Below are 144,179 nucleotides of genomic sequence, written 5' to 3' on the forward strand. Positions count from 1 at the left end.
AGCTTGGGAACGAGCTTAGCAGGCATAATTGTGTTGAATGCTGAGCTGTAGTCTATAAACAGCATCCTCACGTAAGTGTCTCCCTTATCCAGGTGGGAGAGGGCGGTGTGCACTGTCAGGGCGATGGCGTCGTCTGTAGATCTGTTGGGGCGGTATGCGAATTGAAGGGGGTCCAAGGTGTCAGGAAGAAGGGAGCAGATGTGGGTCCTGACTAGCCGCTCAAAGCACTTCATGATGATGGAGGTCAGTGCTACAGGGCGGTAGTCATTCCAGCAGGAGATGGCAGGTTTCTTTGGTACAGGAACAATGATAGTCTGTTTGAAGCAGGTGGGGACTGCAGACTGGTTCAGGGAGAGGTTGAATATAGAGGTGAATACCTCCGCTAGCTGGTCGGCGCACGCGCTGAGGACACGGCCTGGAATGCCATCTGGCCCTGGTGACTTCCGAGGGTTTACTCTTTTAAAAGTTCTCACGTCAGCCGTAGATAGGGACAGAGTGCAGTCGTCCTGGTCCTCATCTAGCCTTACAGTAGGGATGGCGTTGCTTGTCTCAAACCGTGCGTAGAAGGTGTTGAGCTCGTCCGGAAGAGAGGCGGCGGGCTGGGCATCACTGCTATTTCTCCCTTTGTAGTCTGTGATGGAACGCAGTCCACACCACATGCGTCTTGGGTCGGAACTGTGGTAATCAGACTCAAACTTGTCCCTGTAGGCTCTTTTGGCATCTCTGATGGCTTTCCGTAGGTCACATCTGGACTTCCTCAAGGCCTCCAGGTCCCCAGAGCTATGGGCAGAGGACCGTGCTCTTAGCTTAGCACGGACATCACCATTAACCCAGGGCTTCTGATTGGGGAAGGTCCTGACATTGACTTTCGGGATGACATCATCAATGCACTTGGAGATGTAGGCTGAGACAGAGTCTGTGTATTCATCAATGTCCCCATCAGCTGCAACACAGAACATCTGCCAGTCTGTGGTTTCAAAACAGTCCTGGAGGGTGGCAATGGATTCCTCACTCCAGCTTTGAACTGCCCGAAAAACCGATTTTTCCTATTTTAGGCGTTGTCTGTAGGTTGGGAGGAGAAGAATGGAGGTGTGATCCGCCTTGCCAAAGGCAGAGCGGGGGAGGTGTTTATAGCTGTCCCGTATTTGAGAATAACAATGGTCAAGAGTCTGGTCACCACGGGTAAGAAAGTTAATGTGCTGGTGATATTTAGGCAAAACTTTCCTCATATTAACCCTATTGAAATCGCCAACAACAATAGAAGCTGCCTCAGGGTGAGCGTTCTCTAGTCCATTGATTACTCCGTAAAGGTCTTCTAGCACGTGCGTTTTATCCGCCTGCGGGGGTATATTGACGGCTGTGATTATAGCGGAGCTGAATTCCCGAGGGAGGTAGAAGGGACGGACTTTTATAGTTAAGAGCTCCAGGTCTGGTGAGCAGTGTTTAGCGAGTACTGCTACATCTGTACCCCAGCGAGAGTTAACCATAATGCAGACCCCTCCGCCTCTGCGTTTACCTGACTCCGTAGTTCTGTCCTGCCGATAGATGGAAAATCGAGCCGGGGTAGCAGCCGAGTCAGGCACCGTAGGGTCTAGCCAGGTCTCAGTAAACACCAGCACGCAGCAGTTTGCAATGTCCCGCTGGAAGTTAATTCGTGCGTGTAGTTCGTCCATTTTGTTGTCTAGGGATTGAACATTTGCCAGTAAAATGCTCGGTAACGGCGGATTGCAGTGTCTCGTCCGAGATCTGCATAGGATACCGGCACGTTTGCCTCTTTTCTTTCTCCTTCGTCGGCGTATTGGTAAACACAGCGGCGGCAGGACAAAGGGGTCGCAGCACGTACTCTGGTAAGTTGAAAAAAAGTTTGTGTCCAGTGCCGAACAAACTCCCAAAAGTGCTTGTCGATCATACTGTATGAGCGACAGTGCAGTATGTGCAAAGATAAAAACAATAAAAATAATAATAAACAAGATAATAAACAAAGAGCTACGAATTGATTGCGGAGCCATTGTCAGTGCAGCCTTCCCACGGCGCACCGGAACCGGAATTCTGAAGGCGAGTGTCATTACATACATATAGAAGGTTCAATAGTAATCTATGGCACCCTTCATCAAACTGCAAAAAATGGCTGTGCAACAATGGTTAATGTAATAAAAATGGTTAATGTACTAACTTTGTCCTTTATAATGTAATAACTGCCAGTTACTGTAAAAAAAAAAATCTTGAATGCTTAATGTAATAACTTTCTGTTTAATGTAATAACCACAGGTTAATGCAATAACGATAATTTACGTGTAGCCGCCATCTCGGCTTGCTCACGTGACCAAACGAGCAGTGCCTCCTCCTCCGCCATGGGCCTCGGCCGGTAACCTACATATAAAAAATTAAGTTTATTTTATAAAATATAATCATTTTTCTGATAGATACCATCAAGACATTGATCACGAAAACCTTACTTCTAGATATTTCTTTCTTTCTTTCTTTTGATATATCAACCTAATCATTGAAAGAAAAAAGTTAGCAGGTAATGACATTCACCATGCAAAAAGGGATTGCCAGCTTTGCATTGTCATTCCTCATTGGCACATGCCAATTCCTTGCCTTCAGAATTCTGCCCTTTGTGTTATATATATACTGTAGACTTGCTTGACTTGTTGTGCATCAGGGAGGGGGAGGCACCTCACCTTGGCAGGGCGTCAAAATAAAGGCGTTGTATGGGAAACACTTTTGGTAAAAACATTCTTCTCTCTAGACTGCACACATTTGTTTTGGTTTTTTTGCTATAATACTGTATAGAATTATGTAATGTTGGTTTATTTCACAGTGATATTATAATTATTTGATTATTATCAGCAATCCATTTGATTTAAGATGGAATGTATTAAATCCATGGAAAGAGTGGAGTGGGTGAGTGACTCCTGTTTCATGCTTTTTTGTGAATTTATTTTTGTGCCTGCTCTTTCTTTTCTTAATTTTCACAGAGATAATTTAGTACTTGTTTCTCTTGGGAAGAATACAAAAGAAAAGTTTTAAAAGTCTTCCATCTGTTTAAAGATATCTGAATTGGTTCAAAAGGCATACTGCAGAAATGTTTGATCTTACCGTACCAAAATGTTTCTTATATCCTAAATATTATTGGCATGCAATGGGGATCATAATTTTTTTGTCAGTATGTTCAACCAATTGTTACTATTGTGGTGTATCTGCTAGGATTACATATCCATAACATGTGAAAACATAAAATTTAATTCATACATTTTCATTGAAACATAAAATTGAATGCAAACATTTTTGTTTGATATCTCTTACATTATATAACAGTGACTGAAAGTAATCCTAATGACCAATTTGGTCATAAAGAATATTCCCCTTACTACAGCCTAAGCTGTATGTATGTACATGGTCAATAAAGGTGAAAAAGTGACTTATCCATAAGTAATGTTAATTATTTCTCTGGGCAGTGACAGTGTCTATGTCTGGTAGCAGATTCACATTGTCATACAGTCAATGCCAGCCAAAATAAAATGTTACACATTAGACTTATTGTGCTATAATGTCATCTTCATTTTTATTTTTTGTGCACTGGAAGCTTCAGTATGGAGGGAAATCAGTGCCAAAATTAATTAATTAAATCAATCAATTAAATTGATAAATAAAGTAAAATTTAAAGTTTAATTTAATTAAACTTTAATTAAATGCTAAATTTGTTTAATTAACTCATTTGTATCCTCATTTAATTACTTGTTTGTACAATTAATTTTTTATTAATTTATTTCCACATGTAATTATTTCAGGACTGTTGGCATATGTATGCACCGAGAAATAATTAAATCCGTCAAAATCACAGACATGCATATTTAAGTAGACAGGAAAGTATGCTTTCAGCTTAGCTAAGCTTCTGAAGTCCCGGAAGCAAGCTACTACATTTGCTGAAGGAAAAACTTAGCAGCTTCCATTAAAATGAATGGGGAATTTAAAACTTTTGAAGGCAAAAAAATAAAACAAAGAAAATGAAAAATTTGTATTCAGAAAAAGCAGTGGTTTCATGAAGAATATTAAATATTTTCCCAAGACTTCAGGACCAAAACAACCATTGTTTCACAACCTGCTACACATAATGCAATTTATGATCACAAAAAATTGACCAATGAGGTTTTCTTTAGTTACTGTAAATCACCTTGGTTTTCTACATTGAATTCAATGACCAGCAAGCACACGGAGCTTTCAAATCCGTTGTACAACAAATTCTACACAACAGTTGTGGTACAACGGAATTTAAGTATGCATGTGTACGCCTCAAACTTTTTACAGAATCGTTGTGGCAAAAACACATTCAGGAGGTAATGTATAATGCATATTGAGTTGTGTGTGTCCACCCAAAACGTTTTGGCTTGTAGTGTTATTACGATATTAGAACGTGTGCATGTTCTAACGTTTTGAAAAAGCTCCGGGTCTATGTGTGTACAGGGTCTAAAAGCCGCCACTCCGCCAGCTGCCACTAAAATCACCACTGATACCCGCCAGACTAGCTGCCACTCCTCCAGCTGCCACTAAAACCACCACTGACACCCGCCAGACTAGCCGCCACTCCTCCAGCTGCCACTAAACCACCACTGACACCTGCCAGATTAGCTGCCACTTCGCCAGCTGCCACTAAAACCACCACTGACACCCGCCAGACTAGCTGCCACTAAAACCACCACTGACACCCGCCAGACTAGCTGCCACTTCACCAGCTGCCACTAAAAACCACCACTGACACCCGCCATACTATCTGCCACTCCACCAGCTGCCACTAAAACCACCACTGACACCCGCCAGACTAGCTGCCCGGTGAAGTGAACTGTGGTACTTTGTGTTAAGATTTAGACAACCAAGAGGTAGCTTGGCTGCTTTGGTTGCTTTGATGGGTGATGTTGACAGATTTCATTATTTTCTAGAGCACTCATAACTCAACAATCCTCAAATAATTCAATGTGGAAATAACTAATCTAATAATAATATTTATTTAAATAATAACTCAATTATTTATTAATTGATTATGGAAATACATAAATAAATGAGGATGTAAATAATTAAATGTGGAAACAAATGTCCATGATCACATTACACTTTATTTATTTATTTATTCATTCATTCATTCATTTATTGAAATTTTCCTCTCTACTTCAGTGCCCTTCAGGGCTGTTTAGTATTTTACACATTCAGGTTTTTGTTTAAGCCAAGTCTGCCAGAAGACTCAGATATATTGATTATACATTTTTTTATAATATGTTTAATTTAGTTGGTCTTGACTTATTGCCTAGGCACAGATCCTCATCATGCTGGTTCACCATAATTACAGAGAGAGTTTATCAGGCCATAAAGACATATATAATGACATACATATTTCCAGCACTGATTGAATCTACAATGTATTTTTATTTATGTGTCCTACAGAGCACAACAACAGACTTCCAATCACCAGTTGGGCATCCTTTTGGATCATGGGGATGCAAATATTCGAGAAAGAAATTGATATTAATTTCTCTGTGTGCCCTAAGTTTTTTCTCTATGTATTTTTCCGAACTATACAAATGGACATCAATATGGGTAATAGCAATTTAATTTCTCAATAATGTATGGTAGTAGTTTAATCTCACAGTAAGCTTTTCAGAATTCCAGTATTAGAATTAAAAAATGAATAAATAAAATAAAAAATAAAAACATTTTTGCCATTTTGCCTTCCTGTTTGCATTATGGTCATGCATGATGCTACAAGTCATGAAGGTGATGAAGGTATTCTAATGTAGGTCCTTATCAGTACAATTGTGTTATTTATGCTGAGAGAATAACACAATTGTACTGAAAGGGGCCTACATTGGAATAGTTGGCCTTTATCCATGTTATACATCTTCATTGTGCATCTTCATGATTTTTGTAACATCATGCAATTTTACACAAACCATGACAAAAAATACATAGCAAAAATGTTTTTGAAATGTTGATACACAGGTAGGTATGATGCATAAAGATGTACATGTCATAAATGTGAATAATTTAAAAAAAAACGGATAATGTCAAACCACTTGATTGAATTGCCTCACAATGAATTAATGTCTTGTGATTGTTCGATCAATGTAATTAATTTTCAAGAAAATATATTTAATTTAAATGGTTTCTTAGCTGATCATGGGGGGAAAATTTCAGCTGATCCACACACTGTACATGCGAAGGAAGGAAAGAGGCCAGAATCGTAAATGGTGCAGTGCTCCCAGAGGGTGATGTTTACTACATATACCATAAATTGATGAAAACGCAGAATATGCAGGACTTTTTAGCCTTGCTGTGGTCCTGTGTTTACAATCAAAGAAGTCTCCTCCATCTTCAATCCCACCCACTAAGACCGAGTACCTGTCTTTGGTCATCTAGCTACCTAACGTAGCTAGCTGGATAGCTAGATGTAATATTACTCACTGGTCCAACAGAAAACAAGCTAACTTTGCATCGCTTTTCATCCCCTTGGTGAACTTCAGCTGACACCACAGAAGAAAACCAATTCCAAGGTTAACTCTAATTCTTGAACAAACCAACTGTGTCACCTACCATAAAAAACTTTCTATAGCCACATGTAGACTAATGTTGATATTACTGCTAGTAATAAACAATTTATTTATTACTGGTAGTAATGTGTTATATTTAAAGTGCTTTTTATGTTTCTATTGTAGTGGTTTAACTGCACAAATTGATCAAGCTGAAGTCATGTACTATTATTAATTACATTATATGAATACTTAAGAATCTCACCTAGAGACCGTAAGCCTACGTGCAAGGGAAATTTAGTTTTATAACAGACAGCATGGGACTGTATATGTAGGTTTTGGGGTGTGCTGGTTATTGATGACTTTTGAACATTAGACTCTGCTTTGAGCATCCAACACCGTTAAATAAAAAAAAAAGGCTTTTCAATTTCAGATGTTCATGAATTAAAACCCCCTTGTAATGTTCTGTCATTGCAGGAGCAATCTGAGACCCCTCTCAAAGAAATGACCGTAGATGAATTAATATTCTCATTATCATGGGCTTCCTCACCCTCCAACTTCACCTCTTTCAACAGCTCTTCCAGTGCTCAGCATAGTGTGGTCAGGCTAGAGCAGCCTAGGCCTCAGTACTGTGTTGGTGATGCATTGAATGTGCTCGTGGAGATTAGGGACTATGCAGGGCACCCAAAAGCATATGGCGGGGACTTCATCCTGGCCCGGATCCACTCTCCAAAGCTCCAGGCATGTGCATCAGGAGATGTCATTGACCTCCTCAATGGCTCCTATCGTGTGCATTTCCACTTGTTTTGGCCTGGAGAGGTGCAAGTCTCAGTGCTTCTGATGCACTCGTCTGAGGCAGTTAAGGTACTCCAGAAAGACTGGATGAAGAATTACAATAAGTCCATGCACATGGGAACCTTTAGAAATGGGAAAAAAAAGGAGAAGTCTCAGTGTGCCCTCCGGCTGAGCTCAGACACACCCCTGTGTGAATACAGGAAGAAGGAGGATGGCGAATATTACGCCTGCTACAAGCCCCATACCCTTCCCTGCGACTCTCTGTCCATCATGCAGTCCTACACCCACCCAGGTCCTAATCTGACAAAGGAGGAAGTTCACCTATTAGCCCAGTAAGGCATCTGCTATTCAAAATATTGTATGTGTTCTGGTCTAATGGCACCAAATATGGTAGTTCTGTGCCTTACCAGCTACTCAAAAAGGTTTAGAGTTGAAAATGTTTGGTATTTATCAATATCTTATTTCATACTTCTGAATAAATTAGAAATATTTTTCAGTTTACGTGAGAGAAATTATATCCTGCAGCTTGTGTTTTTGATGTTCATGATTTGGACGGATCATGATTTGAAGCTCATGAGTTTGCTGTGAAAGTTTGTTTAACCATCTAAATGTCATGTTTATTATTTTATTTTTAAGGGAAAACACTGGAATTGAAATAACAATCAACTTCAACCCTCTGACAGTCGGTGGTTGTACTGGTATGTTCCTTTCTGCCTATGCCTGAAGCTCTAATGTGCCTTCTTAAAATTCATACTTCATAAATAAACAAGACCAGGTTAAAACCTAGTATACGGCTGGACCTAACACACGTGATCCAGCCGACCAATGGCGTGACTTCATAACTCGGCCGACCAATGGTGTAACTTCATCACTCACTCAGTCACTCACTCAGTCAGTCACAGACATTTGCGTAATAAAAAAATGGTCAGGACAGCATTTGGATCACATTGGCGGTTCCCAAAAGAAAACCTGTCATGGTTGGCAGCCATACTACCTTTCTTCTAACAAATGGTGCAAGCAAAGGAGGGATGGACTTGGTTAGTGCTTGAATGGAAGACCTGGATAAATTGGCTGACCAGTAGGGGGAAATACTAGTATATGTGCCATTGCAAAGACAGGGACACTATAGGAATCACCTTCTGGCCAAGTAGGTCCCTCCCCCTACCTTGACTGATGTATGATATGAGCTTTCGCACATCACTCAAGGCAAGTATGTTATGTCTCAAAAAGGGTGATTTTCCTGACATCTCAGTGCAGTGCTTTGAGATTGTGCTGCATGCAATCCATTATTGAATTTCAGTCTGTGACATATACACAAATCATATACTTGTGTAGCATACATTGATACAATTGTGGATCTTGCTAATGTATAGGTGAATGACTGCAGGGTTCTATGTGTACTTTTGGACCTTAAAACTGCTAAGTGAGCAGTGGTAAGAGTCAAAGAGGAATGCCAGGTTAAAGTAATGCAGTTTATTGTACAGTGTGTTCAATAATGTCAATATACAATGGTGCAAAATGTGTGCGTAGTTGGATGGCTTTACGTGTATGATGTACAGGAGTCTGTGGTGATCAGTCTCCCCGAACCATTGCACTTTTACCCTTACATACCTAAGGATCAAAGGAAAAACCCCACATGATCAAATAGACACAATCATAACAAAACAGTACATCAATGATCCTGCTTGCACTACCTCTGTAAGCCACAATGGGTTAACCTTTGTAGCTGAGAAGCCAACTTGTTCCCCATGATGTCGGGTTTCCAACAATACCAAACATGATTACCCTGCATTATGGAGAACCTAAGGTTTACATAATGCAGATCCAGTTGGAGGTTTTGCAACTGAGCACTGTCTCTTTATCACACCCTGCTGACTCCCTGTCAGCACAGTAAACAGTCTGTCTTCCTTTGGGGGTCTGATAAGGGGCACACTTCTGTAAACCACCCTACACAGGCCCATTTGATGTTTTAAGACTCACAATGGGATGCTGTTTTTACGATGATTTTGGTGGTGTGAACTACTAAGATCATATTGCGTATATCAACTTCAGTTCAATGACAACTACACCATCTTTTTCAAACCATAGCCTACTTAACGTCTTTGAGTCTGTCAAAATAAAAAAGTATGCAATAATGGCATTGAACATTGTGGAAGCAATTTATAAATATTTCCTATGTGCATTCAACTATCTATTTTTATCTCTGTCCTTCTCAATCTTTCAGGTGCAACACATAGCCCAGCTGAAAAATGTGTGGTAGGAACAAACTCCCCTTTTCCTGGGGGATATTTCTATTCAAATAGGTGGTCTTCTTCCTCCTGTCAGATAGGCCCCTTCCTCAATGCAGGTGCCATTACCAGTTGTTTAAAGGAAAAGACTCTCTACCTATTGGGTGACTCCACAGCACGACAGTGGATACAGTATTTGACTAAAAAGCTGAAAGGTAATGAGAGGCAATTCAAAGTGAAAATACAACAGCTTGGATTTACCCTTGCTGAAGACAGAAATGTCAGTGTGCACTGTCGCCACTACGGCGTGCACCAGTCAGCAATATCAGGCCTGCTGTTGTGATACATTAGCCATGTTTAACAGTCAACAGATACAATGTATGAGCTCCTGATGATTCTTCTGAATACACAGCATTGCCCACTTGAATGTCATGTGATTTCTTCTTATCAAATATCACAGGTTTCTGTCTCATTCCATGGAGATAAAAAAAAAATACATAAATAAAAGTTCCTAATTTGCACTGGGGAGACAGAAGGGTGTGCCCTGTTAAAGTACTAGTCCTTCTTGCAGTGACCATCCCCAAGTCCAAAACTGAGTCCTGCTGCTTGGGTTTAGATTTCTGTGGTGCAAAGCACAGTTGGCCATGTAGGTCATAACATTTGTCCCATTTATTCATTACGTTTCCTCAGGTCTGAGAATTGTGCAAGGGAGTCGTTTTCATTCATATTTGGCTGTTGATGCCCGTAACAACATCACTGTCCGATGGATTAAGCATGCTCATCCCTGGCTTAGCTATTTCGCATCCAACATAAAGACATCAGTCACCGTTCCTGAAGTACTGGACAGTATAACACTTGGTCGTGGGCAGAAGGATGTGATCGTGGTCATTGGAATCGGCCAGCATTTCCGGCCCTACCCCCCAGAAGTCTTTATCCGAAGGCTACAAAGCATCCGCCGGGCGATTCTGCGGTTACACGCCCGCATCCCCCAGGCCGTTGTTGTTATAAAGCTGGAGAACACCATTGAACTGAACTCAGAGATGATAAGACGCAGTAACTGGTATGGCTACATGCAGAACCTGGCTCAGAGGAAAGTGTTTGAGCGCCTGAAAGTGGCTCTGGTAGATGCCTGGGACATGACGGTGGCTGCCAACACTTTAGACGTCCACCCTAATCAAGTTATTATTTCTAATCAGGTGGCGCTGGCCCTGTCATACTCCTGTCATTAGGCATGGATGCTGTCTGCACCCCACAACCCACCCACCTACTGATGCCTACCCACCCAACCAAACCCTGCATGCACTTCTTCACATTTTCTGTCTGTTCTGGCCCCTTGGTGATGGAATGAGCTTCCCACTGCAGTCAGACGAACAGAAAACTTGCCTTCCGACGCACACGGCAGACTCATCTGTTCATTTTGCACCATGGCTCCCCTGGCCCCCATTCAGATTACCTTCATTTTCTCTTTCTTTTATTGGATTTCTTTTTGGATTTTGCTACAGTTATAGAGGTGTAATGACAGGTTACCTGTCTAGTGGTACTTTCTTCACTTACAATACAAATTGTTGTTTGTTAGGTTAACGTTACTTATTGAATAATAACTGGCCTCTGTGCCTTCTTGGTGATACTGCATTTTTGTAGTCATCAGAGTAACACGGATATTCTCCACTATAGATTGATAAGAGCATCTACCAAGTGTTTGTAATGTCATATAATGTATAACGGAACAGTGAAACTTGTCAGAATTGAATGAAAAATGGATAGTGCAACGTATTATAGACAAATACTTGCAGAAACTTGGTTTGATAATTCCCCTTTCAGCAGAATAACAATCCAAAGCCACAGAACTAAAAAATGATAGCGGTCACTGTTCTTTAGAGATGCAAACAAAGTCCTGACCTCAACCCCACCAAAATCTGTTGCATAATTTAAATGTGCAGCCCAGAAGCAATGTCCATGACACTTGAAAGAGATGGAGCTGATCTGCCAAGAAAAATGAATGGAAATCATCTGAATACCTTTGTAAGGCACTCTGCATGTAAATGTTCATGTTCAACGTATTGATTAAAATGTGTTTAATGAATACAGGTATTTCAGTGCATTTAAAAATTTGTAATTCATTCTGTGCCATGATTTGCTCCACTGTGGTGTTGTTTTATGATGATTTTCAGGTAAGACGGAGTGAGTTGTTTGTAAATGGCTGGGATCGCAGGGATATGGGGAGACCCCAGAGGTCCACTGCTCAGACTCGTAGTTTACACCTCCAGTCACTATGGCCATTCAGGGACACATCACCTCAGCAGGGCACATCACTCAGGCTAGACTGAAGCATATTTTCCCATGGGTTCAAAAATTTTCAGTGAGGAGGCTGGGCTGATCTAGTTTGCTTTTACATTTGGCAAAAAATGATGACGGAACTATCTTTATTCACAGCTCAGTAGAAATCACCTTTGGAAGTTGCTGGACAAACATGTGACCAACATTCCAAAAAGAGCTCAGCATTTATCCTGCCATTGTCTGACACCCTGACGGAAACATTTTCTGGGCACCTGTACAGCCACTCATGTCGCAGTTGCCTTGTCTTGAACATCACCCTTGTGCGGCTGTATGTTCCCTCTGCATTAATTGGAACTAGAGTGGCGGTCATCTCCCCCTTTTCTCCAGCGGTGATTTCAACTTCTCCAATCACCCTGGGGGAACAGAATTGGTCCACAGCTCAGACTTGTCGCAGCTCCAAATATACAATGACACACCGAGTTCAGTCAGAAGAGATTTGTATTTCTGAAACCGCTGGCTGATGACCAGCTAATTCAGCCCTGCTGCTCTTGCAGCTGCAAGTGATCGAAAAAAGAACCACACACTAAATTGTGTTATTCCCTTTCACTAGGTGTGTTAATTTCTAACATTGAAACTGTTGTTTTATGACATCTGAAAGTGTATTTTTGAAGTGTTTACCACCATATTAATGTATGCACTGCACTCCCACCATGAATGTTTTCACCAAATCTGAAAATGATTCTTGACTCACCTGTAAGGCTACAGAAAAACAGTATGAATATTATCATGCTGTAAATCTATTTACTATCTGTGTTTACAAACATTTAAATGTGTTGACCCACAAGATTTAACAGTGAACAAGTATAATAAAAAATTAAAACAAACTATCATTTTCTTTTTATTATTCAGAAAAAAAATCTTCCAAGCACCATGGGGATTGGGCACAACTTAACTATATATGCACATTTACAAAGAAAATAAAGGTGCAATATATATGCTCTCATCTCCAGCATAAGCACTTTGTAAATCAAAGGGCTTATAAATTACAAGACTGTCTGCTTTGAAAATATGTTTCTCATCACTTTCAAATACTTGGTAGGCATGAGAATACTCACTGAAATGGTCAACCACAAGCTTGTTCACTAGGAAGTAGATAACACTGTCGACTAAAAGTATCTTTTTTATTCTGCAAAACACAGGGATTTCATGTTCAATCTCACTGCAAATGATTAGTCCTGCCCTGTACTCTGTCCCACTGATTTAAACCCAGTTAGTATAGAAGATGTCTTTCGGTGCAGCAGCATGCAGGGCTTGGGCAAACATGTCACTATGGTCCTCATTGTCCACATTAAACGATTTCAAGGTCCATACTCAATATGGTTTAATGGTGATGTCTCCCAATGATATCCTATGTACATTTTATTTTTTTTTTGCAAGTGATTTAGTGAAGTTCTTGAAGTTTTAAAGAGTGTTTTTGAAAACCTTGTGATTGTTCAGTGGTACTATGGCGTGCCATTTTTTTTAGGTCAGTATCAAAGAAATTAAACCAAATATAAGAATGTTGAAATTTTACAACTTTCTATAAGTAATTGTGGTGCACTCAATCATGTAAACTCTACTTTCTGGAAGTAATCCTTTTTTAAAACTCGCATAGCCCTTTGGAGAAAAAGAATCCTTCAGAGAAGGAAAGAGTGTATTGATGCCCAGGGCATACTTCTCCTTCTGCTTACGGGAAGGAATCGTCCTTTAGAGCAAAGACAATACAAAAACATAAAATCCAAATGCCCCACTAATGACTATAGGGCCCCACCTATGTTAATTCAATGCCATGCATTTTGAAAATTCATGACATTCCTTCTTAACCCTCTGAGGTCGAGAGCTCCGCCGGCGGAGCTCGACAAGATGAAATTAACTTTCGTTTCTATTTGGATGATTAACTTCACGTGCTGTTATCATACAGACGCAACAAAAACATTGACAGAAACCTTAGAATCGCGACTTTCCAATGTGCCCATTGGCAAATAATATAAATTGTTTTAAATGTTCCAAATTTGATTAATTAGATCATGTATGCTTCGCTAATCTTTACTCATTACTATGTGAATTCCACTCAGCAGGAAGTCCGCCCAAATCGCATTCACATGTTAACAACATTATAATTACTCTCCATAGAAGGAGACTAAAGGAGGGGCGATGCGAGATCCATGTGAGGAATGCCAAGTCTGCGAAAGCGGGATAGAATGTCACAGAGTGTCGCCTAATTCACTTCTTTTGAGGTGAACATTTCGTTTTTGGAAAATGGTCCGTCCGGAAGCCGACACTGATGAAGAGCGGTGTCATTTCCAGCTGAGGATCAACTTCATGCATAAGGATATTTCTTATGATCATATTGGTAAATATGTGTACTGTATTGCAACGTATCTGTGTGTTTGTAGGAATATCCAGCAATGTGCGCGTTTGTAAATTCCCACACTACGAACGATTCAAATTATTGCATCTCAAAATTATAGGCTAGGCTCTCTGCGTCTGGTTGTGTTAGAAGTATCAGGTAGACTGTATGTTTTTCGATCATATTCGTAATAAATAGCTCATGCCTGGCGTGCAGTGGCGTGGCTAGGATTTTAAAACTGATGTCCTTGCACAATCGATATTAGCATACTCTAAGTAAGTTCGGGAAATAGCAATAAAATAACCACTTAGCTAAACAGACCTAGCCTAGTTCAGATTGAGGCATTGTTATTGATGAGTTGCGTGTAGTTTAGTTGGAATATCAGTGTTTATTTAGTTAAGCTAATGTTTTTTCGTTGATAGCTTGCATTATTTGTAAATGTGCGCTGTATTACATTCTCTGTGTGTTTGTAGGAATATTCACTAATATGCGCGCTTGTAAATTCCCACACTACAAATGATTCTAACCATTGCTTCTCAAAATTATAGGCTACCTCTCTGCGTCTGGTTGTGTTTGTTTGGTTCTTTGTTTGTATATGATGTCACATTTCATAAATTTTGTTTTCATTAGTTAGTGGTTTGTCCCTTTTTTGTAAAGCACATTTAATTTTCACCTGTTGAAGGAAATGTGCTATATAAATAAAGTTTGATTTGATTTCACATTTCCTAACAATTTTGTTTTTATTATATTTGCAGAGATGTTGATCAGGAAACACGGCCTAGTTCACCACTAGCTAAGAGGCCAGGCAGACGTTGCAAGAGTACACCAGTCTCATCTCATCTTCCATGCAGTTTACTTCAATAAATGTTCTTAAATCAAAAGTTGTCTTTGTTTCTGTCTTCTAAATGGCTCACTGAGTCTTTGTCTTAGTGGTGGGGAGGCATGCGGCCAGGTGTGAATAGCCTACTTAGCTGGCAGGTATTCCTACCCAATGCATATTCATTACAGAAAGGCCATTTGCCCTCCCATTCTCACCTGGTGTTGAAAAATAGTAGTCACAACACTAACTTTTAGCAATTTATTTTATATTTCTCATTGGATTTGCTAAAATATTTTGTCATCTTTTGATACCCAAGACCTTGACGAACACATTTCAGTGATCAAAAGTTTTATTCACAATTGTTTAGTGTGTTTTATTACAACATTCCTGTGCATGTTCAAAACTACTGTTTACAGTTTGTGTGTTTTTAGAGCAGTTTACAATCCACACATTATTATGACCTACTTACTGCTGCCATATTGTTGTAGCTGAGTTTGTGCTGAAAACAAAGATATGAAACACTTTGGAATCACTGTATATAAAGTTGATGAAATTTACACAAATGTCAGAGCATCGCACAATCACCAGTGTGCCTCATTTTACCCTTAGAGAGTTAATATAAACCCTTTCAGTCTGAAATGGTTTAAAATTAACAATTTATTTGAGAAAAACGCATGCATCTCAGTCATATGGCTAGCCAATATGTTGACAAGCTGTCTCTGGGTGCAGTGCTTCAGCGAGTTTTCTGACTTGTACTCTTCGAGGACATCCTCACCTCCAGGTTTCCTAAGCAAGGCATTTTCTACCATCTACTCACATAAGATAAATAAAAAAAAGTTTTCATTGTACAATTCAGTCTTCCAGGATAAAATCAAATATACCAAAACTTAAAGTTACAATCGGAAGATTTCCATTTCGTTCTCTTTGGCGGTACCAATGGCAAGAAGCAGTAATTGCAGGTGTGTTTTTGGACCTCACTTCCCAGAGATCCAACCGGATCCAACCAGCGTCGCCTGTGTGACGTCAGTCAGTTGGCACCTGGGCCACACAAACTATAACAGTTACTATTTACTGAATAAAAAATGGTTGCTATAAAAGTAATGTTATGTACATACACAATCATTGTCTAACATTAGGCTAACTTAAGCTGTCTTTACATTGCTGAGCCGGGTTAAAATGCTGTAGCAGACTTGGGATAGAATTAGTGATGATTAATTTTCACAAACGTTCTTTATCCACCTTTTGCCCGGTATGAACATCTTTACACTGCAGAGAAGAATTTGTGGGATTCGCTGTGGCTCGTGCAGTTATGTATCTGGTGAATGATTGTTGCGTGATATTTTTGAAACAACTGCCTTGCAAAATGTTACCCTTGGTGTTTCTGGTTTTGCTAGCTAAACTGTTTGAGGATAAAGCTGAGCTGGGTGTTAAATTAGCAATCAGAACAAGAAGAATAAAACAAAAACAAAGGAGATTTCATCAAAAAAAGGCATCCGGGCTGAAGGAACATATGAGGAAGCGTAATAAAATAATAACAACGCTAATCCATACTGCCGTATTCTTTTATTTAGTTTTCTCCGGCTTGACATCTTTACACAGAAATCAGACTCGGCTCTGTTCCACCTATACCTCGGCTTTATTCCGATCATTAAACTTGATGGCAATTTAAATAACGGTAATTATTTCGGATCCAGTTCGGATAAATGATTCGCGACGAGACAAAACGTTTTTAGAATGTTGCAAAGAAAATTGCAGCGGTGTGAACTGATTAGCTGCAAAGCCGTTGCCTGGGGTCTCAAAAGACCCACCTTGTCAAATCGCCAAGTGCAGTTTTAGAACGTTTACAATCAGACGTCTTGGAATTTTGCAAGTTGCATCCAGTCTCGTTGCGAATCATTGATCTGAACTGGTCTTTAGTTAGCTACACTGCAACGTTGCAACAAGGTAGCATATTACATTCGAGAGACGGTTTGCGAGGTCGGTAACGGTCGGTAGCGTTAGCTAACGTTTTTTTATAATTGTTAGCTGACAAGATTGTGTTATTTATATGAGAGATGGACACTGTGCGCAACGTTGTCTAAACTAATGTTGCCTTTCTTGACATGGTCCGGTAGCTAGCGTTAGCCGTGCAAATAGCTATGTAATTTAGTAACGTTACATTGTCATCAAATGTAATATGAAATCTACATCAACAAATAATATGGCCTCTCATGTTACACAAAAACTTTTTAGGGTTCCATAACCCCCCTCCCCTCCCCTCCCCCCTCCCTCCTCTGTTTTGCAACGCTGGCAGACACAGGAAAAAACAGCACGCTGCTCACACACAAGTGAGTTGAACGTCTGTTGCGTTAGCTCCGCCTACCCTCTCTGGCGGACCAACCACTGATGGGTGATGGAAAACACGTCACTAACTATGCGCCGCTTGTGATTTTTTCCTGGGAATGTCGCCACAGACACCCAGTTCTTTAATCATAAATAATAATAATAATAATAATATAAATTATTTGGCGATAGTGACTTAACAGACATTTATTTTAATGAAAATCTTCGAGATTATTACTTTAAAAAAAAGGGTAAAAGTAATTCACTGCATCAGAGAAAGGTCAAAAAACAGCAGTGCTGTTTATGAAAAAAAAATAGGTAAAGCAACAAATTGATAACACTTTTCTTTGATAATGAGTCAGGTTAAAAGCCGAAATAAGCAATATAGTCTGGTTTCAACTACTGACTACCTGTCAACCAACTACACTACTGGCCTTGCAGAAGAGAGGTGACCATTCGATGTATGCGAATAATAACCTAATTTAATAAATGTGTATGGAAAGAAAAGTTACACAATACAGAGCTGCGCAATAGCCAAACCCTGAGTTCATTTTTACTTCCTCACTAAATGAAGTTTCCTAACTTTCTCAATCTGGCATTCACCATTCTAAATTTCACAAGACTCTGATTGGTGAGAATCTCAATTTAGTTTGACACTTTATTGATGATGTTATGACTCAAAATTTCAAACGAGATCTACTGCTCTCAAGTACCTGTTTTGCAGCTTCTGACTCAGAAACCTGTTCATGACTTCAGAGCTGGATATATTTCTACCTGAAGGCATCCCCCATTCTCTTCAACTGGAGAAGTTATTGTCACTTGAAGAAAGTGACGTGGTATCCGTGAGGGAAGATGGTGTTGAATGATCTGAAGGAGAAAAATCTTTAAAAACAAGGAAAAACGTAATTACGAAAATATATCCAGTACAATGGTGACCTGCTAGAAATGTGCTATTCAGGGATGGCACAGCCACTAGTAGAGATGATTTGTGATATGGTGATGATTTCAAATCATCAACAACATTTTTGACATAGCAAACTGTGACCTTGTGTAAAGCATGCAAGCATGGGACAATCACAACCAAACCCACATTTTCAAACTGTTCGGCAATTGGATGCTTATCTGTCTTTTGGTTAAATATTGTTTCTTTGTTCATCTACTTTGTCACAGTAGTCAGACAGTCAGGGACATAAAGGGGTCTCACCTTGACAATATTTGTGCAGCAGAAAAACGCTGAGCATTGATTGCAACGGATTTAATAATGAAACCTACCTTCATCTGAAATGCTGTCACGTACTGTCAGGCATAAGTCAGGATTGGCCTCTATCAGTTCAAGAAGGATGTCTTCCTCCACTGCTGTATCAGTTTCATCTGAAGTTCAGCTGCATCTGTAAACCTAAACTTTTTTTTGACTACAGGAAGATTAGCACAGCACCAGATAAAGATACCTGAAGCAGGTTTTAAACTGCACATAATGAATGACTAATCAACCAAGTTATCTCTAAAAGTAATCTGTAATTGCACATTGCTTTCACTTGTTAACAGCAGTATTATGATGTTGCATTTTGGTCATTACCAACACTAGAGTGTACAAGACAAAACAGTAACTTTCATACGCATGTTGAAAACTAAGCGCCACCAGCTGTCAATTTAACTGCTCATGTCTCTTGCTGCAATGACAGACAAACTGGTTTCCAAATGAAATGGCACTTCCCAAGTAACAGCGAGAGGTAGCATACAAATATTCATTTTCAGTGCTTCTGTGTATTTTGAATGTCAAAATAAACCAAAAAGGCCTGCAGCAAGAAGCATACTTCCCTCTACTGACTAAAGCTGATAATGCCAATATGAACTGTCATAAGAAGGAAAGCACCACTAGTAAAATAATAATAATACATTATGACATTCCTAACATTCCAATTAACTGTGCACAGCATAGAAAAATCTATCTTGAAATAACTATGCCACATAAAACCTTGTGCTTCTATTTGTTGTTAAGGCAGCTATACATTTTGTTACACAAGATGGCTACTCACTTTGATTGATGAATTCCAAATAGGTGAAACCTGTCCATAATTTAATGTACTTCTTGGTACTCTGGTATTTCCCGTTCAGCAATATGATGACATCTTACAGAAACTGCACACAGTGGAGAAAACTAGCTGTTTAACTTTCTCAGGTGCAAGGAGTTAGTAACTGAATTTCAAGTCAAGCCAAGTGGCCAAAAAATTACAGGAAAAAGCCTATTTCAAGTCCTCCAATTATAACATTAATTCTGAAAAAAATTGTTAAATTCCCCAATTACCTGCACTGGCACTACTAAATAATACTATCAGGAGGCAGAAGCTAATTTCTAGGAAACAAACGCTAAAGAATGAAAATCTAAAGGCTTCTTTAATGATCAATATAACATGTAGTATAACAATATAACATCAATATAAAATACTCAACCATCCATTTAAGTAAGCCTACCAGAGGCTGCATGCAGATTGATCTACTGATAGAAAACCTGTCACTTAACCCCAACATTTCTAATGTCATAGTGTTTCTAGCTGATGCTGGTCTTTACAAATACTTTACAAAAAATGTTATTGGTCTCTGCTATTTGGATGGACACAAGCCATATTTTGCGTAGGGTTACGTAAGGTTTAGAGGGAGTCTTAATGTATTATGTGACTGAGCAGATCTCTGGGCCTGGAAAGCTATCAGCTTGCTAGATATCAAGATGGCTATTTTTGGCGCCAACATGGACGCTTTACCCGTCACCATCGCACATGTGTAGGCTACTCTTGGGTATTCTCTCGATCAAGGGTGATAAGGACAAGTCGTTTAGTTAAACAATTGCGTGATTTGTGGCGTGACAAAGTTGGCACTCCATGCTAATGCACATTCATATTTCAAAGTAATGTTTCTCATGAACCGGAAGTTGGATCGTCTCACGCACGGGTATGTAGATTGTCCAAAATCCTGAAATCTATGCCGCTTGGACTGTTTTCTCCTTCGCCTTGTATTTACCTGGTATTTACCCGTATTGGACATGTTCGATCAGAAAACCTTTAATTCTATGCTACAGTAAAGTGACCTTTTTTGCACATATGCTTTCTCATTTTGAATCACATTTGCATTGCAGTAAACGTGAAATTGTTCATATTGCTTGTGTCCTTTTGGGCGGGGCAGTAAAAATATCAAGTTTGTGGGCGGGCGGCCTGTCCCAATAACGTCAATGTACATTGGTAAAATCAGTGTTGGCTGACTCATTGTTCTGTTTAGACTGCAAGTTCCTCGATGAATAGCTTCACATTACATCTTCTGGTTTCTTGTTTTTTTTTTTTTTTTTTTACCATAAGGCTTATGTAATGATTTATGTAATGTAGGCATATTTCACAGTGAAATTATAATTCTATGGTTATTATTGGGGGAACAATCCATTTTTTATTTTAGATAAAATTTACTAAATCCATGGAAAGACTAAAGCAGGTGAGTGGCTCCTATATTATGCTTTTTTGTAAATTTATTTTTGTGCCTGCTCTTCCTTTTTTTCAGTTTGAACAAATTGGAAGTCGTTCAAAAGGCACACTGCAGAAAAATGTTATCTTACCGTACCGAAACATTAATTATTTCCTTAATATTATTGGCATGCAGTGTGGATCATTATTTTCTGCCAGCGCGTTTAACTAATTGTTACTATTGTTGTTTATCTGCTAGGGTTTATTCACTATGTTATGAACATGTGAAAACGTAAAAATGAATTTATAGATTTTTATTCAAACGTAAAATTGAATGCAAGCATTTTTTGTTTGATATTTCTTACATTATATAACAGTGACTGATAGTAGTCTTAATGACCAATTTGGTCATAAAGAAATGTTTTCCTTTCCTTACGTACTAGGTCTATTGAGGAAAACGCTAAAACTTTTACATACATATTATCCATACGGAATGTTAATCATTTCTCTGGGCAGGTTGCCTACAGTGACAAGGCATCTTTCTGGTAGCAGAGTCACGTGGTCATACAGTCAATCTCAGCCGCAATAAAATGTTACACTTACTGTGCAATAATGCCATTGTTAATCACTGGTGCGCTAATCGTATTATTAATCGTATATAATATCGTACATATTACAATATATTTCCCATTATTGGCGTCACTGGGGTTGGTGTCTAGTGACGCCACTGATGGGAAATATATTGTAATATTTACGATTACAGGTAAGAACTTGTTACATGTTGCCCCATCCCAGCACTTTTTCATAATTTGTATTTGTCCTAATACTGTAGCTTATTCTTCTGCCTAGTTTGTTTTGTAGAGGTTAGGTCAGTATAGTGTTCACTGTGTGAACTGTGTTCTTGGCTAGAACTAGCTGTACAAAATAAGTATTGTACCTTACTGAACCTGTGTTTAGCAGTTGCTATGACCACGAAATGCACTTTTTGTACGTCGCTTTGGATAAAAGCGTCTGCCAAATGAATGTAATGTAATGTAATGTAAAGGATATATAAATGTTTCGACTCCCCCGACCTTTTGTTTTTACCTCTTTTGGGGGGGTCCAACTCTTAATTAGGGGGGTCAGGCCCCCCAATCCCCGCCATAATTCGAACACCGGAGCCGCGCCCGTAAAGTGACATTCGATCTACCAGTATATTACCTTGTGCTACATGTAGACTTGTTTGACTTGTATTGCCACTTTGGTCACAATGATTTGCTTATAGGAAATGTTTGCTGCAGGCAAAACATTCCAATTCAAATGAATGAGGAATATCAGACTTTTGAAGGCAAAATAAAAATAGAAATTCTGAAACTCAATCAACGATCGTTACATTTCATATGAAAAGCAGATTGTAAAGATATGTAATAAAGTATGTACATTTTAATATTTTACAAATACTTCAGGACAAAAACAACCACTGTTTCACAAACTGCTGGTCATAACGAAATGTATGATCACAAAAAAATCGTCAGATGAGGTTTTCTTTTCTTGCTCCAGCGCAAATTATGTGCCTAAAGCTCACATTGTGGTAATCAACAGAAGCAGGCAATAACATTTAACATTTTCCCTTAATCAAACAAAATTTGAAGGCTGAACAGGACAGAGAAAAAACAATTGAATATCACTATTTCGATTTTGTTGACCAGACCCGTTGAAAGAGAGTTGCAACACTCTTTGATCTCACCGCCACGTGATCACGTAGTTCATGTAGCTCCAACAAATCCGCGCTGTCAACCCGAATGGTCTTAAGCGGGACAGACAGCAGCAGTAATTATATTTACAGCAATTTTCGGTAAATATTAACGCATAATGAGCATTGATTACTGTTGTGTTCTATCATTTATATGTCTGATACTGTATTATTATTATTTGCATTTATTTATATTATATTACTTACTTTATATAGGCGGCAATATCGTAAAGCAGAGTTAGAGATGGCAACGATAATGCTACTACTATGCCAGCTACTGGGGACTATTGTTTTACTTTAGCCTACATATAACGTTAGCTTGTTGAAGTAAACGGCACTTGTTAAACACTCCGGCGTTCTTTTATTCATCAGCCGACGTTACAATTTACTACGTTGACGACACTTCGAATTCAAAAATAGTAGCCTATTTCTGGGGAGTGGCGGAGAGACAGCATTAATCCGTTTTTCTGTGTTTAATTTTGGAGGGAAGGCGGGGGACTGTTCCCATAACGTAGTGAACAGTTACGAAAAATATGAATGCATACTGTAAATTACAGTATGTATGCATTAATATTTTCCTCGTGCTTCTATGGTCGTAATTCCTCACATCCTAATGTTATCTTATGTTAAGACATTCACATAGGCTAAAACATGCACACAAAGTAAATTTGGAAATGCAGAGTAGCTAACAGCTCGGGGTATGCTAAGAATACGATGTACACACTATAGACCAGATATAAACACTATAGACAGTAGTGTATTCATATTTATACTACTGTCTGTAGTGTTTATATCTGACCTATAGTGTGTACATCGGTTATCCCTTTGTTCACACAACACTTGTGCTAAATAAACAGTAACTTTAAGCTAAATAGCTGTTGAACTAACAGCAACTTGCTACTCGCGGCTCATTTCTGCGGTATGGTGGTATTATAAAATAAAGGCTGTAATGAAAACGCATTTTTTATCGTCAGAATGTATGTTGTCACAGATAGCCAGCAACCCCGGTCCAAATCTGGCAGTCATGGCTAGCTAGCTGGCACCTGTCTCTGTGCTGTGTGTGCCAGGTGTGTGCTATTAAAATCGGCCTTAACCTATGGCCATTTACACAACTGAACCAAGTTTGCGTGTATGTGAAATACGTTTCGAACATATACCAAATATTAACTAAGTAGCTTGTAAATAGCTATTTTAGCCTATTCGCGGATAATTTCTCTGGTGCCATGATGGCTTTTTGGCTGTATTGAAAATAAATTTTTATCATCAAAATACTCCTGCCCAAAGCCACTGGCTGTCTGGCGCCTGTCTCTGTTGTGATCTAAATGGGATTGGGTTTTCCCCTTGAAATCAGCCGTACTTAAGCGAAACCGAGTTTGTGAAATATGTTTAGACCATTTCAATTGAGAAATATTACAATGCCCCAGTCAAACTACCAGTAGAACGTGCATGTAAGTCAAAACTGTATTTAAGGTTGGGTACTGAGGCGAATTCAACATAGTTCTGCCCAAAGCTACTGGCTATCTGGCGTCTGTCTCTATGTTGTGATCTAAATGGGTTTGCCCCTTGAAATCAGCCTTATGGCCATTTACTAGACCCTGTGCAGTTAAAATGCTTATATTATGACCAAAGACTATAAGGTTACTTACACGTTGATTTTAAAAGTATGTCATACATGTATGCAATTAATTAGATTGTTTTCCCTAAAAATTATACAATGGTCGACATTGCCACCTGGTGGAGAATTTGGTATTGCAGTGTTTCCCCCAGAAAAGTTGTTAGGCACGGTGGCAAGTATCTTTTGACGGGGGCCGGCGCGACCAAGTGTCTTTTTTGACGGGGGCCCGGCGCGGGCCAGCGACAGACTGATGGCAGCATTAAAGTACCGCCCTATAATTTCTGTGATGACAGAATCACGGACGGAATCGCGGAATTGAGAATTTAAAAACGCTATAACACAGATTCCATAGGGCCCTACATTAAGTCAGTGCTAAAAGCTGACTGGAGATTTGAAAATATAACTAGGTAATGTGAATGTTGTTATAAATAAGTCATTTATTCAATACACATTTTTTTTTAAATCAACTATTTACAGCATAGCAGAGTCGTACAAATAATCTGACAACGTACAGTCTTGGAATGCTGTGTTTATAACAACAACAAAATAAATTAAAATAAATAATATCAAAGTTTTTGCACTCTGCAAAAAACTTGAAAAAAGTCCTGATTGGCTACTGATTCTTATAGCCTTGGAATGCTGGGCACATTTCAACAACAACAACAAAATAAATTAAAATAAATAATATCAAAGTTTTTGCACTCTACAAAAAACTTGTATTCAAGTCCTGATTGGCTACTGAATCTTACAACAAGCCTTGGAATGCTGGGCACATTTAAACATTTAAAAAACTATCTAAGGTTTTTTGGCTTTTACCTTTCCTCCTTGACATTATACCTAAATGTCACAAAGGAAGTGAGTGTGTTAGTGACTGTTTGGCTAGCTAGCTAAGTTAGCTAAATGACCACGTTGTCATAATTTTTTTCCCGACCGTAAAAACTGCCTGACTTGTTTACATTTTGGACAGATGTTGCTCCTGAGTAAATCTATCGTTGTTTCCATCGCAGCACGTTTGGTAATCGATCCGGGGTGAAGGGGTTTTTGAAGGCGGATCTATAAAATTCAACTAATTTGGTTGAATTATTTCTTAGTGTAAAAATACGTCAACAATCCTGAAATAATAAAATGTGGAAATAATTTAATATTTATTTAAATAATAAATAAATAAATAAATGATTGAATATGGAAATAAATCATTAAATCAGGACATGGATAATGGAATGTGGGAACAAATTTATAATTGAAATTGTAAATAAATTTAACTTTCATTTATTTATTTATTTATTTAATATTGGCACAAATGTTTCTCCATACTTCAGTGTCCATCAGTGCTGTTTGGTTTTTTGCACTTTCAGTTTTTTGTATAAGCCAAGCTAGCCAGCAAACTCAGATATATTTTGTCTCTGTCTCCTTACACTTCTATTTAGTTATGTTTGTCTTGCACACAACTAGATAGCTCTGACTCATTGCCTAGGCACAGATCCTCATCATGCTGCTTCACCATAATTACAGACATCAGGCCATAAAGAGCATATTTAACATTAATTGAGGCTGCAATGTCTTTTTTCTTTTTTGTCCTACAGAGCACAACAGACCTTCCATCAGCAGTTTGGCATCCTTTTGGAACACAGGGATGCAAATATTTGAGAAAGAAATGGATGTTAATTTCTCTGTGTGCCCTAAGTTTTTTGTTTATGTATTGTTCTAAACTATACAAATGGACATCAATATGGGTAATAGCAATTTCATTTCTCATTAATTTATCGTAGTAATTTAATCTCACAGGAAGCTTTTCAGAATTCAAGTATCACAATTTCTAAATCATTTTTTCCAGTGTTACTGTTTGCTCATAGTCATACATGATGCTACTAAAACATGAAGGTGCATAACATAGTTGAAGGCCAACTATTCCACTGTAGGTCTCTATCAGTACAACTGTGTTATTCTCTGAGCAAACATACTGCAGAGAGAATAAATTGCACAATTACAGTCATTAATTTGATCATTTGAAGAATGAACCTTTTATGTAATTGTTTGCAATGTACCACAATAACCACAGTATGAACATGGGAATTTTATTCTTTGTGGCATGCTTAGCTATTTCTGACAATGTGGTTTTTAGAGGGGAAATAATCCATATAAATATGAAAAGCATCACATTAAGAAAAATTAACAATTAATTATAATTCTGGGATTGCAATTGTTGGAATGAAAACCAGCATACACAGGGGTAGTCCAGGACCAAGGATGGGAACCACTGTTCAATAGGGTGCTGTTTACTACGTACAGCATAAATATATTTGAAGCCATATTATGCAGGGTTTCTTTTTTTTTACCACTGCTGTGGTCCTGTGTTTACAATCAAATAAGACACCTCCACTGTCTTCAACCCAGCCCACTCACTGCTAGTACCTGACTTCGGTCATCTAGCTGCCTAACATAGCTAGAGGTAATATTACTCACAGGTCCAACAGAAAACAAGCCAACTCCGCATCACTTTTCATCCCCTTTGCGAACTTCAGCTGACACCACCAAAGAAAAGCAATTCCAAGGTTCTTGAACGAGCCCTGTTGGCTTGTCTATTTGCTTCGTTGTATCTTGGCTTCTTCGCTAGCTAGCCAGTAACAAACACTGCCAAAATATTATTCCAAACCTCTGTCTCTGTAGCCACACCCACCCCTCTCCACGTGGAAAAGTGTGCCATGCCCATAAACATCCCAAACACATTTTAGAATTACAGATACATGTAAAGGTGCACAAATTTGGTGAAAGTTTATAAAGACAAAGATTTCCAGTACATCATAGGTATGCCTTAGTATTCTTATTTATATTTTCCAGTTAAAAATCCTGCATAGAATGCTTTAAATTGAAATGATGGCATTACATGAGATTACATTTTCCATTAAAAAATGCATTTAAACAAAATGCAGGAGTGACAAATGCACATGGAGGCTTCTATTTATTCTGCTAGAAGCTCATTGGCACTATTACTTTGAAAAGAGATGGAGGGAGTGAAAGGGATGTTGATGGTTATATACAGTGCCTTCCAAAACTATGGTACTGGTAGAGTGAAATCTGTTGTTTTAGCTATATACTTAAAGTGGAATTCCATCATAAAATGAACTTATGCTTGTAGAAGTGTAGCTGTCCTCCTGATTAATATGAGCTCTGAGCCAGCTCTCAAACACTGTGAGTGCATAGATATACTGTAGGCCCAAACTACTGGACATGAAACAGGTACCTGCTTTACTAAAGACTATAACAGGCAGGCACTTACAGTCTATGGACGGGCGTCAGACAATGACAGTCACATGTTGCCTCTCTTACTAAATACAAATTGCGGGGCTGGGTATTACTACTTAGACTGCATCCATGATAATGTTACTCGTTAGCAAGCTAGGCACTAAAAAAAAAGAAAGGAAATCTATGTTTAACTGTTCAGTTCAGTTTACTTTACTGCTTAAGTTCTACTGAAAAGCAAACGCTGCCTCTGTTGAGTGAATAGCATGGGTTTAGCGTAAAGTACGAATTTATTATCAGAAATGATGGTGTTGAAGATAAAGATAACTAATGACGGAGTCAGGAGCACTTTTTGATGTTTTAATAAAACAACTTCCATTTTTGGCCAATTGTAGGTTAAGGAGTCCATTCCAGGACTGACTATGTGGGCCTCCTCCTACTTGACAGAAGGGCTATGCAACCAAATATTCAACTTTATTACTTTAATTTACTTTACTTTAAGTTCATTTGTGAACTTACTTTTTCACAGATGAAAATGGGGGGCCTTGACAACAAAACAGCAGTTTTTGTAAAATGGTAAAACATACAATATATGCATGCAAATGTCAGTATTCTTGTGTCATTCATCTTTTGATCTGAAATCCAAATGACTTAAGTATACAGTATAGCAAAAAGAACTGATTTCACTCGACCGTCACCAAACTGTTGAGGGGACTGTATATGTAGGTTTTGAGGTGTGCTGAGCATTGATGACTTTTGAACATTAGACTCTGCTTTGAGCATCCAACACCTTCAAATCTATTTAAAAAAAAATACTTTTTAATTTCAGATGTTCATCAATTAAAACCCCCTTGTAATGTTCTGTCATTGCAGGAGCAATCTGAGACCCCTCTCAAAGAAATGACCGTAGATGAATTAATATTCTCATTATCATGGGCTTCCTCACCCTCCAACTTCACCTCTTTCAACAGCTCTTCCAGTGCTCAGCATAGTGTGGTCAGGCTAGAGCAGCCTAGGCCTCAGTACTGTGTTGGTGATACATTGAATGTGCTCGTGGAGATTAGGGACTATGCAGGGCACCCAAAAGCATATGGCGGGGACTTCATCCTGGCCCGGATCCACTCTCCAAAGCTCCAGGCATGTGCATCAGGAGATGTCATTGACCTCCTCAATGGCTCCTATCGTGTGCATTTCCACTTGTTTTGGCCTGGAGAGGTGCAAGTCTCAGTGCTTCTGATCCACTCCTCTGAGGCAGTTAAGGTACTCCAGAAAGACTGGATGAAGAATTACAATAAGTCCATGCACATGGGAACCTTTAGAAATGGAAAAAAAGAGGAGAAGTCTCAGTGTGCCCTCCGGCTGAGCTCAGACAGACCCCTGTGTCAGTACAGGAAGAAGGAGGATGGCGAATATTACGCCTGCTACAAGCCCCATACCCTTCCCTGCGACTCTCTGTCCATCATGCAGTCCTACACCCACCCAGGTCCTAATCTGACAAAGGAGGAAGTTCACCTATTAGCCCAGTAAGGCATCTGCTATTCAAAATATTGTATGTGTTCTGGTCTAATGGCACCAAATATGGTAGTTCTGTGCCTTACCAGCTACTCAAAAAGGTTTAGAGTTGAAAATGTTTGGTATTTATCAATATCTTATTTCATACTTCTGAATAAATTAGAAATATTTTTCACGGTGCGTTAGAGGAATTACATCCTGCAGCTTCTGTTTTTGATGTACATGATTTGGACGGATCACAACAAAAAGACAGAAGTATTTATTATTGATCCTGTTACATTAATGGGTATATTGGTTGTACAGTGATGTGCAAAATTTTGGCTCCCCTGGTTTAAATGTCTGTTACAATTACTCTCTAAGTGATCGAAAGCAAACCTGAACTCTAAATGGTACATTAAACTTGAGACCTTTCTGCAAATTCTATAGCAAAATAGATATTTATTATTTGAATTTTTTTACTGTTTTTAAATGATAAAAAAGAAAAGGACCCTGTGCAAAAGTTTGGGATCCCTTTTGGATAATTCTTTTTTACTTTTTAAAAAGATAATTACTAAGGCCCAGACCAAGGTGATTTACTCCTTAGAGCTTCAGTGAGTCAGGTGAATATATTTCCAGGGCTAAACTATTTATTCTGAAGTAACTTCATGCCTTCAAAGTATCCGACTGTGGTGGCTGTTCTGTCTCTAAACTGTTGTCCAAGGATGTCAGAATCAAGTTAGTTCACTTCCACTAACAAGGAGAAGGCAGGTTAGCTTCTCTTCACTTAGATATTAATTGTGAAAGTCATTTTGACCAGGGGTGCCCAAATTTTTGCACTCAACTGTATATTCTGATTCAGCATGAAATATGGGTAAATTTCAATTTATTTTTACATTGCAGGAGCAATTTATGTTGAAAAAATAAATAAGTCAATTTGAATTGTGACACAGTATAAACCCTTCTATTCAAAATGGTATTGGGAGCAGATGCGCTATAGCCAATGTGGGTGAGTCGAAATTAAGTTCTTGAGTTTGCTGTGAAAGTTTGTTTAACCATCTAAATGTCATGTTTATAATTGTATTTTTTAGGGAAAATACTGGAATAGAAATACCAAACAGCTTCAACCCTCTGACAGTCGCTGGTTGTTCTGGTATGTTCCTTTTTGCTTGTGCCTGATACTTCAAACTGCCTTATTAAATTACAAATTTCATAAACCAAGTAATAAAAAAAATTGAAATGAGAGCATGTGTACTTGTTGTTGGCAGCCATATTACCTTGTAACTTTCTGCTAACAAATGGCTCAAGCAAAGGAGTGATGGACTTGGTTAGTGCTTGAATGAAAGACCTGCATATATTGGTTGACCAGAAGGGGGTAATACAATTGCATCCAAGTAAATAAACATTTGTATCAATGCAATGACAGGGAGTCACATTCTTTCAGAGATGTTAAATTGAAGTCCTGATTCACTGGGGTTATTAAAGCTCACCCTTCACTTTTCACAAAGAATAGGGATTTTTCCTGGTATCCTGGCTATATTCCCAATCTGGCTCTCTCAAACTGGTCACCAACTATCCTTGAGTGTAACTTGCTAAGTAGGTCCCTCCTCCCTACCTTGACTGTTGTATGATATGAGCTTTAACACATCAGTCAAAGCAAATATGTGATGTGAGCTTTTTGTCTCAAAAAGGCTGCCATTGGTGGTGGTTGAGGTGATTTTCCTGACTTCTCAGTGAAGCGCTTTGAGATTGTGCTGCATTAATGCAATACATTATTAATAAATTAATAATAAATTAAAAGAATAAATTATGCCATAGTGTCATTGAACATTGTGGAGACACTTAGTACAGTATATCTTTCCGATGTGCATTCAGCTATATCTTTTTATCTCTGTCCTTTTCAATCTTTCAGGTGCAGAGCACAGACCTACTGAAAAGTGTGTGGCAGGAATGAACTCCCCTTTTCCTGGGGGATATTTCTATTTAAATAGGTGGTCCTCTTCCTCCTGTCATGCAGACCCCTTCCTCAGTGAAGATGCCATTACCAGTTGTTTAAAGGGAAAGATTCTCTACCTATTGGGTGACTCCACTGCACGCCAGTGGATAGAATATTTGGTTATAAAGCTGAAAGGTAATAACTTGGATGACTCAAAGGGAAAGTACAGCTTGGATTTACCCTTGCTGAAGACAGAAATGTCAGTGTGCACTGTCGCCACTATGGTGTGCACCAGTCAGCAATATCAGGCCTGCTGTTGTGATACATTAGCCATGTTTAACAGTCAACAGATACAATGTATGAGCCCCTGATGATTCATTTGAATAAACAACAGTGTACACTTGAATGTTATGTGATTTGCTCTCATCAAATGTTACAAATATACTTCACAAGTCAAATTTTGTAAGGTTTAGGTCTTATTCCACGGAGCTAAAAAGAATTAAAAGTTGGGGGCTCCTAATTTGCACTGGACTGGCAGAAGGGCACATCCAGTTAAAGCACGAATCCTTTGTGCAATGTCCACCCCCTAGTCAAAAACTGAGTCCTGCTGATTGGGTTTGGATTTCTGTAGTGCAAAGCACAGTTAGCCATTTTGCAAAAAAAAAAGGTTCCTAATATTTGTCCCATTTATTCATTTTGTTTCCTCAGGTCTGAGAATTGTGCAAGGGAGTCGTTTTCATTCATATTTGGCTGTTGATGCCCGTAACAACATCACTGTCCGATGGATTAAGCATGCTCATCCCTGGCTTAGCTATTTCGAATCCAACATAAAGACATCAGTCACCGTTCCTGAGGTACTGGACAGTATAGAAGCTGGTCGTGGGCAGAAGGATGTGAGCGTGGTCATTGGAATCGGCCAGCATTTCCGGCCCTACCCCCCAGAAGTCTTTATCCGAAGGCTACAAAGCATCCGCCGGGCGATTCTGCGGTTACACGCCCGCATCCCCCAGGCCGTTGTTGTTATAAAGCTGGAGAACACCATTGAACTGAAGTCAGAGATGATAAGAGACAGTAACTGGTATGGCTACATACAGAACCTGGCTCAGAGGAAAGTGTTTGAGCGCCTGAAAGTGGCTCTGGTAGATGCCTGGGACATGACTGTGGCTGCCAACACTTTAGCGGTCCACCCTAATCAAGTTATTATTTCTAATCAGGTGGCTCTGTCCCTGTCGTACTCCTGTCATTAGGCATGGGTACTGTCCGAAAGGTTACTCTGTAATTATATGTATTTGGATACTTTTTTTACGAACTGCATTTGGAGATACTGTATGTTGATAGCATAAGTGGCGTAAGAGTTATTATTTTGATTTCAGGATTAAAAAAGAAAAAACGTACCATTCGGTCAGCGGGAGAAGCGGATTGGTCTCTGCTGCTCCGGCTGGTGAAAAGAGCACATGCACCTGGGCAGCATTAACTAATCAGCCCAGGTGCTTAAAGGTGTATTGCTCTCCACAGTTTGGGTTCGAGACTGGGAGCACACACCGAGAGGGCAAGTTTAGATTTTTGATTTCGTTTAGTTTCAGTTTTGTTTGTCCCAGCACAACAAAGAAGTTGGCCAGGCCAGCTTTGAACGGTGAGCCAAAAGGCTGCCCTTCATTTTTGCTTTCTTTTGACTTTATTATTTTAGTTTGTTATTTTAGGTTTTTGCCCAGAACCTGTGATTAGATTTTGTTATTTGTGTGGATGCACCCTCTCTCTCTCTCCATGTGGCAACCAACGGTGTTTCTCTGAACTGCTGCATCTCCCTCTCAGGGGTGTCACACCCTATACATCATCCCTGTAGTGAAGCATGGTGGTGGCAGTATCATACTATTTGGATGCTTCTCTACAAACAATTGTCTGCACCCCACAACCCCTGGCCAACCTACTGATGCCCACCCACCCAACCAACCCCTACATACCTGCATGCACTTCTTCATGTCTCCTGTTTGTTCTGGGCCCTTGGTGGTGGAATGCACTTCCCACTGCAGACTAGCAGAAAACCTGCCCATCTTTCGACACACACTGCAGACTCATCTGTTTATTTTGAACCATGGCTCCCCTGACCCCATTTAGATGACCTTCATTTTCTCTTTAATTTATTGGATTTCATTTTGGATTATGCTATAGTTATAGTGGTGTAATGACAGGTTACCTGTCTAGTGGTACTTTCTTTACTTACAATAGAAATTGTTGTTTATTAGGTTAACATTAATTATAGAATAATAATCGGCCTCTGTGCCTTCTTGGTGATACTGCATTTTTGTAGTCCTCAGAGTAACGCTGATATTCTCCACTATAGATTGGTAAGAACATCTACCAAGTGTTTGTAATTTAATATAATGTAAAAAGGGACAGTGAAACTTGTCAGAATTGAAGGACAAAATGGACAGTGCAACATATAGACAAGTGCTTGCAGAAAACTGGTTTGATAATTCACACTTAAGCATAATAACAATCCAAAGCACAGAACTTAAAAATGATTTAGATCACTATTCTTTAGAGACCCAGACAAAATCCTGACATCAACCCAACCAAAAGTTGTTGCATAATTTAAATGTACAGCCCAGAAGCAATGTCCATGAAACTTGAAAGAAATGGAGCTGATCTGCCAAGAAAAATGGATGAAAATAATTCCCAACCAATGTGGACTGGGAGTCTCCCCATCCCTCCCTTCCCCCCTGTAAATGACTAAACTTAGGGTTGTAACTAGGCAGCTGTTTCATAGGTGACTTAGGCGCATCAACTGTCTTAACGACTACTTGTATTTTTATTTATTTTTATTTTTCCATAGATTGTGTTGGTGCCGTTCTCGTTGTTAGTGTTAATCAGTTTAACCATCAGGGTCCAAGTTGAACTATGCGGTTGTTCCCTGTACTTGGACCGGTACTTCTATCTAGGGGTTTCGTCATACTTGTTCCTGGTTATGGTTATACACTTTGTTGTACGTCGCTCTGGATAAGAGCGTCTGCCAAATGCCTGTAATGTAATGTAATGGTAGATACTTAGCAAATACTTCAAGTTGTTATTGTGGCAAAAAGTGCTTCCATGAAATATTAATGTGAGGGGTCTAATTACTTATCCAAGCAACATATTTCAGTTTTATCTTTTTAAATATTTGCTTGTTTCTAACAAATTTTCCCTTTTAAAATGTTCTCTTTGAGCATGTGAGTTTTAAATAAAAATATTAAATGGATAAAATTGAATATAAAAAAGTATATCTAAATATGAATGTGTGGTTTTTGTAATCCAGCATAATTTTCCAATGTCTGAATACCTTTGCAAGGCACTGTGTATGTAAATGTTCATGTTTAACTTGTTGATTAAAATGTATGTTTAATGAATACAGGTATTGCAGTGCATTTTTCAATTTATAATTCATTTTGTGCCATGATTTGCTCCACTGTGGTGTTGTTTTATGGTGATTTTCAGGTAAGACAGTGAGTTATTTGGAAATGGTCGGGATCCCAGGGATATGGGGAGACCCCAGAAGTCCACTGCTCAGACTCGTAGTTTACACCTCCAGTCACTATGGCCATTCAGGGACACGGTATGCACAGGCATCGTTCAGATTCGATCACAAGTGTAGAAGTACCTCAGCAGGGTGCACCTTTACCATCTACATTACATTCATTTAGCAGACGCTTTTATCCAAAGCGACGTACAAAAGTGCATTTTCATGATCGTAGACAACTGCTGAACACGGGTTCAGTAAGGTACAATTACTTATTTTGTAAAGCTATTTCTAGCCGAGAACAAAGAACACTATCCTGGTCTAACATCTGCAAAGCCAAACTAGGCAGAAGAATAAGCTAGAGTATTAGGACAAATACAATTTACCAAGAAGTGCAGGGATGGGGCAACATGTAACAAGTGACAGGAAAAAGGGTTTTTTTTTTTTTTTTTTTTTTTTAAATATATATATATATATACACAGCGTGGTAGTGGTTATTCTAGGTATAGTCTGAAGAGATGAGTCTTCAGGCCACGGCGGAAGATGGATAGTGAGGGGGAGGTTCGGAGAGGGACGGGGAGTTCGTTCCACCACTGGGGAGCTAGGGTGGAGAAGCTCTGTGATCCCTTTGGGCGGGTGGGAGGGGTTGCAAGACGCCCTGCTGCCACAGAGCGGAGTGGTCGAGCAGGCACATAGAATTGAGTCATGTCCTGCAAGTAGATAGGGCTGTCCTGTTGGCGGCAGTGTAGGCAAGGGTCAGGGCTTTGAATCGGATCCTGGCAGCGACCGGTAGCCAGTGAAGTGATCGCAGCAGGGGAGTGACGTGGGAGAATTTGGGGAGGTTGTAGATGAGTCGGGCAGCGGCATTCTGAATCATCTGTAGTGGCTGTATGGCACAAGCTGGCAGGTTTGCAAGGAGAGAGTTGCAATAATCAAGGCGAGAGGTCACCGTAGCCTGGACGAGCAGCTGGGTGGAGTGCGTCGTCAGGTATGGTCGAATCCTCCTGATGTTGTATAGGAGGAATCTGCAGGACCGTGATGTTGCCTTGATGTGCTCCTTGAGGTCCAGCTGGTCATCCAGGACCACCCCCAGGCTCTTTGCAGAGTGAGAGGCAGTCACTGTGGTGCCATCAACCGTGATTGAGAGTTCACGAAGCAAGGAGGTCTTGTACGGGAAGAAGAGCAGCTCAGTTTTGTTGAGGTTGAGCTTCAGATGGTGGCTGGCCATCCAAGTGGAGATGTCAGCCAGGCAAGAAGAGATCTTATCATTGATCTGTGTGGCCGAGGGGGGAAAGAAAAGTAGAGTTGTGTGTCATCTGCATAACAATGATAGGAAAAACCATGTGAATTAATGACTGAACCAAGAGATCTGGTGTATAAGGAGAACAACAGAGGACCCAGTACAGATCCCTGCGGCACTCCCGTGACAAGTGGATGAGAGGCAGAGGCAGACCCCTTCCAGGTGACCTGGTAGGTCCTATCTGCAAGATAGGAAGAGAACCAAGACAGGGCAGTCCCGGTAATTCCCATCCCAGCCAAGGTGGAGAGGAGTATTTTATGGTTGACCGTGTCAAAAGCTGCAGACAGGTCAAGAAGGATCAGGACAGAGGAGAGGCGTGAGGCTCTTGCAGTGGCAAGTGCCTCCGTCACAGCTAGTAGTGCAGTCTCTGTTGAGTGCCCGGATCGGAAGCCAGACTGGTGAGGGTCTAGCAGGTTGTTCTGATGGAGAAAAGAGGTTAATTGTTTAAGAACTGCTCGTTCGAGGGTTTTGGACAGAAAGGGTAGAAGGGATACGGGTCGATAATTTGTTACATCGGAGGGGTCTAAGGTGGGTTTTTTGAGTAGTGGGGTAACACGAGCCGTCTTAAAAACAGAGGGAACATGACCAGAGGAGAGAGAGGAATTAACTATGGAAGACAGATAGGGAAGGAGCTCGCTGGAGATAGATTGGAGAACTTTTGATGGGATGGGGTCAAGTGGGCAGGTGGTTGCGCGATGAGAGGTGATGAGTTGTAATACATCAGAGTCCTCCAGCATTTCCAAGGAGGTCAGTGTGGCTGTGGGGTTGTCCTGGGGGTTGGGGGCTCACTGGATGGGTGAAGGAGTTCCGGATTGTAGCCACCTTTCCTTCAAAGGCGGCCAGAAAGTCATCTGCGGAGAGGGAAGAGGGAGGTGGGGGTGGAGGAGGAATGAGGAGGGAAGAGAAGGTGGAGAATAGTTTACGTGGATTAGAGACACATGCGCTGATCTTGGATTGGATAAAAGAGGCTTTTGCAGACGTGAGGGCAGATGTAAAAGTCGCCAGCAGGGTATGGTATGCGGTCAGGTCATCAGAGGATCGGGATTTTCTCCACTTTCTCTCTGCAGCCCGCAGTGATGTTCTGCTGGAGCGTAGTGACTCAGTCAGCCATGGGCAGGGGGGTGAGGGGCGTGCTGGTTTGGAGACAAGAGGACAAAGTGAGTCGAGGGACTGAGAGAGGCAGGAGTTGAGGGTGGAGGTGGCAAGGTCAACTGGCAGGTTAGAGAAAGACGCAGGAGGGGGAAGTGTAGACAGAGCAGTGGAGACGAGGGAGGATTGTGACAGAGTAGGGAGATTTCTCCTGAAAGTTACTGTGGGTGAGCTATTGGATGAATTGAGGGGGAGTAAATAGGAGAGGGAGAAAGAAAGAAAGAAGTGGTCTGAGACATGGAGGGGAGTCACTGCAAGTTGGGGAATGGAGCAGCCTCTGGTGAATACAAGGTCTAGTTGGTTACCAGCCTTGTGTGTGGGGGGGGAGGAGGACAGGGATAGGGCGAAAGACTGAAGGAGTGAGGCAACCCTGGACAGTTGGGAGGTTTCTGGTGGGAGGTTGAAGTCTCCCAGTAGAATAGCAGGAGTGCCATCCTCGGGGAGGGAGCTCAGGAGAGTGTCCAGCTCGTCTAGAAATGAGCCGAGTGGACCTGGAGGGCGGTACAGAACAATAACGTGAAATGTCTAAAGGCACACCATGTAGCTTTGGTAAAATAAGAACAATAATAATAATTTAAAAAATAATAATAACAACTCTGGAATACTTAGTAACAAACTATTAGAACTTGTTCCTGATCTCAACTCAAATCCAAACAATGACCTTCTTAAGCAGCACACTAACAAACATCACAAAAGAATGCTTCTTTATTTTGTAAATGTGGTGGTACAATACGGGGCGCCAATTCTACTAAGCATATATTTTGGTTATACATATTTTACACTGAACAATTAGTTTAAGGAGAACAGATTCCAGTATGTGAATATAGATTTTTTTTCCTGTTTAAGATCTTCGCACTGCTTATCGTCCTATCGCTTTCGTGAAGCGAGGACCACTGCGCTTTTAATAACAACAGCCACAAGATGTCGCAACAGTCTTTCCAATGTTCTTGTCCTGTCCAACTGAGGCGCTAAGGCAGAATTTATGACCTTATTTTATTTCCGAAGTTTACTGCGCTGACTCAAGTTTCAGGGGAAAAAAGTGAAATTTGCCATCTTTCACACGTGGTTTAATACTACCTCCGCGTCGGGCATTTAAACAATACAATGCCAAGCCCCTCGCTTTAAACGTGGCTGCATCATTGCAGACGGTTAAGCACAAACTGTTGCAGCAATACTGTCGCATGTGAATGTTCTATTCTTCATATGAAAATACGCTATGGTGAATTGCTTAACCAATATCGTCAGAATTATATACAGGCACATACACAGTACAAAGTTCAATTATTTGTATGCCTTCTAGAGGGCGTGATTTCAAGTCAAATTACACATGGGCTCGACAAACGGTGCAGTCTGACTACGCTGAAATTTGCTGCGCTCTAGGGAGCAGTACTACAGTGCAAGGACAGAAGAGCTTTGTTGTGCATCTAGGCATTAAAATGGCTGGGAAGGAAAACCTGGACCATCTGTTATTTTACGTTAACGGAAAAAAGGTAAAACAAACTCTCCTAAGCTTGTTTATTATATATGACTGAGCACACAAGTTAAATTCAAAGTCAATTACAAGAATTATTAAACGGAACCATGCGATTTTTAAAATTTATTTATTTTTATCTCTGACGTTTTCTTAGCGGGTTTAAAAAGTTGTTTTTAGAACTACTTATTCAATTTAAAGTTAAAAATTCAATGTCCAAAGTGTCAACGTGATAAGCAAGCATGTGCATGTGAAGTATGGATAGGCTGCGTGCACTTTCGGTTTATTAAGTGCAAGTGTTGTTCTGCCCACATTTACACGTCCGATGATGACTTCTAATATTTGTTCACTTTGCTTTATGTGATATTACAGATCGAAGAGAAGAATGTAGATCCAGAGATTATGCTTCTGTCGTACGTCAGAGAAAAATGTATCCTACTGTGTCCGGCCGCATGTGTTACAGATGTTATATAGCCTATGTACAATGCATGAATATTATAGAGCGATTCTTGGGTGAAGCGATTCGTATGTCTTGTTCATTCTGCAAATAAGAGATTTGCATGTAGGATCATATGCTTGATGGTTGAATTTTACTAAATATTATTTTTCACTGTAACATCCACATTGATTGAAATTACTCCCAATCAAATTTTGCTTTGAACTTACTCCCAATCAAATGCTGCATTGTCATATAGGGCATTTTATATATAGAAACTACCGTTATGTATTGATTTATATGTTTATTTATTTACTTACTTACTTACCTACTGGTTAATTAATGTACCACTTAACTGTAAGGCAGTGTCAGTTGAAATAGGTGAAAATATCCCTCTGTCTGGAATCCATTGTTCAGAACCTGTGAATGTGATGTAAGCCAGGCACTAAAGTGGGCACTCATCTAGACTCAAACAGATCCCTGATAATCTCATTACTGGAGTATGATCATGCTTCAAGCCAACATTATTGAGCAGAAAGTCAAGAGTAGTTTTGTGCAATAGCATAAAAACACACAGTCCACATAGCAGTAGAAGATTGTGCATGGTGTGTTTCGATGGTTTGAAAAATGATGGTGAGGCATCTCCAGATTCTCTGAATTCAACCAGAACGAAAGGTTGTAAGGGTAGTGGGCTCAAGACGGGTGCACCCAGCTGAAGCACTTGTTGCTAGTGTAGTGACGGAATAAATCAAATCCTGACTCAGGGCAGTGTATATGGGCAGTGGTTGTTCTGTGATCTGCCTCTACCAGCTGCCCAGGGCACTAATGCCAGCAGCTTAGTGAAAGACAGCAGCCCCTAGCAGTGGCCATCTTGTAGGATGGAAGTGCTAAAGAATAGTCCTGCAGTTACTCCTGGGTATTGTTGAGGAAAACCTTATCGCTGTTTGCTTTAATTTTTTTAAATTTAATTTTTCCTTAAACGTTTTGTCTCAATTTAATATTGTGAATAATGTTTCTTTCTATTTGGGTAGAGGCCATAAACCCTTATGGTTTTCTGCTTGTCCCTGCACTATATGCTGATTACTTATTATTGATTTTCCTGTGTCTTTTGTTTGTTTTTTATGTTTTTTTTAATTGTGCAAATAAAAAAAATGTTCAAATTGATATGAAGATTGCTGTAACGTAAGATAAGCAGCATAAAATAACAGTGTAGTATGTGCAGTTTATCCCTTGACTCTTGCACACCAGTAAGGCTGACTGGGACCAAGTACGGCTGTGGTGGTGGAGGGTGTGGAGCTTGTACGGTGATGGTGTCCCGGTACCAGGTTTGGACTAAAACCATTACGTATCCTTTGATAACAATGGGGTGGCAGCTCTAGACAGGGTCTGAATCAAAATAAATATACAAAATATACTCTTCTTGTTGGAGGCAGTTTTTTGTTTTTTCAGACATTATTGCTGCCTTTTCCCCAATTTCCATTAATAGCTGACTAAATAATAAATTCTAGTTCATCTAGGACATGTAGGTATACAGCAGCATTGCTACTTATTAATCTTGTGTCTGAGGTTGGCATCCGTTTCTTTTATAGCTTGGATGTTAAATATCCAAGACGTGACCATTCATTTTCCTTTTTTATTCTGTAGCTGTTATGGTTATCAGGTCAACTGCGATTGTTGATGTCTGAGTTGGCCTAGCCAACATTGACTCATGACAATGTTATTACCACCCTGACAGCACTACTTAGGTTCCAAGCCCTGCTTATCAGCAAAGGCATTGTCTTAAAAAAAACAAAAAAAAAAAAAAACACTGTGGGGTATGAAATTAAATTATTTATTTATTTGATTACTTTTGGGTCCCAATTAAAAATGCATATTACATTACAGCAGTTGGGTCAACTACCGGTAATGTCTCAAATAATTGCCCTGAGGAGTTTTGTGGCAAACCCTGTCTGTGAACATGTTATGCCAGGCATGACATTAAAGACAGAACTACATCTCTACTGGACTGGACTGAATCCGGTGCATCAGTTTCCTTTACATAGCAGCCACATCTCAGCTAATGCCTGCCTGCTACCGGTATGCCAGCTCCACGGAGCTGCCGTGACAACTGTGGAGGGCATTGGAAACTCCAAAACCCGGATCCACCCGGTCCAGGTAGACATCTTCTCTAAAACCACTTCTGAGTCCTGATCCAGCATAAATATGTAGAATTTGGGAAGACGCAATAGGTTGTTCAAAGTCCTGTCCTAGTTTCTATTGTACTACTATTCCTTGTATTTATCATAATTTTATAATACTTATTTTACACTTTTTTTGTCTTTCACATTTTATTATTACATATATTTTACCTTTGTTTAACATTCTTTTACTGTTATTGCAACATTGGTTAGATTGCACCATTTAGCATTCCTTTTTTAGTAAGGTTTTAAAAAGTATATCTCATTTGCAGGAGCGCATAGCCAAGGCCCACGGGTCTCAGTGTGGGTTCTGCACCCCGGGGATGGTGATGTCCATGTACACCCTGCTGAGGAACAAGCCGCAGCCCACCCTGGAGGACATCACTGAAGCACTGGGGGGTACGTCCCATCACAGGCATAGGCCTGTACTTTTCCCCCTCCCTCCTCCACCACCCCCACCCAAAATTTTGTCTAATTGGGTCACATTCTCACGTCTTTCTCAGAGCCTGCAGTTCTTTTGCTCAAATTTTTTTTTTTTTTTTAATGTTGTCTAGTGCTCTTTGGGGTGGTTTTGTTTGTATAATTGAGTTTAATGTTTGGTAGTCAACAAGCTGTCTATCAAGTCGATACTTTTCTCTTGTTGCTATATTTTCCTTCTCGAGGGAAATACTGCATTTCGTTCTGTGATCTTTGCTCTGGATAGCAGCGTCTACTTAATGTCAGCAAAGTAAATTTCTGCTTTTGTAGGTAATCTATGCCGATGCACTGGATATCGTCCCATTATCGATGGCTACAGGACATTCTGTGGGGTATGTACACAGCAGTGTCAAGTGGGGCATCCCTGTGAAATTACAATAGCTGCTAAGCTATGAAATGTTTTCTCAAAGTAAAACTTGGCATTTTCTGTGTTGGTAACGTTTACTCTCCCAAAATATGTTTTGTGTGGTGCATCTCTACGCATTTTGTGTTTGGACCTGGTGGTGAAATCCACTCCAAGATTCTGGGTTACAGACAAGGGTAGTGTTATTATGCAACACAAAGAGATGCTGATTTAGGAATATGGCAGAGAACAAGGCTGGAACTGAACAATTCTGTTCGATCTGAAGGTAAATGGGTCACGAAAAATACAATCCAGCACTTCCGTATACGGTATCAAATCAATCAGCTCGCTGTTGGGCCACAGATATGTCAGCTGCTCCTCAAAGGTAGAATGAAATCAGGATCACCAGATCAAACGCAAGACCATGCGAGACGATATGGCATTATGCGCATTGACACTATCTCTTGGTAGTTATTCACTCTGGTGTAAATATGTTTTAATGCTATCTGTTTTTGTTAGAATAATGCAAAGGAACAGATGTCTGTTAGTCGAACAGATGTTTGAAAATAAGAGACAACAAAGGCCCTGAAGGCCCGATATGTTGCCATGTCCCATACAAAATCGCAATCATCGTTTTATCTTTTAATATTTTTAAAACTTTAATCGGTCAAACTAAGGAGTTCAGCATTTCTTTTAAAGTGTGAAACATTAAGTGAAGATAAGCATGCATCATCCAGTTGCTTTGACTTTCAAATCTGCAATCAGAAATTAGTGATGCATGTCTCAACAGTCTTTTCTTCCCCCTTGTACCTCTCAGGCTCCTGACTGTTGCCAAATAAACGGTAAAGGAAAAGATCACATGAATGGAGATGATTCGGAGAATGGATTAGAAAATGTGAGTTAATATGATGTTTTTTCTTTTTTCTGTTTTGTTTGTAGTTTCACTGGCCGTTCTTTACTGAATCAGGGAGCTGTTTTTAAATGGTAACGGTGTTAAACCTTTGGTGTTTCTTTTATTTGTATTGATTAACGTTTGAAATGATGTGGCAGCCATAATGATTGCCTCAGTCTTGCCGCCCTGCCTCATTAAAAATATTTTGTGTGTCTGGTGACAGTTGAGTGTCTGAGATCAGTATGATCAGTATAAGATCAGGGTAGACTTCTGCCAGGTAGTCTTCTTTTATTTAATGTTGAATCTGCTGAATGCTGACTGAGGGATAAAAAACATATCTTTTCATTGCTTGGTGTAGTACCTCAGCATATAGCACACCTGTCATTAGACTTGGTCCTGCACACAGCTGACAAACTAAACATCTCGAAAACTTTGCTGTGCGTGTGGCCAGACAAACGCTCAGCTTTTCACTTTAAAAGAGAAGCAATTTTGGTAGCCTTGGTCCTGATGCATTGTTGAAGTGCAGAAATATCATTATTAATTGATTTTATTTTTTTGGGATGGCAGAGTAAAGATGAGGGGGGAAAAATCTGGCATTCTATGCATGGATCAGTGTAGTGTGGTGCAGATTCTTTGCTGCAGAGTCTATTTGTACTTTGGTTCTTGATTAGCATTGTAAATGTATACTACTGCTTTAGTGACATTGCATCTTTACTCACTGGTTTGGCAATGTTTTTAGCCAGGGCTGGCAATCTTGTTTATATTAATGGGGTGAACACTTTTTTCTTACCTTGTAGGTCACTTTTGTTGAGGGTGTCCGCTAAATGAATGTCATGTAATTCACTGGGTAAAAACATCTCGATCTCATTTGGGTCTCTTAGGGACATCCAGAGCTGTTTGAGAAGGAGCACCTAGCGCCTGTGGACCCCACGCAAGAGCTCATCTTTCCCCCAGAGCTCATTGTGAGTTAATTCTTCTTCTCTGTCAAACCACTTACAGAAGGTACTGTACTTTTAGTTTTAGTACCACTGCAGGGAATCACGTGAGTAGTGCGTTTTGGCAAACTGCTCTACCCCTCAGGATGGCCTGCCTACTGAATGTGTGCAGTCAAAATATTTATCTTGCTGTCAGGTGGTTACTCCTGCCCATAATTCTGTGGTTCTTTAACATGATGAAACAGAAAGCGTTCTCTACTAAAAAAAAAAAAAACGAAACAAAGTCCGCTATCTTTCCATTAGGTTCATTTCAGTGCATTAGCATTTCTCAGTAGTCTAGGTAATGAATATTGTCAACATGTTCTGTCACGCTATCCTACATTGTGCAATTTAACCACAGTAGCATGATCAGGGGGGTAGCACTATTTTACAGACCAATCTGACCATTTCATCACCAAAAAGGTCATCCTGAGCCGGATGGGCAATTTGTCACAACATTGGGTGGTAATGAGAAGGTCTTAACATCACTTTGGGGAAGCCAGTTAGGTCCTTCAATGTGTCAATGATTTGGTTTCCATGACTGCTTGGGCAAAGCCCAACAATACTGCAAATCCATCACTGGCTGATGACAACCCCAGTGTCCATGGCAACTGGACATATCATTTTTTTTATAGAGTTGAACTCATTTTGCATTTTGCTTTTGGCCTGACTGCTCCTCCTCGTGTTCTCAGATGATGGCGGAGAGCGGGGAACAAATAACTCACACCTTCACTGGAGAGAGGATCACTTGGGTGTCACCTGTGACTCTGGAAGAACTGATAAAGCTCAAGTCCAGCTATCCCAGAGCCCCCATAGTCATTGGAAACACCAACATTGGCAAGGACTGACCCTTAAAGCCAGTTTCTGTAAAGCCGATTGGCCATTACTTTGCAGTTAAAACCTTATGGGTGTAAAAGTTTAAAACAGTCTTTGTATTGGCAAAATAATTACAAATACAGACATAACAAGTAGTAGAATCATGTGAAAAAATAGTGTCTCCATCTTCCCTATGAAGTGGAAGGCGTGATTTCAGTACAGAAACAATAAGGTAATTATATTGTAGAACATAGTTTTCATTCATATTGAACTTGTGATCTTCTCGTTTAGAAAAAGTGTGTTAACAAAGATGGTGAAGAAGCATAACTTTTGCGTATTACTTGGACAAATTTTAATCGCTGAATGAGGGATGATGGAAAAAATGTATATCCAAGTCAGTCATGTAATGTTTCAGAAACCCTCAAATGTTGTTGTTCCTGTTGTTTGTCAGGACTGGACATCAAGTTTAAAGGTGTCCTGCACCCCATGATCATATGCCCCAGCAGGATTACAGAGCTCTGTGAGGTGACCCGAATGCCACAGGGTAAGATCTCAACGAAACTTTCTTTCACTATGTCCCAATATGCTCTGTCCTCATCCTGTACATATATATGTTTAGTAGGAGGCTACTGGCTCTATTATCTGTGAATTGTGCAAGTGCCCATCTAACAGCGGATCGACAAAGCTTCAGCAGCTTTAAAAAAACTTAAGTAAAACCTTGTCATGCATGCGCTCACTCATTGTAACACTGAATCCATTCTCTCAGGTGGTGAAAATTAGAAATGACTTGCTCTGAAGGCAAAAATAGACAGGAAATGTGTGTGGTGTAACCACCCGCTTCAGAACATATCTTTAGTACACGGAGGCTACCCTTACACTGGTCTTTATACATGTGTGTAAGATTCAGTGTGGTTGTTACCCAGGGGTGTGTGTTGGAGCAGGCAGCAGTCTGTCTGCAGTAAGGGCTCTGATGGAGGAGCTGGTCCAGGAGCTCCCTCATGAGCAGACGGAGGTGTTCAGAGCCTTGCTCCAGCAGCTGAAGAACCTGGGAGGGCAGCAGATTCGCAATGTGGCCGTGAGTCTGCTCTGTTTCTGAGAGTCTGCACTGTTTCTCGGAGTATGCTCAGTTTTTGAGATTATGCTCTGTTTTTGGGCCAGACACTGCTCTGTTTCTCGGAGTCTAGTCTGTTTCAGTCAGTCTGCCCTGTTTCTGAGAGTGTACTTTGTTTTTCAGAGTGTAGTCTGTTTCTAAGAGTCTTTTCTGTTTCTCAGAGTCTGAGAGTCTGCTCTGTTTCTGAGAATTTGCTCTGTTTCTAAGAGGTTGCCTTTTCATTGACTTCATTGTCTGGGCGTATGTGCAGTTCAATTTGCATATGTGCATTTGCTTTCTATGCATGGCTTTATGTTCGTCATGCATACATGTTTGCGCCTGTGTATGTGTTTGTGTGTTTGTGTGTATGAATGGGTGCTAATATGTTTTTCAGTCTCTTGGAGGAAACATCGTTAGTGCCTACCCAAACTCGGACCTGAACCCTGTCCTTGCAGCTGGGAGGTGCATCCTTCGTGCCATATCAGAGAGTGAGTGAATATGTACAGTAGCGTCATGCTGTATCTTTGTTCAAATCTCTGTGTCTGCTGGCATCATGGTGAAAATGCTTTGGTGAAAATCATGGTGAAAATCCTGTATCTATCATACAGGAGGTGAAAGAGAAATTCTTCTGGATAAAGATTTCTTTGTTGGTTTTGCCAAAACCACTCTGAAGCCAGATGAAGTCGTCCTGTCCGTTTTCATCCCGATTTCGAAACAGGTAAGATAAGATTCCGATCAATTAAAATACTGCTATTGTTGAAAATAACCTGCACGTTCCCTCTTATAAACCACTGGTTTCCCCTAAATAGAGGCTGATGCAACAGAAGTTTTATACCATCATCTGTGTCCAACCTGAGAGATGGGTGGTTTTGTCTCTCTGCCATGGATTAATTTGTCTTAATACTATACAGAATGGGTCACGTTACTTTAAGATGGGACATCAAAGGATTGTTTTTGGCTATTCTTAGTCTGAGGGAAAACTTGGTTCATGCAAGGTCTCACACAGAGGTACTGAGTTAAAATCTTGTTGGTATCTATTTGCCTCTCAGTCCTTTTCATATCAGCAGACTGCCCTCAAGGCCATCAGATATCAAGTTTTAATTATTGCCTCCGAGAGCTAGGTGATATAATTTGATTTGGCAACCCGTAGTAATGTTGCCTGTATCTTCTTTCTCTCCCCTCCCCCTCCACAAGCATACAAAGGAATATCTTCATAAAGTCACGCTGAGGGTGTTACCTCTGGATACAAATCAAATTTATTACCTCTTGTAGATGCACAGAACATCGGAACTATTTGGGGTCGGAGGCCCCAGCGTGGCCACAAGAATCACGTTCCTTTTTTATTTTTAGTTTGAATGCAATCTGTGGCATTTAATTGAAATCATTTCTAGAAAGTTTTAATTTCTATTTAAACAAGCGCAAATCTGCAATAGCTGCGATCGCACACGCGCATGCATCCATGTGTGCATGCATCCACGCACACACCCTCACACAAACACGTGACCTGTTCTTTGGCTCATGACCAAATTTTCCACAAAATCTTGTGCAAATCTGTGAATCCATTCGGGAGTTATGCACCTTTTTGTTATAGGCCTCGCCCATCACCATGCCCCCTCTTGGTCAATCGGCCTGACAGTTACTCAGATCTACCTTCTGGTCATGACCAACGTCCATGCTAAATTTCAGCCTCCTGGGGCGAAAAATGTGGCCGCTACAGCGTGGGACACTTTTGTGGACATTACATTACAGGCAATTGGCAGACGCTCTTATCCAGAGCGAGGTACAACAAAGTGTATAACCATAACCAGGAACAAGTGTGTCGAAAACCCTAGAGAGAAGTACCATTCCAAGTGCAGGGAACAACCGCATAGTTCAACTTGGACCCTGTAGGTTAAACTGATTAACACTAACACAAACAAAAACAGCAACAACGCAGTCTATGCAAAAATACAAGCAGTAGTTAAGACGAGTGCATTAACTACGTCACCTACGAAACAGCTACCTAGTTACAACCCTAAGCTTACAGTCAATTTAGAGATTACAGGGAGGTAGGGAGGGATGGGGAGAGGTACAGCCTGAAGAGGTGAGTCTTCAGTTGTCGCTTGGGTTTGACCAACCAACCAACTAACCGACCGACCGACAGACAGAGCTATAGAGCTGCGGTCGCAGCTAATAACGGTTGTTGAAGCTTACATTCGGAATTTACATTTTTAGAAGCAGTTCTGGTTTCAAGAGGGAACCAACGCAATGCAATTTGGCTTTGTTACAAGGAAAATATTTAGCCTGAAGGCAGAGATTACTACTGGCTTAATTTAACAATTATTTGTCTACAACTATCACCTCTGCTGTTAGAAGTAGAAGGAAACTTCAGTTTTTGTAGAGGTATTCAATAGCAGAGCTAGATTACCTCCTTATGTTTGGTCTCATTAGAAAGAGGCTAAAGCCATAAATCATTTGCAACTTTAATAAATACATTTGGGCCTGTTCAAGGTGGGGCTGTAAATATATGAGTTTTGATGTTATCTGTGCCATGATTACCACCAAAATCTGTATGCTTACTGGATGAAAAAGAATTAAATCAGACATAGAAGGACGAGAGACCTATTTGCTGGTGAGGAAAATTTACTCTGGGAGATTTAAACTGTAGCAACAGCTCAACAGTCAGTTCAGTAAAGCTGGTGAACATCTGCTGGTTGTTTGTGGTTTTGCTCCAAAGCATTATTCAGTGGGTGTGAATGAGTCCAGTGACTGACACATAGACAGGGATACTGAGAGACAGACATACGGGTCCATTTTTGTACTGCTTCCTGAAGTAACAGGGAAAGTAGTGTTGAGTGAGAGCTATAAAAGAAATGAATTGATCAAATTTCTTATTTTTGAAATTAGGAGGGTGTTTAGGATTTGCTAGGATAGGTTTGTGTTTACTCTTTGACTTTTATTAATTGCAAGCTGCTCCATGTCCTCTAGGGGGAGTTTGTGAGAGCATACCGTCAGGCTCCCCGCAAGGAGAATGCCCTTGCCACAGTTACCACGGGAATGCGGGTTAAGTTCTTCAAGGGCACCACCAAGGTTGAAGACCTCAGTATTTACTATGGCGGCGTGGGACCCTGCACAGTAGAGGCTACCAAAACCTGCCAGGAAGTCATCGGCCGGTATGAACAGGAAGGGGCTTGCATCTTCATGTATTGTGACTCAGGGTCATAAACAGGCGGAGCATGGTGATCACAGATGGATACCAGAATACAGTCAAAATGACTCTCAGTCTGCCTTCATCCTGCAAACTTAAATTTTTGTGGGAGAAGGTTTTTTCATGACTGTCCTTGCTTGAGTGTTCGTGTTAAGTTGATTTACTTAGTGCTCCCCTTTTTCATGTTCTTATGATGAATAGTTATTCACTTACTTTTAAAAATATTATTTGATATTATAGATCATAAACCCCAAATGCCCCCATGATAGCCATTGTAAAGCCAAAGCCATCAGAAACTGCCTGGGTCAATCGAAAACATCAGTAAAACGGACATAATATCAAAATACCCCAGAACATTAAGGTGGGGTAAGATGTCTTGCAGTGCATCGGGAGCTGAGTCTGACACCCCCTTCGGCCTCATTCCTCTCTCTGGAACAGGCCCTGGAATGAGGAGACGTTGAACCGTGCCTACAGGCTCCTCCTGGATGAGATAGCCTTGCCCCCTTCAGCTCCAGGTGGGAAGGTTGAGTTCCGGAGGTCCCTCACTCTCAGCTTCCTCTTCAAGTTCAACCTGGAGATGCGCAAGCAGCTCCAAGAGATGGTGTGTGGGTGTGTGTGTTCATGAGTATGTGTGTAAATAAAGAGAGAGGTTTAATGCATGTATGTTTGTATTGTTTGCTTGTGAGCACGTATGTTAAGAGAGAGTGAGAGAGAGAGGTGCATACTCCTGATTTTGAGATAAATTAGCCAGATTCACTGTTAGCAGTATTGCATTTGAGTCCATTTTATATTCCGAGATAGTTTAGTGGATTTGGGAAAGGACACAGGAACTGAAGAAATCTTGTGCTAAAGAAAAGCTTAATGGGAACACTTTACCATTCACACTGTTGAAGAAACACAGGATATGGCAGAAACCGTGTCACTTTATTAGGAGATTGTTGCTGTGATAATGAACTACAGCACAATCAGGTTTATTGTTTGATGTTACAAAGCTGCAGCTGAGTGTTTCTACTATCCTTTGCAGGATGCCATGCTTGACGATAGTGTGGGTGAAGTGTCCAGCGCTGTCCGTCCTCTTCCCAAGGAGCTGCAGCTCTCTCTCCAAAAATTTCAGGTCTGAGAAAACATTTATGAAGACTTAGTTTTGAATATACAGTCATGTATATGAGCATTCGTTAATCCTGTGCTATCAATCTTGGAAAGTACAAACAGGCATGTGTTCACCCAACAAAACATGTGATACCAGCCTCCACTTCCTGTTCAGTGCAGATAAAAGTGCTGTGCGAAAGTCAGGTTATATGTCCTAATTATGCCCAAATTCTTGAGTTTGCCAGCCTGGATAAATAGGACACATTTGGTTTAGAGTGGACTGTGTCCAGACTAGCAAACATCATTTGTGATCGCACGCTGTTTGTTCTGCAGGACGTGTCCCTGGGCCAGCTCGATCAGGACCCTGTGGGGCGTCCCATCATGCACCGCTCTGCCATCAGCCACGCTACTGGAGAGGCAGTGTACTGCGATGACATCCCCAAATCACAGGGGGAGCTGTTCCTAGCAGTGGTGACTAGCACCAGGGCCCATGCAAAGATTATGTAAGTGCCTGAGATACTATATTATCAGTGACTGAAACAATGGGCGTGTCGAAAATGGCTTACTTGCCTACATTTGAGCTATATGTAAGTTAAGTACGCTGGATGAGAACGTTGTTAAGCAGGTGAATTAAAATCTCTGGATGATATACTTATTTCTGGGGTTTCTCTAAGTATATACAGGAGCACTCTTTTCAGGAAGTAAACCTTACTAGATCCCACAGAACTGTAAAGGAGGTCCCAAAAAACAGAGGTGGGGCCTTTTTACTATAAGAGCAGGATATCTTACAACACTTCCACAATACCGTTGGAAAATAGTAGGGAGGATAATTCTTGCATATGTTCAGTAGACACTACATATTTTGAGGACACACTAGTTAGGAGGCTGTTTTGGACATGGCCAATGAGTCTTTTGGGCATTAAAACTAAAAAATTGTTTATGAATATCCATCAAATCTTTGATGCTTACTAAAGTTTCTTATGAAAGTTGAGAAAAAGACCTTTATGTGTTTGGTTAGCATTATAGTTGCTGTGGATATGTTTTTTCAGAGGTAGGAAGTGCAGTTAAGTTAAGTGCAGTGCATTGTCTCTCTTGAAATAAACTGTCTTTGTTAGGACTGCTCAGTCTGCTTTGCCTCATGAATGGCACTCTGGGATTTTAGGTTTGGTGTTTTAATACTACTTTGCTTGCTAAACAAGACAATTGACCCCAATTGCCTCTATAAAAATTCAGCTCTCCCGATTGGACACAGACATCAGTGGTTCATGGAAAAATCAACCTGGAAATGGGTAACTGTCAAGCAAATAAATTACAGAGCACCTGACCCTGAAATAGGGCAGAGTGGAGCATGGGACAAAGTATTATAGTGTAATAAAACAAGATTCAACAGTGATTTATCCTCCAGTTACCCTTTGCTTATTCAGCTTAGTTATGCAGTGCTCATCTGCTTGTTCCAGTAGTCTTATCACGTTCAGTAGGTCTGTGTTTTGGTGTGTGTAAGTCACTGAGTCACAGACATTGCTGAAAATCCTTTACCAGGCTTGCATTATATTGCATTATATTTTTGAAACTTATTTTTGGTAGTTTGTTAATTCATTACTGTTGGTTTGTACATTGGAACTTCTAGCCTGTGCAGGCTGGAATAAAGTCTCATCCTCACAGCATTCCTTACCTATTTTCCCATTTACAGTGACCCCAGATTAATATCCCATTTGTGCTGGAACAATGCTGATGTCTGTGTGGCTCCGATGCACAAGGTCAAAATTGTTTTTGAGCTTGGTTCTCAGCCAGCCAGTGCTGTAAGGGAAGGTTTCACATGGGTTTCACGAGATTAATCACAGAATGAATCTGATAATTATGTCATTTTGAAAGAGCTGCCCTCTGCAGGAAGTACATCTTCATGCTTCTGACATGCACATGTCAAGGAAAAATTGGTGATGGGTTAAAAAGTGTTAAATTTGGTCAAAAAAGGACAATGAGCTTGATTGAAAAAGAGCTGTTTTCACTTTTCTCTGTCCTGATAGAAAGATAGATTTCAGTGAAGCTCTGAAGCTGCAGGGGGTGGTGGACGTTATCACGGCCAAGGACATCCCAGGCAGGAAGTTACGCACTTTCGCTGGCATCCAAGAGGAGCTGTTGGCTGAAGAGGAGGTATAGTATTTAAAATGTAACTTTGGTCTGACACTGTGCCAAGTTAGTTTCGTAATCCTAGAAATCTTTGTTTTACTTGACAACGGTTGTGCAACCCACAGCTGGATCCTGTTATTTTCTCACCGCTGCCTAAAAAACATCTTGTGGCCTGTGTTCTACCAACCTCAGTTCTACCAACGTCACTTTTCTTGGCCTGTGGAAAACTAATTAGAAAATCCATGGTCTCTGTGACTTCACATTCAGTTACATGGGGTCACACCAGGGGCGGCACTAGCATTGTAGCCTTGAAAAAGGTTCTTCACTTGAACAGTTTCAGTAAATATCCAGCTGTATTCTGTAAATAGATTCTGTTAAAAATCTATTTGTCTAACATCAGTGGTCTCACAAGGTCATATGATTCATCTGGTTGTGTGCTAGCCTGACAGAGTAAATTTCCTGTTGCTGAGGTTAATGAAGGCCCTCCCCCTGCTCTCCAGGTCACCTGCGTAGGTCAGATGATATGCGCAGTTGCCGCGGATACCAAGCAGCATGCCAAGCGAGGGGCGGCAGCAGTGAAGATCACGTATGAAGATCTGCCAGACACAGTGTTCACCATGGAGGTCAGCGGGGTGGAGGGACGATAACTATATGTCTGTCTAGAGCCACCCCAATAGGGCTGTCAGCCATAGTTGGCACTGGCACAGTCCAGATTCACTGCGAGGTCTTGGGACTCATCCATGCAGTGGATAGATGCCTTAGCAGGATAAGTCTCATGGAATTTATTGATATTCTTTTGCCTTTGGACTGTATCAAAATGACCCCAAGTCACTTCAGAAAAAAGTGAGTGAATTAAAGGCATCAAAGCTGGCTTGGCTCTAATAAGAACCCATTTGTACTCAATAAAATATGTTCTCTTTCTTAAGTTTCCTTATTTTGATTCTAATGTATCATTACTGAGCCCTGGGCACATTAATCAGAAACAAAGAGTATGTAATAACCCTTGGTGTGAATGTATATTCACATATTATTTGAAAGTCTTTAAATATGAAAGAAATTTGCCTCTCTCTCAATCTTTCTCTCTCTTTCTCTTTATCTAGGAAGCAATGGAGAAAAAGTCTTTCTTTAAGCCTCTGAGGACAATAGAGAGAGGCTGTGTGACAGAGGCCTTTGGGAAGGCAGACCAAGTACACAAGGGTTTGTGCATATGTGCCATAATGCTGACTAATCAGGACATTGCACACACTGTCCTCACAAGGCAACTGGGGCACTTCTAAGACAAAATGATTAAATATTTGGCTTTCTATGCCCAGCCCTTTAAAATCAATCTTCTTAGGTCCATTGGCTTCCATCTCAGCAACCTTAAGGCCGGTGTTCTGCCTGTTAGTTATAGCTCCCCAAAAATCTTGAATTCTGCTCCCACAGTCCACCTTCTTGGTGTCAAACAGGCGGGATGTGGAAAAGATTATTTAATTACTTGGATTTTGTAGGGCTGATTGGTGCTTCTTTTTTGTTGCATTATTCGATATACTGTGCTTTCCTCATATTAGTGTGTACACCATGCAAAAAAGGACATAAATATGTTTTTCAAATGTTGCTAAATAAAGTACAAAGTGAGGCCAAGCCTTTTGATCAACAAATGTATTGTTTTACTGAAGTTCATTTTAATGTCATTAAGAATACGGCTGTCTAAAACAGAATAAAATTTGTCCATGAAAGCCTTTAAAAAGTTCTTGAGGTTTGCATTTGATATACGCTGTAGTAACCCTGCCCGTATTTTCATTTTCTGACCTCAGGACAGATTCATCTGGGTGGCCAGGAGCACTTCTACATGGAGACACAAAGTGTTCTCGTGGTTCCCTCTGGAGAAGAGAAGGAAATGAAGGTTTACCTGTCCACTCAATACCCCGCCTTAGCCCAGGTAATTACTCCAGACAATGGTGTCAGCTCATCCTTTCAGAACATCACATTTACACTGATGATGATAATCCTGACAGTATTCAGACTCCTCTGGGGAAACAGTTTGAACATAAGAATAACATTTCGGGTCGTTCAGACTTGGGTGGCCTTTAGCTGACATTTCTGACATTGAGATGTTTGATTTTTATTATAACATCATAAGCTGGGCAGTCACAGAAGTTTCCAAGAGACAAATGTACTCAGAGCTATAGCAGTTGTGTTCCTGATGGTCTGTGTAGTGACCTTAAACCTGTGAGAGAGTGGAGTGTAAACAAGGAGAACAACTCCAGCTACACTTGGAGTGCAGAGGAAGTAATACGATATTTTACTGTTTAAAAGCGAAGACTTTCAGAAATAGCTTTTGTTAGCTATTCTGCCGTTTTATCTGTCCATTTTTGCCTTCCCGGTAGGACTCTGTTGCTGAAACACTGGGCATTCCCTCCAACCGAGTATATTGCCACGTGAAGAGGATGGGTGGCGGCTTTGGTGGCAAAGTCACAAAGACTTCCACTTTGGCTGCCATCGCTGCTTTAGCAGCCTGGAAGTAAGCCAGCACTTAGGGGCTGTGTTGAGCATTAGTATGGGGTGAAACCATGTCTCCCCAGGAAACCAATTCAGTGGGTCTGGGAAGAGCTGTAATAGCTTGTGCTATCTAGATTGTTGGGTGCATAACGGCCTTAGCTATTATGGACATAGATTAATTATTTTAGCTCCTTGATTTTTTTTGCTGTCAGAATTCCAATAGTTTTAAATAATAATAATAATACTTTTTTATAATAATAATAATACATTCAGTTGTATAGCACCAAAAGCTCTTTACAGAATGGAAAAAAACTAAGTATCATTCTGGCATTTTCACCATGGCGACTTTTGTTCACTGTATGCACTGTGCTGCCCTCCATAGAACAGGGCAGGCAGTGCGCTTTGTTCTGGAAAGGGGGGATGACATGCTGATAACTGGGGCTCGACATCCAGTCCTGGGAAAGTACAAAGTGAGTCCTCATTTAGCAAGTTTGCATCATGGGACACGATGAAAACTCAGCACTGACCCCTCACATCTCATAGAATACTTCCATCATAGCTGTAAAGTCAACAGACTTGTATTTAAATCATTTTAGCAGTTCATCCAGAAATAGATGTTTTTTTAGCCACCCATGGGTAGGTAGAGAACTTACCTCAACTGGTAATGGGCCAGGGTACTTGGTTAACAAGCTTGCCAGTTTTGATAACAGTCACCCCACGAAATACTGTTTTACATCCAAACAAATACTTTCACTGTGTGCTCTTTGACAACGGTGTTTGCCGGACACTCCCATGCCAATGAACTTGACATTGTGTATTGATGCTGTGTTTCATTCAGTCAGCGTGTTCACGTTAAAGCTTCTTGCTAACGTGTTGCTGTGTCCGTGCATGTTCAGGTGGGCTTCATGAACGATGGGAGGATAATAGCTGCGGACTTGCAGTATTATGCCAATGCCGGGCACACTGGGGACGAGTCCGTCTTGGTGAGAATTTCTTTTCTCAGCAGATCTGCTTTCTCACACCACCCGTGCCTTATGTGATCAAAGTGATACGTCAAGTCACTTTCATATTCTCAGGCATTTCTGTACCATGCATTCTGCTTTCTCAGTTAAACAATACAGTTTTTTTTTCAACCTAGTTCTTATTTTGGTAGTATTGTCCAACATTCCTGTCAGTTCTGATGGTGTTTTATGAAGCTGCTTCATTGTCAAGTTTTTTGGTTTTTTAGAATTTTTTTTTCTCCATGTCAGTTGCCTCACAGCAGCATCCATGGGGCATATCAAGATGCAGGTTCAGTTTACCTCAGCCAAGTCCAGTTCATCTAAGCCTCTAATTGGAAGTGAAAACAAATGTGAAAGTTAGAATTTATTCGCCAGAATTAAAAATAAAATAAAATGAAGGCTCATATTAAAAATGATAATTGCAATATAAATGCAGATAAAATTTTATGGAAGAAGCTGCTACATTTTGAGATAATTCTTCAAAGCTGTCATATTTTAGTTTTGTTTGCTATAAGGTTATTCATTTGTGAGCCAGTTTTTTGCCTTGAATGGTCTGTGTTTACCATGACAGCTGTTCATTTGTCCATGCACATGTATTTGTTTACAGGTCATTGAGAAGATTTTGCTCCATTTGGACAATGCTTACAACGTACCAAATTTGCGTGGTCGGGCCACAGCCTGCAAGACCAACCTGCCCTCTAACACAGCCTTCCGTGGCTTTGGTGTTCCCCAGAGCGTGCTGGTCTTAGAGAACATGATTACTGATGTCGCCATGGTACTGGGACGTACACCTGAAGAGGTAAGGGGGCTCCGTATGGGGAAAGCAAAGACCACTGCTGAGGTGACACTCAGAAGTCAGTAACTAGCATTCGGCTCTTGCAATGCCTTTCCCCTGCTGTAGATTCGTGAGATAAACATGTACAAGGGGGTGTCAACGACCCACTACAATCAAGAGTTTGACCCCGAGAACCTTGTGCGCTGCTGGGAGGAGTGCAAGGAGAAATCAGGCTACCAGAGCCGCCGCAACGCCATTGCCGAGTTCAACCAGGGAAGCCGCTGGAAGAAGAGAGGTGTGGCCATCGTACCCACCAAGTATGGCATAGCTTTCTCTGAGGGCTTCCTCAACCAGGTACGTCTGGCCACCTGTGATCTCTGGGAATGCTGTTCTGTGCAAATTGGGATGGTTAGCAAATATGATATGGCTGTGCAGACTTCTGAAAAGGTGGTCGTACCAAGAAAAATGTGTTTACTGGTGCATTAGGGAAAGAATGTATGCTTCTTTCAAAAATTGAAGTTCTAAGCAGATACTTTGCCTTAATATAATATGTGAAATGGAACAACCCTCCAAGAGGGGCACCAGGGAGAGAGGTATTGACTGACAGAGGATATCTTGGTGTGTGTGTGTGTGTGTGTGTGTGTGCGTGTGTGTGTGTGTGTAAAGGCAGCAGCTTTGGTCCACATCTACACAGATGGATCAGTGCTTGTGAGTCATGGAGGAATTGAGATGGGTCAGGGAATCCACACCAAGATGCAGCAGGTACTGCTCACCCAAATACACTGACCCATAGTGAAACTGTTAGCATTTCTGCTCTGTGAGTGAATTCAAGAAGGTATACGTCGGTTCCTCCTACTTTATACCTGCACCGTAATGCTTCCTACCAGGTAGTGAGCCGTGAGCTGGGAGTCCCCACGTCCCTGATCTATATCACAGAGACCAGCACTACCACCATCCCCAACGCCTGTCCCGCAGCGGCCTCTTTTGGCACTGATGCCAACGGCATGGCAGTGAAGGTACCGTGTGTGTGTGTGTGTGTCTGCGTGTGTGCGCATATGCGTATGTCTGCCGGTCTGTCTGTGTCTGTTTTTTTTTATTTGTTTTTTGCTACGCAGGATGCATGCGAGACTTTGCGCCACAGACTGGAGCCTATTGTCCAAGCAGACCGAGGTGGCACCTGGGAAAGTTGGGTATGGTTGGTGACCTGTGAGATGGAAATGCAGCGCAAATTTGTCTGAGAATATGTAACTTTGGCATATGGCTGGGAGGGCATGTTTTAAGACTGCAGCTGATGATACACTTCTCTCTCTGTTCCAGATAAAGAAGGCCTTCTTCCATAAGATCAGTCTTTCTGCTACAGGATTTTACAGGTACCAGATACATATTTAAGCAGAGCATCTGTTAGGAGCTAGTTTCAGCCCGAGCACCACTGAAATTTTTTTAATTTCTGAAGTTACGTTGACCGACCTTGCATGACCTTGCGTTCAGTCTTTTAGTTTAATTTTGCTCCGCAGGGGTCATGACCTGTACATGAACTGGGAGAAGAACGAGGGTCATCCCTATGCCTATTTCACCCACGGGGCCTGCTTCAGTGAGGTGGAGGTTGATTGCCTGACTGGAGACTACAGGGTACATTTTTAAAAAAATTTTAATTTTTTTTATAGAGAGTGGGTCAGTCAATCCTCCTGTTATATTTTTTTATTTGCTTTATTTAGAAAGAGGAGGGGGAAAAGCAATAGGTTAATTTATAAATCAGCTGCAACCGCAAATATGTATTGAAATGTAATGATTCAAGTTAATTGTTTTGGGCATATGCTTAGCAAAAAAATGGTGTGTAACACTGACAGTCATGAAACTGTATGCTACTGCTTATTTTCTGCGGGTCACTTAGTGATGTGGTGTCCTATTTTGTTTCCATGTGCAGAACATCAAGACGGATATTGTTGTTGACATTGGGCGAAGTATTAACCCCTCCATCGACATTGGCCAGGTGAGACTGCACGCCATTAAAGCATTTCCTTACTTGCATTCAGAAACTTTCTTTTTGGGATAACATCTTACAGTGTCACACATCACATGCTTCAAATCTTTGCTGGATTTAAATGTGGACATAGCACATGAGGCCTGTCAGACCTATATCAAATTAATATTTGATTACCTTAACTCTTTAAATGCCAGACACTACTGCAGAATGTACAATCATAAAGTTGTTGGATGAGGTTGAGGTCAGGGCTCTGCACAGGCCAGTCAAGTTCTTCTACACCATTCATGACAAAAAAAAAATATGTGCCTCGCTGTGTGCCCAGGGGAAGGGAAGGGAACAGGGAAGGGCCTTCCAAAAACTGTTAGGGAAACACAGGATTGTCTATAATGTGATTGTATGCTGTAGCATTAAGATTTGCCTTCAATGAAACTAAGGGGCCTAGCCCAAACCATGAAAAACAGCCACAGACCAATGGGTATCAAAATACTTTTTTTGTCATATAGTGTGTGCTAATGTGTTGCAGGCTGATAATGTTGATATAATGTTGTCCATATGTTGTGGGTGCATTGTTGCCATCTTTGTGCGGTGTGTCAGATTGAGGGGGCGTTCATCCAGGGGATGGGACTTTACACCCTGGAGGAGCTGAAGTTCTCCCCATCAGGAGTGCTGTACACCCGCGGCCCCTCACAGTATAAGATCCCTGCAGTGTGTGACGTTCCTCTCTCATTCAACGTCTACCTGCTACCAGGATCCAAAAACCCCAAAGCCATCTACTCCTCCAAGGTAAGACTGTGTCTCATGCAGGTTCTCTCTTTTATAATGTCATTGTATGATAAGTAGGGATGGGCATGAGTACCCAAGGATTTGAGCGCTCGAAAGACAAGGACTACTCAAGCACTATACACTACTCGGGAAAAAATTAGTTGAAAATAAATACTAGTCTCTTGGTGCCGTATATGCTGGGTGTTTGTCACGGAAAATACTCTATTGGCCAAAGTCATGGTACAATCATGGCAAAGCTTTTGAAAATAGTGGAGAATTGAAAAAGCGCCAGTGTTTTAAAAAACATTCATTTGTTAAATGAATAAATCTCGCAAGTGAAACGACTGAGATGGAATGCACACCTGCAGCAACAGTAACAAGTGCTTAAAGTTTCAAAACAAAATGTAAAATCAGCAGGCCGTTGCCACTATATGAACAAATACACCGGTAAAATGTGTTGATAGATCAGTGCAGATTTCATCACTTCGGTCCATCACGGAAAGAAAGCGTGCTTTTTTGCCATCAAGTAGCGTGAAACACACACTTAACGCCTACTAAAATTATAAAACAGGGTTGGGCTACCGTGTGTTCATTTTTATTTATTTTAAGTATGTTTTGGTACAACATGGAAATCGTGGAAATGGGGGGGGGGGGGGGGGTGAAAAAACGAAACGGAACAGCCAAAAATGAAAATAATCAAGTAATCCCTTCCTCGGAGCGAACAAACACTCAAATACTCTATCAGAATTTCTTGGTACTTGTACACTACAAATCATTAAAATGCCCATCACTAATGAAAAGCCGTTCAAGAAACTGAATTTCGGCATCATATTACATTGTTGTGCCTTCCTCAAAGGTCTTTTATTGACATGTGATTTGGAAGATGTTAAAACAGATAGAAGCACATTCAAGTTCATAGTTATGGAGTTTGTGGGGAATTGTACTTTTGACTCAACAGCCATGATAGGAAACTGCATGATACAGTCCCTAAGTAAACAGCTGTTTTATCTAAATGTCCATGACCCCACCTGACTTTTCCAGTCAGGGCTGATATGTTTTCTGTGCAAGTATTACGAAGGGTGCCTGCTCCAATTCCATATTAATTCAAGGACATTTAATCAGTCGGACCAGTTCTCGTACAACCAATGCACTTATTCTCAATTATATGCAGAGGCAAGTTATTTCTTTGGAAAGATATTACATTTTGTACTGATTGATGGAACTGGCACTAAACGATTAAAAATTTGAAATGCTGGTCATTGATGCTCAACCATTTGTGGAAAGAAAAAGTAAAGTGCATGTAAAGTGCGGTGTGTAACCTGCGTGGTATTACAAATCTGTTTTTGTGCATAAAATCACAGAGCTTATGCCTGTTTTTAGCAGAGAGGACAGAAATGAGTGCGGTTACCACAGGGACTGGTTTGGGGACCCCTGGTGTAGCAAGTGTCCCGGTTCTTCTGAGGGATGGTGTGCAGTGTCCATCCCTCAGCATCCCTCAGAACCCACATGTGCTATTCCGCAGGGCATCGGAGAGCCGGCAGTGTCCCTGGGCAGCTCGGTGTTCTTCGCCATCAAAGACGCGGTGGCGGGCGCGCGCAAGGAGGCGGGGCTGAGCGGGCCCTTCTCTCTGGACAGCCCTGCCACTCCGGAGAGGACCTGCATGGCCTGTGCCACTCCCTTTACGCAGATGGTAGGCCCCATGTATCCAGAGACAATACAAGCTATCATGGAACGGTGACAATAGGGATTGTACAGAGGCTGTAACTGCTTTTGTAACTTCAGAGTTAAGCACTGACTAGACATGGTAAACACCTAGAAGTTGATGTTGGCTTCAGGAAATTCCTGGGAAAAAAGGAATCTCATTTTTTGTTGTCATACACATTTTTTGAGTTTCTGTGAGACATGCATAAAAATGTTTCTTGTTCTGTAAAATAAAATATGCTTTAAATGGCATATTAATTTATTTATTCACAGAAACAATCATTGCTAGGAACAGTTTAATCTCAGTAGTCAGAAGCTGCCTGTGCATTTGCAGACCACTGCTCCCCTTTTAATATTCTCTCTTTGATGCCATGTTTTTATGACACTGCAAGAGCCATTCCTAGCTTGTTTTTTAACTCAAGAGTTTACCACAAGTATCCTTATTAGCACGTTTCTTGGTACAGAGATTTCAGTTTCAGTTTGACACACATAAACTATATTCTTTATGATATAACAGTTTACTGTATTGTTGCTTTTGAGAACCCAAGATGGGTAGCAATTTGCTAGCAGTTGTCAACTATCAAAAGGTTATTACACTTTTGTTACCTATTACACAGCATCTTTCAGAAAGCTGGTGTTGACAAAAAATGTGACCCCGCTTAAAGCTTGTTTGAGTATTGATTATGAACTTGATAAATGGTTAAAATGATTTTTAGCAACAGAATATAAAAGTAAATAAGTAAGTGTGATTCTGTATAACTAAATAAGGGAAAATTAATCATTCAAATCAAAGACCCAAAGGTTGAGGTTGAAGATTGGATTCCCAGGTAGGGTGCTACCATTGTTCCATTCAGCAAGGTACTTAACCTGAATTGCTTCAGTAAATATCCAGCTGTATAAATGGATTGTATGTAAGAAAATGTTAGCTGCATGAGAATATCTGCTAAATGGCTAAATTCTAAGTATATTCTCTCTGTCTTATACAGATTCCATCAAGTAAACCTGGATCCTACCAGCCGTGGGCCATCAACGTGTGAGAAGTTCCAAAAACATGAATCCATTCATTAGCTCACTGTGTAGCGATTCTTCAAACTCCTTGGTGTCATTGAGGAATTGCACCAACAGCACTGATTCCTCGGGTGCTTATTTTTATATCTAGCAGTTGGGTATTAAAAGATAGAAGACTGCCTAAAGAAAGCTAACAGTGTTGCTGACACAATAATACTGGGTAAAATATCAAACCTCATTTTAAAGATGTTTTTCTGGATTTTAGGCACTTGCGCTTTTCGCATTCGTCATGGATGTTCTTTTGCAAATTGGTATTGCAACACATATGCCAGTGTGAAAAGGTATCAAATATGGCATTTTTTAATATGAAAAAAGATTACCACCTTAATCACCTCAATCATCTTGATCTGACTGACTGCAGACAGCTAGTGTGTCCTAAGGACTTTACTGTGTTGAAGAACGTGTGTGCACCAGCATAATTTAGAGAGCTGTCAGAAAACTAGAGCTGAGCTAATTGATAGTAACAAAACCATCACCCAGAGTTGTGCTCTCCTGCTTGCAATATAACCCAAAGCACACACAGTTTATCTAAGAATAGTAGAGGCATATATGAATATTTGAATTCATAATCATTTGAGTAGAGTGTGTTGAGTAAAGAAATTTATATTTGTGGTATGCAAATGTGTTAATAGCTGCTTTTTGCACTAGCCTAAGGGCATGTAGTCTTATCTGAGAAGGGCTGGTGTGGGTGCATGTTTTTTTTTTTAGCCCTAAGACAACTGATTCCACTTAATCAAGGTCATGATTCAATCAGTAATTAATTAATTGATTGAATCAGGTGTTATAATGTTTTTTGTTTTTTTAAAATTGTATCCTCACTGGCACTTTGTGGATAAGACTGGACACCCCTTCACTTGCCAAACAGAGAATAAATCTCTCATTTTAAGCATACATGCTATAAGCTACTTAAGTTTTAATTATATTTTCTTTCATTCCAAATTAACTTGGACCTTCGCACTTACTAAACCTGCAGTGTTGGCTTTACGGTGCTCTGTGCACTGACTTTTTATTTTTATATTTGTTTGTCCAGAGTGAATATTGTGATAATTATGGTTGTTACACTCCTCATTTTCATTTGGAGGGTGTGTCTACCAGTATCAGGAGTCTTGATTGATTGATTTAAGTGCACCTAACTAGCATTCCAGAGAATAACTGAACACGCTGGCTCACACTTTTCTGCTCTTTTCGAGCTTCAGGTTGCACTTGCAAGTTTGTTTTCTGTGTGGGCTTTTTCAGTGTCCAGTGGTTTGTGTTGTATAGGTTGCAGAGGACTGGTTGCATCAATTGCAGCGTGCTTTTCGTAGACAAGAGCAAGATATTCAAGTGGATTTCCATATATAATGTATATCAGGATAAAAACCAACATTTACTTAGTTTGCATCATACTCTTGATGTCGTTAGTATGGTCCCAGGTTAATCCAGATTGCAGCATGCTTTAAACACCAACAGTATTCTCAATCTGGGTCCTTGGGACCCCAGTGTTTGCTGGTATTTGCTACAGCCAATTTACTGCTTAATCAAGGTTGTTGAACATGTTTAAATTCTTTCATCATTTTTTGGCTTGTTATCGCTTGCATAGTCAATGACTTAGTTTCAGTGACCAGATGTCCACACTTAGATGTCACCAATTAGGAGCCTGTTGACTTGCCTTAGTTTTTAATTAAATTTGTTTTTTCTTCTGTTTTAAAATGTTTTAATCATGTTTGCAATGTGGCACAATGTAAATTGTGGGCTTTTATTCTGTATGCTTAGCTATTTCTGACATCAAATGGTTTAAGAGTGTAAACAGTCCCTCAAAACATGGAAAACATGGAACAAAATCCAGCATACACAGGGGGTCCCAGGACTGAGTTTGAGAACTACTGAGTTGTCCAATACGGATAACTGCTGCTGACTAGGTTTTACAAGAGACGAAGGGTGGTTCGTGTAGTCTTTATAGCCTACTTCATCCATGTCTTTTGTCACGTATCTGCCACTGGCTAGTTTATTCAAAGTGTTCACATTTTAAAAATTATCCCACGTCAAATATTAAAACCTTTCCATCTTTTGCTTTTGTTGAGCTGTACCTTTAAATCTCTGTCAACTCTGATTAGAAGAATGGGTGCAATGGTGGGGAAAGCTGAACTTTGGTACAAGCAGAACAATGAACTTTGGTACAAGCAGAAGACTTGCTGAGGATCACTGATACGGAAATCTAATTGCACTTTGCAATCAAGATATTTCAATTTTATACGCAGCTAACCCCATGTTTGTATGGTACTTTGGTCTTAATACGCAGCTACTAAAAACTACAGGCACACTGCAATCGACCCGCTATGTTTATTATTTTTGCACACATTTTATTTCTGTTTATTTTGTAACTAGATAAAGGCTCAGCTTTTTGTTTCTCGAGCGTTAGCTACATCCTGTTTTTTTGTTTGCTTTGTTGTAATGTCTTTTTTTTTCTTTGTGCAATAAAATTTTTTTCCTGTTACATTTGGGTTGTTGCAACTTTTTTCCCACTGTCCAGTGGTTAGGTTTAAAATTTAGAACTTCTTAGCTATTGTCATTTTTAAATTAATGCAAATAAACCAGAAATATTAGAATTCTGTGGAGTTAATGAACTCAGGACTGATTTATACATGTTTATTTAGTTATTTTTTTCAAGGGCAAAATATAAAATGTGCAGCAGCAAGCCAAAGTTAGAGACGTGCAGGGAACACCTAAAATGATATCGATAGCAAAATCCCCCCCAAAAATGCTATTTAGCCTCAAACCACAGGCTAATGAGTCCAGGTTTGACAAAAGCAAAATGTCCTGTTGTAATTGTGCCAGTTGCTGTCTCTGACTCACACATCAATGGTCCACTGTTTGAATGTTCCAGGCTCTGGAGATGGAACCTTGGAAAAAGAGAATGTTTTTGGATTTAAAAAAATTTTTTTTACAAAGCAACACCACAAGCAATTGCATTTACACACAGTGAACACACACACACACACACACACACACACAAACGCGCGCACATTCACACACGCACACCAGCGGGGTTGTTTTACCATCCACGCAAAACAAATGACTCAAGACAAATCCACCCAAGACCCGAGATGGCATTAGAAAACGCGTGAAGAGGAATGCCACCGATATCTCAGGCAGTCTGGACGAAGGACAGGAGGGGGCGGGCATACCATCTGGGTGAACTGGTCCACGCAGGCCATGCGTATCCTCTCTGCAGTGGCCGGGGAGTTCAGTGTGAAGGCGCCGCTCAGCCCGCTGTCTCTGCGGGCCGCGGCGATCGCCTCCTTTATGGCAAAGAAGACGGTGATGCCGAAGGACAAGGGCGGCTCCCCGACTCCCTGCAAGGACACTCCCTGTGTTAGTGTCAGGCTTGTCAATGCCCATTTTACACTTTCTTTCAGTTTACTTTTCATTCCCCCCTTTTTTATCCTCCCCAAATTAAAATGCGGAATCCTAGTTGTATTCCATGAAACTTTCTTGTGAGAAAATTCAAGGAAATGCGATTGAAGCAGCTGTTGCGTGTCTACGGTCAGGACGTGCCTTGGCGGAGTAGATGGTGTCTGGCTTTTGGGTGTTGGCCAGCAGGTGGACATTGAGCTCAGGTGGGACGTCGCTCATCATGGGGATCTTGTACTGGGACGGTCCTCGGGTCAAAAGGACACCCTCGGGTGAGAACTGCAGCTCCTCGATGGTGTAGAGGCCAATGCCTTGTACAAATGCCCCCTCAATCTACAAATGCACACAAGGGATTTATTCAGAGGAATGGTGATGCATAGACACACATCTAACATAGGCTGAGGAGCATAGTTCATTTGTCATTTACGTTGTGGTGCTAGCAGTGGTTGTGGCTAATGGACCAAACTACATTTTACAGGCTGTGGCAAATAGTGGTCTAAACACTGATGAGCATTTCAGCAAATTCCCTCTAAATAGAAGATACTCTGTATTCAAGGCACATCAATATTGCATTCACATCTTTTGAACAGATGTGACAGCTGACGCACCTGTCCTATGTCGAGAGCGGGATTGAGACTTCTCCCAACGTCCATCATGATGTCAGACCTTATGTTCTGAAACACACAGCACAGGGGAGACGGGTCATGTGAGTGGAAGTTTGTGGGCAATCAGAAGAGGTGAAATGTCTTGTCAGCAACACGGACTGCTGTAATACTTTGTGGTCTCCTGTCAGACAGTCAATTTCCACTTCTGAGCAACACGCTCCAAAGGTGAAGTAGTAGAACGCCGTCCCCTCGCTTTTCTCCCAGTCCACGTTGGTGTAAGGGCCCCTGCAATTGACACCACAATGGAATCCCAATTCCAGCTCCGCTCCAAGGCCTGACAACCGTAAAAAAGAGTGTGCTGTGCTGTGTTGTGTTGTGTTGTGAGGTTAATTCTCCATTACGGGATAATGGGAGGTTGCTTACATGAAGAAGCCAGTGGCTGATAGGCTTATTCGTTGACAGTAGGCCTCAAGAATCTGTTGAAAGAAAGAAAGAACGATACTGCTGATGATGAAATGAAATGTGTATTTATGAAGACGTGCTGGTCTATGGTGGTTTTGTACTGAGTACGGCTGATTCCAAGAACCGATGAGGCTCATAGCCTTGAGAGACATATTGAAAATCCGAGGGAAAATGTGTCTGCAATTACCCACTGCGGCCAGGTGTATTTGGGATACTCTCGCATGATCGGCTCCAGGCGTTTCATCAGTTTTTCACAGGCGTCCTGAAACAAAGTGACACCATTCAAAACGATTTCAGAAAATGACCAACTGCCCTATGATTGGTTGAAAAATCCCAAGTGCTAAACCAGCTACAGGCAGGTTCAGGAGGCATGCAGACAGAGCAATAAAGCCATTGCTTCCAAACAGGAAGTGAGTCAGATGATATGTGTATACAGAAAGTTTGTTTTTCTCTAGGAGTACTACCTTTACTGCCATGCCCACAGCGTCTGTGCCATAGGACGCGGCAGACGGGGGGGCATTGGGGACGTTGCCTGTGCAGGTCTCCTTTATGTGGATTGTGGACATGGGCACCTTCAAGACTCGGCTAGCAATCTACAGCAGAGTAGGCCGAGGAGAGGAAATTTCTCATTGGTGGGATGAATTTCTGTTACCATTGTTTTCACATCAGCAACAATAAACTGATGCATATATATACATAAGTACATATTAACCTAGTTAGCAGCATCTTTGGATTTTACATGCTCACCTTCTATGTTTAAGTATCATGGATAGTGAGCTAGCACCACATACAGTGCAAGTGGTGTGTGTGTGTAAGTTCTCTATTGATTATTTATTATTTTTAAAAAATTGAATACTTTTGCTTGTCACAGATTTTTGTTGGCAGTCGCTGAAAACTGATATTTTCTTTAAAATTATACATGGCATGTGTAAAAGATGGTCAGTGTCGGCTTCAGATCCTGGATCCTGTGATTTGGACATGGATGTACCACCCACCTGGATGGCCTTGGTGTTAAGGCCCTGACCCATCTCAGTTCCACCATGGGACAGCAACACAGATCCGTCTTTAAAGATGTTGACCAATGCTGCACCCTTTGGGACAGACGGGTATGTATCATTGGCTTGGCCATCTGGTCACCTAAGGCAAGTAGTGCTGCTGGTTTTTATTATTTCCCTCTAATCATGCATTGATTTAGAAGTACCTACCTAGGATACCAGTTACTATATATATACCTGTGGCAGGGATGGATCTAGAAATTATATTTGTGCACCCCTACCCATATGCACCCACTCACACACACCTGCATGCACCTTGAGGGCCTCCCTTGACCTGATAGTGCCCAGCCTAGGTTTCCCTGCTATACTCCCTTAGTTCTGCCCCTGACCTGAAGCACCAGGTGATTCAGACCTACATAGGACACCAGGTATGTGGAATCTTAGGCCAATCAGTGATATGAACCCATTTATCAACTGTGAAGTAGAAAAGAAAGCAGGACTACTTGCCTTGAGGGCCAGACTTGACTATCTAGGGGTTAGGACCTATGTTGGTGGGGTTCTACAGTTACATGCCCTTGAATGTTACTGAAGGCCTAATGCTACTCAGAAAAAGGACACATTGAACATTTCCAGTAAAATATCAATAAACATAGCTGATAATTTAACAATTTTTTCTTTTTAGAAATAATTTAAAGTTAGTAATCCAACAAACACAGAGCCAACAGAGAAAGTGTTTTATGAACCACACTAAGTTTGCTTGAGCACAAACCAACACAAGTAAGAATTCCTAAACATTTATAAAAGCTTTAGCTGTTCAACAAAGCGCTTTCCCAAAGTGCCTCGACTCTGACACACTAGTATTGACTTGACAGTAAGTGGCTTGCAAAGCTATTGAAACCAAACCATTCAAGGAATTTTTGAATGAGGTCACAGACAGATAAATAATAGTCATGAGTGCTGCATTAAAACGTCACTTTCAACAGCAGTGTGCTCAGTTTTTGGGCACTTAAACTTTTTTGTGCATTTGCACTAGGCTGTGAAACTGTATTCAGGAATTCAGTAAATATCAGGAATTGAGCTACATGATCACATATATCAAACACTAACATCACACTGGGTAAAAGTGTCTGCCAAACACATAAATAATAATCAGAAAACAGGATGGATTTTCACCTGGTTATAGAACCCTTTGGAGAATCCAATGCCAAACTTTATGGGCACAGCACAGATGCCCCTCTTTTTCCAGCGGTTTTTGGCATTGAATTGGGCGATGGCCAGGCGACGGTTGTGGTACGCGGACTTCTCCAGGCACTCCTCCCAACAGCGAATCATGTCGTGAGGGGAGAAGAGCTGTTTGTGATGGGTGTAGCATACCTCATCCCTGTACATGTTGATGTCTCTCACCTACACGGATTGGGAGAAAGACATGTTACACACATGTTCTACGACAGAAACCAGCAGCCCGCCCAGGGGCCTTTGTAGCTAACAGGTGAACCAAAAACAGGATCACTGCATTTTGTTTGAGCTCTACCCCTGACAACCCCATCCTGTCCTCCCATACTCCACCCTACCTCACCCTACTATACCCCACCACACCACACCACACCTCACCTTTTCAGGGGAGAGGCCGCACTTATTTGCCACCTCGTGCAGCACACTCTCAATTATGGTGAGCCCCTGGGGCCCCCCAAAGCCCCGGAAGGCCGTATAGGAGGGCAGGTATGTCATGCAGACAAAACCCCGCCCTCGTAGGTTGGGGATCCTGTAGCCGTTGTCCATGTGAAGCAGGGCTTTCTCCATTACCTAAACACAAAGGACATGCTTTCAAAGACATCCACAGCATGACTCCACCAATCAAGTGGAAATGCTTATGTTGTATTTTTTAAAAAACTACATTGTTTTTAAAGATAATGCTGCATTTTTCAAAGATACTATAATGATATGTCTGCTCTCCAGTACCCATTTTTGAATATAATTTGTTATTTTATGTGTCATTTTCATCTATATTTATCTATGGTTTAACTTATCTGTGGTTGAAAATATGAAAATATCAATTCAAAAATGTTTACACAAAAAGGAACACACATCAGGAAATACTATCTATCACTTTACTGTATTTGTGTCTTGTTGTTTTGTCTGTACCTGTATCTGTATCTTTTTGTCTGTGTAGCTACCTTTCTATCTGAGCCAACTTTGAGCTCATCTGTTAGCTACTTGTGTTATATCTGTCTTTGAACTCACAAATGGCGACTGATCCAAAGTGCAGCCTCCATTGCAGTAGAAACTCATGTCTGCTGCCAATATTGTTCCGTCATTCATAAATCCCACCTGAGAAAGATAGAGTGTCCTGAACACATTGGATAACATGCATAAATGCTTGCAATCCATATTCTAAAAATTACATGTGTGTGATGCTGCACGTGTATGTTATGTGTGTGTGTGATATACACACCTTGTACTTCCCCAGGAAAGGGTGTCGACCGCTGGTAATCAGCATGTCGTCCCCTCGGTCCAGAACACAGCGCACCACCCTACCTGTCCTGCAATGAAGCGCACACACACACACACACACACACACACACAAACAGTAATTACCAGAGGTTGCCCACAGCACAGCTGTGTGGTGATAAATTATTTTCTATTTTTTTAATGAAGGCAGGTTCAAATGTTTGGAGTGACATTGCTTTTATAAATTTGGGCATGGTACCTCACTAACATTACTTTCATTTAAGCTTAATGTCCCGCTGTTTAAATTGATAGGTAATAGGTAAAACATAAGCTATCACCCTGCATGAGGTTATGTACTATGATGTAGTATTACAAGTGTGCTAAGGAAATGTAAAGTACTTCCACAGGGAGGCAGTGTTTTGCAAAGAACGTACATTCATGTCGTTTGTGTTCAGACAGCTTTCTGTTAAAATTCACCTTCTAGGTGCTACTAGAAAGCAGAACCAGAAAGAAGTGGTGAGCTACAACCACTTAAAAACCTGTTTCAAAAAGCGCATTAAAATAGTGTTTGGGTAATATATATGTTTTCTTTTTGGTTTCAAGGTGTTTCAGTAAATACAAGTCTGCATTTTCCCGCAGGTTATTTGACGTTATAATTTTTCAGAAAATGCAATTTACTTAAAGGTCAGTGTGATGCAAATGTTTAACTTGCCATTAAAACAGGTAGAAACAGCTATCAGTAATTGACAGGAGCAATTTTTTAAGAATTCCTTACTGTAAATTCTTTAAATACTCAACCACATACCATACCACATCACTGAACCAGAGAAAATAACTGGTTACACGTGTATTACATGCAAATATGCACGTTCAAAAATAACTTTGCATGTAAGAAAGGTGCTTCTCATTGTATAGACTCTTACTTGTGGGCAGCAGTGGCAGTTATTGCAGCCAGAGAGCCACTTTTCACGACTTTTCCTCCGAAGCCACCACCTAGTCTCTTCACGTGACAGGTGATCTTATTAGAATCAACACCAAGCGCGTGGGCCACCACTTCCTGGAGACAAACAAACAGATTAAGGCAGAGAAAAGGTGTCCCTGCAATGTTCACTGAAAATATGAAGCTTGCATAAGGAAATACTTTCTACTGTACTGCTAAAATACAAGTATTTCATTTTAAACCGACTGCTAATCCAAAAAACCTGAAAGACAATATGACAATATGCAAATCCAACAAAAGTGAAAGACAATTTGTGGTTTCTTGTACATAGTATATATCTATCAAATTAAAAAAAAAAACCTGCATATTTATTTCTATCTCGTATTTGTAAAACAGAAAAAAAACAACTGTAAAATAACTCAATTCAATTCAATTTAATTTACAATTAAATTATCTTAATACTGTCTGAGGGCTACCGAGTGAAGTTGGACAGGGATCAGTCGGAGCTTGGGCAAGTTCAGACCTGAGTGAGCGCTGCATGCTGACTGGCCGCATACAAGTCCATTTCCCCGTCCTCTCCGCGGGGCACGGCGATCACCCCTTGTGTCTCCATGTAAAAGTGCTCCTGCCCTCCCATGTAGATCTCACCTGTTGCCGAGAGGCAAGCCACCCACTTAAAGAGGACCTGGAGACAGCTGTGCCAGCAATTTGTGGGGAAAACAGCAAGCTAATAGGGAGCTTGCAGGTTCAAATCTGATTATTATTGTAAATTTGATTATAATCGGGTTTATTATTGTACACTTCAGCAAACCTTGAATTGTATTGTAAGTACCCGACTACCTATGTGAATATGTCTATGTATATATGGAAATGATGTGTAATAATGCTAGTTGTTTGTCATTGCTAATTCCCCTGACTATCCTGAAAAGAAAAGAGCTGAACGGCAGCTGGGTTTGCTCTTTGAGAAAGACCCTGCTTAATAACCATTATTCACAATTACCAATTTTTCACCATGTAATAAATGTGTAGCAATTATTTATCTGTTTAGCACTACCTCACAAACTGAGAGAACTTCAGTTCAATTCAGTATTTATTTAGGGAATAATCATTAGTTTTACCTGACTAAGTAAGTCCAGCGCGTCTGTTGTGAAACGTGCTGGATAGCGTTTTTCTTACCCTCCAGAATTCTATCCACTTTTTCGAAGGCCTCATCAACGTTGCCCCTCTCCAGTTTCCTCTTGGGATTGAAAAAAGACTGATGCTGGATGGCCTCCTGGGTAAAGCCAAGAAAACACAATAGGGACCATTTTTTGTTGTGGCCTTACCCCGCAGCACCCTATGGAGCGACAGGCCACAGCTGACAGTGGCATTGTCTGGATTAGATTTGAAACCCACATGGCTCATCATTGCACCACAATGTTGCGCACCTTAACTGAATGAGTCATCCAGCAGCCTGATAGGGGCCATTTTCAATTTTACCTGTATTTGAGGACACTTTTGAACTTTTTTGAATTGTTGAATTCCCAGCTGTTACAACAAAAATTGCTGGTAGAACTGCGTGGAGCCAAGCCAGATTAGGGTCAAAAGGTTTATAATTTACCATACAAATAAGAAATAAATGTAACTGAAAATGAAAAGGTTGAGACTGAAACACCTTGAAACCAAAAAGAAAAAATATATAAACAAATATTTGAAACTGAAAACAAGATATTTGTTCAAACAAAACTAAGGCGGCTGTCATGCCATCTTCAGCCAATTGCTATGTTGGTTGGTGGTGTATGTAATAGGTGACATTTGTGCTCAGGTAAACAGGTGATACGCATGCACCTCAATTGTGAAGAAGACAGGAGACAGGTCCTCGTAGGTCACTCTGACACTCTTCGCTGCCCTTTTGGCCTGCTCTCGTGTTTCGGCTACAATTGCACCAATTACCTGCCCCACGCAGATCACCTGGGCAGATAAGACAGGTGGAGAAAGAAACCAATGCCTTGGTAAGGGAGATACAGACATTTCCAGATGCTATGCTAAAGGGGCAGGATGCTAAGGTACAAGTGTCATTTATTTGAAGCATGACAGTGAATTGACTTTCTTTGAAGAAAAGTTACATTTATATTTTATGTGGATTTGAAAATGCTTGGGGTATAAAATCACAATAACACAAAGCAGAATCTTTTAAGCCTTAGTATGTATCTATTTTGTTGTCGTTTTCAACTAGCTTTTATTCAGCTCAGAGGAGTCACCTTTGCCCCAACTTCTTTTCAGAAACAAAACGGTTTACCTTGATGCAACAGATAATGTATGACACCCCTCTCCAGTAGCATTTCTAAGTGAGCTGTTTAAGCTACAGCTAGGAACAGATTGTCCTCTCCGTTCCATTTTAGCTCATGAGTCATCCTCTCCCACTGAATTTACTCTTTTGGCTTCACAGTGTATAGCATTACTTTGTTAAATACAGAGCACCCACATGCGTAAATGATGTACTCCGAGTGTGCGTGAATGCGTGCATGCGCAGATGTCTCAGATGTCTCAGGAAGAACTTGTAACTGTGAGTGATCTCTAGTGTATTTTTAGATTTGCGATGCTGCCCTTGGATTTTTGTGGCCTGGCATTTAGTACCAAAACAACTCTTTGAATCATATAATGATTGTCAATTACATTACATTACATTACAGGCATTTGGCAGACGCTCTTATCCAAAGCGACGTACAACAAAGTGTATAACCATAACCAGGAACAAGTATGACGAAAACCCTAGAGAGAAGTACCGGTCCAAGTGCAGGGAACAACCGCATAGTTCAACTTGGACCCTGAAGGTTAAACTGATTAACACTACCACAACGAGAACGGCAACAACACAGTCTATGGAAAAAATACAAGCAGTAGTTAAGACAGTTAATGCACCTAAGTCACCTACGAAACAATTACTTGAGTGATATTGCAGTAGTGTGCTTACCTACCGTCTTCCATCCCATGTATAGATTTTTATAAGGCCAAGGGCCTGTAACTAACTAAAAATATCATCACTATTTCTGAAATTTCCAAACATAAGTGCTAGGATAGTGTAAAATCTCATGCAAGTAATTCTAAGCGCTAGGTCTATGCAGAATGGCCTCATTTAACCTATCCCAACTGCAAAACATGATGTACAAGGATCTGTTTGAAAGAGAAGAGCCTATGCTTTCCTTTTTTACCATTATGATTTGATTATTTTAAGCAAAAGGACATTAATTCTCAGGACATATTAATGTTATGTAAAAGAATGTAGTCATGTTTAGTCATTTGTCACCTATCCTTTGCAATGACTGCTTGAAGTTTGTGACCCATAGCCTGGTAAACATGCCTGTGGCACCAAACCATAACACTCCCACCACCATGTTTCACAGATGGGGGGTGGGGGGGTGGTTAGGGGTGGGTTTGCTTTGGATCTTCAACAGTTCCTTTGACCTCCATACTTTACTCTCGCCATCACTCTGATACAAGTGAATCTTGGTCTCATCTACCCACAAGATCTTTTTCCATAACTCTGCAGGATTTTTAAAGTATTTCTTAGCAAACTGTAAGCTGCCCATCCTGTTTTGCAGCTTTTGCAGGTTTGCATCTCCTCTGTAATTCTGTTTATGAAGTCTTCCGCAGACAGTAGTCACTGACACAACCACGTCTGCCTCCTGAAGGGTGTCTGATCTGTTGGACAGGTGGTTGGGGATTTTTTCTTCATTTTGGTGAGAATTCTTAGCAGACTTGCTGAGCAAGTAAGAGTCTAGGCAGTGAGGCAACTATTTATGGAGACAGCTAAATTGTGCATATATAAATGGTACACCAGTCTAGTCTATATATACACTCTCTATAAGTCTAGTGATCCGCTGCACCAGAGCTTAGAGTTTTGTCCAAGTCCATCTCAGTTCTGAATGTGCATCCACATATGATGGCAATCTGATTGACTTCCTGCCCTTTAAAAATTCCCAACAAACAATTTGTTTCCTTAGCATATACATTGCAGAAGCTAGTTCTGCTCTAACTTCCGTTTCCTGGCGTATTTAAGTGTGTGTGTGTGTGCGTGCGTGCGTGCGTGCGCGCGTGTGTTTGTGTGTGTGTGCATGTGTATGTGGTTGATCTATGTGTGAACATGTGTGGTATGGACACAGGGGCCTGGGTTGTAAATTGTACCACTGGAGGTCAAATGCTAAGATAAGACAGACCTTTACTAAGTCGCCATAAAGCATTGAGTAAGGTGCAAGACGTAAGAGCTTGTGTTGTTTGTGAACAAAGCATATGTCATTCCTAAACACAAAGACAGGCCCTCTTGTATATGCCCAGATAAGGTCAGACATGTGCGTGAGGTCAGACATGTCAGGCCCTTTTGAAAGTATTTTAACGAGGACAGAAGACAAGAGGGCTACTGTGGCACCAAATTGTGTTTCAGTGATCTTCCTGCTGGTCAGTGTGATTGAAGTTTTTTCTTTCTTTCGTAAAGTGTTGTGTGGGAAGTTCCTACATCGTACTGAGGTGAAGTACATTGTTCACATGTACCCAGTGCTTCAATTGGGAATTGAACCCGCAACAAGCCATTACAAGCCCCGGCCCTTCATCATTACACTACAGCATTTTTGTGATGGACCACACAAGAGGATGATGGGTATTGGCGCAATACCTCCTCATCAGCGAAGAGCTCCTCGACGGTGTCGAACCAAAGTCTCTGATTCTGACCCGGGACGTCATGGGCCGACAGATAGGCAACAACGCCTGGCATGCTCAGAGCCTCTGATTCATCCACAGATCTGAGCATTTGAATCCCAAAAAGTGAAACAACAGGTGCAGAGAAATCTACATCAAAACACAGCCATTTTATAGGTCCTTTAAGGTTAGGTCCACCCTCATTTTTTTCAACCTAAAGCTTGTTCAAGGAGCTTTTCTAAAGAAACAGCTTGCTTGTTTTGGTGAGACTTTATTGCCTCTATTCACAGTTCACTGATCACATTGTCCTTAGAATTAAACAACAAATTTAAGCAAACTGCGACCTTTATATCCTCACTCAGCTGTTTTTGGAGACCTTCACAGTCACATCACTGTGTATTTAAAATCATTCAAAAAATAATGTTCAAATGGGCTAAATAAAATAAAGTGCATTTCTGCCAGATATTCGATTCCATACTTTATCTTCTGCATCATTCATATGTAGAACACATACAGGCCTTTTACTCACATGATCTTAGCATGCGCTCGGGTGCTGGTCACCATAACCAAAAAGAGTTCCTCCTGGAAAGTGGGCGTGTCGTCGTAGTATTTGGCCTCCCCTGTTGCCTGCATGAAGGAAGCCTGATGCACTTCAGGACGACCCACTGGGTCTTCAGAGGACTGGTCCTCTGAGACCAGCTGGGGAGGCGGACATGACATAATGGGTTACTTTTTTTTTTTGGAAGGGGGGGGTGGGGGGGGTGGGCTTAAATTACACAACCTTAAGCAGCAGCGTGCAACAAAAAAAAAAGTTATATCTGAGAAAATGACATTGCTGATGCTGAAACTGTCTTTTGGGTCAATGCACCTGGTAGGACTGGTGTCCCTGTGGCACCTCATTCTTGAAAGGCTTGAGGGCACTCAGGTACTCCTGGGGCAGATCGCTGATGCTGACACCCTGCAGGATGACAGCAGAGCTGCGGTCACGTGAATGACTTCAACTGTAGGCTGCACAAGCGCTCCCGTTGCCAACATTCACCGCAAGCTCTTGCGCTGCTCTTCTCTCTGGGGTAGGCCCAGTCACAAGTCAAAGCCAATGTTAAAAAACACCGGGGGTGTTGCTTTGTAGAAATAAAACACAGAGCAAGTATGTGGTTTGAATTCACCAAGCATTTATTTAGCAGGCTCCAAGGACTATTAGCTTGATTTATGACTCCAATGAAATACTTTCCCTGAGGCTAATTTCCTGACACTTGCTGACTGTTTTCTTCTGAACTTAAATAAAAATCAAGCCACAATACAATTTGAACTGTTAAAGTACTATTTATTTTTTATTTAGGAGCCATAGGTGAAGTTAACATCAGCAGTCTCGGCAAGTAACAGTCTGAGAAGAAAAGCTTATGGAGTGAAGTGTGTGAAGAGTCTTGAAGCATGCCAGGATTAGAATGCCTGGAGAGTGTTGCATCATGGGCAAGAAGGGAGGCGATATGTGCACAAAATGATGCATTGTGGGCCGTACCTTCTGTTGTAATTCCTGCAGCACCTGGAGGTAGAACTTGTAGAGGAAACTGAGGGTCAGGGTCTTGCGGAACTCAACCTTCCCGCCGTGGGCAGAGGGTGACAGCGTCACCTCATCTCCTAGCAACCGGCATGCCTCCCTGAACAGCTCCTCATCCCAGGACCTAAGGGACACAATTCTTAACACCCTGAACCCACTCACTTGCCATAACCCTGGGATAACTAGCAAAGTAATGAGTGTTTGAAAAATATCCTCATCTGCTTACCTTTGTTATCTAAGGGATATCACAGCAAGATATCACACTTTATAAAATAAACAATATCATCGTGTTATTTTATTTTTCCCCCACTAAGATAGCCACATCAAATTGTAAGTCTCTTTTCAAGTGAGGCTGAGTACCTTTAGCGGCTTCATTTAAACACAATGCTGCTTACAGTAATTACAGTCGCAATGCATCTTACAAAGTGTATTCCACGACTTTCAGACATGGTAATGAGAAGTCCCCATCCCTTCTCTCCTATGTTAGAGGTATAACAGTATCTTTGCCATTGAGCTGACAGGCAATGGGTAGAATGCAGCAAAGCTTATGAATTAATACACGCGGGGAATATTTGGAAAATGCATGGATTATCATGTGTCATAGTTTATGAAGTGATGTGCGTGGAGCATGGATAGAATAGTCTAGAATGCAGCATAGTGCATGAAGTGATGTGTGGAGAATATTTGGAAAATGCACAGATTAGAAATCAGCATAGTTTACGAAGTGACGTGTGTGGAGAATGTTTGGAGTAGAACCTTCTGAAGCAATGTTCATGGAGAGCATTCCCTAGGCCCTTACCGGCCGGCGAGCTCCTCACACGTGTGTCCAGCTCTGACCAGTGTGGGGCCCACACCCCCGTAATAGATGTTCAGAGACTGCACCAAGTCTGTGTCTTCAGCAAAGACCACCTTCATCCCTGCGTTGACGATGGAGAAGGCAAACTCTCGCCGCTGTGCCTGACGGAAGGCAGAAATGAACTCCCACTGCAGAAACATGAAAGAAAAAAGATGTTGTTAAATTAATTTCACATATTTCCCTTTCAAAAGGAAGCTGTCCTTGGCTTCAAGTATTTAAAAAGCACTGGTGGATAGGTCTGTTGTGAGCCAATCTGCTCAACAAGAGACGCAGTTAGCCCACTGAGATAAAGACCATGGTGTGTTGCAAGAGAACTAATCATACAGACTGCTTCTCCAGGGATGACATCATGTTCTATACTGTTTGTTCATGCACTAACATCTCTGAACTCCTACATACAGTATACATATAAAAATGTAACAATTATCCTAGTGAACATCTCCAGGGTTCTTTTTGTAGTATCACTGTTTAAAATGATTTGTCACAGTTTGGATTAATGGTTTCCTCTTTAGGGATTTGGGGTAATTACAAGGCATCCTGTTCAAGCTCATGACGGCATGAGAAAGGTTACTAAAGACCTTATATGCTCTGGCACACTATATATTGCTGGCCTGATAGGATGAATGGTGAGGAGAGGATTCTGGGTAGGATGAGTGATGGTGGTACACTGTACTGCCTAACCTTTGGAACGTTAAAATGATGTTAGTCTTACTGGTCTGGAGTATGGGATGTGTACGGAAAAAAGGACTTCATCTGGTCTGAGAGATGTCTTCCCAAAGCCTGTAAAGAATTCCTCATTCAGAGGGATTTCTCTTGTCCCATCTGGAAAAGGAGAACAGTAGACACCATCCCTGTTTAGACGAGCTCCTGGCAAGGCACACAGCTATGGAATGCTGTCTTCTTGAAACACACAAGTTAAAACAATACAGAAATTCAGAGCACTGTGCAAAGAGGCAAAGTAGATTTCTAAATGGCAACTCAAGTTAACCATACAAGCTGTGAGAGGTTATTAAAATTTGAACAATGACATTACCTGTGGTACAAACCAACAGAGCTAGTGTAAGCAATGTATCCACATCAGTATCCCAACTGGGAATCGAACCTACAACAAGCTGTTACAAGCCCAGGTCCTTAACCATTATACTATACCATTTTTGTGATGGACCACACAAGAGTATAATGGGTATGGGTGACTCCCCAACTAAGATGGAATCAATGTATGTGTGTTCGATGCTGAGGCTGATACCTTTGGAAATGACCAGCAGACTACAGTCCGCTGCAGCTAGGATGCAGTTGAGATCATACTTGGGGTTGGCACTCAGGATGTTGCCTCCAATTGTCTGGTAAAGACAGTGTGAGAGGTATCAATTACTTATGAGACTAATGGGGTTATTATGATTATTTCATGAGGTCTTCTCCCACCCTGATGAATTTTTCAACCATTGCATGTCCAGCACTCAGATGCTGGTTACTAAGTAAGGTTAGCTGTAGGAATCAGATTTCTGAAGTGGAGACCCGATTGGCCCAGTCTCTTTGACACACTGATTTTTTCTTGGATAGAGATTTGTCCCCTTTTTTCACACAAGAGGATACACTGATAAACACTTTACAGATTCTATTATTTTGAAATCATTAGGCAATGCATATTAACCTGACTCACTGATTTGGTTTGCAAGACAGAATTGCATCACTTTATTTATTCAGTAAATTCCTTTTATCCAGGGTGACTTATCTAGCTTGTGTTCAGCATGTTATCCCTTTGTACAGCTGAATATTGACCGCATCAATTGAGGTTAAGTACTTTCCTCAAGGGTACAGCAGTAGTCCCCCTTAGTAATGCAATGCTTTGTTCAGCGCTAATTTCCTTTTCCGCTGTGATACATCTCATACTGTTCCTCACACAGGATGTTGGTGCTCTTTCAGCTGTAAAACAGGAAATGGAAGTTTGATGGTGACTCACGGCCATATTGCGAATCTGCTTCCCAGCCAGACAGCGAAGGGTCTGCAGGAGGGCCTGGTATACTTTGCTCTTCCCTTGATCCAGTTCCTGCACTGCCTTCTCTAGTTCCTCCTTCACAGTGGAAATGGTGCACGCCGCACCCACGATCAACCCTACAATATATCGGGGGACAGTGAGGTCACAGGGCAGAACAGTGTCACTGAATGTGAGTTCACTATTGTTGGTCACGTTTGTTGGATGCCAACCTCAATTCATCTCAGGTATAAAATATACATTTTACATGTTAATGTGATGTTAATGTGTTTATGCTGTATAAGCCAATGCATGTTCAAACATGTTCAAAAAACCAAATCGGTCACATTCCAATTCAGTGTAGCTATGAATGAATGCTATTACAGCCGTTTCTAGCTGTGCATTCACATGAAACCTGTCAACTGAGATTTTAACCTATTCTAACAATGAACATGGGGTGAGTTAGCTGACTAGCCAGCTAACCATTGAAGTGTAGTCGCTCTGGATGAGTGTCTGCTAAATGAATGTGATGTTCTGTAATGTAACATAATATGATGCAACAAAATGTAATCGTTGTGGATAAATTATGTAACAGTACATTGGGTTCAAGCCTTTTTTTTGTATTGGGGAAAGTTTGGTTGTATCTATTTGATATCAATAATTTGATGAGCAGACAAGATTTTTTACATTGTGATCCTTTGCTCATTGTGTATGCTCTTTACATTGAAATCAGATAAGCTTTACAAGGCAAATACAGTATCTAAATTGTGGGTTTATCGAAGCAAATGCACTTGGAAATGTGAGTTCTCAATGACATCATTATTGTTCCTTTTACTGAAACAGTTTGTAAGTCATTTATGCCAGAGAGTGAGAGTGAAAGTGAGAGAGAAGAGAGAGAGAGAGATGTAGAGAGAAGGAGAGAGAGAGAGAGAGAGAGAGAGAGAGAGAGAAGCAGGGGGAGACGGGGAAACACATTGTGTAACAGGCATTTAACAAGCAGGCTGAAGTCTGTGCCAACACATTCCACCTACACAACCTGGACAAGTTACAGCAGTGATAAATGATGGTGGGTGGGGGGTGGGGGTTAATGATGTCAGCATAAAAACTCGGTCAACAAAGCAATGTACAAACCAACCTCACTCACAGACCAAACCAGGAAAAGCTGCAGGCAAGAACTGATGAGTTGTTGCCGGCACACAATGTACATTACTTCATTATTTTATTATATATTTTTATTACTCTTTCACTAAACAGATTCACCTCCCCTGTAACTCACATATAGTAGCTTTTTATATTCAAACCATTTATATAGATGGATATATTCCGAATCAATTTAGGTTTTGTTCATTTATCAAACAGTTACTTTACTGGGCTATGTAGAAAAAACATTACAACATTTTGAGACAAGGGGTAGGTAAAGCAACTCTTGAGTATTGATTATCCAGTCTGGATCTCTTTTATGTACTATAAGTAGTATCTTCTATGTAATGTGCTCTAAATGTTTATATTACCTGTATGTGATATAAATAACATGATGCACGAAACCTACCGTTCTTTCCCCTCTTTACTGCACGCAGCTCTGAAACTTGTCCAGGTGAGATGACAACTGGGTGATAGGCACCCTTCAGCATCACGTTAGGCCCTTGGGTACAGACATGATATGAAATTGAAATGTATTTATATCCTACATTTTACAAAGCACTTGTCACAATCAACTTCACAGCATGCCATGGCCTATAGACATGCATATATGTGTTGTGATAATAATGGATTGCACTGAAATAGTTCTGTTTAGTCTCATGATCTCAAAGGGCATGGTAGCCATTTTCTACCATAATTCCCCCACGCATTAGCTTAGATGGAGCAGGAGTAAATTGTTGAGAGAATTAAAGTGGGGGATGATATAGTGGCCAGAATGAGATAGTCAGTTTAGGGAATTTTGCCAGGACTAAGAATTGGCAGAGTTAAGAATACTCTAGAAACTCCATTGCAACTGATTTATGAAATAACATTATAAGTTTCAACTGCATTCATCTGCAAGTGTGGGTTCCAAATTTGGGTGTGAAGTTTTGAAATGACAGTCAGCGACAACGGAGAAACTGAGCATCTTATATAAAAGAAAGACTCTGTTGGCTGAGACATTTGTGATTTATAACCTACTGGGCTGAACTTTATGGACTGTTCACCCACCCAAAGTTGTGTTTCCCACCAACAGGGGTGCATCTGGGTACGCTGCTTTGAGCTCCAATAGGTCAGAAAGGTCCCTGGGTGAGATCCAGGTGGTCCTACTGCTTTGGAAACACAGGCGACCGCCATCATGCTTCTGTGCCATAAGCTGGTGAGGAGCGATAGATATAGTGGTCAGGTTCTCTCAATGCTGGGGGAGGGGTATCTTTGACATTTCTGACTATGTCACCAAGACAAAGCTGACATTCAGAAAACTCTCACAATTGGAAGTTTCCGGAATATCACTCACCATCAACTCTGGGGGGAAGATGAGGTCTTGGGAGGGGTCAAGGGACAAGACATCGTCCATTCTGAATAACTTGTCTGATATCTACGAGAGTATGAGAGGCCTAATTACAGTACAGTAACAAAGAGTTCACAAGGACACAGTACACTTTTATTAAGTGAAAGGAAATGACAGAATCGATCAATCAGTCAATCAGGCTTCATGCAACAATTTGCGAATGTTTTGTGAAGGACAGTCTTGGGGAAATCAGCAATTTAACCCCATAAAGAGTCTATTTTCCCTTTTCATTTACACGTTATAGCTTGAGAAATTTGAAAAAGACTGACTCACGTCAGTTTCTTCATCCTGATGTGTGGAACCATTCTCCACACAGCCCTCGTTTCCTACCTGCCCATTCTGGCAACACTGTGAGGCCTGTGGGAAGACCATTCAGGGTGGAGATACTGTACATACACGCCAAAATACTGTACATACTCACGAAATCAGACATGTGATTTTCATCAGTACTATACAATAAAGTTTAAGAGAACTTACAGCACAGAATGTCTTGAATCCATCAACGATGGGCCGGTAACCAGTGCATCGGCAAAGGTTCCCTTGGGGAACAAGAGGAGGAGATGGGAGTTTCCACAAACAGAATGTCAATTTTACAGCAGATGCACATATTTGGGCACTCTTCCCAGACTGACAGTGAAGTTGACATCATCTGTGAGTACAGGAAATGACTCCAATAATATATGAAATGGAAACTAACAGTGGCTTGGCTAAAGGGTGTTTTAAGCTACTTAGAAGTATCATAAAATATCTGGAACTTTACTAAATATTATATTATGGTAATTATCCTGTACCCTCTTAATGTTTGTTTGTTTGAGCCTTAAGAATTGTGAAGTGAGATGTTTTTACTTCTGGAGGGATGAAAGCTCATCATGCTATTATATTTAGCTGGGCTTCTTCGAACACAAACCCCTTTTCGAGCACTTTTTTTATACATATATATATATCTCAGCACATTTACAATTAATTCTACATTTGCTGTGCAATTAGGTGAATGTGTCAAGATAACGGACTGTTTTAGCAGTACTGCTGATGGTGGCACTTCCTTCTACCCTGTTACTGATTGTAAGAGTGTTAGTCATCTTTTTTCTGTTATACTGTTAATTATTTAAAATGCACATATGCTATAGGTTGCTCCATATAACAGCAACTGCTAAATGAATGCAATGTAATGTAAAGTACTGTGATTGGATTGCTTTGGTGCTCATCGTCAGTGGGTGAAGGGGTGACACGTACCACCCAGTGCCTCCCGGATTTCCTCCAGGGTGGGCTGAGGCTTGTTCCTCAGCAGGGTGTACATGGACATCACCATCCCTGGGGTGCAGAACCCACACTGAGACCCGTGAGCCTTGGCGATGCGCTCCTACAGAGACACACAAGCTTCAGTCCCAGATGAAGAGAGGCTGGTGGGGCAAGGAAACACCCATAACAAAATGCTCATACGCCCCACCTTACTCCACCTCACCTGTACAGGGTACAGAGTCACACCCACACCCCCCACCTTAGTCCGCCTCACCTGCACAGGATGCAGAGCCACGCCCACACCCTCACACTAACCCACATCACCTGTACAGGGTACAGAGCCATGCCTACACCCTTACACTAACCCACTTCACCTATACAAGGTACAGAGCCATGCCCACACCCTTACAATAACCCACCTCACCTGTACAGGGTACAGAGCCATGCCCACACCCTTACACTAACCCACCTTACCTGTACATGGTGCAAAGCCACGCCCACACCCTCACACTAACCCACTTCACCTGTACAGGGTGCAAAGCCATGCTCACCCCCCACATTAACCCACCTCACCTATACAGAGTGCAAAGTCATGCCCACACCCCCACATTAACCCACCTCACCTGTACAGGATGCAGCTTGGTCTTGGTGCTGCCGATCCCCTCCACCGTCACTACAGCTGCCCCGTGCAGGGAGCAGATTGGCAGGAGGCAGGCATTTACAGTGAAGTGCCTTGGGCTCTTGGTTAAGGAAGCACAGTGTGTCCCTGTCTCTGTTCACATTGCTCAAATACACCTTTCACAGTGGATCTTTCATACAGAGCAAATGTGAAAATGAAAATGTTTAACTTTAAACTGTGGCAGCAATTTGCAGTGGTGGGGACGGAAATGTAAACACAATTCCCAAATTATCTCTCTCTCTCCTCTGTTATTATTCCTCTTCAGAAAATTACACTGAAGAGGTATAATAAGGACTAATAATACAAGCAATGCTTATTTTAACATGTTAACTAGTTCTGAAAGAATAAAACATCTGTGCTCCCTCTTAAATGAAGCTTCAGGGAATTAACCCCGTAAAGACCAGTGCCAAACAGAAAGAGGATACAGAACCGTGTGCTGGATCGGGTCATACCGGGACACCATAACAGTGCAGGCTCCACAACCGCCACTTCCACAGCCGTACTTGGTACCACTGAGGCGCACTGCAAATATCGACATGGGACAGAATCACAACTTTTAAAAAAAAGATTTCCCCCTTTCTCTCCCAATGTTGAATGCCAAAACGTAGTCATCAGAGCTAATTTCCGCAGCCTCATCATTGCCATCGATTTGGTAGAGTGCCGACAAGCACATGCTCTCCTCCAGAGCAAGAGATGTCAGCCTCTGATTCTTATTGCACAGTATTTTGCAAGTCGGGGTCACACAGACATGAGTTGTAGGAAGATGCATTACATGCAGCTTCACAAGTTGACTTGCAGGTACCCAACTGACCAGAAGGGGGTGTGCAATAAGATGAGATGCTGTCATACCGGATTTATTACTAACCCATGGGGCCCATCCTTGCATTAGAACAGTACCTTAACAGATAGCAGACTGTGCAGCCCCATCCATGCATGTGAACAGTGCCTTAACAAATACCAGAACATGGGGATCAAACCATGCACTCGAACAGTGCCTTACCAGGAACCAGACTGTAGGGCCAATCCGTGCAATAGAACTGTGCCTAACAGGGCGAGCCACCCAGCAGCCCCGCCTTTTGCGTCTCTTCAGTGTGAGAATGCAGACTAACCACCTCTAAGCACAATACACCCCAAGTGCACAATTCTGCAAGGATTAGCAGATATTAGCTAGCCAATAATCAATTTCCAACACGAACAGGTTTCCCAACGTTTATGTGAACGGGCCAAGACCGCCCAGCTCAAATGTGCCATAACGTCATTCGTCACGCCCTAATAAAAAGTCTTATGATCTCTTGTCTGCAGTAACTGAAAGATATATGTTTACACAAGTCCCAAGGTTCACACTCCTCACTTGTAACCAATCAGTTTAATGAGGTTTCTTTTACTTATGTGGCCTGATGGCCAACCTGGCCCCACACTAAACATATACATTTAATTTTACGTGAATGCAGCAGCAGCGTACTTACTGCTACATTTATGCAGTGAATCAGATATGTAAAAGAAAATGAAAATACCCTGCTATAAGTCTGTTATTTGTTATATTATTACTATTAAAATATTTTGACCCTATTTGATATGTATAAACCGTAACATTACCTATGTAATTTCTCTGAATACATATTAGTGTATTGAGCTCACATAACTAACAAACAAATGCAGAGACAAACAGTGCCTGGGTGAACAAAATAAAATAGACAAAATTCAAATACACTTCGATCTCATTCAGACCTTCATCAGTGTTGGAGCATGCAGCATTCACAAGCACTTAAAAAGAGAAGTTAATTTTGGCTGTTTTTATATTTATTACCGGCTCTCCATACCTGCAATATATTTTGGCAACAACACTTTTGACAGCACTGTTCTAAAGGGAGTAATGACAGTCACCAAATTAAACAATGCAATATTTCTATGTGACTCTGTATAAAAGGAAAGGTAAAATATTTCATTATTTTCATATATTACTTTAAAATGTACAAAGAAAACATGTGCCCATGCATGCTGGTGACCTTACACCATGGGATTCTCACTAACTGACATTAACTAGGTGGGGCTAAAAAGGAATACACACTGCCGTAAGGGACTCTGACAGCACTTAACTTTACCATAATTTATTACTTTTACACTGGAACACAACAATAATTTAAAAAATGTATTTATATCTGCTCTGTATATCATAACTCTTTTGAAGATAATACAAATAAAAACAACAAAAGACTGCCGCGTTCAACATTATTTACAATTTTAATTATTCCCCTTCAAACAAATATATTGATGTGTAACAGGAAATAAGCAAATTAATTGGAATTTAAAGACATTGAATTGCTGAATAGGGTTTTGTGTGTAAAAAATAGATTGATTCAATATTTTTGATCATATATGATATAAATATCATTATTGATTCCAAAATGCCTCAGAATTCCATTGACTGGGGTGAGGGATTAAAAGGAAATTAACTCAGGAAAATGAATGAATTGGAACATAATCTTGTGAATTTAAAGAAACTGAATTGATTGCATTCAAAAATTCAAAAGGATAGGGAATGCACTGGAAATGAATGAGTGAATAGATCCCAACCCTGTTGACAGCTATTTTTTTCTTATTGGTAAATACCTTTCTTCCTGAGGTAGTTGAGTAGCATTTCCTCAGGGTCTGCATTTTTCTCAGTGATCTGCAAAGCAAAAACATTCACCATTTAAACTTTCTGGGGTCCTGTCAGACAATAAAATGGAAAGTCTTTAGGTGGACATGCCTAGCATGTGTAAATCAGTTTTGTCAGGCCAGCAACCTGGTATGTGCTTGGTAAGGTACCAAGCCAAACATTTTCCTAGTGTGGTTAACCTTTACATATTTGTTGACCTTTCCCATGAAAAATGTTAGATTAATTTCATGGTCTTGTTAGGTACACGCGTTTAAGTGAGGATTGTTGCATAATGTGCTAAAAATAGACCTGAGTCCTTCGAGAGAGTCCACATTCATAACTGTGCAGCTGGTGTCATACAGCTTTGGCCTAACTGTAAATTAAAGAGGAAGCATCCAAGATCACGTCTGCAAAAATGTTCCACAGAAATATTAGTCTCCCGATTGGTTATACAACTAGTGTTCTGCATTCCGCTGCTTTCCACAAGCCATATCATTTACTCACAGCTTGCTGTGTTACTGTATCAGACACTGGCTCCATTTACCAGAATTGTGTTGCTGTGTTTGAAGACACCCAATTCATATTCTGGTGTTGGCGACCACTGTTAACAATGCGGCCATTGTTAATGAGCTGTTAATGTCAATTTTTCATTTGGTCATCATTAAGTTGCAATATTGTTTCACATATTCTTTCAAAAACAATCAAGACAATTTTATTTTATTTTTTGTTCACAAACCTAGATAGCAGTCACTTGTTACCTGCGAAGGAGTTGTACTTTAAAAAAAAAAAAAAAAGTGATCATATTTTAATGAGCCTAGATGGTTGCTGAAAAATGTTGCTACAACTAACAGTCTGCACTTATGAAAATAATAATTAATGCAAAATAAATCTGTTATCGGCAAAGTTCTTATTATTTATTATCCGTTATTTGTTGATGTTCTTAACAGCTAGCATTAACCTTCAGCAAATGTTGGGGTGAAGCAAGCACTATCTTTGAAGATTTATATTGGTACTGCCCAAGCTCACAGCTTGGTTGCTAGGAAGCCCCCTGGAGACAGGAACGCAGAGGAGTCTAATGCAGAGCTGTGTATGTCTTACCTATATTTACCTATATGTGCCTATGTATACACATATAAACTTCATGGCCAAAAGTTTGTGGACACCTGACATTCAAAATCTCATCCAAAATTCTGAAGAATTGCAGCAAGTATTTTCTTTCATTCAGCCAGAAGAGTGCTAGTAAGGTCAGGCACTGATTAGGCAATAAGGCCTGGCTCACAGTTGCCATTCCAGTTGATCCCAAAGGTGTTGGATGGGGTTGAGGTCAGGGCTCTGTGCAGGCCAGTGAAGTTCTTCCACACTTTTCTAGACACAATCATTTCTATATAGACATTGCTGTGTGCCCAAGGGCATTGTCATGCTGAAACAGGAAAGGGCCTTCACAAAACTGTTGGGGAAGCACAGAATTTGTCTAGAATTGTATACTATAGCATTAAGATTTGCCTTCAATGAAACTAAGGGCCCTAGCCCAAACCATGAAAAACAGCCCCAGATCAAGGGGTGTCCAGATACTTTTGGTCATATAGTGTATGCAGGTGCCAAATGCTCTTGAATCAATTATCACACATTTATTTAAAGTTTTTTGACCTCCCAGGATTGAGACCTTATCGTCTGTCTTTTATGGGTCTTAGACTTCAGGAAAGCGAGGAGAAAGCTAAAGAATTTGTCTCCTTGCGCATTTTTATAAAGCACAAAAATGAAAACTCTGTCTCTCACTGTACTTGAATAAAGCACTTAAGTGACAAATGTCTCCTGAACCTGGTTGTGTCTGTGGAGCTGACTTGACTCACTGGTTCATTTCCAACAGTTAAACAGCCTCTTTGTTCCAGGAGACCATAACCACAGGCATGTGCACATCAGGAGACATTAAAGATGGGGAGGGGCTTTATGTCATGTTTAATATGGGGGAGGACAGTGCCTTAAAATTGTGTCCGTGTCCAATTCAGAGCATGATGCATGACAGATCAGGGCTGTTGGACAAATGCAGGTCTACAGAGAAGAAGTGTAGAACAGTGATCAGCTGACTGCTGTGTGTAAAAAAACTGTGGCCATGAAGAAGCCATTGCTGAAGAAGGTCAAATATGTGGCCCCGTAGTTTTAAAATCCCTCCGTAGACTGCCCTGTGGCATGTCCTTCATGCATTCCCCTGAAGCTGTGATATTTTACAGTTGTTTTAAGGTATGGGAAAAAATCCACAGTTGTCAGTGAAATAGACATGAAAATTAGACCGTTCAAAAGACCGGGCAATATCCAGGCTACAGTACTCACATAATACTTTGCTTCATAGGGAACCATGGTTTCCCTGGAAACAAGCCAGAGCATTATATGTGAATAGAAACTAAAATGTGTATTACCTTTTTTTGAGTTGCATTAATTGGTTATTTGTCTCCCTTTATCCCTTCTGTTTAATTAGTAAATGATTACCTATCCATGCCTTGTTAGACTATCTATAATAGTGACATATTTAAATCCTCACTTTGAATCTAGAAACCATGAAACAACTTCTGAATGACATGGGTAAAACAAGCAATGAAACACGTGGTCTCACAACGTGATGTCGGTGTCGGATACTGTACTTTGATATTGGTGCAAGCATCATAATTTGCATCCTCAGTCGGACTCTAATAGCTTATGTGAGTTAGAATCTTGTCTATGAGTCACCATAGCTGTACCTGGTCTCAATCCGCACTCTCCATTATGCTTCAAATAACACTGACAAAAAGAGTTAATTAAATTAGTTAATAATAAAACCATTCATTATTAAATCACTGACATTAAAAACCTGTACAAATCAAAAAGAGCCTTTGGCACATTTTCATGCTAATTAGAAGATTACATCCCATGGGTTTAATATACCTTATATACACACACACACACACACATATATATATATATATATATATATATATATATATATAAAATATATATATATATATATATAGCATTATCAAAATGTGCATCTAAATTCATTTGTTACTAGTATGTATATCACAGCCAGAACAAAACGCAGACAGCTTGGAGTGAACAGTTCATCTGTTATGTCAAAATAAATCAGTGTTAAAATATTGTACTCCAAAACACACAGTAAGTGAAAGTGATAGCAATTTATGTCACATTTAAATCATACACAGCAAGATGTCTGATCACAGACAAACCCATACATTTGAGTGGAAAGCTACCAGCCAAATGTAAGATTCAGTCCTGTGACAGGGTTTGAGGGATCTGACAGAGCTCCTACTTGTGCCCATTGTGCTTAGCATCAACATAAATTTTGCAGTGAATGCCATGACCTATGCCAGTCTGGAAAATGAGGAAAGACCCTTACCTTCTTCCCATTTACGAAGAAAATCAGCTCACTGCACTTGATGGGAGAGGACATTACGGAAAAAAATCTCAAACTAATGACAGTTCGCGGCTTTGCAGAGCTTTATTCCTGAGACCTTCCTACAGTAACACTCAGCTGGATTTTCATCACATGCTAGAAGCTTGTCAATTGGCGCTCGTCAATTGGTTTCACAGAAGAAGCATCAGAAAAAAATGTCTTGAAGGACAAATTGACAAGCGTATCACCTTCCCACTGGCTCACAGGCAAAAAGTTGTGTTTCTGACTTCCCTCACAACTGACCTTAAATTATCTGAACAATAAATGCAATGAGGAAGTAATGGCCCACTAGATATTCAAAAACAGCTTGTTTAGTGAGCCTCACATAAAGAAAGGGGCCAGACTTGGATTATTAAGACAAATTTTCATATTATTAGCTTGCGAACAAGCTGTTTTATGGAGAAAAGAAAAACAATGTTCATTCATACTGTTTAAAAAAAACATTATGTTGGCAGAAATGGGCACTAGTCATTTTTTGTATGTTTGTCATGCAGATGGATGCTATGAATGATAGCAACACCAACAATAATAATAATAATAATGGGAGGAGGACTGATGATGTAGTCAGCAGAATAGAGAAGAAAACTATTACTATACAGGCATGCATCATAAGTACTGACACCTTATAAGTAACAAAATGAAAACAGTTTGTTGTTATCGCTAGACTCAACATGGAATCAAACCTTTGAGGTTAATGTTTAAAATAAATATATATATTATATAATATATATATAATATTAATAAGAACATTCCACATGCATCTGTTCACTGGGTATAAATAAGAGGTGGCATGCAGGGCACACTCCTTTAGTCATTCAACAACATGGGAAAGATCAGAGAACACACAGTTGAAATGAGACAAAAGCTTATTGGCCTTCATAAATCAGGCAATGGCTATACATAAATAAATAAATACATAAATAAATAAAAGCTAAATGTCTGGAAAAAACCCATGGCCACTGTTAAGGCAATAATTAAGTTAAAAACAACTGGAGCGGTGATGCCAGGAAGAGGACGCGAGTGTATTTTACTTTATTCGGTTTAGTTTTACAGAGACAATACACATTGATAAACATATTAGTAAATGTGCCAGTTTAGTCAAAGTGGCCAATTTTCAACTGTAGTCCCTGGACAGATGCATTGACATTTTGCCAGGAGTCACAGTGAGGAGGATGGTTCAAGAGGCAACATTTTCTCCTCAGATAACATTCAGAGAATTGCAGAAGATGATTGCATCCTGGGATCACCGAATCTCCAAAAGTACGATTAGATGCCACGTCCAAGCCTACAAGCTAGTTGGAAGGCTAGCCAGAAGAAAGCCTCTGCTGTCATAAAATCACTAATGTAAGCACATGGAGTCTGCTAAATGTCACGGGAACTTTGCGTCGAACCAGGTTCTGTGATTAGACTCAGATAAGACAAAGTAGAGCTCTTTGGCAACAAACACCAGAGGTGGGTCTGGTGTAAAAAGAAACCCTTATTAGACCCTTATCTCCACTGTGAAGTACAATAGTGGATCTGTGATGTTGTGGGGCTGGTTTACTTCAAAAGGCCCTGGGAACCTTGTTAGGATACATTGCACCAACAAACACCAGGAGATTTTAAATAAAGAATCTGGCTGCCTCTGCCTTGAGGCTAAACCGGGGTTACGGCTGGATCTTCCAGTGAGACAATGAGCCAAAGCATACCATCAAATCCACACCAAAATGGATCACTGACCATAGAGCTTTTATAATGGTCATCCCAGTCGCCTCACCTAAACCCCGTTGAAAACCTGTGGGGTAAGCCGACGAGTAGAGTCCACAAGGGAGGACCAAGAAGGATCTGGAGAAGTTTTGTATGGAGAAATGGTCTCAGATCCCTATGCGTTCTCCCACCTCATTAAAGATTTTAAGATTCAGTGTTAAATAATTCTCATATTATTGAGCAGAGAAAACTTTTGATAAACAAAAAGTTGAATGCTATCCAGCATTTTTGCTATTGACAATGGCAATAATTCTTGAGGACCCAGTAACCAACCTTGTTATAGGCTACTTACAGCAACATTTCATATTCATACCTACAAATTCAATAATACAAATACGTTTTTAATATTTGAAGACTTAGTCAAACAATACTGTTCTGACCCCTCCAATTCCAAAAGGAAGGGGAAAAAACACGTTTTATTTTCTGTTTTGCTACCTTCTTGACAAATGTAATAATTTCCGTGAGTTTACGGATATACACGCCGTCTCAATGATCTAGCTGGCAGACAATAAATAAATAAATAACGTTACCGTCTCCATTCTCTGTATTATCGGCTGATATCGTAAACTACCGCATGCGTAGGATTGTGAAAGCACGTGACAGCAGGCGGTAGTTAGCTAACGTTTCCGATTGAACAGGGATGCCTAAACCTGTGAACACAGAAGAGTGTTTATAAAACATTTTAACAGATCAAAGCCCGTGTAAAAATGTGTCGAACACAGGGGGGAAATTAAGCATCGGAGGGGGGTTAAAAGACATCATGTCTACTTATATTCCCAAGTCCAAAGTATGATATGATATGAATATAAAGCTATTACAAAATTCGGAAAATTTTAGAATAACCTCATATGTGTGTTAAAAATACCAACTACACAGGCGTAGAGATTGAAACTCGACAATACACACCTCGAACAATGGCCTCAGCCAAACAGATCCAGTTGAGAACATGGCAACTATGGGGAAAAAAGGAGGGGGGGTTTATTTAAAATGATTTTATTAGATAATAATATACGTGTTTTAATCACATATCTTAATGTTCAATTGAATTAAATAATTACATTTTTGTGAACGTTCATTTCCATATTGCGATGTATGCATTTAAATCTAACCATGCGTCTTTCTTAAAATCACAGTGCCCCCGTGCAAGTGTAAGGATCCACATTTTATCAGGCTTGCGCCGCCGCACTAAGTAATATTTTATTGTAGGTGATTTTTTTGTTGGAGCAGAGGTTTAGAATCGTGTCGCAGTAATTTCTGGTTCTCCAACTGTTTGTGATCAGAATTAATTTCGGTAAGTCCCTTGTTATTTTTCTCGCATTTTGCTTTTGGTTATTTATATGAGATTGCTAATTTTTGTCTTGAGTTTTCCTTCACTGCCATTTTAGTCCTGGCGGCAGGTCCACCCTACCAACCCAATGGAAATGTATGGCTAACTTTATGGCCTAGCGAGCCAACGAGGCAATTTAAAAGCCGGTCGTGGGACTGTAGTCGGGGCGTTATCATTTCATACAACATTATTTTTGGTCTAACGTTTGGATATAATATCCCAATCGAATTACTGCATTTTTAACGTTAATATTTTCGGCTTTTAACGTTGGTCTTTCTGCGTGAGCTAACGTTACCAGTTACCCTGGTAATTATGGGCCTATGGAGCGCATGTTAGCCGACTACTAATGTAGCTAATAGGCTACTTGGCGCTCAATTTGGTGTGTCCGGGATTTGACACCCTGATGCCGGCTAGCAGGGTAGATAGTCTGCTCTTCTCGGCTGATCTGGTTTGAGGAGTTTGCATGCTGACCAGGAAAGTACGGAAGCAGTGTGCTAGCTTGTTGGCTAACTTGGAAGCTGGAGTCAGTCGTGAGTTATGAATTACGTATTTGTCATTTAAATACCCGGCGAGGGTGACCATTGTTGGGCATTTTTTTGCTAAGTTTGTTTACAAGTTATCCAGTCTCTAACATTAATATGACCCAATTAAATTGGATGACGCTAGCTAGATTTATTATTTTATTTTTTTGAGGGAAACCTGTTGAAATTGGGATTGGACTAGGGTGCATTGGTAGACACCAATTTCGTAAATGTGTGGCTTTGTGACATTTGCTTTTTGGGGACTTATCTTATAAAGTTCCAGTTGTATTTACCGAAACTCCATTACTGCGAAGCGTGTTGAAACAATGCCGTGAGTCGTCCTGCTCTGAGGCTGCGCAGTCGTGGCGACACCGTCGAATTCTGTGTGTTGTGTTCCAACAGGATGTCTTAGTTAGAATATTTCCAGCGATTTGGACAAGAATTACCAAGATTCACTTAAGGGCTTTAATTTTAAACATCGACTAAGTATAGCTAAGCATTGATTTTTTTCCCTCCCCTTTTCTTTTCTTTCCCGTAAGTAGATGAGCGTGACCGACCGGAAGCGATGGGTTTCTGGGAAACGTAGTCCAAAGAGCACACCCTGCTTAATGGTAGCACACTAGCTAGCTCTCGACCTTTGTGATCTGAGGTTCCTAAAACTTCCTGTTTATTTATCTGTTTTATTTATTTATTTGTATGTCTGGTTTCTTCCAAGATAACAGGATTAAATTCCTCAACGGTCTAGCTAAGTTAACAAGGAGACTCTGCTGTGTATATTTGGGGCATTTTGAAATTTAATCCAGATGGCCGAAAGGATTTACTTTGAATCATCATGCTGTACTATTTTAATCTGTGTTTTTTGTTTGCAGGGTGTCTTTTATGAATAATCAAAAGCAGCAAAAGCCAACGCTAACCGGCCAGCGTTTTAAAACTAGGAAAAGAGGTAAGTTATTAGTTATGATTTTCTTTTACCATGTTGCATTTAGTTTTATCCAGTCACATTTTTGAAAGTGTGTTTGTGACGGCCCATTTTTGTCCTGTAAATCTTTCTTCTGTAGATGAAAAGGAGAGATTTGACCCTACTCAGTTTCAGGAAAGTATTGTTCAAGGTCTGAATCAAACTGGCACTGATTTGGAAGCAGTTGCGAAGTTCCTTGATGCCTCTGGCGCCAAACTTGACTACCGTCGCTATGCAGAGACCCTCTTCGACATCCTGGTGGCTGGCGGAATGCTGGGTGAGTGAGGCCCCTGATGCGTGCGTTTTTTCGTTTTCAGGCATCCGTTCACAAGTCTAACGCAAGCTCTTTATTCTTGTAGCCCCGGGTGGTACTCTGTCTGATGACATGACCCGAACGGAGTTCTGTCTCTTCACTGCACAAGAGGACCTGGAGACCATGCAAGCGTATGCTCAGGTGGGCTTCTGTTAGTGAGACCTTCCACGAGGGAATTTGAGTCCACTTATTTTTAGGGCAACCAGATGTCCACTTGGGCAGCTAAAGATTGGGAAGATATTTACCCTTCTTTAGAACATTTTGTTCTAGTACATGGATGTAGCAATATGTGCTCAAATGCATGACTTTGGTTTAAACGCTTTTAGTGATTGCCTAATAGAAATCCTTCTCAGGACATTCACTAAAACCAAACTTGAGAGATGAGAAATATTTTCTATTCAAATGTGCTTGAATAGCAAATGTTTTAATTTGTCTGAATGAATTAAGTTTTCCCCCAGTATTTCAGGTCTGCCAGATCTAGATGAAGTGCTCTGTTGTACCAGCGAACTGTGAACTCACTGTCTTACCCATATTTTTTGACCTTGTAGGTTTTTAACAAACTAATCAGGCGTTACAAGTACCTGGAGAAAGGGTTCGAAGAGGAGATCAAGAAGGTGAGTGATTTCAGTTTACACTATAAACTGTCCTGGATAAGGATAATTAATTTAGTAATTATGTAGTATAATTGTTAATTCTGCTAATGGTCTGTTTTTTTTTTTTTTTGTTCCCCCCCCCCCTTCTTGCTACAGTTGCTGCTGTTTTTAAAGGGTTTCACTGAGTCGGAGCGCAACAAGTTGGCGATGCTAGCAGGCATCCTCTTGGCCAATGGAAACATATCTGCCTCCATTCTGAGCAGTCTCTTCAACGAGAACCTTGTCAAAGAAGGTGACCACCGCTTCTAGTGACTTTGGTGGGGAGGGATGCAAATTTTTAGGTCTGATTTATGTTGCTTGGAAGTGAGTATTGATTGACAATTAATACGTCAAGGTGAAAATGCATACACTTAAATTCTGCGCTTCCACTGTAGAGCTGGAACCAGGCTGACTCATAATTCTGGTTCTGGTCAGTTTCTCCCTGGGTCCAGCCTTTCTGCTATCGGTGTTAACAGTATGAAGTCTGGCTCAAAAATGTAATATTTGAAGAGCTAAAGGGGACGATGGCATACCCGTGACAGGCAGATGCAAGTATGAATAATTTGGTGACTAGAAAGAAAAGTCTGAGGACAAACTAAGTTGGCTTGAAAAAGCCAAAATGGAATAAAAAGACTAATATTCCCTTATTTAAATTTGTCGAAGTGCTGCTTGCTCTGTGAACTGGCTCCAGTAAATAACTTGCAAGAATTAACATTGTCGCCGCCTTCAGGGTGTGAACCGTAAAGAGAACAGTAAGTTCACGTTTCAAGCCAACTTTAGCAGTTTTTGCTCCCTTGGTTGTAGATCACAGTAGTCATTCCAGTTGTGCCATGAATATGGAAGTCTGAATGGAAAGCCTTTATACTGGATCTTGGTGTAATTTCATTTTGGGGAGTCTTCATTGAACAAAAAATCAATCTGTCTTTGAATGAGCTCACGTCTACCAAGCGTATACTTTTTGAACGTAGCCTTGTATAACGTACAGTGTCCTCAGGCTTGTGTACGCAGTCGTCCTCAAACCTGGCCTGTTGTGCAGTTCATATCATACACAAGTTCAGGTCTCTGCCGTTACCCTGATGTGCTCGTGAACAGAATTATATCTCTTCCTCCTCTGCCTCTCCAGGCGTTTCGGCCGCCTTTGCTGTGAAGCTGTTCAAATCATGGATCAACGAGAAGGACATTAACTCCGTCGCTGCCAGTCTGCGCAAAGTTGGCATGGACAACAGGCTGATGGTAATGGCTGCTTCCATTTCACATTGATCTCATCGCTTTCAAAGGGTGTCTCTCTCTCTCCTCTTTTGTGCCTTTTTGAATTGTTTACCTCACAGTTGGCAATTACATTTTTATGTTTATCCAAATGGATACATTTTGGTTTACTAGATGTAGTACAAATGCTTGTGCACCTCATAACATCGAGACAATGTACTTTCTTTTACTTCATTTTCTGTGGTGTTCAAAATTTTCTTTGAGGTTCCACTGAACCGCTTCTGTCTTTCTGTCCTTGTCTTATAGGAGCTGTTCCCAGCCAACAAGCGGAGCTGTGAGCACTTCTCAAAGTACTTCACGGACGCCGGGCTTAAGGAGTTGTCTGACTTCGCCCGGAACCAGCAGTCCATTGGCGCTCGCAAGGAGCTTCAAAAGGAGCTCCAGGAGCAGATGTCACGCGGGGACCCGTTTAAAGACGTGAGCCCCACCGCCATAGCGTAGCTCGGCATGCGCACGAGCTACTGAAAGCCCTTTGTTTAGTGCGGCCATGTTTGTGGACATTTGACTGTAAAGAGGTCACTGTAAAGTGACGGCAATTATGAGTTTGCCTGAACCGTTGCCTTCCTTTTGGTAAAACTTGACTTCAACAATGCCGTTAGTTTTCCTAAATTAAGGTGAAATTGATTAAACTTATGTTGTTGGTTCTGCTCTCTCCCCACAGATCATTGCCTACGTGAAGGAGGAGATGAAGAAGACCAGCATCTCGGAGCAGACGATGATCGGCATCGTATGGACCAGCGTGATGAGCTCCGTAGAGTGGAATAAAAAAGAGGAACTGGTAACTGAACAAGCCATCAAACATTTGAAGGTGAGCTGCAGCCTTGGCTTCATTTGAAATACGAGTCTGTAAATCTTGAGCCCAAGGTAAAGCATCAGGTTGGCCATGTTTGAGTGCTTTGTCCAGGACTTTTACTTACTATTTGTGCAACTTGTATTTGACCATTAGAGACTTTGACTTAATGACTGGCTATTTGAGACTGGGCTTGGGGTTAAATAACTATTATAATGCAACAACTTGGATGTGAAGAGTATCTTCATGAAGATAATTTCTTTCTTGGGGGATGCACCTTCGTAATGACAATTGTTTTAATTTGGTGTGTAATGCATTTATCGTTTTGGGTTTGGCTGTAACTGAAAGAGTTTTGGAAAAAATGCCCTTGTAAAAGGCTGGTTATCCTTTACCTGGATCTGAAGTTGCTTTTTAAAGCTCTTTGACTGGGACAGTGTGAACAGCCATTTATTAGTTTCGTTGTGATGTTTTTCCTGTGTCACTGACTCCGCCCTTCTTGTGTTTCAGCAATACAGCCCTCTCCTGAAGGCCTTCACCTCCCAGGGCCTCTCAGAACTCACCCTCCTGCTCAAAATCCAGGAATACTGCTATGACAACATCCACTTCATGAAAGCTTTCCAGAAGATTGTGGTGCTTCTCTATAAAGGTACGTTCTCTTGTGAAGTGTGCTCTTACCTGGTCATGAGTGGCAGCAGAGGAGGAGGGACCTGTTGGGTCCAGTAAGAAGCCAAACTCCTGACATCCTGATTTCATTTGAGACTGGGTTTAAAGTTACTGCAGTGAAGCCAAGCGCTAACGGTTTTAGTAGTTCTGCCTGTGTTAATAAATTCCAGAACTGAAATTTCTGCTCCGGAGGGTTGAAGTTCTTCACGTGGTCTAAAGAACCCTGAACAGAAACACTGGAGATCGAAATGATTATTGAATGAAACTGTAATGTACAGATATGTACGGTCATTTTTTTTGAGAGAAATTGACGGTCCTCTGCAAACAACTTTCAGAATGTAACTGTCATAAACTGCTGTCCTAAAATGTGCATAACCAGTACTGACTTCAAAATGTGTTCTGCAAATTAGAACATGCTGTTTTTTTAAAGTTGCGCTTATTGATATTTTTCCTTTTTTTAAAAACATTGAGAAGTCCTTGACCTCTGTATGTGGATTGGCTGTATTTGGTTTGAAGCCATTTGGACCTTCTGCCAGCTGAACTGTAGTTGGCTGTGATTAGGGTGTGTTCCCGTTCCAGGAAAATGGTGTGAAGGGGGTATAAATCTGGTTGCATGCATGTGGTTCAGTGTGCACCCACCCATGCATTGTCCTTGAAAAGGCTAATGTTCCAACTTCATTATCTTTTGCCTGTAACCCAAGTTTCCTGTGAAAGATCTCTGTTTGTATGGATATTCGGTGTTTTATACGTTTTAGTGTGTGGACTGAGATACTCGGCCCTGTTTCCCTGAGTAACTCTCCTCTCCTTACGCAGCGGACGTTTTGAGCGAGGAGGCCATTCTGAAGTGGTACAGCGAAGCTCATGTGGCAAAGGGAAAGAGTGTGTTCCTGGAGCAGATGAAGAAGTTTGTCGAGTGGCTCAAAAACGCAGAGGAAGGTGAGCCCCACCCCCCCCCCAAACACACACACACACACACGCATGCCCTCTGTCAGGGATTCGGGTAACTGCTCTTCAGTCTGATTTCATGCTTTGTCAGGTGTTCAAGCCAAGTTAAACTATTAAACTACAGATTTTCTCTAGTATGCATGCGTTGCCATGATCTAGCTGGTTTTTAAAAGTACCTTTAGTTCAATCGCGTATCTTTGGACAGTTTTTACTTGGGGGGGGTACCCTGAATAGCTTGCCTTTAGGTGTGTGTGTGTGTGTGTGTGGTCGAACCTTTTGTTAACATCGAACTTAAGTTCCACATAAATAATGCTTTTCATGGATTTTCAAAAGGGTTTCGTTAAGTTGAGTGTTGATGCCGTTGGCAAAAGCATTCCGTGATGCAAAGGTGGGTGAGCTGAACATCTGTGTCTGTTTTTCAGAGTCCGAGTCTGAGGAAGAAGAAGCGGACTGAAGGCTGAAATGAATATGTGTGTTTTAAAAAAGTAGCAGCAGGAGCAGTAGAACGTTTTGTTACAGAAGTGCTTGTCTTTCTAGTTTTTTTTTTTTTTTTTTTTTTTTTTTTTTTTCTATTCTACCTCCTATATTTTCAGCCGTAACATTTAGATGTAATTTAAGGGCTTGGTCATCCCAGTGATTTTTAACTCCGTTTTCTAAGCTAATAAAGTTTACACTTCAAATGGCATCAGTGGGTGAACCCAATGACTATGAATTCACATTTGGAAATCCTGACAGATTGAACCTAGCCAATATGTTTTTTTTATTTTTTATTTATTTTTTTTTATTCTCACACCCCCCTCAAAAAAAAAAAAAAACATTCCATGTGAATTCCAACCCCACTGGCACCCTCAAAATTACTGTTTCTAATGCGTTGGGGTTAGCTTGGGTGTTCAAGTGATTTGAGTATGCCTTCTTCAAATGTTAAAGCGAGGCACTTTATCATTTTCTTTTTTGTAATGTAATTGCCTTTTTTTGCCAAAGGAGTAAGCCCTGCTTTATTTTCTTTTTACCCAGTATTAGGTATTGCTCTCGTCCCCCATTTTGACAACTGTACAAAAAATAATGCGGCAGTTTATCAAGGCACTGCTGGTGAGCGGCTTTGGGGGACATGTGATTTTGATGAGTTTCTTAACATGCAGTGCTAGCTCACTGGTTAATATTGTTTTGTTTTTTTTTCTCCCCCCCCCTTTTACCCTAATATCAATTTGACTTTTTAAGAAAATAAAGAGAATCAAAGTACTTGGTTCTGCTTTGTCTGTTTCTTTTGGACACAATAGATTAAATTGGTAAAGTGGTTCCTGTGCCCATTTGAAATTACAGGGTCTTTAGGCAGTCAGTGCAGTAGTGTGTATCCATTGCATATTCCTGTTTGGGTTTTATTTGAAGTAGTTCATTTTGAAAATTAACATCTCAATCCCAAATGTAATTTTTCTCTCCCCCCCCCAAATTGTGTTACCTGACCAGTATTTAACAGTATATCTAGTAGTCTGCTCTGTGGCACTAGAATGTATTCTTTGAATGAAATATTTTGGAAATTCTTTTATGGGAACTCTTATTTTCCTGGGGACTTCACGTACTATTTTAGAACTTCAAACATACATACTCAGACCTAACTTTCAGTTTACACATAGAGCTGTAAGAAGGCTGGCTGTCCAGTCTATTTTGACATTACAGTGTATTCCTTAAACTATAATGGCTGCAGTTATCCTGAAAGATATTTGTCGCCACCGTGTGGTAGAAGTCTTATTTGGGCTGAACTGGTGTTCTACTCATGGATTGGAACGTGGTTGTCTAGCAGTTCTGGCAAAATGCATTTTTAAAGAATTGAAGGCAGTGTTTTTAATGGTTTTTGTTAATGCAGTGATAATTACCCGCTGATATTCTGGAAATCTTTGGTCTGTTTGAGGAAATAGCCAGAAGTCCACTCATGCTGGTGTAAAATTTTTAGTGCATGTCAGTGCATATATTCTATCCCCTCAGTCCCTGGTGTTGCATGTAGAAATGCTTATGATGTATTAAGTATTAGAGTTATTATGGCCAGAGTGTGGAATTAGCAATTATAAAAAAGTTTGAGCCAGATGCGGAGGTTGTGGCTGTTGCTCCTCAAGGGTTGAGGTGAAGGTTTACAGTGCGTTGGCCTGTGGATTGATTCGGTGTGAAAGTGTGTAGGAACTACTTAATGGCTCTGAAAATTGGCTGCCGTGCCAAGAATATCCACTAGATGTCTCCTATATTGTTTTGTTAGTGTACAGGTGTGCAACAGATGTTCCTTATTCTGAAGAAAAGTCATCTGTCAAATTATTTTGTGTGAAACTAACAAAAGCATGATTTGTGAACCATCTTGCTCTGAATGGATTGAATTTACTTCAATAGGGATATATTAACTGGCTGGTGTTTTGTATGCAAATCCTGTCTTATACTTATTGCATTTGCGGTTGTAATGTAATTGACACCCATGGGTTAATCATCTCAAAGTTGCTGTTTCTTTTGGTGCAGCCCTGGATGCTAATCAATACTCTGTCATAAGACTTTGCAGAGTAGTGTATGGAGTACTGATCGAGGGTCAGTTTTGCCCTTTAACTTACGCTGGTTAACGTTAGGCTATCGACTGGAGAAATTGGAACTCCTGCTGTGCGCCTAACTTTGGGCCCAGGTGGAATGCCTTTCTTGCTTTAGCTGTAATTTTAGTTATTTCATACAAGCATCTTAATTTTTTAAAAATTAACTGTACTAATAAGATGGAAAAGGAAAAAATGGTGTCTATTCCCAGAACTGTTCCACAAAGCTGTCTTTGTGAGCTGTGATAAGTGTGTGAGAGGCACTTCACTGCTCAAGTCAACATAGCAGAGGGGTTTTTCTTTAAATTAGGAATTTAGGAAAGGTTGTGTTTCCTCAGCCAATAGCAGGCCTCTGAAACAATTTGTACAAGCCTGTTAAGTGTCCTGGAAACTAGCAGAACCTTGCAAGCTTGCATCAGACTGCACTCATCTGCTCGTTGTTCTGAACCAATTAGGTTTTTCTCCATCGCCGTTACATAAGGTTAAATTAGGGTCTCATCACATATAGCCAATATAATCAATCTTTGTGAATGTTTCCTTTGGGTTGAGAAGATATGTAAAATTGAGCCTGATCCATCTTTCTTTTCTGGGGAAATGCATTTTTTTACCGAATATTTACACACAATTTAATACACGGCATACAGAAAGATTTGGCGGACATTTCGGATAAAGTGTTCTGCCTTTATTTTGAAGCCGTATGCATTGACTATAAAACCGTGTACCAAAACACAGGCTGAACTGATGCTGATTCATTTTGTTCTCACTGGGGTCACCCATGCGTTTAGTGTGCACATCACACACGCTGGTTGGCACAGGGAGTGTTGTGCTGTCAGTACTTCTGGTCCTCTCTGTCATTGGCAGAGGGCTTATTTGTGCTGTCCTGAGCGATGCCACTCCCCTCACTGAACATCTTCCACATCAGGAATGGCTTTTGGAGTCTTTAGAGGTCTAAATCAAGGAGGATACAAACTCACCCTGGAAGGCAGTTGTGCCTTCAGGTTTTTCTGGCTGCCAATTAAGGCCTTCAGAACAAGGTGTGTGGATTCCTCAGTCAAGCAGCTTGAATGAGTCGCCACTGCTGAAACTGACAAAAAAAAAAAAAAAAGAAGAAAAAAACCCACAGAGACTGCCTGCGAGGACTTGATTCTGACGCCCACGGTCTAAATGCACCACCCTCCGCCGAGACCTTGTGGGGACTCAGACGCGTGACCTTTGACCTCCTTCATTTCACAGTCGGGTCCATTAGTACGTCCGTCTGTAACCCTCCGCCCCCTGTTGGTGACACGTTGGCTGTGTTTCTCCTTTTTCCCCACATTCCTTTTCTGCGCTCAGTAGTGCTCATTTCATTCGTGTCATGTTTTCCCCTTTGGGCAAGCTGTACTGCAATTCAGTACAAAGGTAAAGGCCTATTTTATAAAAGACAGCCGTGCACACAATTTCATACGCAACACTCATTTCCCGATATTCAGTTACAAACATGCATTATGCATTTGCCGAGGTATGACGTTTCAATTTAGATGTGCTGGGTCTATACCCCGTTTCAACTTTATTTAATATTGCTTGTGCGTGTGTGTTGATCATTGTGATGGAAGACACAGCATGTTTCCTGGATTTCAGGATTTCCAGGTTCATTATGGATGTTAAAGTCCACATACTTTGTCTGTGGGAAATTGCATTTCCACATATATCTAATAAAAATTGAGACAGGCTTATGATCTCATTAGAATTCATTGCATTACATATATTTTACTGCAGGGATATTGGTATTATATTATTAATAAAGAGCCGTTGAGGTAATAACATAGATGAATCGCCCCAAAAGTCAAGTATCGGAAGGACATTTGGATTGATTTCAGCATTGTTTCTTTATAGCAGACCATTACCCACGCCATCATCTACAATGCGGTATTCTCATTTAAATATTGATTTACTGTAACGCGGCTGGGTTTGGACCCAGAAATATGCAAGTTCCAATTCCAGGTGGAGCTGTGCTGTTCTAAAATTCAACACGGTGCTTAACCAGCATGCTCTGAGCATCATCATTATCAGTGCTTAGCTGATGTACTTTTCCAGGGCAGCCCACATTGAAGATTTTATGTATTACCCGTTTATATACCTAGAGATTTTACTGCAGCAATGTAGGTTATGCACGGTTCTCAAGGGTGTAGCAGCCATGTCCTGCATGGGAATTAAACCTACAGTCTTCTAACCCAGTTCTTTCTAATAAACATGCTAAGAATTTTGAAAATGAATTTCCTGAGGGCCCATTAAGCTAGAGCCAGACCACACAGTTAACTCGGGGGAAACTGTTTTTTCTTTCTTTCTTTTTTTTTTTTAAACCAGGCAGATCTGGAATTCAGTAGATAGTTCTCATATTATTAGCAGTAAAAAGTACATGTTTTCATATTTTTTGATATTTGCAACCTCACCAGCATGTCTTCTTAAAGAAAGCCCTCTTGTCAAAATGTTTATCGGAAATGTGTGCTATAAAAATAGCATTGTGATGCTGTGAACTAGTTCCAGCAGGCTGATGTGTTAGTCATAGCATTGCCGGGGGATAGAAGGAAAGTTTCAGTTTATCATAGGGCTGGGCTGACGTGGTTTGTACTGAGGCTAAGCAGGGCTGGGTTTGGGTGGTACTGAAGCTAGACAGGGTTGGGCTTGGTTTGTACTGAAGCTAAGCAGGGCTGGGCTTGGTCAGTAATTGATTCTAAACAGGGTGGGACTTAATTAGTTAAGCTAAGCGGAATGTGGCTTGTTTAGCACTGACTTGTGTAGCACTGAATTTGAGCGGGGCTGGGCTTGAATAGCACTGAGTCTAAGCAGGGCTGGGCTTTGTTATTAGATGAGACATAAATTGTGGAGAAAGCATTACTATTCGAAGAGGTTTTAGTGGGCCAGTAGGGGGTGGGACCAGCTAGAAATCCGGCATTGAAATGCCAAAGCATCCCATCGGGTTGGACATTAAACCAAGGTCCTGACTCTGGTCATTAAGGATCCCATGGCACTTCTTGAAATAGTATGGGTTTTAACCCCAGTGTCCTAGTTAAATTCCCATGACACTGGCTCTCTGCATCTGGCCACCTAATCACCCCCTACATCCAACTGGCTAAACAAACCCATGTAATCCTTGCCCACATCCCAGCATTCACTGCAGAAGAGTCCTCAGTTGTTGTTGACCTATCTGGTTGAATAAAGCTACTTTTAACAAAGAAGTGAATCAAGTATTCCCTGCCTAACCCGGAGACTCTTGTCCATTAGATGCTTGCCCCCCTGTCTGTGCTTTCCATCTAGGTATGAGAGCTGATGGATTGTAGAAAAAAAAGGAGTGCCTGTTGGTTGCATGCATTTTAGAGGGCATACATTTCCCAGTGTGCTCTCTACAACTGATAGAGGACAGGGTGAGCTGAGAGCTCTTGATTTTTTCTGTTCAGTTTTCCTCTATAAAGCCTGCAGAAGCTCCTCTACCCTTGTTAATACATTGACACGAGCACCTTACACAAAAAAATATAGCATTTACTATGGTTTTGTTTGCTGAGACCTCCTTTTTATTGGATTTCTTACCCACTGCCTTCTGATCTGTCACTTTGGTGCAAAATGAGGTGTGGGAATCTGTTTTGGCTTTATTACGGGATGGTGCTGCAGCACTAGCTGATGTCCCAGCATGCACATATGCCACTCAGAGTTGCGCACCGCGGTTGTGAACAGCACTGAAGGCAGACACTTTGATTGTTTCGTGAAAAATGGCAGTGGGTCCATCCGGTATGATCCACTTGTGGATACGCCAGTTAGTCCCCTGGTATTCCCAGCTAGAAATATGTTACACAAGGCAAGTACTGAGTTTTATTGGATGCAATGTATTGACAAGCACATTAAATAACAGAACATTCAGCCTAGCATGGTATTTAGGGGCCTGTGTATTATAGTACCAGTATTTGGGCCAATGAAATATGCTACTTCTGTAGTGATCCTTATGGAATATGGATTCCACACACTGTGTTTTGGAGCACCACAACTTCATCATTATGATTATAAAACAAAGTGTCACACGGATAACCAACACAGACAAAGCACCACACATAAAATAGCAAACACTGAAAAAGCACCCCCCACGGATAAACAACGTCCAGACTAGAACAGCCACTTCAAACGAACTTGTCGAGTGTTATCCTTTACCTTAAATGGCTGTTTGCTTGATTCTCTTCATGAGTTTCCAGCCAACTCTTAGGACCAATAAAAAGCCTGTAATACACATGCAGTCTATTAGGGGATCCATTGCCACAAGTTTTATTCATATATTTCATCAAACCTTTGATAAATAAACTTTTAACTGGTTGCTCATGATCGGCCCCTATGCACAATGGCTAGAGTAATTATTAAAAGCTCTGTATTTACCAGTCCAACCCTTCTGCTTGAAAGCATGAATTTTTGATGTGAGGTGGTTAAATTCTATCACCCCTCCACTCTCGTTTATCAGTTATGCATTAGTGACATGATAACATACAATGTATTGCCATAGCATAATGCTTGCAACATGAAAATAAATAACAGATTCTCTCCATTCAAACACATACGTTCCACTGTATTTAGTGCAAAAAGGTGTGTGTGTGTCCTAAATGTGTTACTTATTTACATGTTTTGCACATTAATCTTGGGAAACGCATTGTTATTCATCATAACAGTAATGCAAAACTGAAAATGACAGAGAGAACGAGGGGCGTGAATTGAAGTCAAGTCAGAAGAGCAAATAAATGGTGAATACCTTCGGCATTACACAACTGGAACATCTCTACATTAGATGTCTTCACTGTACATGACAAGTAACTGTAAAATTCTACAGTTTAGGTCACACTTCAGTTCAAATAGGTGAGTAGAAGGTGAGTCCTTACTGGCCACACTTTGCTGATAAGAGACATTTCATTCCAGTAAAGTTATGATTTTAGATTGATTTGTTGCACGTCTGCCATTTCTGAATAATACCCAGAGTGAGTAGCCACTAGATGGCAGTAAAATACTAATGAAACATATTTTTGATCGCAGCCATGAAAACCTATACACACACACACATATATGTGTGTGTGTGTGTGTGTAGGTTTTCGTGGCTTCATATATATATATATATATATATATATAGTGTGTGGTGAAATTTGACCTTCAGATGGAACAATAAAAATTGTTTCTTTTTTTCAGTTTTGATATGTTCCATACATTACAAGTACACATACCTTACATACTTCTTAAACATTTTTATTTATTCATACAAATTTTATTTACACAAAAGCACCTCCAATACAAGATGATATGCTGTCAAATAGCACGCCTTTCAAAATCAGAAAGTTAAGTCTTCTGAGCTGTCTAACACACAGCTGACAGGTAGTGACAAATGGACAAGTGAATCTTACTGTTAAAATTTAAAGCAATGGTATTGGTTTATCTTGCATGAAATCCCCTGAGGGGTACGGATCTGTCTGTGCCCTCTTCTCAAATGGTCGACACATGTTCCACAGGAGCTCTCATACAAAAGCCTGTATGTGCAGTCATGAAGTGCCTTGTTTTACCAGTTTATGGGATTTGTATGAATGTTTTTTGTACATATATAATGGACAAGATGGAAACACCTGCATAAAGTCACTTAACATGGTGTTAGGTCACCACGTATGGCCAATACAGGCTTCTCGGTCACCGTATTTATGGGATATCCTGGTAGCATTTCTCTCATGCTTAGTTGTTGCTAATGAAAAATGCTGTTGCAGGCCTCTTTCCAGGATATCGCATGAATACGGTGCCCAAGAAGCCTACACTGTATGAACGACGTCAGCCGTGTCTGCCTCGTGTCCTTTGTCTGTCTGCTTGTGCTCCATGGATAAGTTTACGAAAACTAGACTGGGAATAACGTGAGCCACATAATTACCGAACCACCAGCTCTCGGTTGGCACCAAGTATGCGTTCATACATTTGTTGAGTTTTCCGGTCAGCTGCTCTGCGGTCGATTGCCCATTTTGCCTTGTACTTTGAATTCCTGAGCGGATATCACAATCCTGGGCTGTGCTCTTTCACCCACTGCTGCTCTTTGCAGAATGTCTCATTCCCTCCGAGTTCTGAGCTTACATCACCTTAGTTGCTCATAACTCTGCTCTAACACTCCTGTTAAATGTGCCGCCACTTTTTCCGAAGTCATCCAGACCTAATCTTACAGCCATTCCAGCCGTAATTATTGGCAACCGGACCTGTGTGCCATTTTTAAGACATGGCCATTCATAGAATGCAGGGATACCGTTTGGTTCTTAAGTGGATGAGCCATTCTTTGCAGTAGCCTCTGCTCTGCATATGCTGGTTGTTCTTCATTTACCGAAGTCCATCTTTTGTCCATTAAACGTACAAATGCACAGGTATCATTAATACACATGTATAGATGGATAGATAGGCGTGTTGTGGGTCAGACTTTTATAACTTGAGTGCTGCTACAGCATTATGTTGTTTGCTTGGTGACTGTTTCTCTCTGTGCAGTTAGTTGAGACTGAAAGTAGTTTTAACAGAAGTACACATCGATGCACAATACACAAGCTACTGAACACACTCTATCTTACTCTCTGTAGACATTCAGATCTTGAGTCCTCTCACACATTTCTCCATGGATCGCATGGTGTGCCACAAACTGGCTTTTCACAAAACAACTCCACGGCACACACAGAGGACATCATTAGGAGAGGAGCCAGGCTCCTGTATAGTAACAGGGGAGAGAGCCGCTCCCCCCCTCGATCTGCGATTTCTGCGCTTCACAAGTCTGCTGTTGTCAACCTCACCTGTCACGCGCCTGTCACCGGCGAGTTTCCTGTAAGCCATCACACAGCTGGTTTTCTCCCGTGCGCTCTTCGCCGTGGCGATTTACACCCTAACAAGGTGGAGTGACGCGTGACACCAAGCCTGTGAAACGTATCACGGCTGTGTATCTGTGCTTATGCGAGGCAGTTATCGCTAAAGAGCTTTTCTAAATGTTTGGATTTCGTTCAAACATTTGTACTCTGATTGCACACGCTGAAGGGGCAACTCTCGCTTTTTAGACACAGTTGTAATATAATACGCAAATATGTTTGCCGCATGCTGATGAACCAAAATAACGGATGTTATTTTGCAATTTTCAGTTCGTTTCATTTCAATTTTATCTCTATAGTGCTTTTTACAGTGGAAATACAAAAGACAATTGGACCAAAAAAAGTGAGCAATTGAGATAAAGAAAACTCCACAGTGGGAAGAAAAACACGCAAACAGTGACGAGGAGGAGATCTCAGGAGGAACCTGGCTATGGAGGGGGAACCCATCCTCTGCTGGAAGCAAACAATAAAAATGGGTTGGACAGGAAACAATCAGACGTAGTCGAATTATCAGGTAAAATAGGTAGTCCAAACAGAGATGTGTAGTAATATGCAATTCAGAGGAGCGTGGTGATGTATCTAGGCCCCCAGGTTGTGTCATGGCGTGGGCTTGCACCAGGAGAGGGACGAGACTAGAGCACTCTGCCAACTTAGGGCGGGGCAAACGGCAGAAGCCTCTGGAAAGTACATAGTGAAGGGAAGAATGATTAGGCACTCTATAATTATGAAATTGACTGCTACATATGTAGAGAACTGAGTGTAATATGAAAAAGCCCCAGTGTGCCATGCTATGGCAGCATATCTAAAAGATATGAGGGAAGGAGGTATACACAACCATGACCTGTGATCCTGAACAGACAGAACTCCACAAGACACAGAACAGCAGACTTGAGCGTTCGTATTTTCCCTTGCCAGGGCAACAACACAGTCAGCTCAGTTCACGTAACAGCTCTATGGTCCTGGATGTCCATCTTTAACAAAAGGATTGCCTAAAGAGGTAAGTTTTGAGCCTATACTTTAAGGAGAGAGAGAGAGAGAGAGCATGTCTGAAGCTGAACATGCAAAGGGAGGTTATTACATCAGACAGGAGCTCTGTCAAAGAAGGCTCTGTCCGCCATTGTAATACTTGCCATTTTCAATTAATCAGCACCTTGCGAGCAAAGCGATGCTGGAGGAGAATAGAGGTTTTATTAAGAAGTATTTTCTTAATTGCCTCCTGATTGGATCTTCCCATTAGTGTGATCTCATTGACCTTGTGGTTCACACAGACAAAAGCTCAGCCATAAAATCAAGGATGGTTATGTTCCCAGAGAAATATCTCTCAAAGAGCTGAGCCCTCCTGATTCTATCCACTACGCATCTAAGTGAGCCGACGATGATTGGTCACATCTGTAAGCCATCAGTTATGACTCTTTTAGAGGATACTTCACTTTTGGGAGTTTTTTTCCCCCTTTCTATTATTTAAGTTTCAGTGTATGTTTTTGATTCATCCAAATAATTTTTGTGTACATTGACAGATATTTTACACATAGAATTTCTGACAAGCTGACAACTTTACAATATCTAATATAGGGCATTCAGGCAATCATGCCAAGTGTGCCACAAAGGAAAGCTACAAGATATTAGCTGATGTGGTGTTATGCATCCAGAGGCTATACATATAAACAGTTTAATTTGTTAGCAATTTTTCTCGATAATAAACATAAAAATCCGTTTTTATATTGTGCTGGAACTTCTCTTTTTCAGTTCTCAAGCCACACAAGCTTCCCTGCCAAAGACCCATGTAACAGGGTAGTTACCAGGATTTTCTTCAAGAGGTGGCCAGCAGGGTCAGACTATTGGCAACAGTGACATTAGTCAATGATAATGAGCTAGGAGTAAAAATAGGGGTGGCACCTGGGGTGGCCAATCAAATTCCAGTGGTGGCCACCCTGGCCATTGGACACGCCCCTGCCATGTAATAATCCTTTGTATTGAAAGCCACTCTACAATTTCCTTGAGTGTAGGTTGAATGGCCATCCAAATTAGTTCCAAACAAGAAAAATAATTATAATGATAATGTTGTGTTTTGAATAATAATAAGCCATACACAAGGACATTATTATTGTGGAGGCACAACAATGCTATGCAATCTGGTGTGGAGTTATTTATAATATATTTTCTTGCTTTAGACCACAAACCCTGGTTGTCCGGATACCCTCCATTTTAAAGCTGGCAGGTCATCAGAAACTTCTCAAAGTGGCTATTATAACCTTATCCACACACAAACATAAAACTCATTATAAAATTAAAATAATATCAAACCTCTCCAGAAATTGAACTATACATTTAACCATTAATTCAATCAGGGGAGAAAGATGTAAATTGTGTATAATTTGAGGTCATTGTGCCTGAGAAGGTGGTGAGTAGGGAGGGATTTCATCATTCATTATCCAGAAATGAGCAGAAATAATATTAACTGCTCATCACTGCTGTCCCTTCCCTCTGATTGCTATTATACCGGTCTCTAGTTCTTGCAATAGCCTCCACAATTGACTTGGATATATCTGTGACTTAATTTATTTTCAAGGTTAATGTTAAATGGTATAAGGACTTTTCTGTCTCGGTATATGGACTTATCGCTGTGAATGAGAGTATCTGCCAGATGCCTAAATGCGTGTGTCTGCACAAAAGCAAGGGGAAATTTATATTTAAACATTTGTTTTACATTTGTTTTTATAATGAGACAGTGACGGCAGGTTAATTGCTTTGCTGCCATCCAGAGTGCTTGTTCTTGCTTCACTGTATCGGTGAATCCAACGAAGTGCAGTTGTTGCGATGTGCTCTGTTTGCACTGTAAGAGAAGCTAAAGAACCCCTGTGCCCCTCTTGGGAGATCTGCTCCGTATGTAGGGGGTTTAGCTGACATTCCCTTTGAATATTCACATTACCCAGCACTGACAGGAGGCAAAAGTGCAAGTCACCATTTCCTTTCACCACTACTCTGACGTGACCCTGAACTGAATGCAGTCACTGACGCACTGAAACCAATCGGGGAAAGAGAGAAGCTTTCGCAGGACCAAATAAGGAATTCCTGTTCTATTGGAGTCTAGGGTGTGATTTAATAAAAATAATAAAGACCACCTGGCTCTCACAAGCACCCTTTGATGGCAGAGAAAGGGAAATCAGAAAGCATGTCTGAGTGCATCATCGGAAACCAGGAGACACTTTCTTTAGGAACAATATTCAATTGCTGCTTCTGCCAGAGCATTGGCTCTGGCAATATGGGATTTGAAGAGGGACATTTGCAGTACAATTCAATGGTGCAGAACCAGGTTCCCAGGACAGGAAACCAAAGGTGTGCCACAGAATAGCTTGCACAGCATCCTGTATGCCCATCCTACATGCAGGAACGCCTGCCTCATTCCACCTTAACAAACCAGCTTTCTCTCTCGTTAAATTTCTGTCTCCAGCTTTCTCTCGCTTAATTGTCCGATAAAACTGCAAAGCCGGCGCCTGCGGCCTCCCCTAACCGTTGCTTTTGGAGCATTCAGCACCCTTGGTTTACAGCTGGAGGGAGCGCCTCCCCTGCCCTTCCCCAGCGGATACAAACACGCTTAGCGCTCAGCTCCTAAGGTATCATATGCACCGAGAGGGACCGGTGGTTTTAGCAACCATTAGACTTTCTCAGAGCATGACATGTCAATCTGACATTGGAGAAAATGTATAGACACTGAGGAGTGCCAGCACCTCGCAGCTCTCTGGTCCTTCCATTGCTATAAACTCTAGCAAAAGAATAAGCAGGCAGTATGACTACTTATGTTTTGAACACAGCCAAAGTCTTGCATACGTCCCAGATTTGTTTTATTTTGTCCCCGATCTGGAGCAAACAGAACTGCTTTTAGAATCAACAATACATGTTCATCTGTATGAAATGCTAAGGCTGCCCATTCAGAGCAATGTCATTGAGTTTTTAGCATGACTTTACTCGCCAGTTTGCATGTTTTGATTGCAAGCATTACTAAAGCAATGCAGAAAAACCATTTGCCAGCTAGTGGAATCAGAGAGTTTTCTCCTTAGAAAAACAGTGGGAGGCAGGATCCCATCAGTTCACTGAACATATCTGTCTGAAGTGTGAGTCTCCTGAGAGACATAACGAGGAAAATCAATTTACGTTAGTTCTGCAATCAGTGGAACTGACAAAGCTTTTAAAGTCAATCTGACTTCCTAGGACAGCTCTTCCAGACCCCACTGTAAAAAACAACCACACCCCCCCCCCCACCCCTTAAAACAACACTGCATCTTAAATCACAAATGCCTTAGACTGTGGCTCCATTGTGTTTCTAAGCCCACCAGGCACATCTACAAGCATCTATATCCACTGAAAAATGTTTTTGGTGAGACAAAACGTCCGCTTCTATTACTTTGTTTCAGTATTATTTAGAGAAATTTGGACTCTTAAAAAACTAATTCCCAAGGGTTACCTTTCAGAAGAGACTGGGATTATGCCTGTAGTCAAGAACAGTAACCATTTTATTTTGGGTATGTCATTTTCAGGCATGTGTAAAAATAGAGGGTGCTACAGAAGTTTAAATATCCACATCTCTCATTGAAATGTTAAGCATTGCGATCAACAGCCCAAGCAGCACCTTGGCTTGCCACCTTATTTTTCAATAAACTTAGACACACAAAGCAGACAATTTATTAGTCTGTAGCTACTTTCTGTCAGATATATGAATATAAACATGTGCTGCCAGTTTCTGTACCCTCTGGAGTTAAGTACTGTGCTGGAGGACTGCATTTCTTTGACAGTTTGTATGGGGCCAACTAAGCAGTGGAGTTGTTCATGCATGTGGATGCACAGTGTCTTGTTGACCGATTCCCTCTCTCCCTGGGCATCTCTAATGCGTATTTTGCACTGCCATCTGGTCACAGTCAGTGCTTGTGCAGTTGTGATTCAATTCTGGACCATGGGGTAGCTTTCTTGCACTGAGAGCTAGTGCATTTTCTCCTTTGAGCATCCCAAATATTCTTTTTAAAAATGTTCATGCACAGCGTGAAAGTCAATTTGCTGAAATTATGTTGCTGTCTAGAAAATATTTCAAGGTTGGATTAAGAAAGAGAAAAAAAGTCCTGCCTCTTTTATGGATGATTTAATAAAGCTTTGGCTTTGTAGTGCATATAAAGAACTTCAGCCAAGATTTTGTGTTGAACACAGCCTGTTCAGTCTACAGCAGAGAAAGAACCAATTCACAAGGGTGAGTAATTGGACTCAGCTCTACAGTCCTACGTTTATTCACAACCCAAGACCTTCTTATTCAGGGCAGGCCTCCTCCACCTGTCATTAGCAAATTCCCAACTGATTCAATTACCAGATTGTGGTTTGGAACAATGGCTTAGACGCACTGAATTTTGGGGGCCCGTTTACTGGTGTTTGCAACTGCAGGTACGTCAGAACAGGCTCTTATTAGCACAGTAGGTGGGTTTAAGAGGAACTTGGAGACCCAAGTACTTTACCTCAGGGGGAAGAAAGGAAGCAAAAAATAATTTCTCTGTTTCTGATTAATCTGCATGCATTGAAACTGTAAGCCACGCTCCTTCCAGAAAACTACCATCCCGATGGAATGAAGCACATACAGTGGGTTTGGGCAGATAAAGGGGCTTCTCAAAGAAGAGGGACGGTCTGCATAAACAGGGGTTTATGTGTCTCTTTTAAAACCATCAGCAAATGCCTGGGTCTACAAGGTAGTCATTTTCAGCCGTACTTGATGGACATTGCCTCTGAAAAGACAGTATTTGAAAGTGTTTCCAATACTCTGTGCATTCTGATTCTCTCCAAGCACCCACCCTCCCCCCCCCCCCCAAACCCCCAACCCCCAACCCCCCTCCGACTCTCCTGTGCTATGTGGGATTGGATGGGATTAGTCTACTTTCAGACTCCCTCGGAATGCTGGAGGGAATTTATGAATTGCAACTGCAGCCAACGTGTTAGGAATTTGTCCTCAAATGTTTGTGGCTCTCTCTGGAAGCAAACGACTTCAGAAATGGCGACATCTTTCACTGAGTGACCAACTGTGAGTGGTTCCTGTTGCAATGGCGTCTTGTCTTTCGCCCTGTCCTTCATGGCCAGCAAAGTAGTCAGACCCTTTGTAAATGGTGCTCACTTTTACGTGTTTATCAGTTCAGAACAGACACTACACAGCGCCAGGATTTTTCTACATAAAATGAAAATATTCATGCAAAGATTGTTTTTCTTTTACATGTATATTGTATTTGTAATTACTGATTGTCAGATATGTTTTGCTTGTTTTTCATACATTTTAATAGACCGTCCAGTATTTGAGATGATTCCCTGGCCTATTATTAGGCTTAAGGTTAGAGTTTCTGACTCCTGTTACAGTCTGAAAAAGCCAACATTTGCCACTTACCAATGGGGACTAGCTCTTTGAACTTGTGTTTGGTGTTTTGTGGATAGTGATTGCTTTGTTTGACTTGCATGTTTGAGATTATTTTGTTCAATTCCGATTCTCCTTTAGCCCTTCTGGTTTGTTAAGTGATTTGATCTCATGTTTGGCCAATGACTCGTCCCATTCGACTCTTGTCCTTCTAGTTTGTTTGCCGTGTGGATTTTGTGTTTGACCATTCGCTTGTTCTCAACCCCGACTGTTGTTTTGCCCTCTGCTCGCCATATAGTGACTCCGGTTAGGTAGAATGTTCCCAGCTGGACTACAGATCCTTCCATCGGGACACTATTTTGTTATTATGCTTTGTTATTTTTCCTTTATTATTTTTGAAGGTAGTCTAGGTGCAATTTTATCTCTCCGTAGGGGGTACACTATTCAGACTCTTTGTTTCAGACTGCAGACTAATTGGCCTGAAGCTCAGCGTTCAAAACTGCTCCGTGCCCAGCAAGCCTTCGATGGCTAACCAGGATTTAGTTTGTTTTTGAATAGGCAGATAGGGACTGGAGTTACACGTCAGTCTGCAGTTTCATTTTCCTAACCCATTCCTCACTCATTTCCCTTATCATACTTCCTGTTACGGTCTGACCCTAGACCAAGCCATTATTATTTATTCTTTTTCCATTTTGGGGACTTAACACATAACCTTATGTATTTTATGCTATATTCAGTGAATGCACCTTTTTAAGTGCATGACTTCAAACAGATTTCTTCGGCTGAATGGATGATATTTCATCAATATTTTAGATTACTCTCAGGCCTATAAATTGGGTTAGGATTGCAATTACAGCTAGGGCCTAGGTGAGAATTAGCATAAAGATTGCAATTAGGGTTAGGGGTAGGATTACAATTAGGATTAGGATGAGGGTTGAAGCTTCATGTTGAATCTTTTAAAGGCCGACAATTGCATTCTGATTGAAATCTGAGTGACACTATGTTGGGAATTGTCCAGTATTAATCCAACTCTAACAGAGTACAATAGAGTACCTTTGGTCCCACTATGGTCCAGAGAGGGACCACATGTGCTCTGTTAGAGTCTAATTAATACTGGACATTTTACTGTGTATTTGTCTATATATTCCAGTCACTTCCCATTTAGGACACAACCACTTCTAGTTTATCCAAATGTTGTTGGTTGAACAGACACAGATACTGATAGCGACTTTGTTGCTAACCCTTAGTGCAGGGCTGGCCAATCCTGTTCCTGTAGATCCATCATCCTGTAGGTTTTCACTTCTACCCGAACAAGCACACCTCATTTAACAGTTAGGGTGTTGTTGAGCTGCTAATTAGCAGAATCAGGTATGCCAAATTTGGGTTGAAATGAAAACGGTAGATCTCCAGGAACAGAGAAAGAGAGAGACAGAAGGGGGGGGGGGGGGTGGAAAATGTTTTGTGGGTTGTGGAAGATGTCACAGAGATTAAAGGTACCCCAGGTCATCATTTTCTGTGCCAAGCCAAAGGCATGCCAAACTGCCCATAAATCCTGCTGTCCTGGAGGTTGTGGTATAATTAATGCCTCAGTCTCAACACATATTCCCCAACAGAGACCCCAAAGGCCATGTTCACTTTGATTGTAATGAGCTGGTAGAAGAGGGCAAAGACAACAAAGCGAAAGAAATAAAATCCACTGCAAGTGTTACGGAGCAGTAACATCAAAAGAACTCAAAGGCACTCTACTGAAGTTGGCTGCAAGTCAAGGAAGATGTGTGCAGAGGGTTTTTATTTACCAAAGAGGTTTTTTTTCTGTCGAAAAAACCTGTGATATGTTTACTTTTGTTTAGGCTCTAAACACAACAGGTGCTGAAACCCGATTGCTTTTCAAAAAGGAGGTCACTGTGCATCAGCCAATCAAAAGGCCAATCCGGTGCTTCTCAGATAAAAGACAAAATAAGATTGCAAAAGGAAAAGGTCTGGAGCACACAGATGCAAAATAAGTTGACACGTCAGTTTTATTTTGCATCTGTGTGCTGCAGACTTTTTCCTTTTGCAACTCTATTGGTTTTGTTAGGGTTCTTTTAAAAAAAATACAAGAAAGAGATTATGTTTTAGAAGTAGGGTACATGATTGTGCAAGGGTTATTTTTAATCTTTGATGACCCAAATGATTTCACTTTTGATTGGTAAGACAATGGCATTATGCATTTTCTTATTTTTCAGTGAAAATATATTTTTTTTCAAATGACTTTTTTATTATCACATTTTCTTGCATTTATTCCATCTCATTTATGATGTAAGATGACTTCTAAAGCAGGTTTACAGTAAAAATGTAGGTTAGGGTTGGAGCACTTTTCAGACATTTTCATGTCTAAAGAGTGAAAATATGCAAAATGTCTACAACAACGGTGAAATAAAAATAAATTGTCAGTAGGTGGCACGGAGCCTAATATTCCATTATCAATCAGAATAATAGCTTAATCAGAATATAAATGTATTGTGTGAGCACCTCAATCAGAATATACTGTTCCAATCTGATTGAAAATGTTTTGGTTTGAGAGGAGGCTATACCATTTTTTATATAATGTATATATTGACCATGTAAATGCTAATTTGTATTACTTTCTATGATTTTATGTTCTGCGCATGTACCTCCCATGGGATAAGCGATGTGGCTGAGTTTCCAGGAGCTTCAGAAACATGGCACAGGAAAGTGCCAAACAGAGATTTTCTGTTGCTGACAAAACTTTATTGTTCAGAACTTTCAGGATTGTTTAATGGCTAGATGGTCAAAAAGGCTCAAAACAACAAATTGTGCCAAACACGTATTTGCTTGCTCCATTTTTGTAAGAAGATGAGGTTGAGCTGCAACAGTCGCTTCATGAGCAGAAATGGGCTAAGTACCGTAATGGAAAAGATTGACGTAGAATGCATATAGTGATATTTATGCAAATCAGAAAATCTATTCTGATTACATCTAAGGCATGTAAACACATGCTCACTGTGATCACTGTTTTCTGCGTTCATGTAAACAGTTTATTTGGAATCTTTAATCGGAATAATTACATTCGGAATGAAAAAATATTATGCATCTGAATATAGCTACTCATCACTGTATATATTTCACTATAAAATGATTGTTGTCTTCATTATGGTGAGAATTCATTGGTCATGAACTGTAGAGATCTTCCTTTGGCCTACCAGGCCCTTTGCCATCACTGAACTCACCAGCACTCTCCTTCTTCTCAATGACATTCCAACCAGTTGATTTGGTTAGCCTAAGGTTTGGCCTATGTATCTGGCTATTGTTTATAAATTATTCTCTGCCTCATAATGGTTTCCTTGACATTTATTGGCACAACTCTGGTCCTCATGTTGACAAATAAATGTGTGAAAATTTTTCAACAACCATGGTGAAATAAATTACAAGAATGTGTTTGAAGACATTTGTAATGAATTTTTTCTATATAACAAATGCATTAATTACGACATAACCTGTTCAAAAGCAGCTACGTTTGACAAATTGCGTTATATATACGTATATATAAGTCAATATGCACTATAGACTTACTAAATGTAAGAGTGTAAGCCCTCATAGACATACCAATCACATTCTTAAGAAAATAGAGGTAGACGGTAGATCTCTAGGAACTGGATGTCCCTTGGCACATCCAGCCAACCACTTTATATGGATTCTATTTTCTTCAAATTCTTGTTGAACCACCAAACATTCCTCACAGGAAGGGGCAGGAGTTATGCTGCCACGGAGAAATTATTCAGATATATTTTCATCAAATCCCCCCAGATGCATCAGTCATTAAAGACTGCTGCGGGACCGTTTGCTCTGATAGAGCATCCTGATAATCTACAAATGAAATCCCAGACTTTCGTTCATCAGAATATTTTAAAATGGACCCCCCAAAGTCTGATTTAATGTCTGTATAACACTGAGGCAGAACAACACAGAAAGAATCTTTTAAAAATACTGTGAACACCATTAGGATATGACTCACATTATATGCCATACGCTCAGGGGATGCCAGAACATTTTTTTAACCTCCTCAAAAAAGAAAATTATTTAAGGGAGGTTCATGGAATGAATGTGTATATTTCACCACCCAAATATTAAGCAGTTCCAGTGCTTTTCTTTTTTTTTTTTGTTTAAATAATGTGAACGAATGAGTGTGATGCCATTGGAGCATGTTATTATCAAACAAACGCAAAGACTGCTAACCAACTGCACATTCCACTATTCTGAGAGTATTGTGAATTTTCATTTGAAGCTTATTTTTAAATAAATTTTTTATTATTAAATTGTTTTATTATTTTGTTGCAGCATATCTTGCATCATGAAAAGAGGAATTGGGTCATTTTACAGATAAAGTCTTTTCACATAGGATCTTTGGATTTGTGAGACAAAAGGAAGATTAACTGGAGAAAAGAGAAATTATTGTCTTTTAGAAAACAGCAATTGTCACATTTGCACTTAAACATTGATTTTAATTGGTAAACAAAAGATGCATTTTGTATGAAAGAACAGCAAAAAGTAACTTACATTGAATTACAATTCAAAGAATGTAGCACAACAACATAACATTATTTAGAAATAGATTATTTCTGTGCTTAATGCAATCTGTAAACAGCTGGAATATTTGGTATACTTCATTGGATCTCAAAAACAATTTTCTGAGGGTAACCCAATAATGACATTTATTGGGAAAGTTAATAGCTCCAAATGTGTTTTCTATAACAGGAAGGATTCCTGTTGATATTTATGGAAAGCAACAGTCCAACCCTTCAAAAACTCAGTCTAGGAAATAGAATTGCTCAGTGGAGCATAGACAAACAGCATGTTTATCTGCTTTCTTTTAAGGAAACCCTATGAAATCATCACATAACAGAGCGAGGTTTTCCACTGAGTGCGAGTGAAAAGTTGGTAGAAAGCCACCTATTGGGAAAAAGGATTTATTCAGTGCGATAATGCTCCTTCACACTTTGGTTTAAGGTGTATGTAGTTTTTTTCATTTTTATCATGTATATAGAAATTATAATATCAACCAATATGTAGAATTCATAAGCTGTGCTATAACAATCTAATCAAATGGCATTAAATATAAATAATGCAAAGGAAATGAGCACATCACATGCAGTCAAATCAATTGTATATAAGAAAATAATAATTTAGACTGGAATTTGTGGCCAAAAAAGGAATAAAAATGATATCACAGGCACACAATGCTGAATAATGCAGGTATATTCAAGTGAAAGTACCACATCAGTTTTTTTTTTTTTTTACCCATGTCCCAACAGTGCTTTACAACACACTCTGCTTTTCAAAATTGAGCTGTACCAAACGCGGCTTAATTTCAGACAAAATGTGCACGAGGCTCAGCAGGTCCGTGTGGTTCATTTCTGAGGATTCAAACCTTCTCTCAAATGCAGAGAAAGTGGAAGGTGACTCGGTCTTACCTAAGCATATCCGCTTGGTCACGGGTTAATGGCGCACAAGGCTGTTAGCGCCCAGGTCACTGCGGTTCTGCTCGTGTAATGAGGAAGCGGAAGAAAACGTCTTGTCTTTACCCACCACTTCCCTCTCCTGGCCCCAGAGGACAACCCTGTCAAGTGATGTCTTAATCACTGCAGGTTGGACTGAACTGTTAATTGAGTGCTGTTCTGGATTTGACTGTTGTCTGCTAAGTTCACGCAGGAAGAAATGAGTAGCTAGAGGTGGGTTTTTTTGCCAAGGAGAAGACAAAATTAGAGGTGTTTCTACAACTTGCTGATGCTGATTTATGCTACTTAAATGCATTCATTTGACATATTCCAATTCCCCATAAGTGATTAATATTGATCATCTGTTCAATTGATAAATTGCTGTAGGCTCTCTAACAGACTTAATTAAGCCCATTGAATCATAATTCATTATAAACAGTAAGTCTCCCCGAAGAGGCAATGGGGACACAGCAGTCTTAATGCAAACCTGGTGGTTCAGTAGGAAATCCAGGATTTGTTCAACTAAATGGCCTATCCACAACTGTATTTTTGCAGATTCTAATGAGCTTGGGGTTGAGGAACAATTGAAATTATGAATCCCAGGTAAAATATTTACTTTGATCTGCCGCACACAAAAGCACATACTGTACATTTTAGCCCTTGTGATATGATCTGCATGCTCGACCATTTGCGTATCTTTTTTCATCCAAATGGAATCACCCAAGGTGCCTTTTAAATTGCTAGTTAACACTGGGCATCCTGAACTGGCTGAAGGAGTCATATTAATTGGCAAGTTCTTGCTATTTGACAAAAGTCTGTGCATAAGAGACTGCAGAGTCAGTTCTCTCTTTGCTTTGTGCTTTAAGCTCAGCTTGCTTTCTACAATTGAAAACTTCTCATGTATAAAATATGTATAGTAGGGCAACTATTGCTTGGATTACTAAATCTAATTTCTGATGATATGCTCTTTTAAATGCTTACTGCTACAGAGCTTCCAGGAGGTACTTATGAGCCACATGGAAACAGTTTGTTTTAAAAACCATTTATGACTGAATGATGGCACTGATATCCCTGCAACTGTTTTTCCTGAAGTCTAAGCAACTTGCAAATTAATTTTACATGAGACAAAATGTGCTCTAAAGACGACTACAAAATAAAGCGGTTCCACTTTGCTCTTCTACAATTTCAAGGAAATTAAAAACCATTTTTGCAACTGCAACAAAGAATAAATGTGTCTCACTGCTATTCCAGATAGAAAAATTTTGGAACATTTTGAATTTTTCATTAATTTTAAGACCCAGAAGAGCCTGGGCATGGATCAGTGATCTCCAGAGCCAACATGAGGCCAGAGTGCACTGCTGTTAATATAATTATCCCATCAACCTCAGGTCAGTTATTACAATCACAGGCTTAATATAATCACGAGCCTAATGAAAAATAGCTTTATTATATGCAGAGTAGACTCTAAATATTCCCATGCAAATTTTTATTTTCTTCTTGTGCTAAATTAAGATTTGATGGCTGCACATGCTTGGAGATTTACTAATGGCCATTACTGGTATAATAGACTCTAATAAATGGTGGCACGGAACTTTGAAATAAATAAAGGCAATAAATCCTCTTTATGGCCAATCACAAATTTAACTTGGAGCAAAGCACTGGAACAGCTCCCTAATAACATAGGACGGATATTTCCACAATTATGAATTCTTGATGCGTTCCTTAGTTCTTTAAGGCAGATGTGCAAAGTGCTTAGCATTCAATGTCAACTTAAAACCAGTGGAAGTCAAACCATACAAACACCCACACTTCAATACACCAAAAGAGCAGGAAAATTAAATTATTAGACAGTGATTTTTAAAAAATGAATGACACCTTGGATGTTATTCAGGTCCAATAAAAAATTAAAAAAGTGATGTAAAATAATATTACATAACCTACTCATTTTGAACAATTCCCAAATCGAAGGGGGAAGAAGCCTCCAATAAAGCAACTGTTTCTGATGAACTGCAGCTTAGGGCAACTGGACAGGTAGGCATACTACTGACCTTACTGCCACAACAGAAAATAGAGTGATGTACTATCCTAGAAAATAATGAAATTAAATATAGGCTTTGGAAATGGACATTAAAAAATACCAAGGACATGACCTTGGTATCCTCAATGGGAGTTGCAGACCTGTTACTACTACTACTACTGCTGCTGCTGCTGCTGCTGCTGCTACTACTACTACTACTACTACTACTACTATTATTATTATTATTATTATTATTATTATTAATAATAATAATAATAATAATAATAATAATAATAATAATAATAACATATTCTCTCCAGAAACATTCAATACTAAATAATAGAAATGACATGCTGTACACACACTCACTCTCACACACATGCTAACCCCTGAATTACACAAAGGGGTGGGTGTATGGTGCACATTAACTAATAACTATTAGTAATATATGTTTAAACTTTTATTCTCGTATAAAAGTGCATCAAATGTAATGGATGCAATAAAGAGGCGGCCATGACATAATTCACCTAGCGGGTTTATGAAGAACATGCAAATTTTCCAATTGTGTTCAGAGAATAGATGAATGAATCAGAAGCTGCAAAAGCAGAAAATATGTAGACTGAATAATTCAAGCCAGTGCATTACAATCACTGAACTGTGCCTCTTCGATTTAAAACCCCTTGTAAACACCACTATTCATTATTACTGAATGGAAATCCTTAGCCTCAGCTCCGATACCTTCCCATTTACTTTCACTGCATACAACTTTATGCAGGGAAACAGCCGCTGTTCCCTGGGATCCGCTATCCATATACTACCTCTTCCATCCATATGGCTCATTTTATGCCACAATATGGTGTGTACTTGGAACAGATTGAAGAAAACACAGCATCCTCTAGTTAAACACAAGTGCACGGACATTCCTGCACAGGTGTGCACAGCTTTTAAAGGGTAGTAGTAACGATGATGACTAATGATGATCCTTGATCATCCATGACTGGGCGTGGCTCTACTCACACTTTCCATGGTACCTGCATACGCTGCCCCCGCCCCAGTGATGTTGCCATCCGGATGAACACAGACCGCATGCACACAGATGTAGGGGGTTGCTGTGGGTAGAGACGGGGGGGGGGTCGCAGCCTGCTTTAAAACAATCACGGAGCAGGGCGGTCTCCATGGGCGCTAGATTGAAGCAGTGGCCATGGCGGTGGACCCTGTGATTGATATATAATAGCGTTTCCCACAGAGACGGCTGGCTTCCAGGAGCGATGGATTGGGAGAAAAAGACTGCATTCTGAAGAGTTACTTAGAGTAATCCCTTTGTGATTGGACACGTTGGAGACATGCCGGGCACCTGATGGATTTTTGCAGATCAAACGCATCTCAACTAAGGCCCGTCGATCGAGGCAATATTCTTTTGATTCTTCCCCTACTTTTTTAAGGTGACGGAATCATCGGACTGCCAAACAGGACGCCATCACACTGCCTTCCGGCTCTGCATTAATCAAAAGGGGGGTGGGGGGGGGATTGAGTAATGGAGCTGAATGTGTTGGGTTCTTTGCATTCAACCCTACAATGCTCCATAGCAGACTGGAGACTGTGGACTTAACAGTCTAATCATGAACAGACACTGTTGGGAACAGCTGTGGGAAGTAAACTATATGTGGCAATGGCACACAAGGGGGGAGGGGGGTTGGGGTGGTGGGGGGGGGTGTCATCAAAGATGATTCTGGGACACCGACTTGCATGACGGCGCACAGAGAATGAAAGATTTCTGGTAATAGACACACCCGTGGGAGGTGTGTGGGGGGTGCGTGACAAGCCTCACAACTAACGACGAGCACCACAGATGGATGCCACACATGGATCCCTTCATCGCGGGCGTAACCGCGACAACTGTTCCCAAAGGAGCATCCCCTGGCCTCACCCGTCTCCAAGGAGGGGAATAACAGGCCCTTCTGCATTTGTTAGGGAGATATGCGCATGCTCCTGTTGAGATATCGCAAAAAACTGCAGAACAACAACAAAAGCGAGAGGAAACAGCACACCTGCAGCGGAGGAAGTCAACAGCCGTGATGGCTCTCCCTCTGTAGCATTCGCCGCAGGTTTGTTGGTCCGAGACCTCTGCGGCGTTCTTGCGATTGTTCACATCGTATGAATCGGCCAGTCTGAGAACACCTACGAGAACAGGTCATGTGAATTTTACACATAACTGGACCCATTGATTGGATGTGAATTTTGAATCCTGTTCTTCCAGGTGTCAATCAGAGGCTGGTTGAAAGGCACCCCTGTAGCACTGCTGTATTATGGGAAATTGATTTCAAATTTTGTGGTCTCACATCTTCATGCTGTGAACCTGTGCAGATCAAAACATCTGTCTAAACCAAAGCTCTCTGTTCTGAGAGGGTTTAAGACTCAGGACAGAGGTTTTTAACAGGCATCCAAATGTCTCAAACCACCACCTCTCACTACACATTTACAGAACTCGTTCCCGGTAAAATCCCGCAGTGTAAAAAGTCTGTAATATGACTGAGATCAAACGCTGAACTACACTTTTAAAATTTGCATATCCACAGCAATACATAAGGCTCGGAATTTGTACCCATTCACACACACTCATGTTTACTCAGCCTACTCAGTACCTGTTAACAAATACAACACCGAGAGCTCATACAACTCTCAGATGACCAGTTCAGTTTCCAAGCACTGCGCAACAGATCCGCTTGGTGCCAGGTTCTTGGTGACAGAATGGAATTAATTCTGTGCATCAGTGAAGGCTGCGGGCATCATTAAGGGCGAATGTCGCCGAGCTTCAGCGGCTTTGTCACACCCACCTACGCGGCCGCTACTGAAATAAACTCCGTCTCTCTCTGTCTCAACAGCTTTGATTCACCTCCACCCGCACTCACAGTTCTGCCTTTTCGCAGAAGGCGTCGCGTAAAGGCACAGGTCTTGCTCATGCAGGTGCTGCTTCTCCATATCGGGCGAAACGGCTGCATTCATCCCCTCGCAGCAGCGGCCGCCAGCGCGGTCGCGCGCGTCAGAGCGAAACGCCCGCTTCCGCTCTGTCGGCTCTGGACTTCGGACCGCTAAACGCATCGAGGGTTCATCGCATCGCACATTGGACCTATGATACCTGCCTCTCGGTTGCGGATAATAAGGCACGGGGAGGATGAGGATGCCGCTGCGGAATTAGCGAGTGCACGCTAGCCCGGAGACAGTTGTGGCCTGTGTACCCTGATTCATACACGTCCCTCCCACACGGCTACCTGCTCTCGCCTGCACAAAACAAGCCGCAATATGCAGCAATTAAAATGGAATGTACTGATCTTCAACCCCGTCCTCCTACTCTCTCTGTCTCCCCCTCTGTCACTGCTAAAACTTTGCACACCATTTAAAACATTTCCTGTACTTTGCAGTTCATAGTGAGACAGGGTGCAGAATTTAGCATTTATTGGGTTGGTGGGGGGGGGGGGGGGCACAGTTCCTTGTACCTGACTATAGGGGACATTGCTGATCTTCCTCACTAGCTATCAGGAGCTAGATGTGTTAACGATGACTATCTGAACCGAACAAGTGGGCAGAGATGGGGTTGTGGGACGGCTGAGCTTTGATAAGACACCAACCAATCACCAGGGAGGCTGCCATCACGCTGGCCATCAGCTCAAGGGTAGTGAGGCCGATGTTACCGGAGTGACCGAAAATAGGGGCCTATAATGAATGGAGGTGGATTTTTCGACAGAAAATGTTTCTCAAATCATGTGACAGCTGAGAAATGTGACATCCCTGTGAGTCTTCGTTGTGAGAGACACCACTTTTCCTGCTCTGGGGGGAAGGGGGGGGGGGGGGCAGGCGATCAGTGCTGAGGAATCCTCTATGACAGGTAGAAATGTATATAGCTTCAGCAAAGGAGCTGGAAGGTGACCAACGCAGAAAATACACCATATAATACAACACGTTCATTTGATGATGACGACCTCTTCTGATGAAGACAGAATGCGGTGTCCTCTTTTTCCAAAATGAAACCGCAGAAGGGTCAGATCGCCTCCAGATTCCAGCACGTCCTGTTCCTCGCTTTCGAATCTCGCTTTGAAAATGAACATGGCTCATAAAGCATAGAATCGGTTGCTGTCACTTTTAACAGTGAGCAGAAGGAGACCCGCGAACCCGCCGTGCGGCGAGGCCTTCATCTCGGCGAAATCCTCATCTCGTTCCGATCCATAGCCGCAGTCATTTAAAAGAGGCGACGTCGGTTCGGCGAGGTGCGGCCACGCGCATCGAAACGGGGGCGGGGGCGCTGGACACGATCTGACAGCGGCGCGCCAGCCAACCAGAAAGCTCTGATTTATCGCTCCTCGCTGCTGCGCGGCCGAGCGCGATGCGAGCGCGGAGAAGATTTGCGCTAAGAATACACAAACATCTCGCAGTGGAGAGCACCTACCAACGAGCCAATTAAAAGTTAAATTGAAGTTAACTTTCAAATGCGGGGTAGAGCAACCTGAAGGAGCTGGAATTTGGCTGAGCTTCAGCAGTGTTTTTTTTTTAGGATTGTACATGATGTGATATGATTTTGTTTTGAAAATATCGCATCGACGTAACATTACAGTGGTGCTCATGCAAGTGCAGAAGAGCCACAGTTGGCTCTCCTACAAGTGATTTTAGAATTTTATTAGACTGGTGAACACATGCAGCATTTGTGCAAACATCTTAGAAAGAACAAACAGACAGACCCAGGATTAATATTGGAATTCTCATTGCCGACCCGTGGTATCATAACCGAGTATACAAACTGGAATAGGTTTTTACAGAGGAAAATAGCATTGACTTGAGAAAACAAATAAATAAATAAAAGAACTTGTGTCTTGTCTAAGATTGAGTGCATATTAAATCTGGTGCAGCGTGTATTCCTGGTGCTTTCAGATTGGCATAATTGTACCATAACTGGAGGAGAGAGAGAAGGAAACTGAGACAGATGCTCTCTCCCCTTTGAATAAAACATTGGAAATTTTCCTGTTCCCAGAATCTTGAAATAAAATAGTGACATCTTGGTAGTGTGGCTTCATCATGTCAGTGTCTGCCCTGTGGATTTAGATATAGGAGTACAGGCAGTCTCTCAGCTGAAGCATGAAGCCATTTGGTAGATCCCACCAAATCTACAAATACCAAAAAGGGTAATGTTCATCGGGAATGCTTTTTTTTGTTGTTTGTTTCAAACGTGCTACATCATATATTCATCCTGTATATCCTAATAAAGCTGCAGCACTGTGTAAGACACTTTAATTGTCAGATGTAGGGGAAGAGGAAGAACAAATATCTGCTTGAATGAGCTCACGCAAGGTAGGAAGAGCGCTCTTATTAAGCGTATCAAGGGCCTGCCTCTTCTTGGGATTACAGCTTCTCTTTTCTCTTAATTAGTCAAGATTTGCAGATGCATAAATGACGCCTGTGGTGAAGCACGGAATGTCAATCAGCCTGGAGTGCCGATCTTACTCTTGTCTCTCTATGTTGAGGTCTTTATCCAGAGAAAGCCTGAGTGCTTCATGTATAAATGTATAACTTTCCTTATGCGGAGATACATTAGAAGCTATGTGGAGAGAAAGCTCTTCTCCTTTCAGGTGCAGAGTTTAAAGCTGAGGTCTTCCTCGCCTGTACAATTAGTTCTCAGTTCAGACAAAGAGGGAATCACAACTAAGGTTGTGCTTTTGGACACCAAGGAATTCCATCGCAACTTTGAGGCAAAGCAGACAAATCCTCAATTCTACACCTGCCGTTGTTGTTTTTCTTTTGCTTTTCAGTTACTATTTATCCTACTGTTCACTTGAATATGAATTGCAAATGTACATATTTCAAATTCCCTTATTTCCCGTGCATTTAAATAGCTTGCACTTCTACATACAGAATATGAATTATACATGCCACAGACACATAAAAAAATTACTACTGTGGCTGGTAATTGCCGGATGACTTTAATTAAAATTGGGACTCTTAAATTTATGTAATGTACATGCCTGTGCATGGCACTTTATGACATTCCATCCTACCAATATAATCACTGAAAAAAAATGCATCTTGCTCTTCTAAGCACTTTTGTTTTGCAGGAGTTAATTAAGCAGAGTCTGAATGAAAGCTCTGATGAGAGTGATTGAGGCAGAATGAAGGTTAGCTGCTGCCGTGGCAAAGGGGGTGGAGGTGTGGGTGGTCGGGGGGGGGGGGGGGTGGAGGTGGGGTGGGGGAGGGTGAGGGGCGGGGATCAGGACTCCAACTGTGTGGCTTCATCACCTACGCCATGACCTCTACCCAGGATCTCGCTGGTTCAGCATCCCCATCCAGGCCAAAGATCCCTATCTTATCGACCCGCCCTGAACAGGAGAGGGAGAGAGATCAGGCAAATTGCCCCATTAGCGAAAAAAATGGGGGGGTGGGGTGGTTAGATGGGGTTGTCCGTCACATGAAGACGTGCTGACGTTGTTTTACATTGTTTGGAAGGTTGTCAAAAGAAACGGTCAGCCCAGTTGTTCCATCCTCCTTGTTCCCGACTGCATTAAACAGGCACCTGAAAAGATGAGCTGGCCTGTATGTTCTTCCTGTGGCGAATGATTCCACAGGCTATGAACTGAATTAATGTCGAATTAAAGCATGCACACTGCAATTCAGAATCAATTTTCCTAATAAACAGGTGTAGGCTCTGTAGTGTAGTAATTACTGTGCTTGCAATGTGAAGGGGCACTTATGAGAAGACAACACACACACACGCACGCACACACACATACACACTGTTTGATAATGGCCAGAGAAAAGAAAGTCTGTTCCCAGAGAGGCAACAGCCTGGCAGCTGTCTTTTATTAAAAAGAGATTTACAGGCCTCGTGATTGCACGTTTCGAGGGTTATTGCCCGTGATTTCTTAATTTATTTATTTTTTTGTCTCGTTTCGACAAGGTCAGCATGAATCCCTCAGTCGCGGAGCAGATTTACAGACCGGGGAGCTGGGAAGGTGACATATAGCATCATCTGCATGTATATCTTGTTCCTACCGCCCGGGCGCAATGACACACAATGAGGACGAGAGAGAGAGAGAGAGAGCGCGTTCGCACGAGCCGCAAATAACGCACTTGGCGAAGTGACAGCCGATTACGGGACGTCTTACTGAACTCTGCGCAGCCCGACTCATCTGGAGGAACTGCGGAAGAGCACAGCCAAGCACATTTACTCACCGAGGACCACAGTAAATACCTCGGAATTACTGAATAGGAGGGGAAAGCAGCAAAGATGCGAGAATGTCTTTCTGAGAGAGATGCTAATGCGAGTTAATAGCGAGGCTCATCACCTTAACGGTGGCGAATTGGAACTGAGGTGATCTGAACGCTCATTGCGCTGTTTGGCTTTATTTTAATTGAGACTCGGCGACGGCTGCGATTGATTGCGTAACACACACAGAGCCCATGGCGGGAAAAAAAACTGTTTTCGCATTACCTGGCTGCGGCCGACAGCACGAGTTAATGGCCGACGCGTTCCGTAATCTAAAAGGCTGTAATTTTCATAATCATCCTGTTCCTCCACAAATTCATTCCATCCATGACATTTCAAAAAAAAAAAATTAATAAATAAAAAAATTCTGTGTGAAATTATTATAGAGGTGCTCTGAGTGCTTGACATTCTAACTGGCTTAATCACGCGAAGGTAGGCTATTTCATTTTTCTCTCTGTCAGGAGTGATGTCATATTCAATTAAGTGCACCACAAATTAGGTCTGTTTGGAACAGTCCTTAAAACCTGATAAAACCAAATCTATTGCCCCGGTTGTCCAATCATAAAAATAGGTGCACTGAGTATAGATTGAAAAGTTTTTTGATAGAGCGGGTGCAGTAATACTTTTAAAAGTCACCTAGGTGATTTTTTTTTTCTTCATAATCTCCTTTTACCGTCTACTAAGACGTGATTTGCGCTGCACATATGTTGGCATTCAAAGTGAAGTTTTTAAATTATATTTCTGCAAAATGAGGTCTGAAGTGAGATGGCTGCCCCTTCTGCACTAAATCCTAGCCGTGAGTCAGCCCCTATTTAAACCAGATGGCCATCAGGGTCACGCAGACAGCAGTCAAGGTGAAGCTCGGTGCCATAAACCACATCTCCCAGGTGATGAACAGACCTGTCAGGGCGCCCCTTTCTTGTGGAGGTGCTGGTGGAAATAATGAAGGCCGTCGCGCCGGGGGGAGTCTCGCAACGTGTCTTTCCACCAAAAACCGGCAAACTGGACACGCGTGCAGCATGTAAAGTCCTCGGTCATATTAGAGCACAACAGCCTTTTCTGTTAGCTTATTGAGGCTAATGTTGGAGAAAAAGGAACCACTGCGCCTAATTAACTACAGAAATTTGAGAGAACATTGGCTTGATGCATTAAGCAGCCGCACGGCGCCCTATTTGGGTGTAGAAGAGAGGGGAGTCAGGTCTGACACGCCCCAGGGAAGGGAATGTATCTAACAAAGCGCATTGGAGTAAATAAATGAGGAGAATGGATACCATTCAGCAACCAAAAAGCAAACCGCAAGCAGATTCTCTGACGTGTGTCTTCGGAGGGGTTCTGGCACCCCCTCTGGAGACATGTTCTGGAAAAATAATGACGGCGGCGGATATGTTCGGTCCTGCTGCGTTGCCATGACAGGGTACAGTGAGCAGTCCAGCAGGGCTGTCTCTGTGCCACGCTCCAGGGGAGCTCTCGGGAGTCAGGGTCTGGCGATGTTGAGGCAATAAGGATGCTAGCAGGCTCCCTGAGACAGCATCGTCGAGGGTCCTGCTGAGAGAGAGAGAGAGGGAGAGAGAGAGAGAGAGAGAGAGAGAGAGAGAGAGCAGCAGAGAGAGATACTATCCTAATCCTTACTCTGAAATAATGGAAACTTTCTGTGCATTTTCTTACCTTTATTTTTATTCACACTCACACACACATGCACACACACACACACACACACACACACGCACACAGAGGTGAAGAGCAGGGGACATTTGGTAACCCTGTGAAATTTGAAAGGGACCAAGAACTCTGAAAGGAAGACAGTCCCAGTACTGGCCAGGTTCCATTTGAAACTAAATCTGCAGTACAAGCCAAATGTGCTAATAATGGGTTTCTTAAGTACTGTGTGCATATATAAATATTTTAATCTGAACTGCATTAATTACCACCTCACCCTTAAAGCCACCTGCATTTTGGTACTTTGTGTTTGCAGAGAGCTGTCCTTAAAAGCTCTGTATTAGTAACCCCGGATAATACAGTGTACTGCTATAATATATTGATCTCCAGAGGGGAAATCGTAGCCAGGAGCAGAACATGTATACATCATTTATACAGAGAGTAGGGGAAGACCACCTACATGTTTCTGTTCAGTACAGACAATGATTCACGATTGTATGGTGAATTGTACAAGCCTGGAAAGAAAAAAAAGACAAAAAAAACCCAAGTCAGACATTTACTTCATTAAAGCACTTAACGACTACAAGCAGGAAATAACTGCTGAACTGTTTTGTATTCTGCCCTGGTAATAAAGGATGACCACTAAAAGCACTGCTCTGGTTTCCGATATACCCACACAGAGAATGGCCCTTGTACTGTCACACCATTATCTCCCACATGTAGAGCGGTGAGCTGTGGGGCTATGAGTTAATGGAGGATCAGTGTGTCTAAGGTTTTACCACTCAGCAACCGGGCAGGTAGGTAGGATAACTACACTGCTTTTACATCATGCATCCACTTCCGCATTCTCATAGTTACAGAGCAAGTACCTCCTTTTAGCTGTTACAACAAGAATGTGGCGGGCGCAGAAAGGGTAGAGAGAGAGAAAGAGAGGAAGACAAAGAGTGAAAAAGACAGAGAAAGACAAGGTCAGAACGAGTGAGGAAGACAGCCTGAGAAACAGCTAGAAAGATGGAGTCAGCAAGCGAGAAAGTGAGAAAAAGACAGAGAGAAAATAGAGAACCAATTCTCCCTGTTTACTGTAGTGCTTTGACTGAAGCTAAACAGTGAGGAGGTGCTAGAGGGGGAAAATGAGAGCTATTCCCCTTGCCCCTCCAAGGAATTTAGCAAGCAGCTTTTCAGAGGCGATGGGGTTGTTTGAGGAGGGGTTTTTTGCTTGCGGCACTGCGCTGGATTTACAGGTGCCGGAATTGAAGCAAAGTGGAGTCCACCTAGCGGGAGAGAGGCCATGATTGATGACAGAGGACCAGAAAAATGGCAACTCAAATAAACCAGAAAGTGTGTGTCTTCGGAGGCCTGGTCGCCGAAAGTGAAATAAGCCAGGTGGAAAAATCGGTCAGATGAAACTCATCTTTAAAAAAATAATAATAGTGAAATAAGGTGGGGGGAGGTCAGTGGAGGTCAGACACTGCGTGGGAAAAGAGAGGTGAAGATGGCTGGCTCATGGCACTGTTTGAAGAAGGCTTTTCCTACGTGCCAGTCAGAAAATATGTGGCAGTCAGGCACATAGGAAGTGGCCAGGGGCAAACGCGGTTCCCTCACAAGAAGCGTCGGTGATGGTGCATCACCGAGATCTGCCGCCACCTCGGTGTGAAGAAGACCCACACACTAGCTGCCCAGTTGGTGCTGCTCACAGCCCATCGTCAGTGCATAATCTTGAATAAAGTCAGAATATGTAGTACTTGGTAGATGTTTCTGTACAGTTCAGAATTCAGCGCTTTCTTTCTCCATAGTTTTTTTTTTTCATCACTTTGGTACAGGTTAATAATCTCTTCTGCCCATAAGACCTTTTTTTCCAGGCTACAATTTATTTCATTTTTTTTTAATAGCAAATTCTAATCTGGCCGTTCTGTTATTGAGTCTTACCAGTGGTTTGCCTCCTGCGGTCCACCCTCTGAGGTTATGCTGGTGTGGCCTTCTCTTTATGGTAGACTTTGACACATCTATGCCGACATCCTAGAGAGTGTTCTTGATCTGTTTGACAGTTGAAAAGGGTTTTTTCTTCACAACTGAAAGTATTCTGCCATCCACTAGTGGTCTTCTGTGGTCTACCAGGTTGCTTGCTACTGCTGAGCTTAATAATGCTTAACAATGTATCAAACTGTTTATTTGGGTGTGTTTCATTTATTCTGATTGTTCAGGCTCATGATGACCTGAGCAGAGAATCAGTAGGAAACAAAGTAAGAAATATTAAAACTAGAAAAAAAGATGTAGTATTTTTTTTTCTCAGGGGGGGGGGGGGGCGCCCCGCTTTTAGCTGGCCAGCCTTTCAATTGACTAGCTGCTAAGATTTTCAGAAGTTAGTTTCTCTTTGTCTCTCTGACAAACAGACTCTTTCTCTCTCAGTGTGCATGCTACCAGACTCAGTCCCTTACCCTGGAGAGGAGCACACCTTTAAGCACCTTGGTAGATTCTTTAACACAGCCCAGGTGTTTGTGCTCACTCCACCAGTAGAAGTGGCAGAGATTATTACAACTTTCTGCTCAACTGAACATCACCCCAGAGGAAAAATCTTTTGCTCAGGATAGTCTTTTCTTTAACTTTTTAAGAAAGTAGTAAGGTCTCAATTGTACATGTTTTTGAGATCACTTCAATCTGAATTGTTGCTCCTAAAACCCCCTTAGGAGAAAAGATGAGATAATGAGAGGATGAATTTGAGACTTCAGTAAGACGAAAGGATATTGAATTGAGATGCGGTTGTTTCTCATGAGGCCACTATGAGAAAACTGAGACATATTTGAGAAGAATCATGTGATCCTAGGAGTCATAGCTGAGTTTTCTTTGAGCTCTTTCTCTGATCTTATGGTCCCATGTTCAGGAGACTTAAATTAGACTTATTTAATATCATTTAGAGATCTCTTGTTTTGATCAGAGTAAGACATAAATGAGATTATATGTGGTTGTTTCTCCTAAGTTGAATTTGAGAAGTAGGAGAAAAAGCCTTTGGTCTCACCCTAGTATTAAAAATAGCTCATTTGTGTTTAGGAGAAATGAAAGAAACAACTATGAGATCTCTTCTTGGATTTTGCTTTCCTATGGGACACTGCTATATATAATGTGGATGTGCCTTAACATTATTGATTTCATTCGAGGAGAGAGCTGTTGTGGACACTGATGGGTAGCAGTGTAACATAATGGTTAGGGAAATGGGCTTGAAATTCTGTAAGTTTTATTCCCAAGTGGGGCAGTGCTGTTGTGTGCTCGAGCATGATACTAAGTTGAATAGCTTCACTAAAAATATTCAGCTGCATGAATGGTTTGTATGTGCAAGAATATAAACTGTGCAAGTCACTTGTGTGCTAAATACCTAAATGCAAAGTGAAAAAGAATAGGAAATGCACCCTTTGTTTGGTGAGGTGCAGACTAAGGAACTTTAAAGTAAAACTTAAAATCTATTTATTATTCAAGAAGACAACGCGTTGTATGCTGATCTTTACAACAACAAAAAAACCTTCAAATCGCAATAAACATTTAAGAGCTGATAGTTGCCATTTAGACATTTCTATAGAGTTACAAAGAATTTGTAAGCAAACATTGGATATGGAGAGAACCATGGCTGATATGAAAAATTTACTGCCTGAGGATATAATAATGTACAATTTAATGCTGCTGTTGACAAACTTTCAAATACAAGATGTTCTGCCCTGATAGTTTCCAAAAGAAACAATGCAAAGCAAAATATTCCTCTAATTGTATGACCAAATATTTGAAATGTTCGGTACATATAAAGAGTATGCTTTGTAAGCATTGGTATATTTTAACATCAGATAAGAGTTTACATCATCTTTTCTCGGTCCCCCACTTGGACTTTGACCCTTAGGCTTTTTTATAGATATGTATTCAATTGATCTTGAAAATAGTTTTGTTAAATAACACCTTTAGGTCTTGGATTTGGATCAGTTTTCCAATCTAGTTTGTTTCTCTTTACTACCTATATCATTTGTTTTATACTGTATATTGTAGGTAATACTACTGTTAGATTAATGTATAGTAAACTTTGACAAAAGTTTACAAAAAACTATTGTAAGCTATTCATTTTATCTTTTTTAATTTCCTAAAAGAAGATATTTCCAAATTTAACATGCAGTGCCTGCTCTGTCTATTGTCATATTATTGTGTTCTTTTTAGTATACTATACAGTGGTGCCCACATATGGATCAATCTTTATGGAAAAATATCTATTTCCATAGATTGCAAATAACATTTTGTATTTGTGCGTCCTTTTTCAACATTTGATGTGTACACCTATACTTGCTTATAACATCACATGATCTTGATTGTCTGTGTGTGTCAGGTGAATTAACTTCAAGTTACCTTTATATATTTTTGAGATAATTGATGTGTTACAGTCCTGATAAAGGCAGCTTGCAGCCGAAATGTTGGTAATTAAAAACCTGCATGGATATTTGAAATACCTAAAATAAAACATAATAATGTTTGTGACAACTAGTGTAAAATTAGCCAATACTTGGACAGTCCAAGGCAATATAATATCCACAGACCGAATCCATTTTTTTTAACAGAAGTTCTTACCCCTCCCACCCCTGCTTCTGTAGTTCACACAGCCCTGCACCTGTCGATCAACTGCCTATGGAGACAGGCACCTGAGTCCCATCGCCCTCTCAGAAAAGGGAGTAACGCAAGAAAAATACACTTTTCTCTCACTAAAACTTTTAAATGAAATCCACCTGACAGAAATATGGATTGTTTGTTTGCTCCCCTTGAAAGTCCTGCCATCATGAAAGGTTTTTTTCTTCCCCTCCTCCCCCCACAAATGGAATTGATAAACTAACCCTGATGCCAAGTCCTCCCCCAAGGGTAGTCCACGTTAAGCTCTGTCCTTATTTACAAACCCTCTCACTGGTGAGTCAGAGGTTTAAGTTGGATTAGGCCCCTCAAGCTGCTTCTCGGAACTCTCCTTAATTTATCTTTTGTTTTTATTGAAAATTAACTCTCCAAATGTAAGGATTTATTTAATCACATTAGCTACTGAATGAGACATCTTATGTACTATAGAAACAGAGATACCTAGATCTAGAGGTGGAAAGTAATGACAACTACTTTTGTTACAGCATTTACAAGCATACTACTGTGATCACAATCAAAGATTCACCACCGTTTTTATATTTTATATATATTTTTATTTTTATATCTACATTTTTGATAGATGTCACCATTGATGAAAACCAATTCCAAGTTTAACTGTGGTTTTTGAACAAGCCCTTTCAGCAGGTCATTTTGCTTTTTCTGTATTTGTGCTTCTTCACCTACACCTTGAATGCAGAAGCTAGCTAGCTACAATTGCTTGCTGAAACCTGAATCCCACCCACAAGCTCTGTAGCCACCCCCACCCCTCCCCACACAGAAAAGGGTTTCATGTCCAGAAACGGAAGAAATACAGGCAGAAGAGCACAGATTGGGCAAATATGCACAAACACAAAGATTGCCAATGCATCATAGATATGACTATTTGACATGGTTATTTTCAAGGTAACAATTGTGCATTACAAGCCCTGTAACAAGCTTGCGACTTTAGTTAGCTTACACTCAAGTCTTTGGGAGCGGGTGAGCTAACCAATTTTCTTGAGGGTAGGCTAACATATTGCTGTCTCTCCATTTGCCAATGAACAAAAGTGCAAATCCGGGTTTTTAGATTTAGTTGCTGTGCAATAACCCACACTGCAGGTTTTTGATATCCTGCATATAGCAATTATTAGATATGTAGACCTAACTTTGGTCACCAAGTTATCCCTCTCAGAGGGGTTATGATGTTTTTGTCAGGGTGCCCTATCTCGCTGACTGTATCTATCTGCTGCTGTTCAGTCTTATCAATGCAGGGAATAGTTAGTTAGTTTGTTACTATACCAACATGTGAGAGGCGGAGGAAAGTCAGCACAGACCGGAAGATAAACATATCTGGCCCCATTTGTACCTTTGTTTCCAACCAAAATCTTATATAAAAATTTGTGCTTGAATTATATTGGCACTGGTTAGACCCTTTCGAGGAACTGTATGCACCAATGGCAAAATTATTTGTTTGAACACTTCATAAGTGTGACCGACACATGGTGTTTTTGGAGATTTAAATAGCCAGAATTTGGTTCATTCATACAGTATGTTTGTCTTGGTTCCTTCCGAGAATAGTAAGTATATTATTGTCACAGATTAGCAGGGATACGTTTTTGTTGATGAGCAAAAAACAAAAGTAATTACTAATATAATTTTTCAGAAAACAATTTATTTACTCTTACCTGAGTAGTTTTCTGTATCAATCCTTCTGCTTTTACGGAATTGAATTTTTCCAGCAGTAGCATAGCTCTTACTAAAGTGGGAATTTTCAGTACTATTGCTATCTCTGCCCAGATCAAAAGAGATGCTGGAAACTAGCAGTTTTCTATCTGTGCAGTTCTAACATTTTTGCTTGGCCCACTTCTGGCCAAAAGAATACAAACGATGCCCATGATCATTTCCATACTCAAAATACTTAAGAGAACATATTGTAGTCAGCTCACGCAACACTGCTGACCTCATTCAGGAGTTTGTGCAAGTAAATGACCACAAAAAGCGAAACAAAAGCAAGAATAGCATACCACATACTGTCACATCTTCACAACCCAGACAATTCCACTCTGACCTTATTACAATAAGAGCCAGTCTATAGAGTACCAGCTCATCATTAATATGCATGTCTTAAAGGATAAGTGACACAAAAATGAGTGCTATACAGTGTAGTGATGCTATATAGCTTGACATACTTACCCTTGTATGTGTCCCTGTCGCTCTGTTCCATCTGGTCAGCCCCCACCCCTATAGTGCCCAAAGCTACTGATGCTGCGGGTCTCCTAGGAAACAGACAGCCTTATCAAGCGTGTCCACTTCCTCCTAGCACCTGACACCTGCAGGAAGACAGAATGTGATCACACAGGCACAATTATTCCTGCAAAACGCACCTGCAGTGGCACACTCTTTCATCCCTGAGTGGCTGTGTAGCCTGAAGGGCGCATAAGTGATGTTTAGTTTGTCAGATCTCCTGTGGCTTTGAATGGCCGCCAAGCAAATGCCGATTCCTCTTTGCAAGCGACCGTTCCAGTGGCAGGGCTTGGTGTCTAGGGAGAAGAGAAAGAGTCGGGTTGTCACAGCAGTTATTAATGACCACCTCTACAATTATTGTGGGCGGGGTCATGACATACAGCAGGAACCTTCAAGCGAACTCCCCTGTCAGTTCAAATACCGCTAATATCTCTCAGTGCAAGCCCATTGCATACTCAGTAAAGTCTTTAAGTCAGGAAGGGCTTGTTTCAAAGTAATTCCCATCCCAACCCCTTTTCTTATGTAGTTAAATATGTTTTATGATGTGCTTTATGGTTTCATGCGGACGTTAGATGTGCAAATGTGTTATTTACTTTATGCATTTGATTTGGATTTTATTTTGGTTTTATTATTTGTATTTGTAATATGGCTCTAGGGTGGCATAACTTACATTTAGTACTATAATGATGTTGCACATCAACTCGCTGCTCTGAGAATGCAGCTTACACAACTGGTGGATGTACTTATGTTCACTTATGTTGTTCCGAAGCTAATCTCAATAAGTGCTTGTGCTAAACAAATGTAAGGCAGTAATTATTTGGACAACATCACGCTCTGTTTTTAAATAACAATAACACTCTAATTCATCCACAAATCCAACTTTTCGAAAAGCCCAAAGGCCAATGTGATTTTGTTAAATGTTTAAACAAAATATTGTTTAAACATTTAACATGAAATAAATCACAGTAGATGGTCCTTTTAATAAGGAAGTTATTGAGTTCTCATTTTGGGGAGTGTTTTCACTACATACAATCTTTCTTAAATCAGAGCTTTGTCTTTCTATATTGTTTTAGTTGTGGTTACAGATCCCTTGGGAAACATGTCAAGGGCACCCAAGGCTAGCAGGAGACTGCAAAAACCTGTGCAGCAGAGCCAAACACTATTAATAAGTGATGTTCAGACCAGTCTAGTCTTTGTGTGCTGTATACACACACACACAGAGAGAGAGAGAGAGAGAGAGAGAGAGAGAGAGAGAGAGAGAGAGAGAGAGAGCGAGAGAGAGAGAGAGAGAGAGAGAGAGAGAGAGAGAGAGAGAGAGAGAGAGAGAGAGAGAGAGAGAGAGAGAGAGAGAGAGAGAGAGAGAGAGATTCAAACTTCATATTTAATTGGTTCTTTCAAGAAATATGATGAAACAAATACCCAGCCCTCAGTGGCCTAGTCAAGCTTGCATAAACAGACACTAAGTCCCTTTTTATGATTCTCTAAGGTCTAGCCTATGGTGCTGATGTCTCTAAGTCATTATTACTAAGTTCAGCACGGTTTGCACAGTATCCATCATAAAGGGTCAGATTTATATGAATCATAATTCAAACCAAGAGAATCTCAACAAATTAAAAAAAGGTGTCTTCAATTACTGAGACTTCCTGCTTCAGCTTTAACCTTGCCAGGTTATGTACGGGTTGCTCAGTATCTCTCTAACTGTCTTAAATAAGGAATCCATTAGAAGCCCGTCTAAGTACATTGGTTTAAAGACCCAGAATGCTCTCATAGGTGGCAAATGAACGGTATAAACTGATAATTATGTCGTTAACGGGCCACAGTTTACAGATCAATTTACTAGATGGTGAAATTACAGGGAGAGTCGCTTCTGTTGACTTAACCACCACTTTCACATTATAACAGCACGGCGCTTAGCCCATCAGCAAGAAAAGCACTATGTCATTATATTTTAGGTAAAAAAAACAATGTGCCGCAGTAATGACAACAGTAAAACAAGGACAAAGTAGGGGTCAATTATGGCTGACATAGGTAAGCAAATCACACTACTGACAGTTAGATTTATTGGTTTATTTGCAACTTTGTTCATTATCATCATAAGTAATCATTAAAAAGAGTTAAAGGTTTGCATAGTATATTTGACCATACTTAAATAATTTGTTTGCCACTATCAAATACAGTTTTTATCAGCCAGTTCTCATTGCCTAATATTACTTAGCTTACTGGTAACATACATGGCTCAATGCTTAGTTCACTGTCCAAATCAATCACACTTGCTGCTACTCAGCAAACCCAATAACTCCATTTAAACACATTTCACGACACACATTGAATTTTATTTTTATTCATGTAAGGATTTATTATTATTTATTATATATTTTTTGTAAATTATCGATTGAACCAGGTGTTTATTGTACCTTCTAATAGAATTTCACATATGGACAACCTTAAATTGTAAATGAACAGTAAATGAATAAAACATGAATGAAACATTGGGTGTTTTTACAATTGGGCCAGATTTACTGATCCTTTTGTGATATCCTTTTTTGATTTTCAGATGCAAATATTATGCTTAGAAACCCTGTACACGTTACAGTAACCTTACAGTCTCATGCTCTCCAAGCTCATTTACATAGCTTGCGAACATAGCTTATGGTTTTCTTTCTGCTGAAATGATGATTTTTCTATTCTGCTGTGTGTCCAAGTTACTTTCGCTTTGCGTTTTTGCATAGCTCAGGAGCGGAGAGCTTAGCGTACGCTTTATCAATTCAATATCAGAGCTTTGTAAATTTTTGGCAAATAAATACTTGCATAAAATATACTGCAGTAGTGAAAATGGGCACTATATTATTGTAAATATTTTATGATTTGATTATATATTTTAGTAATTTTGCTCCTTGTGATCTTTCGCCCTGTTGTGATCAGGAGGTTTACTGCTTATACGTCTGATTTACAGAAGCCTAGCAGCTGAGTGCAGGTCAGAGCACACAGCAAGGTAAAACCAAGTTTAGGTTGTTTCTAAGTGAATTTAGTTTGTGTGATAAGTAAGCAAGGGTAAATAAAGAATATTTACAATGTGGGGTTCCAGAGGGTACAACCTTCAACGAATTAGCTTCTGGAAGTGGAATATGGCTGGGACACTGCCATAGGATCACGCAGATTTGGAAATTTCGGTACAGATGTGTTCTTTATTTAAAGCCATGTTTGTACTGTATATAATTTTGGGATGATGGAGTTTATTTAAGACAGGGGATTCTTACAAAAAGCCCTTGGTTTTCAGTGGGGTTTAAGGGGTTTTTAACCTCATTATGGGTAATGTTCTTCAAGATGGCCTCTACAGATGTGTTTATCATTTGGTTGTGTTACATTTTGAGGAAGTAAATGCTATAGGAGCACAGATTTCTTCAGACCACGCAATCCCTGAACACTGCCATTTTGCTATTTCCTTCTTAGCTGGGTATGCTCAGAAGTCACTGTAATGCCATACATTTTAATCTTTTTTTCCATTAATGGTACTTGCATACCACTCATGTGGACCCCTGCCAATAATTCAATGTTACAGTAGTGGGGTTTGAGTTCTAAAAGAGCTGTTGCGTGCAAAATAAGTGGTTTGAGATCTCATCAGTCCTTAAGTGGACCAGAAAGAGAGATGAGTCCTCTTTCAAGTCCACTTACAACATGAACACAAAACAGACTTAATTTGGTGCTGGTTCACTTTTTCGATTCACTTTAAAAGAACTGAGTTTGGTTCATTATTAAATAAGTACATGTGAACATAGGCCATGGGTTAGTCTGCAGTGCAGTATAATAATGTGTAACTGATTCACCCATCATGGGAAGAGAGATGAAATGGGGGAGTTGGTCTGTGGAAAGTGGTTAATAGTTAGCTTTATGGCTTGAAAACATTTTTTTTCTATCCATTTGTTCTGTGCAGAATCTGAATTTTACCGATTCTGTTCTTTTGGTCCTCCTGCAACATAACGTTCTTGAACCAGTTATAATGAAATAACCTTCCAACTCCCAAACACTGAAACCAGCCTAGTAGCCCATCTCAAAACCTGTTATCTTTGTGGCCATGTTCCTGAAAATAATAAACACTGTTAAGGGTGTGAAGAGTTTTTTATTTTATTTTATTTTTTAGTTATGGTGCTGGTAGTTATTTTCTTATATGCATTTCACTGTTGTATTAATCATGACTGCCAACATGAAGCCCGCAACCCCATCATTTCCTGCCCTGGTTTAGAAAAAAGAATCACATTCTACTGATGATGAAAAACACAGTGAGCAGACAATATCACACTGTTATCACACAGAATAATTTGGCATGGCGAATACAGAGCCATGACTGAAGTAACCACGCTAGAATTGCTCTTTGATATAGGGAGTGACAAAATCCTGGGGAAATTCCATCAGAATAGATGCAACTCTCAGATCGCTCACAGCAGCACAAGCATATAATCTGATCAACTCTAGGCATTTACGAGGTGTAGGGTAGCAGCAGCTAAAGAGTTGATTAAAATACAGGCTTTATAGACTGCCAAAGTCACATCCAACAATTGACTTGAACATAAACAGACATAAACGGTCAACATTATCCACATTGAGAGATAAGAATCAACATCGTTTGCACTATCAAATACACTGAGATTACTTGCACAGTAGCCTAGCATTAAAAATGAAATGATACCACTTGCTTTATCTTGAGACAATCTGAACCCGCTGCAATAACATGCACTGACTGGCTTACTCATTTTCAGCAAGAAAACCAAAGGTATAGACAAAATATCAACAATAATATATTAGTCTATGCTAATATCTCATGCACTTGAATTTTTATTTATTTATTTATTTTCAGTCTAATAAACCATACTTGCTTCTAATACATTTTCTTTATTAGTAATAATATCCATTACTGTCATTTTTGTTCTGAACAATTTATTTTTCTAATGTTACAACATTCCACAGAAATTAGTTTTTTGACACTAATACAATAGCAACATGCACTTGCATGTCTCACTGTTCCTCCCCTCTGATGTGGAAAGTGTTAAATATTTCTAGTATGCTTGCTCTTATGCAAAGTTATCAGTTGAAGAATAATGCATGAACTTCACAAATAGGAATCATATAAAGGAGGGAAAAATGGCCAAATTAATAAATGTTTGTTTTAATTTTTTTTTTTTATAGGCAGAGTGGGGCAACAAAACTACCAAACATCACACAAGCTCTCCCCAAGGAAAGACAAATTATGTGTGCAGCTTAAAAATGAATTGTTGTAAGGAGAAACAGATGAGGGAAGTACGACACACCCATGGTGTGTTTTTCAGGTGGTGGAGCCGGCTCGGTGCCCCGCCCTTGCCGTCAGACTTTGTTGGTGTCAACAGGTGCTACTTGCATTTCATTTGTCTGAGACACAAACAACTTTCTGTCTTCTCTCACATGTGCAGAGCCATAGTGTTCCAGTGAAAGAATCTGGCAGAATTTTGGTTGTTGCAGGGGGCAGGAGAATTAGAGGCTGGGAGGGGACAAAAAGCCCTTCCTTTGTGGGGGAAAAAAATCTACATTGAATCAAAATATTCTGATCTTCTGTATTTCTTTCTTCCCAAATGACAACTCTTTTCTCCAGCTGTGATTCATTGTGATTGAACAGAACCTGGGCCACCATGTGGGGCTGTTTCCCATCAAATGTGCATTATACACTAGCAGCAGGCCCCTGCTTCTACATCTATAATTACACGTTGGGGCTAAACATTCCCATGGAAAGAAAAAAAAAAGCAAAAAATGTGATGCTGTGATCTGAACGCGCTTTCATTTCTTCCTGAATAGCCGCTTCTTTTGGTAGGCTTTAAAAGTTTACTAAAGCAATTTAGTCATTGTAACTTGCCTAGGATTGGTTTGCTTGTGTTGTGC

The 144,179-nt window shown here is 40.8% G+C and overlaps 5 protein-coding genes across 7 annotated transcripts; 4 read left to right on the plus strand and 1 right to left on the minus strand.

Moving 5' to 3' along the window:
* The first annotated feature begins 2,076 nt into the window (after window positions 1–2,076).
* LOC135250406 (NXPE family member 1-like) lies at window positions 2,077–12,671 on the plus strand. The gene is made up of 6 exons (XM_064326646.1): window positions 2,077–2,907; window positions 5,440–5,592; window positions 6,999–7,648; window positions 7,953–8,014; window positions 9,541–9,759; window positions 10,235–12,671. Exons 1-6 carry the CDS (start codon window positions 2,872–2,874, stop codon window positions 10,771–10,773), a joined length of 1,659 nt encoding a protein of 552 aa, XP_064182716.1. The 5' UTR covers window positions 2,077–2,871; the 3' UTR covers window positions 10,774–12,671.
* A 7,933-nt stretch (window positions 12,672–20,604) lies between these two features.
* LOC135250407 (NXPE family member 1-like) lies at window positions 20,605–32,184 on the plus strand. Its single transcript, XM_064326647.1, has 6 exons — window positions 20,605–20,829; window positions 25,729–25,878; window positions 28,259–28,908; window positions 29,965–30,026; window positions 30,786–31,004; window positions 31,518–32,184. The coding sequence occupies exons 1-6, from the start codon at window positions 20,812–20,814 to the stop codon at window positions 32,054–32,056; spliced, it is 1,638 nt and encodes a 545-aa protein (XP_064182717.1). The 5' UTR covers window positions 20,605–20,811; the 3' UTR covers window positions 32,057–32,184.
* Window positions 32,185–37,891: 5,707 nt separating this feature from the next.
* Window positions 37,892–64,075, plus strand: aox6 (aldehyde oxidase 6). 2 transcript variants are annotated; one of them, XM_064326649.1, is made up of 35 exons: window positions 37,893–38,241; window positions 38,595–38,652; window positions 39,907–40,003; window positions 40,704–40,812; window positions 41,108–41,234; window positions 41,583–41,644; window positions 42,473–42,550; window positions 43,429–43,509; window positions 44,214–44,358; window positions 44,789–44,881; window positions 45,261–45,412; window positions 45,822–45,915; window positions 46,036–46,145; window positions 48,395–48,579; window positions 49,053–49,215; window positions 49,639–49,728; window positions 50,037–50,206; window positions 51,728–51,854; window positions 52,331–52,453; window positions 52,931–53,027; window positions 53,627–53,751; window positions 54,200–54,333; window positions 54,694–54,781; window positions 55,208–55,294; window positions 55,920–56,111; window positions 56,214–56,441; window positions 56,754–56,849; window positions 56,975–57,103; window positions 57,203–57,277; window positions 57,405–57,457; window positions 57,602–57,716; window positions 58,012–58,077; window positions 58,666–58,854; window positions 60,356–60,523; window positions 61,521–64,075. In XM_064326649.1, the coding sequence occupies exons 1-35, from the start codon at window positions 38,041–38,043 to the stop codon at window positions 61,569–61,571; spliced, it is 4,158 nt and encodes a 1,385-aa protein (XP_064182719.1). In that variant the 5' UTR covers window positions 37,893–38,040; the 3' UTR covers window positions 61,572–64,075. The 2 variants fall into 2 exon arrangements, with proteins under 2 accessions (XP_064182718.1, XP_064182719.1); XM_064326648.1 differs by having other exon boundaries at window positions 37,892–38,241; window positions 56,975–57,277.
* A 138-nt stretch (window positions 64,076–64,213) lies between these two features.
* On the minus strand, window positions 64,214–90,487 carry aox5 (aldehyde oxidase 5). Of its 2 annotated transcripts, none has more exons than XM_064326651.1 (35): window positions 89,971–90,487; window positions 86,558–86,615; window positions 84,373–84,469; window positions 83,892–84,000; window positions 83,263–83,389; window positions 82,507–82,568; window positions 82,303–82,386; window positions 81,976–82,056; window positions 81,690–81,834; window positions 81,049–81,141; window positions 79,488–79,639; window positions 78,774–78,867; window positions 78,240–78,349; window positions 77,471–77,655; window positions 76,633–76,795; window positions 75,982–76,071; window positions 75,643–75,812; window positions 75,091–75,217; window positions 72,270–72,392; window positions 71,619–71,715; window positions 70,966–71,090; window positions 70,426–70,559; window positions 69,507–69,594; window positions 69,296–69,382; window positions 68,661–68,857; window positions 68,228–68,453; window positions 67,055–67,150; window positions 66,524–66,652; window positions 66,247–66,321; window positions 66,021–66,073; window positions 65,768–65,882; window positions 65,601–65,666; window positions 65,133–65,325; window positions 64,767–64,930; window positions 64,214–64,481 (listed from the first exon to the last, which is right to left on the minus strand). In XM_064326651.1, exons 1-35 carry the CDS (start codon window positions 90,022–90,024, stop codon window positions 64,431–64,433), a joined length of 4,020 nt encoding a protein of 1,339 aa, XP_064182721.1. In that variant the 5' UTR covers window positions 90,025–90,487; the 3' UTR covers window positions 64,214–64,430. The 2 variants fall into 2 exon arrangements, with proteins under 2 accessions (XP_064182721.1, XP_064182720.1); XM_064326650.1 differs by having other exon boundaries at window positions 64,767–64,934; window positions 65,137–65,325; window positions 89,971–90,343.
* Window positions 90,488–92,909: 2,422 nt separating this feature from the next.
* bzw1a (basic leucine zipper and W2 domains 1a) lies at window positions 92,910–100,427 on the plus strand. Its single transcript, XM_064326652.1, has 12 exons — window positions 92,910–93,064; window positions 94,491–94,564; window positions 94,680–94,856; window positions 94,939–95,033; window positions 95,441–95,506; window positions 95,642–95,777; window positions 96,648–96,757; window positions 97,037–97,207; window positions 97,452–97,598; window positions 98,088–98,226; window positions 99,057–99,179; window positions 99,611–100,427. Exons 2-12 carry the CDS (start codon window positions 94,501–94,503, stop codon window positions 99,640–99,642), a joined length of 1,260 nt encoding a protein of 419 aa, XP_064182722.1. The 5' UTR covers window positions 92,910–93,064; window positions 94,491–94,500; the 3' UTR covers window positions 99,643–100,427.
* Window positions 100,428–144,179: the final 43,752 nt, after the last annotated feature.

Source organism: Anguilla rostrata, chromosome 3, assembly GCF_018555375.3.
Source record: "Anguilla rostrata isolate EN2019 chromosome 3, ASM1855537v3, whole genome shotgun sequence".
NCBI classification, from domain to species: domain Eukaryota; kingdom Metazoa; phylum Chordata; class Actinopteri; order Anguilliformes; family Anguillidae; genus Anguilla; species Anguilla rostrata.

Coding starts and splice junctions, on each gene's coding strand:
- LOC135250406 (XM_064326646.1), top strand. CDS start 2,872: ATGGAATGTATTAAATCCATGGAAAGAGTGGAGTGG. Junction 7,649..7,952: donor GAAGTTCACCTATTAGCCCA/GTAAGGCATCTG, acceptor TTTATTTTTAAG/GGAAAACACTGGAATTGAAA. Junction 9,760..10,234: donor TTTGACTAAAAAGCTGAAAG/GTAATGAGAGGC, acceptor ACGTTTCCTCAG/GTCTGAGAATTGTGCAAGGG.
- LOC135250407 (XM_064326647.1), top strand. Junction 28,909..29,964: donor GAAGTTCACCTATTAGCCCA/GTAAGGCATCTG, acceptor TGTATTTTTTAG/GGAAAATACTGGAATAGAAA. Junction 31,005..31,517: donor TTTGGTTATAAAGCTGAAAG/GTAATAACTTGG, acceptor TTGTTTCCTCAG/GTCTGAGAATTGTGCAAGGG.
- aox6 (XM_064326648.1), top strand. CDS start 38,041: ATGCCTTCTAGAGGGCGTGATTTCAAGTCAAATTACACATGGGCTCGA. Junction 38,242..38,594: donor TTTACGTTAACGGAAAAAAG/GTAAAACAAACT, acceptor GTGATATTACAG/ATCGAAGAGAAGAATGTAGA. Junction 56,112..56,213: donor TGGGACGTACACCTGAAGAG/GTAAGGGGGCTC, acceptor CCCCTGCTGTAG/ATTCGTGAGATAAACATGTA.
- aox5 (XM_064326651.1), bottom strand. CDS start 90,024: ATGTCCTCTCCCATCAAGTGCAGTGAGCTGATTTTCTTCGTAAATGGG. Junction 69,383..69,506: donor CTTTCCTGGGGAAGTACAAG/GTGTGTATATCA, acceptor TATCTTTCTCAG/GTGGGATTTATGAATGACGG. Junction 68,858..69,295: donor CTTTGGATCAGTCGCCATTT/GTGAGTTCAAAG, acceptor CTTTGTGTTTAG/GTAATGGAGAAAGCCCTGCT.
- bzw1a (XM_064326652.1), top strand. CDS start 94,501: ATGAATAATCAAAAGCAGCAAAAGCCAACGCTAACCGGCCAGCGTTTT. Junction 95,507..95,641: donor TCGAAGAGGAGATCAAGAAG/GTGAGTGATTTC, acceptor TTCTTGCTACAG/TTGCTGCTGTTTTTAAAGGG. Junction 95,778..96,647: donor CGAGAACCTTGTCAAAGAAG/GTGACCACCGCT, acceptor CTGCCTCTCCAG/GCGTTTCGGCCGCCTTTGCT.